Genomic DNA, 108,846 nt, shown 5'->3' on the forward strand with positions numbered 1-108,846 from the left:
CATTTAATAGGAGATACTAAATAAAATACACCAAGCAATTGTAAATGTTGTCAGTCAATTCAGTTGCGTCTGACTCTTTGTGACCCCATTTGGGGTTTTCTTGGCAGAGTACTGGAGTGATTTGCCATTTCCTTCTCCAGCTCATTTCACAGAGGAGGAAACTGGGGCAAACAGGTTAAATGACTTATCCAGGGTCACACAGCTAGTAAGTGTCAGAGGCCAGATTTGAACTCAGGAAGATGAATCTTTATGTCTTGAGGCACTGTATCCACTGTGAATAAGTCAGTGGAAAAAACATCAAATACTGAATTAAGTTGGGTGGGTACTGATACAAAAGGGAAGACTGTCTCAGCCATCAAGAAATTTACTTTTTAATGGGGGACGGTCACATATGTAGGGATTGGTGGTGGGGAATGCTTTGGTCTGGAATGTTGGTGAATGTTAACAATAGGGCAAGACATTAGATATGCTCTTTGCATAGTTCTGATTGATTAGTTATCTGAGTAGGAGGTGGAAAGGGGCTGGGTGACCTGGGGGCTGGAGGGCTTGGCCTTTTCTGGTTTGGTCCCTGGAGGGTAGGATTAGGGGCTTAAAACAGACAAAAGAATAAGAAACTTATTTATTGGCACTTCTTTAAACAGAAATAAAAATAGCCTTTCATTATTAAAAAAAAAAGACTTCATCTGAGAAAATATTGGTGTCCATTTTTATTGTACAGCCTCCAGTGATTACTCAGAATTGTCTGGTATTTTCAGTGTTAAATTAGCATTTAATGTGTACAATTGAAAACTATTGGAGTAAAATAAGGTGTCTAAGCAAGCCCACTTCAAGCTATTTAAATAAGGGTAATTAATAACCTTATATTCTCTATCTTTGAAAAATATAAAAGATGTAGTGAATAAGTACATTATATAGCTGATTTTTTTTTTCTAATGAAAGACTGTAATGCCAGTATTATACCTTTTGAAAAAAGTACTTTTAGCAGCTTTTTATAATATGCCTAAGAGTCCTACGTGGCATGATGAATGTTGACAAGAGATTACTTTATTCCAAATTTGGTTTTGTCATTTAGATCTTTGCTACTGGTGAAAATTTCCTTTTATTAACATTAATATACGTATCGGCATCTAGGGAGCTGGCCTGGTCCAGAATCAGGAAGACCTGAGTTCAAATCCTATCTCAGACACTTACTAGCTGTGTGACCAAATAATTTATCTGCTGTTTGCCTCAGTTTCCTCATCTGTAAAAATGGGTATGTTAATAACACATACCTCCCACAGTTGTTGTGAAGATCAAATATGAAAAAGCACTTAACACTGTTTGGCACATGTAAATATTAGCTATACCTATTGTTATCATTAGTAGTAAATGACAGGGCGCTAATGATGGACCTCTAAAAGGCCCAGGACTTTCTCACGTGGCCCAGGTCCCTGGCATTCTCTTGAGGCTTATCTCAGTATAATCCTTTCAACTATCTGGCTATGTGGCTTTGACCCTGTCCCAATTTTCTGCTACCTCTAATTTAGCGCAGCCCTTCACTGTTGGTTACCTCTGGACCATGCCACTCCTTAATTACATCTAGACTCCTTCCTCAGGGGCCCAGGTCCCTGGCATTCCCCGGGGGCACCCAGCCCTTCTGGGTCTTTTTCTGTTACCTCCCAGTCACCTCAGAGTACTTGGCTACTTCTCGAACCTTCCCACAGTCCTGTATAAAAGGTCCATCTTGCCTCCATTAAAGTGCTCAGATTTCCTTAAGATTCTGGCCTGGTTATATTGGCACCACAAATGCTCAGATTCCTTAAGAGTCTGACCCGGATTTCAATAAAGTGTCACAAATGGTATGATTCTTCAAATCTTGCCCACCTCAATCGGTGTTTTAATAAATGGAAGGAAAGAAGGCTTGAATTGACATTTCAGACAGGACCCCTGTCTTCTGCCCTTGAATTTTGGGGTTCCTAGTACCCCTAGACCTCAACATTTTGGTTCAACACCCCTAGACGGCAACAGTAAGCAGTCCTGTTTCTCCACTCTCTTCAATAGATTGTTTTCTAATGCTAGTAAACACTATTATGACTTGTTCAGTACATGTTTAGTATGCTTTACAACATGTTTAGTAGTTTAGTATTTAGCCATTATTAAAATAACCAAGAATTCATGCGTCACTTTTTATTTTCATGGCACGTGCTAGATTCCACATGAATAAAAATATTGTAAATCCACTTGAACTTCTTTAAATTGTAAAGCCATATATATTACTGTTATCTTCTTTTATTGGCTTCTTTTATTGCAGAGGCAGAATTATTGTTCTCAATACAAGCTACTTATGCCCTGAAAATCTACTCTTTATTTTATTTTCTTTTTCTTTATTAAATAAAAATAGTAATTAAAATACTTATTTATATCAAAATTTGTCATCAGTGCTTATATCACTAGTAAAATCTCAAGGATTTTAGTTATGCAGAAGAAAAAAAAATTCAGGCTTGAAAATCTTGATTTTTCTTAATATGGGTGAACATCACATCTGGCAATTTCCCCATCCAGAAATTTGCTCAAGTTGAAAGTGATTTTTGACTAGATAAACCATTCCAGTGTTCTTAGGTCAACATTCTGGTGTTTTAATTGGACTTCACCAAGACAACTGCTTTACACCTCTATTTTCTCCCCATTTCTACCGAGTCCACCACAATACTGATAAACTATTGAGGGCCAAAGGGGACTTTTTTCAGAGGTTGTTTAGTTTCTTTGTCCTTGAAATACTGGAAATGAAATGAACAAAATAACTGCCCTAACCAAAATGAAGCAAGAAAAAAAAATACAGCATGAAAGGTTGAGAGGAATGAAACAAGGTGGAAGCAGCGTTTAGAAAAAAAACGAAACAGGCAATCGGGACATACTGTGATCGCGAAAGAAGGATTGGTAAGCACCTGTAGCCTAGTACTTTAAAATGGGGGGGGAGGGAGTCGGAGGGGCTCAAATTCAGCGCTTCCAGTCCTACAAGACCCTACATTTATTCAAAAATTCATTTCTGCCATCCAGTGTGTCTGGGGTGACACTACAGAAGACAGCCCCTAACCTGTGCAGGGATACAGCAGCCTGCAGTAGGGCTACCGTGCCTCCTCCTCCTCCCGCTCCCCGTCTTTGTCCTTTCCAGGCAACCAGAAACCTAGCTCAGATGCCACAAAACATGGAGAAACGGAATGCATGTAGGAAATCTACTGAAGAAAAAAAAAGCGCAAAATACACATACACATACACACACACACACACACACAGGCATGCTCAGTAGGTTTTGCTCATTAGCAACACAGACACACACAACTGCGCATGCTCAGGAGTTTTGGTTCATTAACTAGTAGCTGCAAGGTCGCTCTTGCAACACACACACACACACACGCATGCTCAGTAGATTTTGTTCATTAGCAACACACAGACACACACAACTGGGCATGCTCCGGAGTCATGGTTCATTAACTAGTAGCTGCTAGGTCGGTCTTGCAACACACACACACACACACACACACACAGACACACACTCTCACACACCTGGGCATGCTCAGTAGGTTTGGTTCATAAACTAGCAACGGCTACGCCGACCTTGCAATTCCAACTGTAAACAGATCTAGCTAAAATCATTGATTTGGCACCCTCTTGTCCAAACCTAGCCCTTCCAAGCTCCATTTTCACGCTCCTGGGGGTAGTGGTGTTGGTGGTGGGAAGGGGGGGCAGATAAGGAGAAAGGTGGGGAAAGAGGCCGGAGGTCAAAAACTTCAGCCTCTCCCAGGCAGGTTTCCCGGGGAGGGGGAGGAAGGATTTGTCACGGTTTGATCTCGAGGATATTTTTGGCAGAATTTCGGTCCCCTTCTCACACTACCAAGTTCCACAGCATAAAGCGAGACAGAACAGAACGAAATGGCTTTAACTTAAGAAATAAAGGGGGGAGGGACCCACAAGGAAGTAAACACACACAAAGACGCCTGAAACCCTCAAGGTTTGCTCCTCCTCCTCCTCCCCCCTGCCCGGATTCCTTGAAAAGATGTGGACTTTCCGTTAGGTGGCTTTTGGGATAGGAAAAAGAGGTGGTGGGGTGGGGAAATGGCCCTGGAGCGGAAAATCCTTCCCTGGCCGGGAACCTATCAATCAGCAGGCCCGCGGGAGGGGTAGGGCCGAGCGCGCAGCCCCGGGGAAGGGGGGAGGGGAGGAGGTGTGCTTGGATGGGTCGGGTCCGCATCCTCCCCCCGCCCGTCAGAGCCCTCTCCCCCCCGCGCGGCGCGGCCTCGTGCGGGCTGCTCTTCCCCGGGCCGACGGAGAGCGGCAGTGTGTCCCCGCGCAGAGCGCGCTCGCTCTCCCTCTCTCCCTCCCTCCCTCCCTCGCTGCTCGCTCGCTCGCGCCTCTCCGCTCTCGCCTCTGGCCTCAGCGCGGCGGCTCCGGGGAAGTCGGCGGCGGCGGCGGCGGAGGAGGCGGCAGAGGCGGAGGCGGTGGAGGCGGTGGAGGCGGTGAAGGCGGCGGCCCGGGCTACCCCTCTCCCCCGCCCACCTGACTGGTTGGAGTCGCGGACGCTCGATGCAGCGTCCTCCCGCCTGAGGACCAGGTAAAGGCGGCCGCTCGGCACCGGAGGGTCGCGGGGAGAGCAGGGGCAGCCAGGGAATGCGGCGAATTCCCGCTCTGGGCCTCGTCCTTCCCCCGAGCTGGGGCGGGTGGTGTGGGCGGCGGGGGGCGGGCCCAGGTGCCCCTCAGGGGACGGCCTGGGCCGCCGCCGGGGGCGGAGGGGGGGGTCCCGGCTTCCCTCCACCCAGAAGTCTCCTGGGGAGACGAGCGGATTTCAGCCTAGGGGGGGATCGGCTCCGCCCCCAAACCGTGTCCCCCGACTTGGAACCCCCCGCCCGGGGTCCCCGCCGCCCTCGGATGTGGCCCGCCGGCTCGGGCCGGCCCCCCTTCCCCCGGGGCGGGGGCGGGGGCGGGAGGCTTTTCTCGGCGGGCTCCCCGCGCTCTCTGGTCGCCTCGCGACCCACTCTGGCCACCCTCCCGGGAAAGCCTCTTCTCCTCCGGCCTCTTCTCCCCCCGCACGCCCCCCGCCTCGGAGGCTGGGCTGGAAGCTGGTCTTCCACAGTTGTTTTGACATCTGGTGCATCTCCCTCCAGTCCTCACTCAAACTTTGTTCTCCTCCAGCACATGCTTTTTTTTTTTTTTTTTTAAACGGTTCATCTCTTCATTCACATCACCCGCCTGGGCACACTGGTTAGCTAGAGTGAGTGTCGCCTATTTATCTTATTTACTGTATCGCCTGCTCCTAATGTTTCTCTTTGGCTTGCAGCTTTTCTTAAAAAAACAAACGAAAAAAAAACTGCACACAAATAAAAACCAAGCAAAAAAACCAGGTAATAAGCCGTAACTGGCGTTAGACTAGATGCTTCAAAGTACTACATAAAGGTGGAATTATGAGTGTTTTAAGGTCCACTAGTATTGGGGAGCGTGGGCAGATTGCATCACCCTGGGCTTGCAATGTCTCTATTGCAGGCATTATTCATTCTTGATATAGGACTGGCATATTTATTTGCCTACTCTGTATCCTAGAGCCAATCAAAAGGCTCGGTTGCATGGAGACTAGTTACTCTGCTAGGATGGGAGGGTGCTATGTGGAACAGAGGAGCAAGCCGCGGTGATCAACAGTTCCCTGTGAAAACAACGATTAATTACCTTGCTCTTTTTCCTCCCTAAGAGACTATTTTTCTAGCATTTCTTTTTTCTTCCCTTTCCATCATTTTTTTTTCAATTATTTTCTGCATGCATTTTCTCTGCCCAACCTCATCCTCTCTCTTGGCATGGCTTAGTGGATCTAGAGTTGGCCCAGGAGCCAGAAAGACCTAGATTCAAGTCCTGTTCCCCTCACCTAAAGTCTGTGAGACCCTGGGCCTTAATCTTTCAGTGCCCTAGGCTACTCTGTGATTAAGGTGCTGGGGAAATTGCTTTGGTAGTGTGGGGCCTGGGGCAAGTTGTTCCTTATACTAAAAAGTCCCTGGTCTGCCTTGTCCTTGCCCTAAGAAAGGTCCTATTCTTGACCCCCAACCCAAACTAGACTCTACCAGCTTAAAACTTTTGGTGGAACTTTAAAAGAAATGGTAATATATCTTTTTTGTGTTGGAAAATGTGGCTCAATTTTGTGTTCTTCAAATGAGTTCAAGAATGTCTGTCACGCTTGATTCTTTAGAGCTGTGGGAAAGATGAGTCTTTGTTTCTGGAAGAAGTTTGAGACAATAAAGGAAGTTTCCTGGAAAGCTATTCCATTCTCTCCTGTTTAATTCTAGGATTGTTTATACTAGTTGTATAAGAGACACACACTTCCATGTATGTACACATCCATATGTACACAGTGATGAACAAACTCTGTAGATTGTCTATAGAGCTGCATGTCATCAGGTCAGATATTCTTTCTGTATCCACTTTGTTTTTCTAAATGTGTGAATGGTCTGGCCAGATCCTTTTGAATGGATCTAGGTATCCACCAGCAGGGTCTGCAGTGTTGAGTTTGATGCAGCTAGCATGGTGTCATCCACCCACAGAAGCATCTGGATCACCAGTATGGCTGTAAGAGATTCTCTTCAATTTAATAATATATCCTTCTTGATTGATTGAATCTGTACTCTCTTAAGAACTTCCTCTATAGTAAACATCTTTGGAGAGAATTTGTCTCCCTGTTAATATGCCTTGCCTGATTTTTTTAAGATCAAAGGGTTGTAGAACAAGGTTATTTCTGTTTATCTTTCTAGGAATTTTGAGTGGTTTTGATGTATGGATAGGAGACACTTTGTTGAAAGAAAGCTATATTTTGTTCTGTTGAAGCTTTTTTTATTGTAATCAACAGGCACACGGGGATCTTACATTCTCTACTTTTTTTTATTGTGTTATGGTTAATTAATCAACAAGTATTTATCCTTAATGAATACTTGTTGCATACCCCGTGCTAAGTGTTGGGAATACTAGTCACAATGAACTTCCATTCAAATTGGGGAAACAAGTTCACATAAATACATACAGCATAAATATAAAGCTAATAAATAAGTAAATAAATAGTAATACAAGGCACTATGGGAGGGAAGATACTGGCAGTTGAAGTTAGGAAAGGCTTCACTTGGAAGATGGTGCCTGAGCTTCATGTTTAAAGGAAGAGATTTTGGTTTGGAAGTAGGGAGCGAGTACATTTCAGCCATTGGGAATGGCCTATGCAGAGACTGAGATGGGAAATGAAATGTGATTGAGGAAGAGAGGCCAATTTGACCACATTGCTGAATTGTAGGAGGGAAGTAATGTTCAGTGTGGCTGGAAAAGTAGGTTAGGGCCAGGTTGTATAGGGTAGGAAGCCAGTGGAGTGGATTGAGTAGGGGAGTGGCTAGGTCAGATCTAAGCTTAAGGAAAACAATTTTTGGCAGCATTTTTAAAATGGAATGGAATGGTGAGTGACTTGGGGTGGGGAGATCAGTTAGGAAGCACTAATAGATTGTAGTTGGTGAGGGCTTAAATTAAAGTGATAGAAAGGGGGTGCTATTTGAGAGTGTGAAGTTTGAATGGCAAGATTTGGCAATTGATTAAATATGTGGGGTGAAGGAATAAGAGGTCCAAGATAAGGCTGAGATTATGAACCTGAGATATTGGACTGAAGTTGGGAGGGGGAGTGTTTATGGGAAAAGATAATGAATTCATTTTTAGACGTGTTGAGTTTAAGATGTCCTGAGACGTTCAGCCTAGGTATGTAGAGCTGGAAGTTATCTGCATATAGATGATAGTTAAATCTATGGGAGCCGATGAGGTTCTGAGAGAGAGAGTACATATGAGGAAAAGCAGAGGCCCCAGGACAGAACCAGCTGTAGTCTGCTGTAGTTTAGGAAGACCTGTATGTATATTGATTTAATTTGGAGAGACTTTTTGAATTCTTTTTTTTTTTTTTTTTGCCTCCTTGAAGTCCTCCGTGGGTGTGTGATTCGTGTGTAAACAACTCATTGAAATTTAATATAAGCTTGGAAAATTGGCATATGGTTAAGCAATTGTGGATGTTCTGAATATTGCCTTTCCTCCCTTGCTTTCCTGATCTTCAAATACTTCTGTACTCCTTAAGTAATTCCTTAAATAGGATTCCGTTAACCCACAAATCTCATCTATTTACACTTGGTTTAGTCTGCCTTTCCAGTCTTTATTCTGATTAGTTAGTTCTTTATTAGATTTTGTTTTTACTTCGATGACCACATCAATCATGAATACTGAGTTTGGTCCACGTGTGGTGTTCTCTTGTGCTGTGGTAAAAACAGTTATACATATCTTTGCACATTGCTTCCATTTTTCTTTTGTTGTCATTCCATTTTCATCTTTAAATACCCTTGGGGTGATTTTGTTTAGTTGGGTCACTTGACAAACTTTCTTTAAACTGGTTTTTCTTTTCACTGCTTTCTGTCTTATTAGGTGACATTGTTCAACCCTTTATGACTGAATTTACATTCCAAACCAAAGGTTCTTAACTTTTTTTTTCCTTTTGTCATGAAAATCTAGTGAATCTGTGGTTCCCTTTCACAGTGCTTTTAAATGTACAAAATAAAATACTTAAGATTAGAAAGGAAACAAAAGTTAGTGACAATAAACATGTAATTTTTTTCCCATCCAAATTCATGGACCTCTTGAAATCTACCCATGAGACCCCAGTGTTTTAAACAGTGTTGCCTTTGGCTGCCATCTCAAAAATCATCTTGGCAAATAAGTTAAATGTTTGAGTGTATGCTATTTTTGGTTCTTCTGAGCAGTGGAGAATATAGATCTTTGTTTTTTAGAGAGAAGTTTGGCCTCATTGAAGGTATGACTGACAAAGGAATTTATTTTGGTCTCGTGGCAATTGATTTACATGGGTTAGAATTCAGTATGAAATTATTATTCATGTCAATGTCCTTTCTGTTGTCTTGACCCATTTTTCATTGTCAGTAACTTATTTGAATAGGTCAAAATTGACTTGTTTTTAATTGCATACTATTTTTAGTATGCAATACTTTTCATTATTCTTTTAGCTTTATAACAATTTTGACCTTTGCTCTGATAAATCTATAATCTATATACTGACAGCTGATTCAGGAATGACTCCTACATTAGTAAAGAGTCTTTTCCTGTCTGTTAAAATGTAATCAAATTTGGTTTTTTTGTGGTATTATTTGATATTCACTTTGTCCAGTGCCTGCTTTTCTTAAAATATTCATGATTGAGAGGTATGAGGCTTTTGTATAGTTTGCACGTCTTTGGCCTCTCTCCTGACCCATGTTTTCTAATAAATTTCTCACTATTCTCACCTATTTCTCCATATTGGACATGTTGATTGTTGAAATGTATATTGATTTAATTTGGAGAGACTTTTTGAATTTTTTTTTTTGAACATAAGATGCAATTATTGTCCACGGAGAGTACCTGTGAGCTCTCCTTCTATCCTTTTTGTAAACTTCATGATTGCCACACAGTACAAGATGACCATTCCTTGGCTTTGGGTGTATGATAAAACTAACACTGCTAGGGGCAGCTAGGTGGCGCAGTGGATAGAGCAGCGGCCCTGAAGGCAGGATGACCTGAATTCAAATCGGGCCTCAGAACAAACACTTGACACTTCTAGCTGTGTGACCCTGGGCAAGTCACTTAACCCCAATTGCCTAAAAATAAAAAGATAAACAACAAAAAATTTTGTACTGGTGTACATATTTTTATAAATGTTATTGGTAGCTTTTGAAAGAGTAAATTTCATAAATTTATGGTATTAGAAGCCAGTTTTCAAAAAGGCATGGATTGAGTTCTGACAAGGGATAATTCATTTTTGCTTATGTAAATACAGGGCATCTTCTATAGAGAAACGATTGAATTTAAATTAACACTGTTGGGATCTAGTTCATCTGCCTCTTCTTTGGTCCTTGGTTCACTTCTTAAACAGGAAACCTTGTGATTGCCTAGCAGACTTTTTGATTTAAGCCATGTCAATAAATCAGCTAGCTAAGTTTCTGACCCCAAAGCAAGGTAAAACAAGGAATTACAAATGGTATAATATTCCCATTATTTCAAGAATCAAGAATAACTCTCCCTAATAGCTTGTCGCCAGTTTGCACAAATTGTATGCTAGTTTCCCTTACCTTTAAACCTCACTTGACCCTGTCACTCTTCAAGTTATCATGCTGTATCTTTCCTCATTTTGACAGGCAAACTCCTAGAAATAACAGTTTATGTTTGTTGCTTCCACCTCCTCTTCTCACATCTCAATCCCTTGCTTTCACACTTCCAAACTCATCACTCAACTGAAACTTGCTTTCCAAAAGTACCAGTGTTTTCTTAACTGTCAAATCCCATGCTCCTTTCTCAGTCCTCATCCTTCTTGACATTTTGTAGCTTTTGGCACAGACCATTCTCTCCTCTTTGTTATATTACTGTCTCCTGATTCTCTTAAATCTTTGTACATTTCTCAGGTTCCTTTGTTGGATCAGCTGTGTCCCACACATTAATTGTGGATGTACCCTGGAGCTCTTTCCTGAGCCCTCCTTTCTCTACATTATTAGCTCCCATAGGTTCAATTATCTTTATGCAGGTGAGTTCCAGATCTTTATGTCAGCTGTTGTCTCTTTTGAGCTCCATTCCAATATCACCAACTAAGTTTTAGATATATTGAGCCTTTTCCAGTATAGAAGTTCAACTTGTAGCTTCCAAAGTTGCCCTTATCTGTTGGGCCTTCTTTTTGGCCTTCTTATTTATTCTCTTGAACTTTTAAAAAAGATGCCTTGGGGCGGCTAGAGCACCCGCCCTGGATTCAGGAGGACCCGAGTTCAAATTCGGCCTCAGACACATAACACTTACTAGCTTTGTGACCCTGGGTAAGTCACTTAACCCCATTGCCTAGCCAGAAAAAACCCAAACAAACAAAACAAAACAAAAAAAAAAGATGCCTTAAGAAGGACAATCAGTTTCAAATCTACCTCCATGTTATATTTTGCTTCCTTCCCCTTATCTTTACTTACACAGCTACCACACTAGTTCATAGGGGTATCACTTCTTTTCTGGAGCATCTTCCTAGTTGGATTTCTTGCAGACTCGATCTACTCCAATCCTTCCTTTACACAAGCTGCCAAAATATTAATAACTAAAGCAAAGATCAGATTATGTCACATCTTCCTTGCTGAGTAAGCTCTAATTCTCTCCTTTTACCTTTAGGATCAACTACTATTTCCACAGTTTGATAGTTAAAGCCCTTCACAATCTGGTGCCAATCTACCCTTCTAGACTTATTATACATTACTCTCATTTACTCATTTTTTTATCAGATGAAAATGGCTATCTTGCTTTTCCTCATATAAAACATTCTATTTCCTGTCTCTTTTATTTTGCACTGGCTGTCTCCTTTACCTGGAATGCCCTTCTTCATCCCCTGCCATTTAGAATCCTTAGTTTTCTTCACTGATTAGTTCAAAAGCTCTTCTCTATAGGAGGCCCTTTCCTGATCTCCTATGTTTCCCCTTAGAAATTACCTTGTATTTACTTTGAATGTATGTTGTATGTATTTATGTGTATGTGTTGTTTCCCCTAAACACAACAGGAGCTCCTTGAAGGCAAAGACTATTTCGTCTTTGTTGTTATACCTTCAGCTCTGCACATAGTATCAAGCACGTAGTAGTAAGTGCTTTGTAAATGCATATTGGTTGCTTGACAAATAAACTTAAACATCCTCAAACAGATGATGTCTTTATGACACCGCAGGGCATTGGTTTCCATCCTTATGTAAAGACTCGCATTTAGGTGACATAGGTCAATACAAGGCTCTCAAAGAAACCTCTCAAAAGTGATAAAAGAGGGAATTGAAGACATCAGGTCACAGTGTTTCTTCACCCCCCCCCCCCCCCGACAATTGACGTTAAGTGACTTGCCCAGGGTCACACAGCTAGTAAGTGTCAAGTGTCTGATCTGAGATGGGATTTGAACTCCAGTCTTCCTAACGCCAGGACCAGTGCTCTATGCACTGTGCCACCTAGCTACCCCTAGGTCACAGTATTTCTTGGGCCGTATTTATAGCCAGTGACTCTTTTCCCAACTCATTCATTCATCCATTCCTCCGTATCTCCCAGTATATGCAGAGGGTGGAGATCAAAGCCATTCTGCTCCTGAGAAGCCCATAAGTAGAGCCTTATAGGCATTACTCTGTCTGGTATGCTAGAACTTTTTTATTTTTAAAATAAATATTTTTATCTTCTCGCTGCGTTTCTCTCTTCCCTCACCCCCCACCTCTTCCCATACAATACAATCAAGAATAAATAGGGAAAAAATATATATATTTAGAAAAAAACAACCATCATATTGGAAAAAGTCTGTTATAATACAGGTGGTCTCCCACTCTGCAAAGAAATGGGTGAAGGTATCTTCTTATTTCTCTTTTTTAGGGGTCGGTCATAATTTTGCCACGTTCAGTTTTGATTGTTTTGTTATATGCGCTTACATTGTTGTCATTTTGTGTATTTTTTTTTCGTTCTGCTTACTTCACTTTGCATCCATTCCTTTAAGTCTTCCCATGCTTTCCTGTATTCATCATAGTCTTTGTTTCTAGAACTTCTTTTCAAGGTATCGTAATAATAAAATTTTAAAACTGCATATTTATGTGATTTTGAGTAATATGTTCAAAATGCTGGGTACCTAGATAAAAGTGCTAGGTGTCAGGGCAACATGATGTTTATCTCAACCTTCTTTACCTATTCCCTTTTGTCTTTTTCCCTTTTTTTTTTCCACAACAATTTCACATTGATGACCTTGCATGTGTATGTGTGGATAAACAATATGAAACCTTGACATTATTGTCTTATTTTAAAAAAATATAATACAATAAAATCAGAACCTAACATAAATTGGGGATGATTGGAAGGGATTCATGTAATTTTTTTAAGTAATAAGCTGTGCTTAGCAAATTAAAAATGAGATTTGGTTTAAAAAGATTTTATTTCTATAACTTTGGGGATATGTATTTGAGTTTTTATATAGTTTTGTTCAGTGGTCATATAAGTTCATGAAATCCTGGTTTCCTGTTTTTTCATAGCAAGAATTGACACTATGCTTCGTAAAACAATCAACTGTAGTGATTTCAAGCCTCAACCTTGGTTTCAGCAGGGTGATATCAGTTATATACAAAGGGTAAGTATTCTGTTACTTACAGTTCTCTGTATAGATTTTTAGGCTTTTTTGTTTTAAAATTTTTTAAACATTATAGTAATTCTGGTTTCTTATCAGAAAGAGAACTGAATATTATGGATCCTGTTACTGGAGTCATTCATATAATATCAGAACTATCGTTTAGTCTTGGCCCTCTTGACTGACTGCTCATTTTCTCATTTGGTCTTCCTTATATTAAAGATATCAATAAATATTGGTGGAATATCTATTTGGTGCCAGGTGTTATTGAGATTATAAAGAAGAAGGTGTGTTATATCCTCAAGGAGTTTATACAAGTTACATATAATAGAATCGTGAAGAGATTACAAGGTATTAAGTTTCAGATAAGTAGTAAAGGTAATAGGTACTATATGTGTTTGAGGCAAAAAGAGAAATCATTTACAGCTGAAGTGGTCCTCGAAGGGGAAAGGTGAGATTTGAGCTGGCCTTTGAATGTGAAGAGGTACAGAAGAAGGTCTGCCAGGAATAAAACTCAAAGCCAGGCAGAAGGGAAAGCCAAGGCTAGCTCACATAATGAAGAGTAGTAAGCTAGATTGAGTTTAAACACCCCTTTGAGCAGGTTGTCCTGGGAGCCTCAACTGAAATGAATGGGCACCGTGGGAGAGGCTTTCACATTCTCTACATCTTTGTTACGACACCTGTGCATGTGCTTCAGTGGAGAAAGATGGGAAGTAGCCAGTTAAGAAGGCAAATAGGTGTGTGGAGGTGGAGGGGTCACCAAGGATTCTTGGGGGAAACCAGCCAATGTAAGTAATTATATCTTCTAGGGGCCTTGTCATTCAATCAGAATTGTGGATTGTGTATTTTTAGATTGAGATGGTAATGTGCTGACTCCAAAGGTGCTTTTGCAACTGTCGCCTTTTGTACCGGAAAAATCTGATCTCTGATGATCTGTTACCTCCTATTACAGATCTTAGATTTTTGAGTATTATTAGTAGTTGATGGGATATTAGAAAGAAAAGGAAATGGAGAGAGGATCTAACTCAACCTAAGCCTCTTAATTTTCTCTGATTCCAAAGCCAATGCTTCTTCCACGGTTCTTTGATATAATAAGCCAACACAAGAAGCCTACAGAATCTTTTTTTTTTTTTAAATCCGATTTAAGGATGATCTAGATGTTTGGTAATCTTAAATAAAGATTTCTGGAGGCCCTAGTCACCTTTAATCAATCGAAAGAACAAGTTCCCTATTCAGCAGAAGTGTGATTGTATTTTCCTTACTAAAGAAAATGTAGAAAAGCAAACTGTCGCAAATCATTTTCTTGAAACGGAACCCTTCAGTTTAATAAACCTTGAAGACTATGTGTGAATAAACAATTAGCACAGAACAGAGAGCACCAGCATAAAGTTCTTATTGAAAACAAAACAATATATTTTTAAAGAAGTTACTTCCACGTATCTTGGGGAGTAGTAGGAAAGTAGGTAGACTGTAAGGATTAAATTGGCATCATATTTGTTAGTTATAATAACTGATTTTTTAAAAAAAAACAAGGTTTCTTCTTCGGTCAGCAGTAGTTGAAAGAAAGAGTATGTATGACCTGTTCTGTCCTCTCTCTGTTGTGATACTTTTGGGGAGATAAGTGCCGGGAAAAGCCAGAATATAGTTGCAACTAAAGCCTTCCTAAGCATACTTTTGTACCCAGGATACTTTCTAATTTGAAATGACATAGAGGAAAGATTGCAGAAAATTAAATAAAGGACTTGGGTATGAAGTGTGGTTCTCCCACTTAAATACCCTTGTGTTAGGTAGACTATAACATTAGCCAGCAACTACGAATCAGGGATTGTTTTATTGTTTTGTTGATGGTCTGGACTTAAGGTAATGGAGAAAATGTTAATAATGCAGATTATATTTAAATATTTACCGGAAAACTCCTGACTTAGGATTAGATAGCCTTGAAAGTTCCTTCTAGTTCTGAATCTGTGCATAATTTTGGTTTTAAAAATTACTGCAAATTCTGATGTCGAATATCGAGTTGCAGGTAGTTGGAAGAGGACAGTAAACGTTCATAGCAAGTGAAAACTCAGTTATTGACAGTTATTTGTGACAGAATTTGTGAGTTTGTGGTGAACATTATTTGGTGTACTTTCTAGGCAGCTATTTTAATGACACACAATCCATACCTGAAACGAAACAGTAAATGAAGTGTGGATTTTTTGCCTTCCTCTGAAAGACTACCTGGGAAAGTTGGTATTCAGACTTTGCTTCTCCAAAGATACTAGAGAATCACGGAAGAGGTATTTTTTTTGACTTGCATATTTTAATAACTGAGGCACAGTCTTAGGAAATTAAAACTATCTTGCATTATGTAATGTTTTTACTTTTTTGAAATACTGGTTTTGTCATTTCACCTAACCTGTGAGGTAGGTAGGACATTACCTTTATTTAACAGATGAAGAAACTGAGGCAAGAGATGTCAAGTGATTTGCTTTGGTCAGAGAGGCTAATAGCTGAGTTGGAAGCTGCAGCTGATCTCCGTATAGCTCAAGGCAATTTTGATTAGATTGTGCTGTTGAACTATATAATCTTGATCTTTTCATTTAGGTTGCCGAAAACCTTATCTGCTTTACTATCGTGCCATGAATTAGGGAGGAATTATTTTTTGCATTTTTACATATAAGACATAAATGACTTCCCCCAAATTGCTCTTTATATAACCATAAAGAATGAGCTTGTACTAAAGAAAACATTGTAATGTATTAATTAAAATAATGCTTAATTATAAGGTTGTTATTTTAGAGGACTCAGTCATATATACATATGTACTTCAGATTACTAGGATAATTGCTTCTGGATAAGTTAGTTTAGAAAAGTTTGGGCAGAGATGAAAGTTTGTCTGAAAAAAGAAAAGTCGGTTTTTAGAATTATTATTACTTTTTTTTTCCAGCCTATTTTTACCTCAATTGAAATCAGGTTATGATTATATATAATTATATAAATAAATAAAGGAAGCTGCTTTAAAAAAAATTTTTTTTTTGAAGCATCACTGTCACTTCCATTTAAAGAATCTTTCCATGTAACAAAAAAGTTCAGTTAAGCTAAAGATGCATTGGCCAATACTTATAATATATATCTCATTCTGCAAGGAAGCTACTGCTTAAGATTTAGGGTGTAAATTTTTAGCATTATGCTAGTTTTACTTGCTTTTTCATCATATTCTTGTTTTTTTTTTTGTTTGGTTTTTTTTTGTTTTGTTTTGTTTTGTTTTTAGCGAGGCAGTTGGGGTTAAGTGACACAGCTAGTAAGTTTCAAGTGTCTGGTCTGAAACCAAATTTGAACTCGGGTCCTCCTGACTCCAGGGCTGGTGCTCTATCCACTGGGTCCCCTAGCTGTTCCTCATTATATTCTTTTCAGTTGAGCTCCTTGAAAACTTTTTAGGACAACTTAAGAAAACCTATGTGGCTAGCACATACAGTTATTGCTACTTCAGTCTGTGTGCTAAAACTTAATTTTTTTCTTAGTGGAAATTTTAAATGAGGACAGCCCAGAGGGGTGGAAATAATCATTTTGGGGGAGAAAAAAAAATCTTGGTGAGCCTTGACTCTTTAGAAATTTTTCTTTGTTGGTACTCTCTTTAAAAAAAAAACAAACCGCTATCACTCCTTGAACCTTTCATAAAACCTTCAATTGTAACAAAGGTACAGGTTAGGAAAAATATAAAGCAACTCTTTGACCATGTCTGAAAATGTGTACCTCATTCCACATGTACACAGTACCACCTCTCTGTCATGAGAAAAGAGGCATGCTTTATTTACCTTCAGTCCACTGCTACTGATTACTGTATTCATCCGAGTTCTGACATCTTTCAGTATTGTTTTCCTTTACATTATTGTAGTCGTTATGTAAATTGTTCTCCTGGTTTTTCGGGTTTTCCTCTGTGTCATTTTAATTCAAGTTCCTCAAAAAAAATCTTCATATTTTTCATTTCATGTAACACACCACTAATATTCCATTGTCTTCATATACCGAGTTTGTTAATTCTTTCCATAATCATTGGAAACCCCCTTTCCTTCCAATTCTTTGCTGTAACAAAAAGTACTTAGATAAAGGCTTTTATATATATGGGATTTTTCCTCTTGAGATATGTCTGTTATAGTGGTATCACTGAATCATAGAATATACAAACTGCTTAATGATTTTCTTAGGGTTGGCACCATTTTCACCAACAGTACATTTGTTTTATCTATCTTTCCACTGCCCCTCCAATAGTTACCATTTTTGTCTTTTGTCATCTTGTGAAGCCTCCTAGAAATTTGCATTTCTCTGTTAGTGATTTAGAGCTTTCTTTCATACTGATAGTTCACTTTCTTTTTAAAAAATGCTGGTTGATGTTTTTGAACATTTGTCTATAGGAGAATATACTTTGGTTCCTGCTTTAAAAGGCATCCCAGTTGTTTCTTAACAATGTAAAAGTTAAATGAAAAAACCTCAAAGTGCTTGGGATTTAAGCAATAAAGTTATAGTCATCCAGTCTGAGTAATTCTACCTTTCTTTTTTTTTTTTTTTAATTATGCCTTAGGCCCCGTTACTACTGGATTATGCAAGTTATTTGTCCCTGTTTCCTCTTGAGATATGACTTAAATATCATTCAACTTGAATAATAAAGGAACTGATTTTTAGAAAGCAGAATGCCAAGGAAAAGGAAAAATCTTGGTGGAAGTCCTGCTAGGAAGTCTCTGAATACAGAGGATGTTGCATCCAATATTGCTCATCGTGAGGAGCCGACAACTCTTCCTACAGTACCATCTCAGCCAAGTGTCGACAAAGAGAAACTCTTAAACAGCTTGTCAGAGATGTTTTCTGACCTGGATCCTGATGTAGTTTATTTGATGCTTTCAGAATGTGATTTCAAAGGTGAGAGAAATGAACAATTTTGAATTATTTGCATTTTATTCTTTTTGTTTTTGGTTTTTGGTTTTTTTTTGGTTAGACAATGGGGTTAAGTGACTTGCCCAAGGTCACACAGCTAGTAAGTGTTATGTGACTGAAGCCGAATTTGAACTCATGTCCTCCTGAATCCAGGGCCAGTGCTCTATCCACTGCCTCACCTAGCTGCCCCTATCCACTGCACCACCTATCTGCCCCTATCCACTGCACCACCTACCTGGCCCTATTTTATTCTTTTTTAATAACTTATTTATTTTTAGTTTTCAACATTCACTTCCATAAGTTTTTTAAGTGTTTTTTTTTTTTTTTTTTTTTTTGCTAGGCAGTGGGGTTAAGTGATTGACCTGGGTCACACAGCTAGTAAGTGTCAAGTGTCTGAGGCCCAGTTTGAACTCAGGTCCTCCCAACTCCAGGGCTGGTGCTCTATCCACTGCCCCACCTAGCTGCCCCTATAAGCTTTTGAGTTTTAAATTTTCTCCCCTTCCTACTTCTTTCCCCTCCCCCCCCAAGATGGGGTAGAATCTGATATAGGCTCTACATATACATTCAGATTAAGCATATTTTCCCATTAGTCATGATCTAAAGAACAATTAGAACTAAGGGGAGGAACCACGAGAATGAAGCAATAAAACAAAACAACAAAGGAAAAGTACAGCAAATGGTATGCTTTGATCTGCATTCAGGCTCCATAGTTCTTTTTCTGGGTGTGGTGGCAATTTCCATCCTGAGTCTTTAGAGTTGTCTTAGATTCTTGTCTTGCATTGCTGAGAGGAGCCAAGTCTATCAAAGTTAGTCATCCCACAATGTGGCTGTTACTATGTACCATGTTCTCCTGGTTCTGCTCATTTCACTCAGCATCAGTTCTTGTAAGTCTTTCAGGGTGTTTTTGCTCATCATTTTTTATAGCACAGTAGTATTTGATTACATTAATAGACCACAGCTTGTTCAGCCATTCCACAATTGATGGGCATCTCCTCAATTTTCAATTCTTTGCCACCACAAAAAGAGCTGCTGTAAATATTTTTGTACATGTGGGTCCTTTTCCTGTTTTTATGATCTCTTTGGGATACAGACCTAGAAATGGTATTTCTGGGTCAACAGGTATGCACATTTTTATAGCTCTTTGTGCATTTCATTCTTATCCTGCTCTAATACAACAAGTAGTGAGTATAGAAAAGAATTATCTATTGACAGCACTCTTAAAGGTTCTGTATGTTAGAATTATTTTCATAAGGAAATTAGATTTGGTCTGAGAAATTGCTATTGGAAACGTTCTCTACAAAACAAGTATTTGGGAAGTTTGAGAAGCTAATTTTTGTTTGTTTTGTTTATTTGGCTTTTTGGTGAGGCAATCAGGGTTAAGTGACTTGCCCAGAGTCACACAGCTAGTAGGTGTCAAGTATCTGAGGCCAGATTTGAATTCAGGTCCTCCTGATTCCAAGGCTGGAGCTCTATCCACTGTGCCACCTAGCTGCCTCCTGAGCTAATTTTTAAATGATGGATGACCACATTTTTGTTCTGTGGTAAGTATTGCAAAGTACAAAGTGTAATTTTTGCTTCCCAGCATGATAACTAGAAAGAGAGAGTTAAGGAGAAAAGAGTTATTAGCATCCAGAATTCTGTAAGTGTTCATTTAACTTGCTCAATTCAAGGAAACATTTACATGTAGACATATGTTATTTCCTAATTTAAAAGTCACATTAACACAAAATTCCATAAATTAAGTAGTTGTATGAGGAGGGTATTCTGTATTTGAAATGAATGGGCACTTCATAACACATTTATCAGTACAAGAACATATAGTTAAATATAATTCAACCTGGCAAAGCACACAATCAGCTAGCATTTATTAAGTGCCTGCTCTGTGCAGAGCACTGTGTTATGTGTTATGGATTCAAAGATATGAAACAATTCCTACTCTCTAAAAGTGGGAGATATGTATGTAAATAAACACATGTAAAATATACACAAGACAGGTGTAAGGTAGATTTGAGGGGGAGAGGGCACCAGCACTTGCAAGTAGAGAATTAGGGAAGATTTCATGTAGGAGGAGACATTTGAGCAGGGCTTTCGAGGACACAGGATTTTAAGAGATAGAGAACATGTGGGAATGCATTACAGGCTTAGGGGACGGACAGTGCAAAAGGGTGAAGATGGAGAGATATGGAGTGTCATGTGAGGAGCAGCAAGACCAATTTAGCTGGTCCATGGAGTCTGGAAAAGGTAGGTTAGAACCAAGACTGTAACAGTTTTAAAAACTGAGCAGAGGAATTTATATCCCAACTGAGAGTCATTGAGGAGCTGTTGGAGTTTATTGAGTAGGACAGTGACATGTTCAGATCTGAACTTCAGGAAAATCGTTTTGGCAGCTGTGTGGTGGATGGAGTGGACGGAAGTGCCCAGTTAGGAAGCTGTTTCAATAGTTCAGATGAGCGACAATAAGGGCCTGAACAAGGGTGCTGGCTGTGTGAGTAGAAAGAAGGGGAGACATTGTGGAGACAAGATTCATTAACTGATAGCTCCATGGGGTTTGGGTTAATGAAGATCCAACATAATGGGTAGATTGTGAACCTGGTGACTGGAAAATTTCTGGTGGTATCTGATCGAAATACGGAATTTTGGAACGGGAATGGATTTACAGAGGAAAGGATTGGACATGTTGAGTTTGAGATGCCTACATCCAGTATGTATTTGGAGATACAGGACTACAGCTTAGGGGAGAGTCCAGAACTGGATCTATGTATCTTGGAGTCATCTGTTTAGAGATCTTAGTTAAATCCGTGGGTGCTGATGGGGTCATCAAGTGAGAGAGCATGGAGAGAGAATAAAAGAGGGCCTAGGACAGAACCTTGGGTGATATGTCCTTAGTGCGGGGGTATGTAATACATGATGATCAGCAGAAGAGACTTAGAAGGAGTGGTCATGTAGGTAGGAGGAAAACCAAGAGAGAAGTGTCACAAAAAACACAGAGTGGAGTGACTATTCAGGCAGAGAGGTAGTCATCAGTGTCAGATTCTATAGATAGGTCAAGAAGGGGTGAGGACTGAGAAAAGACCATCAGATTTGGCAGTTTAGTGATGATTGGTAACTTTGAAGAAGGCTATTTCAATTGAATGATGAATGATGATGAATTTCAATTCAGTTGAAAGCCAGATTGCAAAGATTTCAGCAAGGCAACAAGCATCTGTTAAGCTCTTACTATATGCTAGGCACTGTCCCTGCCCTCAAGGAACTTACCTTCCAATAGGAGAAGACAACATATAATAGGGAACTGAAAAGTGGTGAAAGTTAGAGAGGGGCAGGAGAGAAGGTACCCTTTGTAGGAGCTTGTGGTGGGGGGTGGGGAGGGAATATGATGGTAAAATCTGGAGTGAGAAGCATAATCAGGATGGGATTGAAGCAGGGTTACCTGGGGAGCAGGCACCTCTACAAAATGGAGTTCTCTGAAGGAACTAATGAGAGAGAGGCTGACATACTTGAGGGGATATTCCAATGTGAGAAGGCAGCTGAGTCAGAACCCAGGAGGGGAATGAGATGTGAGAGGAAAAGAAGGGGAAGCAGTGAGTCTAGGAGTTTGGCTTTAAAATGGAGGAGATACTACTGAAGGAATAAGGTAGAAGTGGTAATTTTTTTTCTAGAAGTTATAATAGTTATGCTTCACTAATTTGAACTTTATGATGATAATTCAGTCTGGATTAGTTGGAAATTTTAGCTTTGTAGAGTTGTAAATTAATAGTACAAATTTTTTTTTTTTCTGGAGGAATGCATAAAATACTTTAGAATAAACTTTTTAGATAACCTTAAATACTTTAAAAAACTTTAAAGTCAGTTTCTTAAAGTTATAAGGGGCATTGAAATAATCATAAAATATTAATGAAGTACTATCTTATGGAAAGAACAATGGATTTGGAATCAGGAGGATCATATAAGTAGAATTTATTAGGTGTTTGACCTTGAGCAAATCATTTAACCTTTTTCATCTGTAAAATGAGGATAATAAAGCCTATGCAGCACTTCTTAAATATAGAGTCGTGAAAAATATGGCAATGGTAAAAGGTTTCTGAACGTGCAATGACCAAAAATTAATTAAAAATCAAACACGTAATGAATCCAAGACGTTTCTGGCAGTGCTTGCCTGTGTTGCATAGGGCAACTTCACTGCAGCCTCGGTTCTGAACAGAAAGCCATGTGCACTTTGCACTGTGCATGCCCTCAGGGGTCTGGAGTAGAAAAAGTTTAAGAAGCCTTGGCCTATAGTATCTATCTACCTTATGGGGCTGTTGTTAAGATCAAATTTATATATATTGCTTTGCAAACCCATCTAATGCTAAGATAATGCAAAACTCACCATAATGATTAAAGACATGGTATAGTAGATAGAATGCAGGACTTGAGTCCTGAGGACCGGTTCAATTGTCACAAACTTTTACTGTCAAGTCAGATAACCTCTATTAGCATCAGTTTCCTTATGTGTAAAATGAAGGGGTTGGACTCAGTGGCCTCTAAGTTTCCTCCCAGCTCTAATTCTGTCATCTTATGTGCATTTTTTGCCCTAATCATAATGTTTTTATCTCTCTCTTTATGAACAGTTGAAAATGCTATGGATTGTCTCTTAGAACTGTCCACTGGTGCCAAAGGAATGTCAGCCTCTAAAAGTTTAATATTGGAGTCAGTTGCAACACCGCTTGCTTTTGTTAATCAGCATCTTGCTGAAGGAAATGAAATGAATGAAAAATGCCCTCATGTAGATGAAGACAGTTCCCAAGCAGCAGATGTGTTCTCTGATATGCGACTTACTGAAGACTTGGATTCCTTAATACAAAATGCATTTGAGAAATTGAATTATGCTTCTAATGACCAAGTGTCTACACAGTCACTTTTGCCTTTGGAAAACAATTTTGGTGGCCCTAGTGACAGTGGAAGGAGTTTTTCTTTGCAAAAAACGGAAATGGACAGTGAAACATTTGAAAATTCTTCTGTGTTAAGTTCAGAACATTTAACTTTACATTCAGATTTGAGCAAGTCCAGAAATTGTAAAAAGGATGCTGGATGGCCTTTAACAAATAGCAGTCCTATGGATGCCCAGCCTAATAGCTTTTTCTCTCAACCTAATGACTCTCTAGTGGTATATGTTAACCCCCGTCAGACTCAGAATGCACTTTCAGATGCTCAGAAATTCGGATGCCAGCCTTCTCAAGCCTGTGTACATTTGGGTGCGAATGAATTAAGAACTGCTATTAATCCTCTTGTACAGATTTCAGACCAGACAGAAGATGGAGTGGGCACATGTGGGGATCAGAATGGTGTTTCTGTGCCTGATTTGTTTACACAATCCAAAGGATTTGGTTTCAAGCCACAGAATCATGCAGAACTACCACCACAGGGAAGTGACTTCAGCTTTTGCCCTGGAATGCCACCATTGCCACCCCCACCAGTGCTACCACAACCTTCCTGGAATCCAATGGCTTCTGCCTTTGAGCCTTTCCAAGGCATCCGCAGCTTCATTGCTCCAGTTGCAGCCAGTCCTCAGCCAGTGATATCGGTTTTTGACTACTGTGAACCTGGGAGAGTCTGTGCTTCTCTGCCACCCCCAGTTCTTTTTGGCACCTGGGATAGAAATGCTTCGCTGCCAATGCCAGTGGCATGGAGAAATCAAGATGGAAATCCTTACCAAGTACAAGAGCCTCCTGCTTCTCATACTGTTCGAAGAAAAACTCCTTATGTAGGCCAAACGCTTGTACTACTCAGAGGGCTTCCAGGATCTGGGAAATCCTTTTTGGCAAGGTACAATGTTTCTATTAAGTACCCAGGACGAGTAGAATATGATAGCTTGAGTATTTATGCTATCTTCGTAATGGCTTTCTCTATACTAGCTAATACTTGGCAAAAATCTTAATTAAACTATTAAATATAGACATTTTTCTGAAAATTTTATTCTCCTAACACTATGTTTGTCTCTAGCAATTCTTTTTCCTCTAAGTGCTTTTACCAGACTTTCTGCAGTTTCTTTTGAAGGGAAAAGGAGAATGAAAAATACATGATGATTCCAAGATCTTGAGCCTGGGGTTTAGTGCAAGTGTCATTAGCAAAAACAGAGAAGTTGGTAGTCAGCATTATGAATTCAGTTTTAGACAAACAAATGCTTACGTTGCACCTAGCCCTCTGCTAAGTTATGTGGATATAATAGAAAGTGAAAAACAGCCCCTCCTGTCAAGGAGCTCACACTGATTGGGGGAGACAAGTTAATAATTTAATGAATATAGAGTCAAGACACCAGCTAACTGACAAGTGTTTTCTAGTCTTGTTCAAAGACCTCTATTGATGGGAAATCCACTGCTGATGAAAGCAGACCATTCCAATTCAGTGTATGCTAGGAATTTTTTCTTAATGTTTTCTTTTTAGTAACTTCTTTCTATTATTCCTAGTTCTTCCTGCTAGAGTCTAATCCCCATTACCTAATCCTGAAGACTCTGGAAGGAATTTGTCATTTTATTTCCTAAATCTTCTCCACTTTCTCCCACTGATTCTCATATTCCATGACCTTGAGGTATTTTACTATCCTGGTTGTTTTCTGTTAATTGTTAAAAGCTTATGAATGTCATTCCTAAAATGTAGTGTCCAGAATTGAACACAGTATTCCTTCCATATATGGCCTGATTAGGGCAGAGTATTGGGGGACCTTCCCGTCTTTGGTTCTGGATATTCTCTTTTAATGTAACCTGAGATTGAATGAGCTTCTTAGCTGCCTTACCTCACTGACACATCTTAAAAAATAGAATACTTCTAAACCCCCAGATCTCTCCACTTTTCTCCCTTGTATTTATGGACTTGAATTTTTGAACCTAGTTATAAGGCTTTTCATTTATCACTATTACATCTTATTTTTATTAGATCATACCCAGTGTATGTTGAGAACTTTGTGGATCTTAACTCCATAATCCAGTACATTAGCTGTTCCTCCTACCTTTGTTTTATCTACCCATTTAATAAGCATGCCATCTACACCTTTATTAAAATCATTGATTAAAATATTAACCAGCATAGGATCAAACACTAGAGTATTACACTAGAGGCTTCTTTACAAGTCAGATCATCAGTGACTAGTCTTTGGGTCTGACCATTCAACCAGTCCTGAATCTGCCTAATTTTATCATTGTCTAGACTACATCTCTTTGTCTTATTCACAAGGATAACAAGAGTATCTTTCTCAAATATTTTGCAAAAATCTAGGTAAACTAAACAGCACTAACGGTTAGTATTTCCTCAAAAAAGAGAACGAAGATTAGCCCTATCACAATATGTTCACTTAAAAAAAGTTTTATTAATGCCTCTTCTTTTTATATAACAGATATTTTGGCTGTTTACCCTCCACTCCTACTGCTGTCATTGATCTCTCCCTTGTTAAAAAGAAAAACATGACCTGTTTTTGCTGAAACTATGTTGAAGTCAGGCTCATGGCCTATCATTTGTCAACTCTAGTTTCTTCCTGTTTTGGTGCATTTGCCTTTCTCCAGTCTGTTACTGCTCTCATTCTCTACAGCTGTTCACTGGAGAGTTCACTAACTGTAGATTTGCAGTCACATCTGCCAGTTCTTTTAGTACATAGGGATATAGTTCCTCTAGATCTGGTGCCTCTTACTATCTCCTTTATATTGGGTATAAATATCCTCTTAGTTGTATTTGTTTTGTCCTTTTGTTTTTGACAGAAAAGCCAGAAAAAGAAAAAGGATTGAGCAGCTGTGTCTTCTTGCTTTTCATTTAATTCTCTTCCCATCCACCACATGCAATGGTTCCATTCTCTCCTTTTTTTTGCAATACAGGTTGTTTGCTTTTTTAAAGCCCATTTTCTTGCTTTTGTTTTTGTTTGTTTGTTTTAGGCAGTTGGGGTTAGGTGACTTGTCCAGGGTCACACAGCTAGTACATGTTGAGTGTTTGGTCTGAGGTCACATTTGAACTTAGGTCCTCCCGACTTCAGGGCTGGTGTTCTATCCACTGCGCCACCTAGCTGCCCCTTATTGCTTTTTTTTTTTTTTTTTTTGAAACGCTCCTCAGCTTATTCTGACCTTTACCTCACCCAACACTGCTTTCATAGAACCGTGCTGTTCTCTGATATTTCCTGTTACCTGATTGGTTGCTTAGTTCAGTGCATCTATTTTTTTTATTTGTTTTCTCAGACGACTTTGGTTTTGTTCAGATAATTTTGCATTATTTTCCTTGCTGTTTTTGGACTTTGATTCCTGAGAATTACCTGTCTGCCTTGGACTAATTTCCCTTGAAGAATTTTAGATCATGATGGTCCTACTTTGAAATCTGTTCTCCCAAGATCTAGGGTTCATCAGCAATAGTCCTGGAGAATAGATAATGAAATATACCCCTCGTCATCAGAGAGACAGAGGACATAGTTTAGTACAATGTTGTATATAGTGTCACATGAAGTCACTGTATTGGAGATTTTTGTTTAACTTTGCTACAAGGAAGAATTCACATTGAAGGATGGGTATCCAATTTAGTATCCAGAAAGAACTGACAAAAATTACAAAATTTTGTAATTGTACAGTCAACAAAATTTGTTTATTTTTTATTGCTGTTGCTTTTTTGTTTTATTTTTTAATGTCCATTTAAAAAAATTTTTGAGTTCCAAATTTTCTCCTTTTGTTCAATCTCTCTCCATTGAGAAGGCAAGCAATGTGATACATGTGAAGTCATACAAAACGTTTCCATCTTAACTGTGTCACACACAAAAAGCAAGAAAAGTAAAGAAAGTGAAAAGCAACATACTTCAATCTGCACTCAGAGTTTCAATCTGCACTCAGAGTTTATCAGTTCTCTTTATGGAGATGGATAGCATTTTTCATCATGAGTCCTCAGGAATTTTCTTGGATTAATTTTATTGGTCAGAATAACTTAAGTTTTTCACCACTTGATCATCATTACAATATTGCTGTTACTGTGTACAGTGTTGTCTCGGTTCTGTTCACTTCACTTTGCATGAGTTCATATAAGTTTTCCCAGATTTTTCTGAAACTATCCTCTCTATCATTTCTTATAGCACAATAGTATTTATCACAGTAATGTACTACAACTTGTTCAGCCATTACCCCGTTAATGGATCTTCCCAGTCTCCAATTCTTTGCTGCCACAAAAAGAACTGTTATAAATATTTTTGTACAAATAGGTGCATTTCTTTCTTTTCCTTCATAGTAGTAGTAATATTGCTGGATTAAAGGGTATGCACAGTTTTATGGTCCACAAAAATTATTTAAAAAATAATTATGGTGCCCATCAAAGTTTGCCAGGCTTTCTTCTCCTTGTCTATCTCAAACTAGCAAATAGAGCTCATTTCCCCAAAGTTTCTACTTCATTTACCAGTTCTTCTCCATTAATGAGAACCAGAACCAAAATAGGATTCTCCTTTGTTGCTTCTTCCTCCTTTTGAAAGATGAAATAAATGATCATTAAGGCAGGTCAGTAAACTTAGTTAACTTTTGGCAGAGCAAAGACTCCAAGCAGATTTCCAGATAAAGGGCCTTTACTGTGTCCCTCCCCTGTGCCAAGCTTGTAATCTGTTTCTCACACTTTTTTATCCCCACACCCCCAAACCTCCCATTTCTGTTGAGGTGGTAAGTACATTTTTTTGATGATGGGTTGTTATTATATCCCTTTACTTCTTATGAGGAGCCAGGGTAGCAGTTGTGGCTAGGGAGCTGGGCTTGGTGTCTGGAAGAGCTTGGTTTAAGTTCCACCTCTCCTAGTTACTGACTGAGTGACCCTGAGAAATTCATTTAATTACTCTTTACATCAGGGGTAAGCAGACTTTTTCTGTAAAAGGTCAGATAGTAAGTATTTTAGTCTTTGTGGGCCAGGAGGCAAAATTGAGAATGTTATGTAAATACAAATTTCTATAAATTTTATTGATGAAATTATAGCAAAATGTAACAACAGTTATATATATGTATTTTTTTGTGCAATACAGATCTAGACTAATGAGAAGAATGGAATTCTTTTTTGAGGGATATTTTACTTTAATTGAGGTTCAAAGATTTTAGGTGTTTTCTTCTTTGAAAATATTTTTTCATGTAGATAGGTACTGCCAAATACTCAGATAATCCATGAGCATATGGTTTTAATTGAATCGAAAGACTAGTCTTTTTTTTTTTTTTTGGTAAATAGTATTTTATTTTTTCCAATTACATGTAAAGATAGTTTTCAACATTCATTTTTTATAAGATTTTAAGTTTCAGATTTTTTCTTGCTCCTTCTCTCTCATTTTCCCTGCCCAAGACAGCAAGCAATCTGATATAGGTTATACATGTGCAAATATATAAATACATTTCAACATTAGTCCTGCTGTGAAAGAAAGAACAGAATAAAAGGAAAAAGTCACAAAAAAACAAACGAACAAAAAAGTGAAAATAGTATGCTTGGATCAGCATTCAGACTTCATAGTTCTTTCTCTGGATGTCGATAGCATTTTCTATCATGAGTCTTTTGGAATTGTCTTAGATCGTTGTATTTCTGAGAAGAGCCTCAGCTAAGGCAGTCATAGTTGATTATTATAGAATGTTGCTGTTAATGTCTACAGTGTTCTCTTGGTTCTGCTCACTTCACTCAGCATCAATTCCTGTAAGTCTTTCCAGGTTTTCCTGAAATCTGCCTGCTCATCATTTTTTTATAGCACAATAGTATCCCATTATATTCATGTATCATATTCAGCCATTCCCCAATTGATAGGCATTCCCTCAATTTCCATTTCTTTGCCACCACAAAAAGAGCTGCTATACAAATTTTTGTACATATGGGTCGTTTTCCCTTTTTTGTGATCTTTTTGGGATTCTGACCTAGAAGTGGTATTGCTGGGTCAAACGGTGTGCACAGTTTTATAGTCCTTTGGGCATAGTTCCAGATTGCTCTCCAGAATGGTTGGATCAGTTCACAACTCCACCAGCAATGCATTAGTGTCCCAATTTTCTCACATGAAAGACTAATAGACTTAAATTTATTTTCTTTGTACACATTTTTTTTTCATTTGTTGGAATTGAACCAGCCTTGCTTAGCTAACAAAGAAGCCATGTGGAAACTTAATTTGGTTACAGCTTAATTTTGAGGGGGGGGTCAAGAAATTATACTGTGATATTCTTTTTTAAATTTTCTAATTTTTCTGACCATTGCTTTCCTGTGAGTTGTGAATATTATGATAAGTGCTTAGTCTGGTAATGTTGATGTATATTGTATTCTTTTTTGCTGTCTATTTTGATAACAAAATAATTCACACTTCACTGTGCATTGAAAGTGTGTCATTCAGAGACCACTTTTATTTGTTTCATCATGACAGGTAAAGTCATCATGACAGCTAGTAATTAAGAAGTGGCAAGGCATTCAGTGCTATTGAGTTATAACTAACTACATCACTATGATTTGTAGTGCACTGAGCAGGAATGTGAAACAGTTGAGAGTGCCACAGAAGGAACTCATCCCACTTCAAGATGAGTTGTCTGAGATAATGATTGTAGAGATTGGAGAGCAAAGAACTTAGAATACAGTCATACTGTCTTTAGGAGGCAAGGAGAAGAGCAGTCATTAAAGGTAACAAAGAAGAGAAAGAGAGAGGAAGAAGACCTAAGATAGAAGAGTATAGCACCAAAGTTAGAGAGATTTTAAGGGGAAAGAGTCATCATCAATGGTCCCGAATGTGGCACAGACAAGAAAGGAGAGAAATGAGGTCTTAGATTTGGCTCAAAAATGCTTTTTGGTTACCATGAATAATAGATTGGAAGCCCATCACTGAAAGAGAGAATGGATGATCACTACATAGAAACATAAGGAGTGGTAAAAATCTTCTTACAGAAGTTTGGTAGGTCAAGGAAGTAGAAAAATAATGCGGTAGTTGGCATGATTTTATAAAGATAAAGGAGACTTGTACATTTTTGAAGGAAAAAGTCAACATAAGGGATCTTGAGGGAAGATAGGAGAGAAAGAAGGGAATAAATGGGAGAAGAAAGGCAATAGAACAAAGCAAGGGAGATTAGAGAAGAGTGAAAGTTGTTCCCCTGAGACTGACTTTAAGGAAAATAAAGATTATATACACACATATACAAAATTAAGTCAAACTATAATGACATACTGATAGTGGCTTTAATATTTGTTTTTCTAGATTTTTTAAGGTTATTTATGAATTTATTTATTAAAAACATTTATGGTATAGGTAGATACTATGGATATGTGTAATATACAGGGTAGCTAGGTGGTACAGTAGATAGAGCACAGAATCTGGAATCTTCCTGACTTCCTGATTTCAAATCTGACCTCAGACACTTACTAGCTGTGTGACCCTGGGCAAGTCATTTAACCCTGTTTGCCTCAGTTTTCTCATCTGTAAAATGAGCTGGGAAGGAAATGTCAAACCACTCCATTGTCTTTGCCAAGAAAACCCCAAATCAGGTCATGAAGAATCAGACTTAACAGCAACAAAAACATGTACTGTGTTGATATACCACAAAACACATATGTGTCTTGTGATTAGGATCTTAGAACCAATGGATGATAATAAAGACAGCACCAGAGGACAATTAGAAAGGATAGTTAAAAATGATGAAGATAAAAAAGATCAGTGATGAATAAAATATATTTGAATTGAACAGAAAGTTAAAACTGTTCAGTCAATGTATATGTATATAGTAACTTTGCATAGTTATTTTTCATTCTATATCTATGCAATTTTTTATTTTAAAAGAAATTTCATTTTAGAATTTGTGGCTCTTATTTTGGAGTTAGGTTGTAGTAAGATCAGTATGGTACATGCAAATTTCCTTAGCTATGTAGCAAAAGTGTAAGAGCTAAATTTGTGGTAAAGCTTTCTAGTAAGTAAAATCTGTTTTCCCTTTAACTTTCATTTTAAAATTAAAAATGTGTCTTGTGGAGAAAAAAGATGTCCCCTAAATAAGGGTAAAAATCACTATCGTTGAAACCTTCTTAGAAGGGTCTTAGGATTCTCTGTGGATTTAACTCTTAAAAAAACAAATTTGACATGTCTTTGAGACTACCTCTCTGATTTTACACTATTCAGTAAGCAGAGAGCTAATTGTTAAGAAAGATTAGCCCTTTCGTTATATTTAGAAGCAGCTCCTTGAACAAAAAGGAAATTTAGAATTTAAGCCCCTTTCATTAGAGTAAATTTCCTTTGAGCATCAAAATAATTCCTCTCTCCTACTTTCACTGCAACCTGACCTTTCTTTCCTATTATCCTTTTCTCAGTACTTCTAGATTTTTCTATCATATATAGTGGTACTTCTATAATATATAATGGTACTTCATTATCTCTGCCTTGATATCCTCTCCTCTCTTGGCTTCTTCTTGTTCTTCTCATTCTTTGACCTGTAGGACAGTCACTTTTCAGCTTCTTGTCCTGGTTCATTTTTATTTGCCACCCTAAGTTTAAATGTCCCAACCACTTTTTCCTCTTTATAGTCCTTTGGTGATTTCATGGCTTCAAGTACCACCTATAAGCAGATGCTTCTATATATTTAAGTCCAGTCTCTGCCCTAAGCTTCTGGCCTAACATTTCCAACTGTCTTCCTAGAGACCGGTAACTAGAACTCAACACGTTCAGAATAATTTCCCCATTCCACTCCTTTCTTCCAATAAAACTTGTCCTTTTTCCAAACTTTCCTGTTTCTTTGTTTAAAAAGAAAAACAACCATTATTTATTTCTTTAACATTGAAAAAATTGTTTGAGTTTCAAATTCACTCTGTCCCTCCAGGCCCTCCCCCACCCACTGAAAAGGCAAGCAGTATATCAATTATATATGTGAAATCATGCAAAACATTTTCATATTAGCCATATTGTGAAAAAAAAAGCAAGAAAAATAAAGTGAGAAAATTATACTTCTATTTGCACTCATTTCATTAGTTCTCTCACTGGAGGTGGAAAACAATTTTTCATCATAAATACCTTGGAATTATCTTGGATCATTGTATTGATCAGAGCAGTTAAATCTTTCACAGTTGATTATCTTAACAATATTGCTGTTAACTGTGTACAATCATCTCCTGGTTCTGGTCACTTCACTATGCGTCAGTTCATGTAAGTTTTACCAGGTTTTTCTGAAACCATCTTGCTTATCTTTTCTTATAATACAATAGTATTCCATCATAATCATATACCACAACTTGTTCAGCTATTCCCCACTGACAAGAATCCCCTTAGTTTCCAGTTCTTTGCCACCACAAAAAAAGCTGTTATAAATATTTTTGTACCTACAGGTTCTTTTTCTTTTTCCTTGATCTTCCCTGTTTCTTTTGATCCAGTCATTCAGGCTTGATTCTTCCTTCTCTCACTTTGCACATCTGTTGTAAATTCTAAAGACCTTTCAATTCTTCCTCCAAAACAATATGGTAGAGAGGAAAGAGCACTGACTTTGAAGTCAGAGGACTTGAGTTTAAATCCTGTTTCTGATGCTGACTGCTTGTGTGACCTTGGGTAAGTCATTTAACACTCCTTGGGCCTTAGTTTCTATGACTGTTAAATGAGGGATTTGGACTGTATAGCTTTTGAAGTTTTCTGCCAGCTTTAGGTTTGAAATCCCCATGTTCCTCCATGAAATCTTTGGAGATTCTCCTGCAAAGATCCTCTATTTCCTCAGATGTTAAATAGCAGTTTTTTTTGTGGTGGCTTCATGTTTTACATCAGCATGTTCTATTGTCTACTTTTTTGTGTATATGTTTTATTCTCTATTTAGATTGTGAGGTCTTTGATGTCATGTTCTTATTTAAACATTTAAAAAAATATCATTTCATTGCCTAGCATAGTATCTCATTAGGCACTTTGCTCTCTGTTTAATTGAATTTTTGCTGCCATGTTAATATTATGGTTTGTCTTAATTGGTTAGAGCTTAATCTATTTTTTCCTCTAATTTCAGGGATTACAGTTTTTTTTTTAAATTATTTAACAAATATGGAGCATGCTCATTTGATACTTTAAAATAGTGTTAATATCACACAATAAATTTAATGTGTCACATAGGACAGTTTGATATACTTTTGTGTAATAGAAGGGTTTTTTTGGGAAGTTATTCTTTAATACTGTGATGTCAAAAAATAGTCTCAGATTTCTGATTTCTAAATTGAGAGTATTTGGTTTTCTGTGTTACCCTTTTGAATTTCTTTATACTCCTTTTAGGGTTTAGTAGCTTTTTATGAGTTATGGCTCATGCCATTTGGTAGCCAACCTTGTGCTGTTGAGCCTTTCCACATTTAGCCAACATTGGGTCTATGCTAAGAAATCTTTCAAATTTGATAAGACTATCAGAAGGGATAGAAGCAGAGCCTGGAGAGGATTGAAGGATGAGCAGCCTGGGCCCCTCCCCAAAGTGAAGACTCCATGCGGAACTTACCGGTGGGAGAAGTGGGAAGGGGAAGGGGATGCCACAGGTACTGAGGGAAATTTCAGGTAAGAGGATGGTTGAATGAAGCATGGTGATGAAGTTGACAATCAGAAGGGCATATATGTGTAAAGTAAAATCTTCTTGTCAAGGAACAAAGACAACAGCTATATTAAATTAGTTCTTGCATGTATCACTGTGCGCTTTTCTGAAAAGTTTGAATATTGTAACCAAAACAGAATACTGAGCTCTTGCATAATAAATTTTTGCTACCTCAGATGTTTGCCCTATGTATTTGTCATTGTGTTTAGTTTGCTCAGTAGACTTACCAGGTGCCTTATTTAACCTGCATTGGTTCTTAATATACAAAGTATTAAAAAAAAAAAATCTTAGTTTTAATCTACTAAAGATTAAAACGACGCTAAGTAAGACCTTTGGAGAACTCTGTAATTTTTTAAAAAATTACTGTTAATATATTAACATCTTTATATCATCACAAAATTTGTTATTAATACTTTTGAACAATTATGGGTCCCTCTTCACTTTTGAGCATCTTAATTAATCCCATGCTACCTTGATTTCTGTTTAATACAAGACTTCCTTAAATTCTCTTGTCTTTTATTTCAGTTGGTTCCACAGATTGGATATATGTCATCGGTGCAGGAGTGGAAATATGTATGGCTGATAATGTTCTTATATGCTTGATAGACTACTAAGGCTTCCTTGCTAATTCTAAAAAATTTAAATCTGCAGATCTTTACTCTGAAAGTTTTAAAGTAGATTTCTGAGGAATAAGTTATACAAAGAAGAATAGATTAGTTTTCCTGGGTTCATATCCCTCCCTTTACTCTTTAGAGAACAATTGTAACATCCTCATCAAATAACATTTGCATTTTATATCTTCATTTCAGCCTTAAGATCTAAAAATTGGGAAATTAATTTGGAAAAGTAATTCCATTGATTAAATTTAATTTTTATTACAGGAAATTACTAGAGGAGAATCCTAATGGAATTATACTTAGTTCAGATGATTTTTTTTACAAAAATGGACAGTATCAATTTGATGGAAATTTATTGGGTGAAGCGCATGAGTGGAACCAGAAACGAGGTAAGAATTAGACATTAGATGGCTTGGTCATATTAAAGTTAATTTAAAGGAAAATGCTATTGTCATTTATACATTGAAGTATCTGGCACTGGTAAAGGAAACCTATACATATACTTATGCTGCATAAGACAAGAGGTGTGTAGGCAAATGTAGTTTTATAAAGTTGGTTTGTTCCTGGAGCTTCCTGCATATATGTTTCTGGTATAATCAAGGTGGGCCACAGTTAGTGTCCCCCAGTGAGTAGGTCAGAGTCTTTAGTGGAATATCAGCCAACCTAATCTTTATGTGGGGATCTTTAACACTGGCCAAACCTAAGGTAACTTTTGTTGGAATAGGTTTATTTCTTGAGCACAAATTTCCTAGCCATACTAGGGTCATTGAAGAATTAATTAATATATTTTTCTATTCTATGTGGAGGAATTATTATTTCTTTGGAGATGTTGCAAAATAAGTTTAGAAACCTGTTTTGTCCTTGAGGTAAAAGTCCCCTGTAGAGGGAGTGCTTTCCTTTGTATTCTATACTGTCTCTTGAAAGTTTAAAAAAAAAAATAGAAAAACTAGAGTATGAAAAAACCTATGTAAAAAATAAATAAATAAATGTAAGGAAAACTTTTAAACCTCCAAATTATTTAATGTTGACTTAAATTGTATCTGGATTTTTAAAAAAAAACTAAAGTCCTGTGATGTTCCACACCTAAATTGATATGTATAAAAAAGTTGTATGTACAACATTTGTGGTATATATAGATCTCGAAATGCTTATTTGGTTTGAAATCAAAAACTCTTAAAGCATTTATTATTCTTTTGAAGGATATTTTGATATTTTATGCAATTTTTACATTAAAGATTATAAATTAGATTATGTAACATTTTAAGTGTTTTTATAGTTTTATTTTCATCAGTATGTAGTGTGCATTTATTTTCATTTAAAAACTTTTGTGCTCTCACAAATTTACTGTTTATTGAGTGGATCAGTATGTTTCCAGATTTTCCAGTATTTTAATTTTACTTAAAAAATTCAAGTTAATACTGAATGTCCACTTACTAAAAAGTCATTCTCTTTCATAACAATATATATCTTTCAGCTAAAGAAGCATTAGAGAAGAAGGTTTCTCCTGTAATAATAGATAATACAAACCTACAGGCATGGGAGATGAAGCCGTATATAATTTTGGTTAGTATCATAATTTACTAAAGGCCTATGATAGCAGGACTCAGATCAGTGGTTGCTGCTGTTGGATCTTCTCCCTCATCCCTTTATGTTAGAGTCCTTAACCTAGACTCATATGACGAATGGAAAGAACCCTGGGCTTGGTATCAGAAGACCTGTGTTACAGTTAATCTGTGACTTTGGGCAAGTCATTCAACGTTTCTGAGCTTCAGTTTTTTTTCTTGTGGAAAGGGGACAAATAAAACTTTTGCTTCCCTGCTCATGGGGCGCTTGTGAGACTCAAATGAGAGTGTGTACTGCTTTGTAATCATAAAATAGTGGAAGGTATTTTTTGCTTAATTCCTTTCCCATTCTTCTCAAAATTCCCTTTTGTGTGCCCTAGTTTTGCTAATTTGAATACATTTTTCAACTTTCTGAGGTCTGAGAAAAGAATTTTGCTTAAAGAAGGGTCCTTTGAATACAGTTGGGGCTTTAGCCTTCGCTCTGGGAAGGAACATCATCTCTTCCTTTTCCTTCCTTTGATACCCTGTAGGTCTTCGCTGGCTTCAGGGTGTTCTCTTACTTGTAGAGATAAGATCAAGAGCCTTGCTAAACAATTTCCTCCCTGTTGGCTCAGCTGGCTGCGTCATTATCCAAGGAGATAGTTCTTTTAGTTTCTTGTTAATCTGAACTTTCTGCAGGTTCATACATTGCCCCTCTTTTTACTATATTTCTTTTACAGGTTTTTGCAGTGTTCCATTCCCATCCTCTCTATAGTTATCCTTTCTACATTGTGACTTTGCTCATTGCAGTTTCACTATATCGTGGGTCAGCATAAGCAATTAAATGGGAATTTTTTGGGAGTTTTTGGCGAAGGCCAGCAGATGACACAGAAAAAGTTTGGAACCTCAGAAATACATGAAATATATGTATAGTATTGTATAATGTCAATATATTTTATCTTTTAATAGCGTAATAATTCAGACTTCTTCTCTGATACAAAGGAAGGCCAAAAAATTTTACAGAGATTTTCCAGGTGTGCTGTACCCCTAACCCCCATGATGTGGAAGGGATACCTGTACTAACATTATATTGGTTCCCTGGCCTATCCCAGCTCAGCTTAAATGCTCGCCATAGTGTCCATTTGAGACACTTGGTTCTTGGAATGACCATTGCAGAGGCATTGTTTATTTCTATCCCATATTTGATCTCAAGGGTTTTCAATGCATGAGGATTTGAAATTAAATAAAAAAAGAGCCCACTGACTAGTAGGGAGTGGAGATGAATAGAGTACAGTTTTCTATGCTTTGGGCGGTTGGAAAAAGCCTTCTTGCCATGTACAGAAAAGTTTTTCTTGTAAAATTGTGTTGTGGTTTTTTTTTTTGTTTGTTTGTTTGTTTTAACTTTTTTCTGGACTCAGTCCAGGCCATTTTGAGAGTTTATTATCCAAGAATATCTTCTTATTTCTGAAGCATGGTTTTTTAAGTAACTGTTTAGTTTTCTATCTATATCATATCATAGAACTTTAGATTTATAAGTTGCTTTAAAGGTCATAACATTAACACTGAATTGTAATCTTGTGGAAATAAACATATATTTGCTTTTATTTAGTCACAAAAATACAAATATAAAATTCACTTCCGGGAACCGGACACATGGTGGAAATTTAAACCAAAGGAACTTGCAAGGTAAAAACTCTCCTTTTGTTTCTCTCATGGTACTCACAGTATGTCCCTTTTGATTTCTCCCTTAGAAATGAGTGAATCCAGTGTGATTACACTCCTTTTGCTATTCTTAAAAAATGTTAAACTATGTTTTAAATTGTGTTCATTATGCTTCTAGCTTTGTATGATGAGTTTGATATATTGTTGTCTTTTAATTTAGTTGGCAGAATAAAGAATAGCCTGTGTCACATACAAGTAGTGTTTTGTTATCCAAGAAAACAGAAATTTATTATCTATAGCCTTGAGCTATTTATCTTGAGAGTAGTTTTTACCCTGGGTGCCCTATTGGGTAAGGGGACACATGAATTTCTCCTGGGAAAGTAATTTGGGTAGTAGAAATAACGTTTGCCTGGTAACAGTATGTCTTTCCATTTTTATCCACTCTGTGACTTCCATCTTGCCACTTTGTTATCTTCTGTCCTTTCACCTCAGCTACCTTTGACATTCTTTTTAACTAGAATTTACCTGAATAAGGAAGGTATAGACAGGTTCTGAATTGCTCGAGGTTCATATCTCAGTAGTGCCACTTGGCATGCTTTTAGTATTTTTTTCCATCTGTAGACTTTAAAAATTAAATCTGTTTTGGATTATTTATGCCATTGATCCCTAATGTGCATGGATAATTGAGAACTGATTATTCGCTTCAGATTGAATTAAAGTATGCCATGATTTGTGTAGGTATTTCTTATTTAGGAGGATAGATATTTCGCCAAATTTTTCTATAAGGCAGATTTCATTTGAAGGAATCTCCCATTAGAGAAATAAGATGCGTTCCATGGAAGCCTCTGCCTCCTACATGAGTGTCTCATGTCTCTATTTCGGACAAGATACTTGGGCGTTATTCTCCTTGTCTGTTCCCTGAAGCCCTTTTGAGCTCTACAGCTATGATCCTGTGAGCCTACGGGATACATTTTCGCTCATTGTGTGCAAGTGACAACGAGAAGTGGCAATGAAGTATAAAAACTCCTAGTCCTTCCTCAGCTGGGAAGGCTTTGAGCATATGGTCCATGATGTGTTTGTTGAGGACCAACTCAGCTAAGCTTATCCTGCCAGAGGGTTGGTTACCTAGTGGTGAAATTTTTTGTTCACAGCAATTAAAGTGTGTGTGTGTGGGGGGGGGGGTGTTGATTTGCTTCAGTGGCAGAAGTATTCACATAGATGAAATCATGGATCTTTGAAGGTATAGATAGTGCAGGAATAGATAATGAAGGAGAAATCACTGTCTGATAATAATGAGTCTGAAAGTATCTTAATATACTTGAGATGGACCATATTATTGTGTGTACCTATTATTACAAATGGCAACCCACGTAGCCTTCTCATCTTGAACATATTAACAGTATTCGAAACATTGACAATATCTCCATCATTTGAAGTTTAATTGTAATACACATGCTAACTGAAACCATATACGCAAGTTGGTGTCAGTAAAGTACCTTTACAAGAATATTTTTAAAATAGATTTTTACCTATGATTCATCTGTGCCTAAAAGACTTAGAGCAAAATGTAAATGTAAAATTTCTGAAAGTATTTGGAGGTGATGCTGGCCAGGAAAGGTGGCCTTTGCATTCTTTTTCTGAGTTGATAGGTGTTTATGTATTTAGAGAATTCACGTTGAATTGAATAAGTAAGAAAGAATATAAGAACTTCTGTTCTTTTACATTCCTGCTTCTCCTTTCCTTCCTACTCTGATATTTTTAGGCGCAACATTCATGGGGTAACCAAAGAGAAAATAGCAAGAATGATGGAACACTATGAACGTTATGTTTCTGTGACACATGTCCTGGATTCTTCAGTTCCAGATAGACCAGAACATACTGAGTTAAGTGAACCTTCTCATCAAGAAGAAAATATTAGGTGGGTTGAAATACCTTGTGTACTTGGAAGCTAAATTAAGTAAATTTGTTTTTAAATAAAAAGATTGTTTTAAATTTACCTTCTGTATTCCCTCCTCCCTCCCCACAAAATCTTGCAATTTTCTTTGGGAGATTATAGAGTTTTTCCTTTGGGGATCTTTCAGAATACAGTAGATATTCATTGTCTTTGGCTTAGATGAAATGCTTAACTGAATAAAGGGTTGAAATCTTTTTTTTTTTAATCATTGTTTCTAGAATGGGGACTTGCCATGATGGACAGGGCAGAGTTAACAGCATCAATATATTCCTTATTCATTTTTTTATTCATTCAGTTCCTGTGTTTGTCCTAGGGTTTATACAAAATAGCTTAGTCATTGATCTTTAGAAGTTTCTAATGTAGAAAAGTCAGCACTAACAGAAACTTATATAAAGGACAAATGGTCGATTGGATAGATCAGTGAATTAGATAAAGAAATAAACAAATAGAAGTATCTGTGAAAATAGTGGTAGTGATAGCTGTGTGTTTATAAAGGGTAGGAGTTGGAAATTTCAACCAGGTTCTCACAACGTGAATATTTTAGTGTACAAAGAAAAAAAATAATAAGGGGATATTGTTTATGAAACTATTTACTTCCATTATGCCCGGTTTAGCTCTGTCCTCTCTCCCTTCCCTTCCAATGTACTGCCTTTTTTTGTGTAGGGGTGAGGAGGTGGGGAACATAATTCAGATATAACATGGTAGTTCCTTCAGTGTCCTGTCCTCTTCTGGACTTCTTTTTGCTATCTTCTGATTATTTTAATGATTTATCGATGCTTTTCAAAACATTGGTACTCCTCTTCCACTCCTGCCCTCCCCCCACCTTGTATTATCACACCTATTTTTCATCATAGGATGCCTTTATCTTATTCTGTACTTCAGATTCCCAGACTCTGTATCTTCACAAATCATCTCCAGAAGACCTTTTTTTCTTCCTTCCTTCCTTCTCTTCTTATGTCTTTGATCCTGTGTTCTTCCAGAAACTAATCTCCTGAATCCTTCCCCTGCCTTCACAGCAATCTTCAATCTCTCTCTACTGCCTGGCTGTTTTCTGTTGCCTAGGATGCATTCCCTCCTCGTCTCTGCCTCTCAAAATCCATAGCTTCCTTCAGAGCTCAGCTTGAAGGCCTCCTTAATGAGGTCTTCCTGATCCTGCCAGTTACTTTTCGTGTATATTGTAATGTCTGTACATCCCTGATTGAATGAAAGCTTCTTGGGGGCAGGGACTATTTAATATTTTTCTTCATGTCTCCATTGCCTAGCATAAGCCCTGCTACATAGCAGGTGCTTAATAAATGTTTGTTAATGGATTACCCACAAGCATAGGCTTTCCCCGTCCTTATAAAATCTCTGCTTGATCCTATTATCCATTCAAGGTATCTTCAAATATCTTTTGAAGTGCTACTTTTCAGTGCTGAACACCTGGAGAGAATCAACTTCTCTGTTGTCACTTCCTTACAGCCCATCATTCTGTTTAAACTTGTTCTGTCCAGTTTTACCAACAACATCTGGTTGTTAGGCCTGGTTTTCTCTCAGGACTTAACTTAAGCTGTTGAAGGTTTATGTTCTTCCTGGAGAGTCTCTTAGCATACTGCTTTCTCCTTTTCTACCTCTCCCTAGGTGGATCATGCTTTGGCTCATTGATCAGTTATGCCCTAACTATGTATGACCCTTTATGTTATCTTTAGCCTGCTTTTCTCTCTGTAGTCTCTCTTTTAGTGATCTCATTTGTTCCAATGGCTTCAATGATCATCTCTATACAGATGACTCTCTTTATGAGCTGTAGGCCCCTATCACCAATTGTCTGCTGGACACCTGCAACAGACATCTCATTAATACCTCAAACTCAACATGGTCAAAATGTAACTTATGTCCTTGCCACCAGTTGTTTCATTCTTTATATTTGTACCCTTAGCATCTTGGCACGTACATAGTAGGCACTTAATAAATTCTTGTTGATTGAAAGGGCAGGTATAAATTCGGATCCAGTCATCTAATCGTGGAGTTTTTACCTGGCAGGTATCCAGCTGCACTGTTCCCTTTAGCTCTTTAATATAAGGAAGTTATTGAACTTGTCCAGCTCCAGTAATCTGGATGACGAAGATCAAGCAATGTGAGGGCTTAGTACAGAGCAAGTTAGAACAGAAGAGGGATGGCAGAAGACAGGACCCCAGGAAGTTCAGATAAAAACCTAGCCTCCAAGCAGATAAAATCTTCTTTGAGATTCATAAAAGAGAGAAAAATGAGTGATTATCAATCAGTGGTGGTATAGTTGATAGAACAGGAAGAACTGGATTTAAAGTCTGCTTCAAACACTTCCTAGCTGGGTGACTTTGGTCAAATCACTTAGCCTTTGGTGGAATTCATTACCTTGTTTGTAAAATGATGGGTTGGTTGATCTTATGATCCATTTGTCGTGTGCTTATTATACCAAATACTGTGCTAAGAATTGGGAATACAAAGAAAGGTAAAAAGAATCTTGACCCCGAGGAGCTTATATTCTAAAGGCTAAGATATACTTAGTTGATGAAAATTACTTTAGAGGAGAAAGCTCTAGCAGGTGGGTTGGAGGTAGCTGGGAGAGGGGCAGAAACCAAGATAGCTTTCCTGCAGGAGGCACTATTTGAGCTGTGTTTTAAAAGGAAGCCAAAGATTATGGAGAGGCAGCATTCCAGGCATGAGGGCAGCCGGTGTGGGCATGGAGATGGAAGTATGCTTATTTATTTATTTATTTATTATTTTTTAGGCAGTTGGGGTTAAGTGACTGGCCCAGGGTCACACAGCCAGTAAATGTCACGTGTTTTGGTCTGACGTCAGATTTGAACTCAGGTCCTCCTAACTTCAGGGCCGGTACTCTATCCACTGCACCACCTAGCTGCCCCACAGATGGAAGTTTGTGAGAAACAGCCAATATGCCAGCATAATTGAAAGGGGTCTAAAGTATAAGAAAATTCCACCGGCAGGAAGGGGGCAAGTTGATAACATTGTTTTATAAAAGACATAAAAGTGTGATATGTGTTAGGAATCTGTGTTTTCATCATTGTGGAAACTCCTGATGACATAAATTATAACCCATCTCTTTCTGTGAGTTGTATTTTTAACCACATAGAGTAGAAATGATCTTAGAAAAGTCAGTTTTCACCAAATACAATTAAAAAGTTTTTGCACAAGCAAAACTAATGCAGCTAGAATAAGAGAAACTGTTGACTGGAAAGAAGTTTCATTAAATATTTCTGAAACTTAAAATTTGTAAGAAATTAATACTACCCTCTAAAACCAAGAACCATTTGAATAGCTAGCATTTATAATAGTAGCTAGGGGTGTGTGTGTGTGTGTGTGTGTGTGTGTGTGTGTGTGTGTGTGTGTGTAAGGGGGGGAGCATGCGCGAGCTCTTTAAGGTTTACAGAATGCTTTACAAATATCTCCTTTGATCCTCACAGCTGCCATGGAGAGAGATGCTATTATTCTCCTTTTACCGATGAGCAAATTGAGGGAGATGGGTTAAATAACTTGCCTGGGGTTATACAGCCAATAAATACCTGAATGTGAATTTAAACTCAGGTCTTCTTGACTCCAGGTCCTTTGCTCTATTCATTGTGTCACCTGACTGTCTAATTTTCCAATAGTTAAGTGGTCAATGCATATGAATAAATAATTTTCATGAGTCTGGAGTTGGAAGTGTCCTTTGAGAGCCTCAAATCCAACCCCACTATTTTACAGATGATGAAACTGAAGCAACTAAAGGTTAAGTGATATGGATAGGGTTACACAGATAATGTTTGTGCCAGGATTAGAACATAGGTTTTTCTTACTTCAGTTCTAGCACTCTATCTACGATACTACCTAGCTGCATCAATATCCATTCAAGATATCTGTACCAATTTAACAGATCTATGGACTGTTTATCCAAATGAATATCATTGTCAGTATAGTTGTCATTCTTTATCCACTTGGTTATTCTTTTATGGATAATAAATCTGAACTCTTCATTGATAATGGATCTTGTTTAGGGAGTTCTCAGGCTTGATATAATTAACATAATGTCACCCAGAAATAGGAGCATCTGGAGAACTCGCATATATAGGGAATCTGTTTTCCATTTAAATTCTGTGCTGGTCATGTTTCATCATGGTTGCAAATAGTGTTAGCAAGCATTTATCTTCCAGTTTTATACCTTGTATTATAATTAGTGATCATCAGGAAGTTACATAGTATTCATCTTACCCATTGTTGCATCTTTTCAAATAGTATGATTTTAAATTTGCGTGGCAGACACCTTGTTTTAGGAGAGCCTTTAAATGTTTTACCAAATCAAGTAGTTTTTTTCAAGGCAAGCATGTATTACCTTGTGTTCTCTATACCTTTAAATCATGTGACAAAAATGTGGTATACTGTAAATATCATTTGAAAAAATTCTGCCTGATCCTCTCTAAATCCTTAAGTTTGCCCTTAATATATATGTGATTATTCTCATAAAATAACCAGTTCCTCAGCCAACATTTAAAGCCTTTCACAGTCTTAATCTTTTTCTATTGCTATTTCATATCACTCTCCTTTATATATGGTGTTGCAGATTAGTTAGGTTTCTTAATCAGATATTTAATTTCTCATTTCTGAGACTCATTCTGAGTCCATCATGTATGGAATACACTCCATTCTTACTTTGATTTGTTACAACTTTTATAAGGCATAGCTCAGGTGACACATCCTTCACAAAGCCTTCCTTGATTACTCTCAATCGTTAATACCTTCTCTCTTATTTAGTCATTTTTGTCTGTGTTTTATCTCTTGAGGAAGAATATAATTATTCACCTCTAGGACAGGGACTATTTCTTCCTTCTCTCCTTTCCACCTTCTTTATATTTGTTGGGCCTAGCATTATGCCTTGTATAAAGTAGCCCCTAATAAGTATTTATTTTATTTAATTGAATAAGAAATTTCTTTTAAGGGGTGTAAAATATTTATTTTTATTGTTTTTCAGCCTAAAAGACTCAGATGATTATACTTGTTTGAAAGAAAATGATCTTTCCTCATCTTTGAAGCATTCTGAGATAAGTGAAGAAAAACTCAAGTTGGTGACCAATATTTCTTCATTTCAAGAGAATATGAAGTGTTTTCCTATTGTAGATTTAGAAAAAGGAGAACAAGAAGTAAGTGCCATCGAACCTTATTTTCAGAAAACTGGCATTCAGGAATCTGGAGAGCATGAATTAGCAAATTCTGAAAATAAAGAAATATTAGATGAATATGATGCAGAGGAAGAAAATGTAGATATACCTACTAAAGGGCGAAGTATTAAAATAGATACACCCAGATCTGAAGAGAATATCATGATAAATACTTCTTTTAGTGAAGGAAACCAAGACATCAATAGACTTCCAAAGAAAATCGAAGTCCAGAGTGAAAACTATGTACATAGTGAAATATCTGCTGAACCAGAAATAAAAAATGAAAAACAGTTCATGACACAAAACAATTCAGTTTCAGAAAAATCCCCAAAGCATGAATTACTAAATTTTTTTGGTGACTGGCCAGTTGAGAAAACAATGGGTCAGAGGATCAAGAGGAATAAAAAAACTGAAAAAACTTCATCTGTACAATGTAACAGAGAGTACAATACTCTTGAATCATGCGTGGAAGTAGATAGTGACAGGCATGTAAACATAGCTTATGTCCAGCAACGAGAATCATTAGAAGAAAGTGGAGAGCATATCAAGAATGTACAATGTAATGAGGATCCAGAACCCTTAAGCAGTTGCAATGAGCATGATGCATATAAAGGTGAAGAAAAAAATGTATCGGAAATAGTTGATATGGGAGATTGGCCTATATCAAATTCCTTAGCTCAGAGAGAACACAGATCAAGAATGCCAAAAACAAATTTAAGTGAAACTCAGCTAGAGTCTGAAAATAATCAGAGTACGAATGAAACATCTTTTAAAATAGCAGATGTGTTTTATGGGGTCTTGGCAAATCATGAAGACCAGAGCAACTCAACTCATGAAAAACCTGAAATTTTATCCTGTGAACCTAGCAGTGAGAAAAATCACGAATGCCAATTGTCTCTTACTTTTACCTGCAGTGATCCGGTGGAACCAAAAGTTGCACTTGAATTTTCAGAAAGGAGGCCTGAAGAATTATCTTTTCTAGATGTAAACAAATGCTCACAAACTGAACCACAAGATTTTGCTCTTTTGTGGAAAATAGAAAAAAAGAAAATTACCATTTCTGATTCAGTCAGGGTATTAACAGGAAAATTAGACGGATTTAAGCCAAAAGATTTTAATGTTAATATCAAATCAGATATCCAAGAAATAATTCCATATAGGGTAATGTATGATAAAAGTACATATGTAGAAGAAAGTGAACTTAGTAATGCTGATGAGTCTGAAAATCTAAATACTCTTTGTAAGATTTTTGGCTCTTTTTCATCTGAAGCACTGAAAGACTTGTATGAGCGGTGCAACAAAGACATTATTTGGGCAACTAGCCTTTTGTTGGATTCCGAAACAAAGTTGTGTGAAGAGAATGAGGAGGAAAGTTTACCAGAATCAGACGATGATACACAAATCGAGCAATTTGATGTAAGTGCATATTTGAAGGAGATTATCAGCCATGGAGGGACTTCCAGTTCCAGTATACAAAAAAATGGCCATGGAACTGGCATGGATCACATTGATACACAGCTTACCTGTGATGAAGAAAGTAAAAACACTGGAAAAGCTGACATAAAAGATATAAATACTGAAAAATCAGAATTAGTAACAAGTATTTTATCTAGTATTGTCAGAGAAGTAAGACACACCAATGAATTGCCTTCTTGCATCAATCAGACAAAACTTTCTGGTTCAGATAACATCGAACAGTCAGTTTTAGATCTTTCAAAAAGTACTTTAAATGATATAAACCTTAAAAATATGAATGAAATAGATGGGGACTCTTTAGCCACAGAGTTTGGTTCATGTTCTTTACAGGTTTTGCCTGATATTTTGAAAGCTACATCTGATACTTTAAATGAAGAAACTACCATTATTGAATACTTTGAAGGAAAGAAAAATGAAAATCTTACAAGAGGTGATAAGAAATTTCAGGTGCCTACTGAGGGATATATTAATGAGGATAAGCCAGAAATGGAAAAAATTGTACGTGCCAAATCACCAGTCAAGTTGGCAGGAGGAATTAATGATGAAAGTAAAATACCTCACTGTGAAGTAGACAAAGCTGAGATTTTGAATTCCACACCAACGAAACCTAAACCTATGAATATAGACTGTCTGGAGTTGGCATTACCTCCTGAATTAGCCTTTCAGCTCAGTGAATTATTTGGGCCTGTTGGCATTGATTCAGGTAAGAAATAAATTTCAAGTGTGTGTGTGTCCTTAGAGATTGTTGGGAGTTATTTTTTTTTTTTCTTTAGCCATATTGTTAAACTGAAAATATTTTAAGACTATTTTTGTTTTAGAAATGGAAAGGTTACTTACTTAATTCTAGTGTGTCTTAACTTGGTATTATTTTTATAATTGCTTGTATATTTGTGGAGAATTTTTAAAAAACACAATTTGGTAGAACTTTGAAATAATTGGAGAGGCATTGTGGACTAGTGGATAAAGAGCTGACCTCAGAACCAGGAACACCTGGATTCATCTCCTGCTTCTGATATATACTGATTTTGTGACCCAAGATGAGTAATTTAACCTCTCAGTATCCTAGGCAATTCTCTAACATACTAAGTTTCAAAGATAATGCCAACCCTCATTGGCAGAAGGAATTCACTATATACAATGATAGTAATATATTTGTGTACTTCCTGTCAGTTACAGATAATAGGTAATTCTCTTTCTGATGTTTGTCATTTGACTTAATCTGGGACAGAACTTTTTTTGATGCTTGAGGTACTTATACTGTCAGGTTAGGTGGAATTAATTTTTAAGGGCTGTCTATGTCATGGGCCAACAGCAAAGGATGAAGTTGGAAACATTTACTACTAGGGAATAAATGGGAAAATAAGGGCAATTGTATAAATGTTAACAAAAAATGTAGTAACTCTTTTAGCACATAGGAAAGCTTTTAATAATACCTTAAGTAGCTTTATGGTTTACACTAAGTTTATGATTCACAGGTAGCAGTCACTGACTCATTACTGGTTTGATATTTTTTTAAATAGGAAAAATAATTAGTATATTTTCTTTTTTTTTCCCTCCAAAAGGGTCTCTAACAGTTGAGGATTGTGTGGTTCATATAGATCTGAATCTGGCTAAAGTGATTCATGAGAAATGGAAAGAATCTATTATGGTTGGTAGGCCTCTTTCTTATGAAAAGTTAATTTTGTATCTATTTTGACTCTTTAGTTTCTATGCATTTTTATAAAATGACACATTGTAAATTAAGCATGAAAGAACACATGGATTTAGCCTACTGATTTTTCAGAGATGAATCAACATTTTTCTGGTAAGTCTTAGGGATTTTTTTTTATCTTTGTAATAATACATTGACCAGTTAATACCTTTAGAGATGAACTTGATGTAACAGTTTAGCCTCACAACTTGTGATTTTTTTTTTCCTTAAAAAAATAAAAAGGAAGGGGCAGCTAGGTGGTACAGTGGAGAGAGCACCGGCCCTGGAGTCAGGAAGACCTGAGTTCAAATCCAACCTCAGACGCTTGACGTTTACTAGTAGTGTGACCCTGGGCAAGTCACTTACCCCCATTGCCTAGCCAATAAATAAATAAATAGAAAGGAGCAATTTGTTACTCTTAGCATTAAAATTCACAGAGGCAATTTATTGAATTTAAAAATGTAGCACTTAAAATTCACCAGAGTAGCCATGTAAATGGAAAATATCTTTGGAATTTTTCTTATTTTTAAGATCGTTTATCATTTATATAGTTATTTATATGGATTTTTTAAATGCCCATTTTTCTCTTTTTATAAGGTTACTTCTTAAACAAAGCTTTGTTTATCCAGAGTCTAGTATTAGAGATTACATGAGAAAAATGCTTTATTTATTTTCATTAATGTTTTCTTTCATCCCCAAATTTTCTTTAGGAGCGACAAAGACAAGATGAAATATCACATGTTCTGCATACTAGAGGTAAAAATATTTTTATTTGAATAACCTTAAATTGCAATTCTCTTATGACTAAAAAGATTGAAACATTGTTTATCTTATTTTAAATAATATTTCACTTTTGCAATAATTACTACTTAGGGATTTTTCAGAAACATTAAAGTCAAAATATTTTTTAAAATTTAAAACTAACCGTCTTGAATAATGGTGAGATACCATTTTCATATTCCTAGACAAAACACTTAAAAACTCCTGTTATTAAAATTCTAGTTTTACCTTGATAGTAATTAGATTAACCACTTGTAGGAAAAGATGTCAAGATTAAAATAACATTGAATTTGTCATAAATAATTCAAGTCTTTAATTGAGGAATGTGATTGATATAAATGTATCATTTAATGTGCTTACTGAGAAGAAATTAAGAAATAAAAACAGTTCATAGATCTTACCATAAGCTAATCTAGCAGTCCTTGAGCCTTATTTAGTTTCAAGAAGTCTGTAGTACAAATGAACAAACCCTGGATTGACTTCTGTGACCTCATGATCTGCCAGTTGTTCACTCCATGCCCTTCCTTGGAGGATTTCTTAATCTCTTCCCTTTTGTCTAGAATGTGTTTTTTCTTCATTTTTGCTTCTGGCTGCATTTCAAGCTCAGTTTAGGCGTCTCCTCTAATGTCTTTTTTTTTTTTCCAACTCCCCTATTGTTGGTGTTGTTTCCCTCATCAAATTATATCATATTTACTAATCTGTGTATAATATTGAATCCCTCCATTCTTCCCCTCCCCCCAAAAGTAAGTTTCTTGTGGGCAGGAACTCTTGTTTTTGTCTTTGGCCCCAACATCTAGGACGGTGTTTGCACATATTAAATCCTAAATAAATGTTTGTTTTAAATTGAATTGAATGAAGACATGAGTCCTCTTCTCACATTCTAGTAGGGGAGAATAAGAAATGAACGCAAATAAATACAGCAAAGTAGAATGTGAATGTTTTATGGAAGTTCAAAGGGAGGTAGTGATCACTTCTCACTGAAGAGGATCCAAGGAAAGGAAGGTGGGCTTTCAGTGGGGGGTGGTGAGCAGCATTCTGTTACACGAAATTTTCAGGGAGTATTCATATTCATCCCTTTTACTGAAATTTTACATTTCTTCAAATAAATAGGGTATTAAAGAGGACTTGGTAACCTTTAGTAGAAACCTGTTAATTAATAACTTTATTTGAAATAATGGGACTGTTAGTACTTGTCATAAATACCAGTCCTGCATTCCCTTCCAAAGTTTTGAATATGTTCTTATATTTGCAGAGAATATTCTGAAAATTAAGCTGGAATTGCGCTTTCTTTGTCAACTACTCTTTGTGACTTTCCCTATTATGCTTAAGTTTTGAGAAAAATCAAACCAATTTGTTGCTTTTTAAGATACTTCTGTCGTTGGGCATTCAAATCCTGATACTCCTGAACAAAAGTCATCTCAACGAACAGGCAAAAAACCGAAGTGTCAAAATCCATCAGAAATGCCACTCTTCATGGATCATTGGAATACTCAGACTAAAAAAGTTTCACTTAGAGAAATAATGTCAGAAGAGATCGCCTTACAGGAAAAACATGATATGGTATGAATGTCAGAATAATAATTTAAACCATTATCTCAGATTACAGATATTTTTTGATAGGCATGTGTGGATGTGGGACAATTTATTTTTATAGTAATTGTTAACAATTTTTTGGTTTTACAGTTTATAGTCCTTATAACCTGGTGTGTTGGTTTATGAAGTAAGAGAATAAATTTTTTTTTTGTTGTTGTCCACTCTCAAAGCTGGAGTTTTTGACAGCCCTTCCTGAAGATAGTTTTTCTGACAACATTTCAGATCTCTAATTTAAAAAAAAAACCCTTTGTGTGGGGTTAAAAGAAATTTAATTTTACAAATGTTTGAGCTGTGCTTCCTTCATATTTATCTCTAGAGAAGTATGGGAACATGTTTAGGAGGAGTCAGCCTAAGAATTGAATTCTTAAAATATGAATTTTATTAAATCCTAAATTCCCTTTACTTTTAAGTTTTTATTTGTCTTTTTTTCATTTTTATTGTTAGAACTAATTAATATGAAGAGAACACAAATCCTAAGTTATGGTATTCTTTTTCAGAATTTGAAACAAAAAAATTAGATGTTGATTATACAACTCTTAGATATTTGTTTCACTTGCACAGCCCTCTACTAAGCTTCCCTTTCTTTCACATTCAATATATATTTATTAAATGACTGCTGTGTACAGGGCATTGCGTTTATCATTGGGAGCCAAAACAAAATTTAGAAGGACATAGGAAGGAGAATCAAGACAGGAGTTTGTGTGCAGTGTTTGATTTGTTTGTTTGTTTGTTTGTTTGTTTGCTTTTTTACTGCTTTTCTTCTGGTGTCCACTGTCATCTGAATTAGAAAAGTGGTTTGTTTTCATTTCAAATAATCTAAACATCCATCCTCTTACAGAATATCCCTTCATAGTAAGTAGTATTTCCTCAAGCAGCCATTTTGATTCATGCACGGTCAATTTAGACATTTATGTATTTTAATTAAAAAAAAAAGGGGGCCAAAAGCTTGGGCTACAAATTTTGTGATCTTTCATAAAAGCAGGAAAGTTGTTTTCGTTAAAACTTTTGTCTCCTTCACTGAGTAGGTTGTTCCTTGGTTTCAGGAACAGAGGCACGTTTGCCTTAGTTTAAAAAGCAGACACACAGGAGACCAGAGTGGTTCTGTGGAAATACTACTAGATCTTGTGGAAAGAGTACTAGATCTGGAGTAGTACACAGGCCTGTAGTTCAGATCCAGCCTCTGATAACAAAGTGTTTTTGTGACCTTGGGCAAGTCAGTTAATCTCAATACTAATTGGATGATAAAGGTTTGATCTTTGAGGTGTCCCATCCAATTCAAAATCTACAATCCTATGGTCTTTTCCTGAGATTTCGCTTACCACATTTTGCTCCAGTGTGACCTAGTCCTTGCTCTTGCAAAGAAATACTTTCTGTGTTATAAAGAAACAAAAAAATATTATTTTAACATGAACAAAATTGTTTAAAGGGTGCCATCATATTGGGTGATTAATGAAATTATTAATTTTAAATTCATTAGTGAGGTCAGTAATGCTGTGACCTAGGTGGTCATGTTGTCCAAAAAATGTTATTTTACCATAAGGTTAATTTAAAAACAGCATTATAATCTATATTAACAAATACCTAAGATGAAAATGGTTCCTTTTCTTTTCTAAAACTGCCCTCTTCTTCCACTCCTTGTGAATTCCAAACATGTTTATAGCTCTCCTTCAGCATGGAAGACACAATCTTAGTTGCTGGGAAAAGTAAGAAGATGAGTGAAACACAATTCTTGTCTTTGATAAGCTTGCAATATAGTAGAAGGCAACACTACTAAGTAAGATGCAAAGTTTGCTTATCTATTACAGGTACAAAGTGCTGTGAAAGCACTTAAGGAGGGAAATAATCACTTCTGTCTGTAAGGATCAAACATGTAAATTATTTTTTTTTGGACCTTGTGACTTTTTCTGGAATGTATATTTAGATAAGTCCTGGAGAAAAAGTCAGCCCAAAGAAAGCCAAAAGTCCTTTAGTTTTTGTTGATCAGTGTACTTTTCACATCAGTCCGTTTGATAACAAAGAATGAAGGATATGTATGACAGCGATGACAGTGATTGCTGTATTTTGGGATAGTAAGGAATAAGAGTAGGCAAAGGCAATATAATCCTCTACTAGCCCTTTGCACTTTCCAGACTAGGTCTCTTTGTACTTTTAGCCTTGGTAGCAGCAGTTATTTTTCCTCTTTAAGAATTCCCCAGGGAATAATTTTTCCTTCTATGCTCAAGAGAAATTAAATTAGACAACTACTGTGTTGCAGAGCACTGAGTTGTTGCTGTTGCTGAAATTACACAGATTTACCTTAAATATGTAACATATAGAACATTGATGGGTTTTTTTGGATGTAGTTTGTCTATAAAGCTCATTTGCCAGAAGTGGATTGAGTATCTTTTTATTCTGAAAAATAAAAAGCCAAAAAAAACCCATTTCCATACTATGAATCTGCATTTCATATACTATGTTTATTTTAAAAAATACACACATATTTGTATATCTTATGTGTGCGTATGTGTGTAGGGTGTGTTGTGTGATTCCTGCATGTTTCTTTTCAGCCTGTTTTTCTTGTCTGTGCTTGCTTATAAATTGTTCTCATCTATGCATTTTAAAAATTGTTAAGCTTACTCTTTGGCATCACTATGGCTAAACCCTCTCATCCTCCAAACCATACCCTCAATTAAAAACTGAGAAAGAAAGAGGGAAAAAAAAACCCTTGTAACAAATAAGCAAAACGAATCCACACAGTGACTATGTCAACAACTCTTTTGCTTTTTCTGCACTTAGAATAGCTAATTAGTAAGCACCTGTTTTGGGCATTGTACAGTCGCAAGACACTTTTGTGAACATTGTTTAATTTAAGTTCTTGTGTTCTTTTGATTAACAAAGTTAAGAAAGTTGATCTGTAAAACACGGGAGTCTAGATGGTCTCCTTAAGGTTTAGAAGTCCCTTCTACCTTGAGGTCAATGGTCCAAATGTGACTTCTGTCTAATAATTGTTATCCCTTGTTGGAGTAGCATAATTTTCGTAGCATTGCTTTGGAAACAAATTTAGTTTTGTAAAAATAGCTACAAAATATAATATCTAAAACAAGATGGAGTGTTTCCTCACCAGGAATTCCCTACAGTGTTGATATTACAGGTCTGGATACTGCCTCCCCACTAAGAAAAGGGAGAAAAGTACAACACAATTATTAAACTTGAAGGTGCTTATTTGTATATTCCACTCATTCAGGAGAAATGATAAAGATTGTGCAAGCATAGTTATATTCTCATATTAGTCATTATAATCTTTAATCAGCAGTAAAAAAAAAAAGTATTCCAATATAACAACCTGCTTCAAAATAGCTTTGCATTTAGATCAGTGCAATTAGCAGTCTGGCTAATTTTGTGTTTTTGGTTTAGAAACAGGTGCCACTTGTGTTTGAAAAAAATTGTGCTGCGAAATTGAAGGAGAAGCAACTCTTGAAGATGTTCCCAACCATTAACCAAAACTTTCTGATGGACATTTTCAAGGACAACAAGTGAGGGCTAAAATAATTTTTTTGTAACTCATGATGTAACCATACATAAAAGATATGCTTTAAAATTTTTATCTGTTAATATAATCTCAAAATTAAAATGGAAATTTAAATACATTTTAGTGTAGGGGATAGTATGGCCAGTTCTCACTGATTTGAAGAAATCTATAAAGCCTTACTTTATAATATAAACTATTAGAAAAAATTAGATGGATTCACATTATCTATATGTTAATTAAAAACAGTAGGCATATAATAACTAAAGAAAAAACCATTGATTTGGTCACAACATTGTTTTTTAAAACTTGATCTCAACTTGTTAAAGGTTAACTATGTACTCAGTGTTTGATTATTTGTACCAATAAATTCAATTGAGTAGTTGTGTTAAATGTTTGTGTCCTGCTGTGAAGGAAACAAGTATAGTGCAGTGTATGATTACAGAATGCTCTAGGAAAATTTGAGAAAGGAGAGAACACTTTCAGCTGGGTGATCAGAGGAAGATAGCACTCAGTAAAGCCAGGAAGGAAGAGAAAAATTTAGACAAGTGGAAATGGTGGAGTATATTTTAGGCATGGGGGATGACCAGTGCAAAATACTACATTTGGCATGTTGTGCTTGACAAACATCTACCAGAGATGCATGAAGTCAGCTTAGTTGAGCAATGGAACTATTCATCCGTCACCCTGCAACAAACTTTATAAGGAACCTTAGGAGAAGGGACATCCAAGGCCTGCAGTTTTAGAGTTGAGAGTTGCCATGGCCATATCTATTCCCTATAGACGTGCCTTGGTACCATCGTAATTTAATTTTGCATCAATCCCCACTCTGTATTTGTGGGTGAGCATATCCCATATTTTGTGGGAAATGCTTTGTGAGAACTATTTTTGGTATGCCATTTGAGTAAATGCTTTTGCTAAAGAGCTGAGCCTATTGGCTGATTCTTTAGGGGAAGCACACACTAGGAAGGATTCTTTAGCTACAGACTTAGCAGGATAACCACCCACAGGGTTACCCCTACAACCAAACTGCTGTTGCCAAAATAGGTTGGGGTGGTTAGCACAGAGGGATATTGCAACAAAGAATAGAAAAAGAAACAAAAGATAGATTGCTTTGTGTCACCTTCTGAAGCTTTTTTACCTTTGGCTTTGTGTTTGTTTATATACATGTGTTTATTATGATTGTACTTAATGTTTATGCTCTTCTGGTTCTGCTGATTGTGTTTTACAGGAAGATAATCTATTCTAATGCTTATTTTAAGTGTTATTTTCCCTTCAGTGATAGTATTTACATTTTAACTCCACAGCTACTGTTTAGAACAGACAGTGCAATTTCTGAATTGTGTCCTTGAAGCAGATCCTGTAAAAACTGTTGTAGCCCAAGAATTTGTTCATCAAAATGAAACTGCCTCTTCTTATAATACGCAGAAGTCTAAAGAGAAGAAGGTATAGTATGATCTGCCTTGGAGATGATGGCAAATTTATCAGATTCTTTCTTGCTTGCTTGCTGTAATGAATCTGTGATGTCGTGTGTGGAGAATCTTCCACAGATGTAGATCAGAACTTAAAGCCCTGTAGTAGTCTGGCCTGATTTCAGTGTGAATTTTTCAGAGGTAGATTTTCCTGAGATGGGGAAAACATTTTTTAGACACAGAGACAGACATAGATACAGATTTATTGAAGGTTAGAGATCTTTATGCTTAGAAGAATATAAGAAGGCAAAATGATGATTTTGAATTTGAAGTGAATTTTGTCTTGATAATTGTCAAGTGGAAGTGGTGGAATGCACTTTAGGCTTGGGGGGTAACTAATACAAAGTGTCGCACTTGGCACGTTTGTGTTTGGCAAACATCTGCCAGAGATGAAGGAAGTCACCTTAGTTGAGGAGCAGAACTACTGGTCCATCACCGAAAAGGACATTCAGGTTCTACAGTTCAGTAGTTGAGAGTTACCATGCAATTTTTAAAAATTTCTATTACTATATTTGTTTTTACATTGCCAATATTCTCCCTCTTTTCTTCCCCAAAGGACCATCCCATATAGCAAATCATGTTTTGGAAGGAAAAAAATCAGGACTAAAGGCATATTAGTGACTCTCATTTTCCAATTTACTACATAGATGAAGCTCAGGCACTGAAGACAGACTCAAAAGTTCTTTACTGTTTTCTGAACAGGAATGTGAAGAGCCAAGGAGTTTTTAACTAAAAGCTGTGTAAAGTTGAACTGTGTTTTCTCTTTTCCTTGTTGACTCACTGAGTGGTTTTCTTTTTTTTTTAGACAAAGAAATCCAAAGAGACAGAAGATATACCAAGTGATCCATCTTTCCAGGATTTTGAGTACCCTAAGTATGATGACTACAGAGCAGAGGCTGTCCTTCACCAGCAAAAGAGATTGGAATGCTACAGCAAGGCAAAAGAAGCTTATCGCATGGGGAAAAAAAATGTTGCCACCTTTTATGCACAGCAGGTAAAATGGACAATTACTTATTAGTGTTGGGGTTTTTTTAACTGTTGCTATTTTCTAACATATCTATCCTTTAAGCAAAAATATTTTTATATCACTAGTGTTAGAGTTCTGCTTCTGACTTGGGATGAGATGGTGGGACAAGAAGAGGGAAAAGAAAGAAGCACTTGAGTCAAAAATGGAGGAGAAGCAAATTGTCTCGGTGACTTGGAGAGGTTCATACTAGTGAAGTAGGTCAGAGCTTGAAATTTGTGGGAAAGAGAACAATTGCCAGGCTCAGACATTGGTCCAAATTTGATCTTTTGGTTGAAAGCAGGCCATAATCAAGGACCACTGGGGAGGATACAGTAAGGGAGCAGAACCTGAAGAGTAGGATAATGGGAAGGTAATTCACAAGATAAGGCAAACAAGCAAAGTGTAAGTGGAACAATTAGCAGGTAATTATTGATAGAGTGGATTTGTGGGTGACGTGAATTGGTGAGATTTATTGTGCTGGCTTAAGGCGATGTGGGGGTAGTTGTGGAGTTGTTGAGTCTAAGGGAAGGAAGTTAAGTAAAGAAGATACCTTATTTAGAGGTAATAATTTTGATTTAAAAAAAACCTTTTAGACCTTTTTCTTTTTAAGAAAGCTCAAAATTTCAACCATTATGGAGATTCAGAGAAATTTTGCAGTATCTTGAGTTGATGATGAGACTTTTGTATTTCTCCCTAATCTGAGTGATAGATAAAGTCATTTATCAATGACTTGATAAAGGAATAAGTGGTATGCTTGTCAAATTTGCAGGTAAGGTATGCTGGCAGGGGTAACTAAGACATGATGACAGAGTTGGGAATAAAGATCTTGACAGACAAGAGCATTAGGTTGAATCTATTAATATGAAATTCACTAGGAATAAATACAAAGTCTTTCATGTTGTTACAAAAAGTCATTTTCATAAATATAAGATGGACTGACTTGATTAGACAGGAGTTCTGAAAAACAATCCTAGTTTTAGGAGACTACAAGCTCAATATAATGATAAAAACTGACATTTGTACAGGGCTTTAAGGTGTACTAAGTGCTTTACAATTATCACATTTGATCCTCACAATCCTGGGAAGTAGGTGCTTTTATTATCCCTATTTTACAGATGAGGAAACTGAGACAGAGGATAAATGACTTAACCAGGGTCACATAGTGTCTGAGGTTGGAATTGAATTCAGGTCTCCTGACTCTAAAGTCCTTCACTCTGTGAATGTGATATGGCATCTAGCAATGCTAATATGATAATGGAGGTCCCACTGTACTCTTCACCTGTTAGGCCTCTTCTGTCATTTCTGAATACCATTGTTTAATAAGGACGTTGATAAGCTCAACGTTGAGAGTGTTCTGAGGAGGGCAGTTAGGGTGCTGAAGGGTTGGTCAAAGGAACTGAGCATGCTTAGCCTGGAGAAGAGGAGACTCAGAAGGGACGTGATAGCTTTCTGTTTGAAGGGCCATCCTGTGGTGGAGAGATAAGATTTATTCGGTTTGGTCCCAAGGGCTGAAACCAGGAGCAATAGCGAGTGGTTGAAAAGAGGGCAACTGAGGTTTCATGTCATCAGGAACTTCTTAACAATTTGAGCTGTCCAGGAGAGGAATATGGCTACCTGGAGAGATAGGTGACCCTCTGTGTCCAGAGTATGTAGGTATATTATAGTGGGGATTTCATTTGTTTATAGGTTGAACTGCGTAATTCTGGAAGTTATTTACATAGTCAGAAGGCTATAAATAAAATGTTGTTTGGTTGTTTCAGTCATGTCTGACTCTTCATGACCCCATTTGGGGATTTCTTGGCAAAGATACTGGAGTGGTTTGTCATTTCCTTCTCCAGCTCATTTTACAGGTGAGGAAACTGAAGCAAATAGGGTAAATGTGCCCAGGGCCACATAGGTAGTAAGTGTCTGGCACCAGATTTGACCTCGGACCCTGTGCTGTGCCACCTGCCTGCTCAAGAGTTTGTTGTTTAGACATTTTAGTTGTGCCTGACTTTTCATGACCTCATTTGAGGTTTTCTTGGCAAAGATACTGGAGTGGTTTGCCATTTCCTTCTTTACTTCATTTTACAGATAAGGAAATTGAGGCAAACAGGGTTAAGTGGCTTGCCCAGGATCACACAGCTAGTTAGTGTCTAAGATCAGAATTGAACTGAGGTCCTCCTGACTCCAGGTCTTCTGCTATATCCACTGTGCCACTTAGGTGTCTACAAATAAAATAAGTATCATCTTATCAATGCCTGAGTATTTAATCTACTTTAAAATGGTTAGTGTGTAGATTTTTTTTTTGTTTGAATGCTTTTCTATTTTAGATCTTGATCTATTGATATTTATTCTGAAAACAATTAACATTAATAAATGTTTATTTAAAGTTGGATATTATTGCCATTTATGTAATATTTTGTTGAGTTCTTAATGATGTAACTATATGACTTACTTAAAAGTTCCCACAAAATCCTTACCTCATTTTCCAGGAGCCGAAAGTTGCAACTAATCCCCTAATATGAGAAGCTTTTGATATGTAATTTGGTTGGGGAGGAGAGGTTATGGCAGCAACACTCATTGTTTGGTTGTTCTAGTGGCCTGGGGCTTTTTTTCTTATTTGAATTGTTTTTATATCAGCTACATTTCCCAAGATAACTTTCCCTCTTGCCCTCTCAAAGAGCCATCCTTTATAGCAAAGAATAAGAAAGTGGAGGAGAAAAGATTCAGCAAAAGTAATCAACATTAAACCAAGTTTAATTTTGCAGTGTTCCAAACCCATAGCCATCTACCTCTACAAAGAAAGGAGATACTGTCTCATTGTTCTTCCCTTGGACCAAGCTTTTCATGGCATTCAATTTCTATTTTTGTTTTATTTATCTATCCATTTATATTGTTGTATTTATTATGTATAATTTTTCTGTATCTGCCTACTTTATTTTGCATCAGTACATAGTAATAGCCTCCCTGTAAGTCTTATCTGTTCTTCAAATTGGTTATTTTTACAGCACAATGATAATCCATTTAATACATGTGTCACAATTTTGGGCATCAACTTTGTTTTCAGTTCTTTCACTACTACAGAAAGTGCTTCTATTAATTATTTTGTTTATGGGACCTTTTTATCACTAACATGGCACCTCAAATATGTCAGTGTGGACATTTTGGTCAGTTTCTTAGCTTAATTCCAAATTGATTTCCATAATGGTTGATCAGTCCATAGCTTCACCAACAGTGCATTATTGTGCTTGTCTTTCTTCTCCACCATTAACTATTCCCATCTTCTGTCTTCTTTGCCCAGTTGTTGGGTATAAATTGAAGGCTCGGAATTGTTTTGATTGAATTTCTCTTATTTGTGATTAGGAGCAATCTTTCACGTGGTTGTTAAGAGTTTGTGGTTTTTTCAGTTATTTTTTTTTTTTATATCCTTTGAACCCTTAAACATTAGGGAATGACTTTTGGTCTTATATATTTGCTGTTAGTTCCCTATATATCTTGGATATTAAATCCATCAGAAGCATGGCATAGTGGTACATAAAGAGCTTCTTAGGCTTGCCAGGAAGACTATTTTGACTTTGATGATTGCTTCTAACCATCTTTAGGTTAAGAGTTCTCTCCTTGGCCATAATTGTAAAAGTTGCCTTATTTGTTTTGTTACAATGATAGGACTTTTACTGTTCAAGTTACATACCCATTTTGAGCTAATTGTGGTATATGGTATAAGATATTCTAAACATAATTTCTAGAACACTGCTCTCTAGTTTTTGTAACAGTTCTTGTCAAAATTCCCTAAGTAATTTTTGTTCTGCTTATCAAGCACTGTAATATCAGTGAATATTAAATACGAAAATTGAGGCAGATACTAATCTTCAATCCATGAATATTAGCATCTCTTTTTAAAAAGCATTTCTTGTTGCAGCCATAGCCTCCTATTCATTTTACCCATTGATTCTCTGATAAATATCTGTGTATATGGAGGCCTATATAGTATTTTTAATTTTACCTTCATCCGTCTTGCTCCTGTGTGGGCAGCCTTTTCTTATGGGTCCTATTAATCTTTTTCATTATGTATTGCTAAGCAGAAAAAAGTCATTCATCTCAACTGGTGATATATTTATAATTAAAGGGTAGTCTCCATGAGGAGAAGATGAGAGAAGCCAACCATCTTGCTGCTGTGGAGATATTTGAGAAAGTCAATGCATCCCTACTACCGCAGAATGTTTTGGACCTACATGGACTCCACGTAGATGAAGCCATAAATCATTTAATAACTGTATTGCAACAAAAAGCTGAAGGTAAATATTTAGTAATCTCTTTTCAAAAAGATGTTGATTTTCTTATTTTTACATATTCATGGAGGTGTTAGAGAGTCTGTATGCTGATGATCACTAAATGGTATATAAATAAAGTTTATGTTACTTTATTTAATGGCTCCCTTTTGAAAAATAGTTCTTTTCAGCATGCATGGAAATATTTCCTTCTCTTTTTATTTCTGCCTCTCATTTCTTGCATTTCATATCTGTTCTAGTCCAGTATTTCTTAATGTCAGGCCACCTATAAATCTGATAATTCTATGACTTGAAAAGAACTTTCAGAAATCTCACCGATCTTTGGTGTAGTGGAAATGAAAAGGACATGGACACTATTACTGAAAATTACAAAGTTGTCACAAAAACCATTTTGGGAAAACTCAAGTCATTAAGGCATAGCTCTATAACAAGCTGTGCATTTCATCTTCCTGCTTATGTGACTTTGACTTAAGTAAATGAAGCAACCTGGTTAGGCCGAACTTTTCCTAGGAATTCAGGTAAGGTGTCAGATAACTATTCTTGCTCTCTTGTGTTTCTGCCCTCAGGCAGAAACCCTAATCTACATATGCCCCAGTGAGTCAGGTGGTACATGACTAAATCTGATAATCAGCCTCTTAGCACAGCTCAGTCTGCTGGGGCTCATCCTGTGTGTGTGAAGTGGGGTATTGATCCTGGGCTCACTGGGATGGGATGTTTCTCCTAGAGCAGGGCTTAGAGAAAAGTTAAGGCTCCACACATCTTAGTTTCACTCATTTTCCCAGAGGTTCTCAATGATTTCTTATACTTAATTCCCTTGATTACTACTTTAATCTTCTGGTGGATCTTCCAAAGACTCAACATATTCCCTTACTTTTTCGATGCCCAAACCAAATATTTGTTCATTCCAAATGTTTGATCTACCCTTTCTGGTTCAAGACACTCAGGTCATTTTCCAACTTCCAGAAATGGCCAAATGCTACCCCCTCTTTTCTTATTTCCTTAAGTAAGAGCATAAGTGTCATAGCTGTTTGATCCCAGGAGTGACCTTAGCATCTAAAGAGGGATCAGGTCACAGGCAAGACCTGGGCTATGCAGAGAACTGTCTAGGTGGCAACCCCAACCAAGGATTCCAATTCAAACACTGACTGAGGGGCTAGGTGACTTGTCGCTACTCACACAATTTTCAATTAATAATTGATTTTAAATTAATCTGTCCTCTTTTTTTACCTCTTTCCTTTTAGTTGATCAAATAAAAAAAAATTTAAGCCCATAGTTGCATAATTTGGCAAAACCAATCCCCATGTTAGCCATGTTCAAAAATGTATCTCTCTCTTGGCATTTTAAGTTCATTACCACTTTATCAGGAGGTGAGTGTTCTTTTAGAGTTATCATTAGACTTACTCTTTTGGATTATAATTGCATTGATCAGAGTTCTAAAGCCTTTCAAAGTTGTTTTTCACTGTGATATTATCTGAATAAATTGTTCTACATCCTACATCATCAGTTCATAGAGGTTTTCCCATTTAGCTCTCAGATTGTTCATTTCATCATTTCTATGGCCCAATAATATTCCATTGTGTTCATAATCCACAATTTCTTTAGTCATTTCCCAATAGGAGAATTCCTTTAGTTCCCCTTTAATTTCCAATTTTTGGCCATCATGAAAAGACTTGCTTATAAATATATTTGTACTCATAGATTCTTTTCATCTTTTTTTGATTTATTTTGAAAGATAGTCCTAGTAGTGGTATAGTTGGGTCAAAGAAAATAGTTATAAATTGTTTTTAAGAATGGCTGGGTGAATTCATGGCTTCCCCAGCAATATACAAGTGCTTGTTTCCCCAAAATTCCTTCAGCATTTGCCATTTTCTTCTTTTGTCATCTTTGTCAGTCTGCTAGGTGTGAGGTGGAGTCTTTAAGTTCTGATTTACATTTCTCAAATTATTAGTGATTTGGAGCACTTTTAATATGATTTATTGATATCCTGGATTTCTTCCTTTGAAAACTGCCAGTTCATATCAATTGGGACATAGTTCTTATTCTTATAATTCAAAATAACTTTTTGTAGAAAATAGTAATACCACTTAGGTAAATTGGATTAAGAATTTTTTTTTTGAGCCCAAAGAATTTTCAACAATGTCTTGTAAAAATTCTGGAAGGAGAGCGCTGTTTGAATGTCACAGGTGTCTTTTTTTCTCTTCTGTTCTTCATTTTAATCTGTGACTTTGATGATGAGTATGTTTGAAGGCACAGGATTGATCAGGACAGAATCAAAACTCAAAATTTATAATCATTAAAATTCTTGATAAGGAAGGGGAAGACAAAAGCATTAAGAGAAAAGGTAGGCTGGAATCCGTAACTTAAACTTGCATAGGGTTAGTCAGCCCAGAATGTATGGGAATCTCTTAAGGATGAGGTTCTGAAGATGTAAGCAGAAACAATTTCAGTAAGGGAGAGAAAGAACTGTCAGTAGAGAATCATGTGGCTAAGCAAGGAACTCATTAATAATGTGTAGATGATGGAAGCAAGGAGAAGGTAATGAAGGATAAGTGTCAAAAGCCCTAATGTTCAGAATGAGCTTGAGAAAACAGAACAACAATAACACTAGAAACAATGACTACAGTAGTTTAAATGGAAAAAACAAATCAATCAAGTGAATGTGGCAATATTACAAGTACTTTCAAGCATGACTTGGATAAAGAGATATGAGAAAACACTGCCACCCCATTCCTTTACAGTGTGAAGTCTTTGGGTGTGGAATAATAAATATATTTTCAGGCTTTTTTAAGAAAGATCATGAATGAAGGAGTCATAGAACTGTCCCCAGATTTTTTTTATACAAGTGAAGTAAAAACCTATGGATTATAAAACAGTGAAATGAACTTCAATTTTTGGCTAAATTCTAGAATATTATTAAGGAGGTGGTTTATGAACATTAAGAAAAGTATGCTACTGATCATAGAATCATATCTGGAGCTGGAAGAGGCCTCAGTTCATCTAGTCCAACCTGTTCATTTTATAAATGAGGAAACAGGCCCAAAGAAGATAAATACTTACCCAAGGAGTATATTAAATAGAAGAGTGACGTGGTCAGACCTTTGCTTTTAGAAAATCACTTTGGCAGTTCTTTGGGGTTCTGGGGAGGATGAATGGGGTAGAGACAATCTTGAGAGAGAGGCTTCTAAGTTAGGGAAACTATGTTATAACTTAATAAATATTTGTTGATTGGGACTGTTTTTTTTTTTTGAAGTATTGAAAAGTCATTGAAAGGAGTCCTAGATTTGGAATTAGAAGACCTGGGTTCAATTCGGACACATGTTGCCTGTGATCGTGGACAAATTAACCTTTCAGAGCCTTGAATTTCTCATCCTTAAAAATGACAGTTAGACTAAAAGTCTCTTCTAATTCTAAATCTAAGATCTTGTTATAGATAGTTTTGTTTTTTAAAACTGGATCTCTCTCTCCCAGTATGAAAGTACAGGGCTTATTTCCACTACTGATTCCTTAGGCAAGTAAGACTCATAAGAAAATAGTGAGTGGATTGAACTGAAAAAAAATGTGAAATTCACAACTTGAGAAATTCACATACATTTGCCTCTTAGTGCAACTCACTCAGTACTGTAATGATCTAGAAAAACTGGTTCAGAAAAACAAATGATTTCAGTTTTGATCTCCATGCCTGAAGTTCACTCTCCCCAACCTCTGCCCCTTGGAATCCTTAGTTTCCTTTAAGAATCAGTTAGCTCAGGTGCTACTTTCTACATGAAACATGTCCCAATCCATTTCCTCTCTCCCCTTCTCTTCCCACCTTCTTCCTTCAGGCTACTAATTTTATTACCTACATCCGTCTGTCCTGTCCATCCATATGTCCGTCTACCCTGACTACTTTGTAAGCTCCCTAAAGTCAGGAATTGTTCCACTTCTGTTTCTGTGTCCCAGGCACCTGGTACAATATCTGGCACATAATAGACACTTAACTTGATTGAATCTTAGAAGTATAGGCTCTATAATCAGTCAGCTAAGCATTTCTTTCTACCATGAAAGCAAGAGGGGAAAGGGCATACTTGCTTCATCAGAAGATGAAAGTAGACCAAGGAAGAATATGACAAAACACCAAATACCCAGAGTAGGCTGAACCCTGGGGGAATGGAGTCATTTAGTTCCGGTCTACTTGTCCCAGTGTTGTGGGAGTGGGAAAGGAAGTCAGTTTGGGTATATTCCTAGTAAATAAAGAGATAGAGATAGGGGCTGGACTTGTGATTTAATTGGTATAGATAACCCCAAGGTGAGCTAGGTGGCATAATGGATAGAGCTCTAGGCTTGGAGTCAGGAAGACCTGAGTTCAAATCCAGCTCAGACATTTATTAACTGTGTAACCTTGGGCAAGTCATTTCATCTTTGTTTGCGTCAGTTTCCTCATGTTTAAAATAGCAATAATAGCACTTGCCCACAGGGTTATTGTGAGGAACAATGAGATAATAATTATAAGGCGCTTAGCACAGTGCCTGGAACATACTGCTATATAAACATTAGCTGTTATTATTCTACTAAACATGATTTAGCGCATAAAGGGCTGGTCTTAAAGCTGGAAAGACTTGGATTCAGGTCCTGTATCTGACACATATTGACTCCCTCTGAGCAAGTCACTTGACTCTTCTCAGTGGTCTAGCTAATCAGATTCAGTCTCCTGCCTCAGTCCTTACATTCCTGGAATATGCTATAAATCCATTTGTTGTTGCTGATGAGGCATTTCAGCTGTGTCCAACTCTTTGTGACCCCATTTGGGATTTTTAACAGGTATTGACAGTGTTTCTAAGTGATGCTCCTCTCTTCAGAGCAGAGGGTGATATGAGAGGATTTAAGGAGGGATATGGAATTACCTCTCCATTCTTCAGTCCTTTATTCTTCGAGTGAGTTTGAAGATTCACTATACCTGGAGTTTGGCTAAAACATGCATTTTTAATGCATTTTTTTGGTTTTGTTGGGTTATTACATCTGTCAGTCATTGTGGAAACAATTTTTAGATATGTAGGTGTAGATCTGTTATATGTCAAGACCTCCCCTGTAAGAGTGAATTTTAACAGCTGTAATTCCTTTTGTAAGAGCATAAGCAGAATGGTGGTAAACCGTATCTCTCTGTCATTACGGGAAGAGGAAACCATAGCCAGGGAGGAGTTGCTCGAATCAAACCAGCAGTCATTAAATACCTCACAAGCCACAACTTCAGGTGAGCTTAGATTTCTGTTACAGATAATGAAACTTGCATATATAATGAGGTAAACACTGGTGTTTGTTCAAAACAGGTTCTTGTAATAGTACATTGAAACTAACTATACTAATCCTGTTGCAGTATTTCGTGCCACAAATCGTGCACATGAATAAGGATAGGAGTTTATATGTGTTTATATTTCATTGCAATTCCATTTCTAGCCATAGTAAGAATTTTAAAAAGAATACAGATATTGTGCCTCATACTAATCAGGTAGGTTGTAATCTTTTGAAAGTTCAGAGAAAGATTTTTACTAGAGAAATGTTTTCTAAAATGAAAAATTAAGATTATACATCACAATATAGATTTGCTATTTGCTTTCCCTGCATTTTGAAGGTCACATATTACTTGATGACTAAAATGATGAAAAAAGATGAAAATATCTATTGAAGACAAATTTGTAGATTAGCACATTCATCAGTGTGGTATAATTGTCATGATTACTTCTTTGTAATAAAAATGCCATATTTGTACTAAATAATATAAAAACATTCATTCTGAGGGTGAGAAGTAATATTTCAGAATTAATTTTGGAAAAGGAGTCATCCATCCAATACATAGTATCATTAATTAGGAATCTCTTTTACTGACTAATGTTACTGTTTACTTTTCTGTTGAACAAAGTTCAAGTTCAGCAGGACCTGAGGACTTTATTACTATTACTTTTGTCTTCCTGCTGGCATTGAGTTTTCATGAGCGACTTCTTTTGAGGACTGACTTACCTCTTACTTTCAGACAGTCTGACTACAGATAGCAATGAACTTATCCTTAAGAAAACAGGTATCTGTTTCTTCCTGAATTTAGAGGTATAATTTAGGTCTGGTAGTTGAGAAAGTAGGACTTAACAGGTATTCAGGTAGAGATGCTACTCCTGTTTCTGAATTGTATTTAATTTGACATTAAATTAGAAGAAGTGATAGCAAAGTCAGAGTTAGTGATCTTAAAATCACAGAATTTGAGGACTTGAAAGGAACCTTAAAAGTCATCTAGTTCTTCACCTTTTACATAGAAGGAAAATATCCCGTGTATGGCAGAACATGGAGTTGACTCTGACACCTCTGGAGTTGACTCCTCGACACGTTGTTTGAGGTTCTTTCTACTGTATCATGCTTATACTCTTAAGATGTTGAATGGAGGTACTTTGAGATGAAGTTGATAAGGGTATATTTTTTAAAGTCTATTATAAAGCTGTATTTTGAATCTATTCCTTCTTGTTTTACAGGTTCTCTGAAATTAAACCAGGGTGCTTGAAAGTTATACTAAAGTAAACAGCTGATTTTTTGTTGTTGTTAAAACTTGTACTGAAACATTTGCAGCAATTGAAATTGACTTTGCGGTTATACAAATATTTCCTTGGGAATACTTTCCACTTTTACAGCAAAATAATTTGTGATGTTTTTCAGAACTTGAAAGAATCTTACTTTTTTACTAAGTCTAATGCCAAATATATTGCCTATCAAAGATGAAAAAATACAGCATACTTATTGATAACACAATTTTAAAGAAAGCTATGATTGATTACCATTTAAAAGTTTGATGCCCCCCTCAATTCTACTTTCAGATAGAAAATAAAAACTTTGTATTGCTATTTTAACATTTACAAAATATCTATAGATTTCCATGTAGTATGGAGAGTACTAGAAGGTATGGTTCTTGCCTATCAAAATCTTGTTTTAAAAAACAAAACAAAACAAAATGACAGCAAACATATTTGAATTTGACACACAAATCAAACATCTTATTAGTTGTCATTTTATCCTTCTAGATACCAAGAGGGATAAAAGGGACTGCTGGAGTTTTTTTTTTCCTTGATTTGTGGGACCTCTCTTGCCTTTTTCCTGTGTATGCCATGGGTGAAGAGAGGGTGAGTAGATAGGTAGATAGGGACCCCTCCCACCAGTCTTACTCATGCTCTCCTCTGCACTTATTTTGATAAAGGCAGGAACATTTAAAGAAATGTTTAGATAGACCATGTCATTGGGACATATTCTTTGTTGTTTAAATAAAACAGGCCCCTTAAATATAGTATCTTCATTCAATATAAGTATCTTCATTTATGTTTGATATGGGTAATGTCTAAATTGTAGTAGATTGAAATCCTGTTATCCAGCATAGATTTAGAAGACATTCTTAACTCTAATTTAAAAGAAAACCTTAAAGTTAAAGTTTTAACCATATTAAACATAATCCTCAATGTTTTCTCAAAGGAAAATTCCATAGATTTGCTCTGCTCGGTGGACTAGTTGTATATATATACTTTTGTTTCTTTGTAATTATTTTCCATTATGCTGCTTTACAATTTTGAGCTGAGAAAATTTTAATGTAATTTTCCTTATGGGATTGACCCCCCATTATAACATCTTTAAAAAATTATTGTAGCATAATATATAGGTTTGTTGTTTTAAAAATATAGAATAAATTTTTATATTTTGGGGGGAAGAGAGTTTGACTCTAAAAGGTAGAAGATATTTTCCACATTTATTTAGCAAACTAATTTTTTAGCTTAAAATATGAGATCAGAAATTCAGGAATCATCTTTCAGGTACTATTTTACTGTAAGAAGTTCCCAAAATTTATAACTATGTCTCCAAAAAGAAGATACATTTTAATAAAAACAGATCCCAGGAGCATCTTGAAGTATTTTTTTAAGAAAAAATACACGTACTAAATGCATGCTTTTTAAAGGGAAACCTTACTTGTGAAGTTGTATTTTCAGGAAAAAAAATCTGAGTTTATGTACAGTACAAGAAACATTTTTAGTAGTTGCTGCTAAAGTATTTTTCACATAATTACATTTTAAACAGTTTTATAATTTGTTCAAATCTAAGGAAATATTGATAATTTGGCTTATGGTCTTTGTCCTATGTAAAGAGCTGTATGTGTAAAAATAAAACCTAACTTTTTCCATAATTACTGCAAAAGTGTGATTGTTAACAGAAGCAACAATCTATGTATGTTAATAAGAAAGTTTAAGAGGTGTCTTAAAAATTTTAATTGAGATATACAGCCAACTGAGTACTGGAGCATATGAAGCTTTCCGCTCAGTTCCTCAATTTTCGTATTAGGAGACCCAGTGACAAAATAACTTAGTTGATCACTTGAGTTGGAATTATTCTACTATGTCTTCACCATGAGTAGGGGTGTGGACAAAATGATCTAAAGGCCACCTAATATATTGAAGTAAAAACCAAATTGTTAGTACCTTGGGGTTGTACATTGGTAGCTTGAATCTAATACCTTATTTTTGGTAAAGATGTTGGGTTTGTTTTTTTTTTTCTTGATTATTGAAAATGCACCATGAAGTTTTTGATCATTGATGGTTTATCCATAAAAATATTTTTATTCCAAACTTATGCCATTTCTCCAATCCTCACTCTCTCCCTCTGGCACACTTTTGAACAACCTCTCTTACAGTTGATGTGTGCTCAGGAAACAAAAGTTTAATTAACTTAGGCAAAACATAATTAGGGAAAAAAAATTACTTTTCCCTTCCAGTCATAAAGTGCATGCCAAAGAGAATCAATTTGGGGATGATCTGCTGTTTTATGTGTTGGTTTATCTGTGCCACAGTTTATTGACTGTCTTTAAAAATTCATTTTGTATTTGGTTACATATAGAAGATTTCATCATTGAGTGTAACCTTTACCAATATTTAACAAGAAATAGAGGATAGAAATGATTTTTTAAAAATGGAAAGAACTGACAGGATATTTTAGAGTATTTATTTTGCTTTTTTTTCCCCAAGTGAGAAATGATTGCATGTTTTATCAGAATTTTTCACCATTGCATGTTTGCCTATGTATTTGTTGTTTTTAGAGCTTTCCCTTGCTGTTAAGTTTGTTGCTCAGGTTGGTAGAATTATAATTTCTTTTAAAAATAGAGTTTGTATAGATTATGTGAGTGCATCATAGGAGTTGTAAAACATTCTGAAGGCATAGCTTGTGATTTCTTTCTGATAGTCTTTTTTAATTTAAGTCTTTCCTATGGTTGGCCACAGTGATGGTAGCAAATTTTTGAGGTGGTGGAAACTGGAAACCTTTGAAACTCAGGAAATTGCTCCGACAATGTTCTGCATGATCTAAATTTATGAAAGTGACCACAAAAATATGGTATGCTTTTTCCTATGTGCTTTTCGTTGGATATGGTTCTTGTGCATTAATACATCTGTTTTGCTTTGTGATGGGGGTAAAATTTAATAACTATTGTACAGTGGCTTAATCTTTGTTTATCTTTATTTACATGGTGAAAAAATAGACCTAAATGTTTGTATGGTATAAAGTGTCATTAAAAGATCTAATAAGAGTCTACATAGTCTATGTTAATGGTGCTTGTATATCCTTTAAATGTAATTCAGGTTCACAGAGTATTAACACAGAATTAATGAAGAACAAGACTAGAACCACGTCAGTATCTCAACCTTTGTATGCCTTCATGTTGGTTGCCAAGTTTTGTTTTCATTCTTCTAAACATGAACTTTGGATTCTGTGTCAAGTAATGAGCCTGCTATTGATGAGTAATTGAAATAACTGTGAAAATTCTCATTGAAATACAACATTGCAGCTAAGGTTATTAATATCAGTTCATTGGAGAACATAATTTAATTTTTCAGGCAGTATATCAGAAACTGTATTATAGAGAAAAGTGTAATTTTGTTGTTAACTATGTAATTTTTTAATTGAAAGACTTTTTATAATTTTGCTTTTAAAATTTCTATTGAAAAGAATTTGCAAATTGTACATCTAGTTTAATAAAGTACTTTAAACACAAACCTATGTGTGATAGGCTTTTCTTGGCCAGACTAATGACCTTCTTAAGTAATTCAAAGTCTAGTCAATAGGTATTCATTAAGCACCTGCTTTGTGCCAGGCATTGTGCTATGTACCATGGGGATACTAGTTAAAAAAAAAATGAAACAATCTCTATTTGCAAGGAGCTTATGCTAATGGGGGAGATAATAAGTATTTATATAAATATATCTTGCATGAATATAAAGTGAATAAATGTAAATATATACAAAGAGCTCAATTTAACAGTTGGGGCATCAGAAAAGATTTCAAGGAGAAGATGGAGCTTTAATAGACTTTTAAAAGAAGGGCTGTCCTCTGAGGTGATGTTAAGATGGTCGGGCACCACTCCAGGCATGTGGGAAGGCCAGTGTCAAGGGACAGAAATAGATGGAAAATGGAGTGCTGGGGGGTTTTTCCACACTTAGTATATTTTATTTTTTCCAATTACATGTAAAGATAATTTTCAACATTCACTTTTATAAGATTTTGAGTTCTAAATTTTTTTCTTCCTCCCTCCTCTCCCCTTCCCTTCCCCAAGTTGGCAAGCAATCTGATATAGGCTATACATGTACAATCATATTAAACACATTTCCACATTAGTCATGTTGTGAAAGAAGAGTCAGAACAAAAGGGAAAAACCACAAGAAAGAAAAAACAGACAATAAAAAAAGGAGAAAACTGTTTTGATCTGCATTCAGACTCCATAGTTCTTTCTCTGGATATGGATAGCATTTTCCATCATGAGTCTTTTAGAATTGTCTTAGATCCTTGTATTGCAGAGAAGAGTTAAGTCTGTCAAAGTTAATCATCACACAATATTGCTGTTACTGCGTACAGTGTTCTTGGAGTGTTTGAGGAACAGAGAGAAGGTCAGGTTGCCTGATTTACAGAGAACGGGAGGGAGAATAATGTCTGCTGAGACTGGAGAGATAGCTTGAGGCCAGGTTGTGTAGGGCTCTAAAAACTCAACAGAAGAGTTTATATTTATCTAAAAGTCAATAGGAAGTTAATGGAGTTAATTGAGTTTGGGGGTCACATGGTCAGATCTGTTATTTGGTCCATGTAGGTACTTCCTCTGCCAACGTAAATTGTGGCTGGTTCTTCCACACCTTTAAAAGATGAACTTGATGGATTTCTGTGGTCAGAAATCATTTTTTGGGCCACCTTTCCAGACTGACCTATGCTAGTTCTTGAACCATCAAAATCTTTCTAGTTTGGTACTTGAACCTGCTAGAGCTTTGCATTCTGGTAGTTGAGTACTTGAGAACCCAGGGTCATTTTCAATGAGATATTGGAATAGAACTTTAGAGGAGGAAATTATATTTATTGATACAATTCAATTTAGCAAGCATTTATTAAGTTTGAGTGTCCGTTGTGGAAGGTGCTGTGAGATACAAAGATGAAAGTGAAAGTCTATTCTTTAGAAGCTTAAATTTTACTCAAGCAGATATAGAATGTAACTAGGTAAATAAATACAAAATAGATACAAATCATTTTGAAAGGGGAAGTAGTTAACTAAAAATGTGGGTAGTCAGGGAAACCCTCCATGTAGAAGGAGGTATCTAAGCTGAACTTAAAGATGGATATTTTGAGTGAGCAATAAGGAGGCAGAGCGTTTTTCGCTCATGAGGGACTTTATGTTGGTATGAAAAGAAAGAAAAAGAAAATCTGCTAAAGGAGCAAGGTACTAAATGGCTGAGTATGGCATACTTTTTTTTTTAGGTTCCCAAGGCAGGCAGAAAAAATTAAGCTGTTGTTGCCATAGGTCAAATCCTGAAAGAGCTACAACAGAAAGCGGAGGCAGTTCTGTCATGTCTTCCTGCCAAAACACACCTTCATTTAATTTTGAGTCTACGCAAGGTGATGGAGTATGCTTTTTAGACTATGGATTATATAGTTTTATTTATGTACCCTGTTGTGTTTGTGCCATTTAGTGGATTGGAGTAATTGAAATATATAATATTTTAGTGACTAAAAGAATTTATAATCTCTTAAACTATATAACATACCAGAGTGACTCAGTCTTTTGACATGGTCATGAGTAATATGAAATGTCAAATACTTAAGCTGTAATACATGTTTTACTTAGTAAACAATTCATTTTTATCTCCTGAAGGACATGGCACTCTAACTATGAAAACCCTCCATTTAAAAACTAACTGTTTAAATTAAAAGGTTTCATTAAAAAGAAAGATGAAAAGTTTCTTTGTGGACTTTAAAGAAGCGATTTATAGGATTTCTGTTATACCTTAGTTGTGTGAACGAACTAACCAGAGTCACACCAAAAAGACACTTTAAATAGAGAATATGGCTATTAGTTGGCTAATTAATTTTTTTTATTCTGAACTTACACAAAAAAACCCCAAACATTTCTATGTACTAAGAACAGAAAAAGGATTTATACATTAATCTGTATTTCTGTTATATACAGCTTGCTTTTCCTTTTAGGTGTCTACTAAACTCAACATGGGGCAGCTAGGTGGTGTGGTGGATAGAGTGTGGGTCCTGGAGTCAGGAAGACTCATCTTCTTCCTAAGTTTAAATCTGGCCTCAGATACTTCCTTCCTAGCTGTATGACCCTGGGCAAGTCACTTAATACTGTTTGCCTCAGTTTCCTCTTGTATAAAATGAGCTGGAGATGGAAATGGCAAACTCCCTCTTGTATCTTTGCCAAGAAAATTCTAAGTGGAGTCATTAAGAGTTGGATGTGATTGAAATGTCTGACAACAAAAAACTCAACATAAAACCTTCAATATTGTCTTGTTTGTATATCCTTCTGGATTTTCATCTGTTCTCTGCATTAAATAAATGCTTCAGTTGCCTCTTTAAAAAACAAACAAAAACCAACTCTGTTGGTAGCTCCCTTCTCCCCTGTATTTGGAGGGGAAAAAAAGGCAAAACTGTTGTAACAAAAGTCAAGCAAAACATTCATATGTTGGCCATATTTGAAAATCTGTGCTTTATTCTGCTTCTTGAGTCCATCACCTCTCTGTCCAGAGGTGGGTAGGATACTCATCATCCATTTTCTGGAATCATAGTTCATCATTTCATCAATCCGTATTTTTCAAAGTTATTTTTTCCTTAGAAATTGGTCTCTGGGTTGGGCTCACTTCACTCTATCAGTTCATGCAAGTCTTCCCTGGTGTCTCCAAAACTATTCCTTTTGTCATTTCTTATGGTAGAGTAATCCATTACATTCACACATAATTTTTTTAGCCATTCTCCAATTGATAGACATCTGTTTGTTTTCTAGTCCTTTGCTATAACAAAAAAGAACTGTTAGAAATATTTTTGTACATTTGAGTCTTTTTTCCTTTCTTTGATCTCTTTAAGGTATAGGCCTAATAGTATCACTACATCAAAGGGTATAATATAATTCGTTGAATTTGGGGCATAGTTCCTAATTCCTTTCTAGAATGGCTGAACCAACTCACAGCTCCACCAACAGTACTGTAAGCAATATATTGATTTAGTATAAATTAAGGTTCAATACTGGAGACCTCAGTAATTACACTCTATTTTGACTCATGGATCACCCTTGCACAAAGCATCGCTCTCTATCCCTTTGGGAATTTCTGAATTTACCTTATCTGCATTCTATCAAAGCAATAAATGAATACATGTTTCAAACATTAATATTAATTACAAACAAGATAGAAGTACTTGGACTCAAGTCCAATATGAACAAACTTACTAGGAAAGAATATTACTGTGTACAATGTTCTCCTTATTCTGTCACTTCACTTTGCATCTATTCATATAAGCCTTCCCAGGCTTTTCTGAAAGTATCTGTTCGTCATTTCTTATAGCACAAATAATATTCCATCACAATCATATACCACAGCTTGTTTAGCCATTCCCCAATTGATAAGCATCCCCTCAATTCTTTGTCACCACAAAAAGAGCTGCTGTAAATAGTTTTTTGTGCATTTAGGTTCTTTTCTTCTTTCTTTGATCTCTTTGGGATACAGGCCTAGTAGTGGTATTACTGAATCAAAGCATACACACAGTTTTACAACCCTTTGGGCATAGTTCCAAAGTGCTCTCCAGAGTGGTTAGATCAGTTCATCTCCCCACCAACAGTGCATTACTGTCCCAATTTTCTCACATTCCCTCCAACATTTGTCATTTTCCTTTTCTGTCATATTAACCAACCTGATAGGAGGTGGTACCTCAGGGTTGTTTTAATTTACATTTCTCTAATTGATAGTAATATAAGACATTTTTTCATAGGCTTATAGACAGCTTTTATTTATTCCTCTGAAAACTGCCTGTTCACATCCTTTGATTTTGACTCATTCTTATAAATTTGACCTATTTTTCTATATATTTGAAAAATGAGGCCTTTATCAGAGAAACTTACTATGACAGTCTCCCTGCCCCCCACCCCCAGTTTTCTGCTTTTTTTCCAATCTTGACTGAATTGGTTTTGATTGTGCAAACTCTTTTAAATTTAATGTCATAAAAATTATCCTGTATTGCTTTCTATCTCTTGTTTGGTCATATATTCTTCCCTCCTCCCTAGTTCTGAAAGGGAAAGTATTCCGTGTTCCCCAGATTTGCTTATGATATCACCCTTTATGTCTAAATCGTGTCCATTTTGATCTTTTCTTGGTATACGGTGTGAGATGTTGGTCTCTATCTAGTTTCTGCCAAACTACTTTCGCCTTTTCCCAGCCATTTTTAAGTTCTTGTCTCACAAGCTAAGGTCTTTGGGTTTATCAAACACTAGATTAATATAGTCGTTTACTACTGTGTACTGTGTACCTAATTTATTCTACTGATCCACCACTCTGCTTCTTAGGCAATACCAGATTGTTTTCATGATGACTACTTTGTAATACAGTTTGAGATCTGGTACTGCTAGGCCACCTTCACATTTTTTTTCCATTGATTCCCTTGATATTCTTGACCATTTGTTCTTCCAGATGAATTTTTTTTTCTAGCTCTATAAAATAACTGGCCACAATTTTTTTTTTGACATTTTTAAACATTTATTTTTAGTTTTCAACATTCACTTCCAATCTGCCCTCCCTTCTATCACATCCCCCTCTTTTATCCTCTTCTCCCTTACTTTCCTGTAGGGTAAGCTAGATTTCCATACCCAATTGAGTGTGTATGTTATTCCCTCCTTAAACCAAATTCAGTGAGAGTAAGGTTCACTCATTCCTTCTTACCTCCCCCCTCTTCCCCTCCACTGTAAAAGCTTTTTCTTGCCTCTTTTATGTGAGATAATTTACCCCATTCTACCTCTCCCTTTCTCCTTCTCCCAATATAATCCTCTCTCACCCCTTAATTTTCTTTTTTAGATATCATTCCTTCATATTCAACTCACCTTGTGCCCTCTATCTATATATATATTCCCTCCACCTGTCCTAATAATGAGAAAGTTCTCATGAAGTTACAAATATAATCTTTCCATGTAGGAATGTAAACAGTTCAACTTTAATAAGTCCCTTATGATTTCTCTTTCCTGTTTACCTTTTCATGCTTCTTTTGAGTCTTGTATTTGAAAGTCAATTTTTCTATTTAGCTCTGGCTTCTCAAGTATGCATTAAATTCCTCTATGTCATTGAATGTCAATTTTCCCTCCTCATTGATTAGACTCCGTTTTGATTCTTGGTTTTAATCCTAGCTTCTTTGACATTCTTTGAATGTCATACTCTAAGCCTTCTATCCCTTAATGTAGAAGCTGCTAAATCTTGTGTTACCCTGATTGTGTTTCCACAATACTTGAATTGTTTCTTTCTGGCTGCTTGCAATATTTTCTCCTTGACCTGGGAACTCTGGAATTTAGCTATAATATTCCTGGGAGTTTTCCTTTTGGTATCTCTTTCAGGAGGTAGTCAGTGGATTCTTTCAATTTCTATTTTACCCTCTGGTTCAGAGCAGTTTTCACGGATAATTTCTTGAAAGATGATATTTAAGCTCTTTTTTTGATCATGGCTTTCAGATAGTCCTATAATTTTTAAATTATCTCTCCTGGATCTATTTTCCAGGTCAGTTGTTCTTCCAATGAGATATTTCACATTGTCTTCTATTTTTTTCATTCTTTTGGTTTTGTTTTACAGTGTCTTGATTTCTTGTAAAGTCACTAGCTTCCAATTGCTCCATTCCAATTTTTAAGAAAGTACTTTCTTCAGTGAGCTTTTGGACTTCTTTTCCATTTGGCCAATTCTGCTTTTGAAGGCATCCTTCTCCTCATTGGCTTTTTGGACCTCTTTTGCAATTTGAGTTAGGCTATTTTTTAAGGTGTTATTTTCTTCAGTATTTTTTTGGGTCTCCTTTAGCAAGCTCTTGACTTGTTTTTTGTGATTTTCTTGCGTCACTCTCATTTCTCTTCCCAGTTTTTCTTCTACTTCTCTTACTTGCTTCTCAAAATCCTTTCTGAGCTGTTCCATGACCTGGGATTGATTCATATTTTTGTTGGAGGCTTTGAATGTAGGAGCTTTGACTTTGTTGTCTTCTTCTGGTTGTATGTGTTGATCTTCTTTGTCACCAAACAAAGATTCTATGGTCTGACTTTTTTTTGTGCAGTTTGCTCATATTCCCAGCCAATTACTTGACTTTTTAACTCTTTGTTAAGGTAGGGCTCTGCTTCCAGTGTGAAGGGAGTACTGTCCTAAGCTTCAGGGGTTTTGTGCAACTGTTTTCAGAGATATTTCTAGGGACCTGTAATTTTTCAGTCTTCCAAGGTGGTATGATCTAAGGACTCCTCTCCTGGCCTGTACTGTGGTCTGTGAGTGACCACAAGGACCTTTTTCTGCCCTGGAACTGTGAGGAGGGTTCCCTCTTCACTGCTGCCACAAGCTCTGCTATGCTAGTACTCCTAGCACTAGCCCCAAGACCACTACCCAGGACTGTGACCCAGATCCAACCATGGGCAAAGCAACAGAATCCTGCCTCAGTGCCAGTAAAGAGATCCCTGTTTTCTCCTTCTGATCAGTTGTTCAATCCCCTTACCATTTGTGGGCTGAGAGCTCTGGAAGCAACTCCCACCCTGGGACTGTGATGAGGCCTGGAATGGCCTGTGCTCCTCTCTCACCCGGGTCCGACAGAACTTTCCTACCAACCTTATCAGTTGTCTTTGGTGTTTGTGGGTTGAGAAGTCTGGAAATTGCCACAACTGCCAGTGATTCAGTCCCCTGAGGCCTGCACAGCCCATGCTGGACTGTGCTCCCCTCCGAGCTTGGCATAACAGACCTTTTCCATTGACCATCCAGGTCGTCTTGGGCTGGAAATTTATTTTACTCTGCCTTTTTGTTGGTTCTGCTGCTCTCGAATTTATTTAGTCATTTTTTACAGGTATTTGGAGGGGTTTGGGGAAGAGCTCAAGAAAGTCCCTGCTTTTACTTTGCCATCTTTACTGGCCACAATTCTTAAGGCTGTCGCAATCACCCCACTGAATAAGAATCAGATCTATTAGGGTCACAACTTACTACCTTTTGTGCAATTGTCAGGACAGTTTTCTGACCAGCATAGTATCTCTAGGTGTTTCTCAGAAATGATAGCAGAAATGATCAGGTAGCTTTCACATATTCTCAAAAAGTAATCAAGGCAATTATTTCTGATTTAACATTTACATGTAAAATATCGTAGTTCAGGATAGAAATGCAAAGACCATAAGCATCAACATGTCAGTGCAGACCTTAGGGGCAATAAAATAATTAATTTTTGCTCACATCTGGGTTAAATAGAAATAGACCATAGAAAAATTTATCAAGATGGCCACCTGGATACTGGATTCTCTTTCCTCTCTGTGTTTTCATGACTTCTTTTCCTACTTGTCTGACCATTCATTTTCAGTCTCCTTTGCTGGTTTGTCATACATATTATGTATACCACTAAATGTAGGTGTCCTCCAAGGCTCTGTCCAGGGCCGCCTTTTCTTTTCTTTCTTCTCACTTGGTGAGCTCATCAGCTCCTTAATGAATTCAATTATCATCTTTAAGCAGGTAATTCCAGCCCTAGTCTCTCTAATAGAATTTCAGTCTAGCATCAACAACTGCCTTTTGTAGATTCCCTCCTGGAGATAGCAAACTCAGTACTTCCAAAACAATTCATTATCTTTTGCCCTGAATCCTCTACTTTTCTCAACTTTCTTATTACTTTTGAGGACACCACTATCCTTCTACTACAACTTCTGACCATGTCACCCCACTACTCAATAAAATATCAGATTTAAAAAACTTTGTCATTTAAAGCTCTTCGCAACTTCCTGTCTTCCTACCTTTCCAATCTTCTCTACATTCCACTGCCCTCTTTGTATTCTATGGCCTTGCCTATATAGGCCTACTTGCTGTCCCTCAAATGCTACCCCCATCTCAGTCTCTGGGCCTTTGAACTGCCTATTCCTCCTGTCTGGGATGTTCTCCCTCCCAACCTACAAATCTTAAAATCTCTGGCTTCCTTTAAGACAGCTTAAGCACCACCTTCTCCAGGAGGCCTTTCTTAATCTTTTCAACTGCCAGTATTATCCACATCCAAGATTTCCCTTCCATTAATTCTATGTTCATCTTGTACATTGTTTCTTACGGATGTCGTTTATAGAATGTAAGAATTGGGGAGGACAAGGGCTTCTTAGCACAGTGCCTGCACACAGTAGGCGCTTAATGAATGTTTATTTTTATCCTTTCTGTTTGGTTGGTAGGGATGAACATTTTATTTTACTTTAAATAAAGAGGTTCCTTCTCCCCCCTCTTTTTTTTTTTTTTTTTTTTTTTTGGTCTACCAAGGTGTATCAGATGACACATCTTTTTCTGGAGTAGTAGTAGTAGAGGCTGGCGTTCATATAATTCTAATATTAGCAAAGTATTTTATAATGATATGCTTAATATTTAGTAATTAGTACTTAATAGTAATTATAGCTAGCATTCCATGTGGTACATTAAAGTTGTGAAACATTTTACAAATATTACCTCCTTTTATCCTTATTACAACCCTATGAAGTAGCTGCTATTATTATAGTCATTTTACAGATAAGGTTTAGAGTTAAGTGACTTATCCAGGGTCATACAAGTAGGAGGTGTCTGGGACAAGACAAATCTAGGTCTTCTTGATTCTATCAAAACCTTTAAGCCACAGTGAGAGCTGCTGTTTAATGACATCCCAGGATTCAGAGGGCTGATATACCAAGTAGGGTCTAAGGAATACTAAGTCATGATTATTTGCTGACCTTTAAGTATTATATTTATGTAAGCCCCTATAGTAACACTCTCTATATAAGAATACAAAATAATTTTTATTGTGATTTAAGTAAAAACTCCAATCATTCCCTTTTCAGTATGTTGGAAATGGATTTTTTCCCTTTGGTCTGCACCTGTGATTCAGCAGTTTGGGGATCTCCCTTTTGAGAAAACTCCAAGAGTTTTAGCTTAAAACAACTCTTAAAATGCTGAGAGTTTTTAACTTCATGGAGAGGTTAAATAACTTTCTCAGGGCCACACAGCTACTATGTGTAAGAGACAGGAGTTGGGGGAAGCTAAGTGGCTCAGTGCATAGAGCTCCGCTCTTGGAGTCAGGAGGACCTGAGTTCAAATGTGGCCTCAGACACTTGATACTTAGTAGCTGTGTGACCCTGGGCAAGTCACTTAACCCCATTGCCTAACCAAAAAACAAAAGGGAGGGGGCAGGAGTTGAAAATCAGGTGCTCCTGACTCATCCAAGGGCAGTCAGCCTTCTACCCCTTATGCCACTAAATATTTCAGCCCTATTCAGGTATGACAATGGCACAACACGGTCTGTGTACTTAAGAATGGGATGAGGTACATGAATTGCTACTGTAGCAATAGCACCTGGCTTGTGTTCTGATGTCTCCCAGCCTTTGGAAAACCTGTCTATCTCCTAATTAATTAATGAGCTAGGGTGGGATGTTCAGTAGCAGCTATGATACTAAGTTACCCTGTGACTGAACAAATCGCTTTGCCTTTTGGGCCTTCCTTTCCTCATCTGTAGAGTGATGGGGTTGAACTTGAACGTCTTTCAGGTCCTTTTAAGCTCTACATCCTCAAATTCTATGATTTTGTTTTTGTTCAGAGTTGTGATTTCATTGGTGTAGGGATTTTTGGGTAAGGTAACTCCTACCCAGTCAGGTCAGCAATTTATAGTATTTAAGTATTGTCTAGAGCAATGGTGTCATACTCAAATAGAAATGAATCCCTGTTTGCTGCATATTGACTTAGAAAACTGCAAATTAATATTATCTATGTTTTATTATATTTTTATTTCTTTTATTAAATATTCCCCAATTACATTTGAATACAGTTGAGGTAGCTCTTGGGAGTATTGCATTCCATGCCTTGCATCTGGCCTGGGGCACTGAGAAGCTAGGATATGTCAGAGGTTTTCGTGATTCTGATGCTATCCACTATACCAGACTCTGTGGTGTCTTTTGTTAGTAGTTCTTGCAAAAAGTTTGCTTTAGGAGGTTGAAGATAGCGTTAAAGTTTGACACACTTTGTTTATTTTAGGTATGTCAAATAGTTTATTGATCTAAATGGACCATCTATATTCAGAGATCCCCCCTTTTTTTAATAGGAGAGTGAGTGATATCTTCTGAATTATCTGAAAATTGAGAGTTCATTTTTTTCTGTCATTAACAGTAGGTAAGTATATTGACTGTGTTAAGGAACTCTGTCGCATTCTTTCTACCGCTAGAGGTCAGAAATTAACCCCCAAGAATATTCCATCTTTTGCTCAACCATCATCAGTTGGTAACCCCTGACAGCTTCTAATTCTATGCAACCACTCCATGCTAGTCAAAATGCTTTTGAGGGCATGAGCAGAGCAAAGGTTAAGCAATTTTCCAGATTTTTTTTATACCACCACATTCACTTCCCCCATCTCCAGCCTCCAATCTCAGGATTGCTTTAGTTCCCTCATTATCGATATGTAAACACTTCCAAATATTTAATTTAAATGAATACATTGGGTGATCTATTTAGAGATAATAGGCAAATTCAAATGAACAAGCACTGGGGCTGCTAGATGGTGCAGTGGATAGAGCATTGGCCCTCCATTCAGGAGGACCTGAGTTCAAATCCAGCCTCAGACACATAACACTAGCTGTGTGACCCTGGGCAAGTCACTTAACCCCATTGCCCAGCCCCCCCCAAAACAAAACAAAAACCCAAATGATCAAGCATTTATTAAGTGCCTACTGTGTGCTAGACACCGTGCTGAGCACTCACGGTAACAGTAATAACAATGAGAACACATCTTAGACATCATTTCTTCTTGCTTCCTAACTGGAAACTGACCCTCCCCCCTCCAAAAAAGGACTGGATATATTTTTTCAGTTATACTTTTTTTTTTTGGAATTTTTACTTTTTTTTTTCTTTTTTCTTTTTAACATGTGTTTTTAAAACTTTAGGTTACAAATTTTCTCTCTTCCTCCCTCCCCACCCACCCTCATTGAAAAGGCAAGCATCTCAATACAGGTTATAGATATGTAGTCATGCAAAACACTTCCATAGTAGTCCTGTTGTGAAAAACTAAGTATATTTCCCTTCATCCTATCCTACCCCCTATTTATTCTATTTTCTCTTTTGACCCTGTCCCTCCTCAGAAATGTTTGCTTTTGATTATCCCCTCACCCAATCTGCCCTCCCCTCTATCGACCCTCTGCTCTCTTGTCCCCTTCCCTCCTTATTTTCCTGTAGGGTAAGATAGATTTCCATACCCCATTGTGTATGTTATTCCCTCCTTAAGCCAAATCCTATGAGAATAAGATTCACTCATTCCCTCTCACCTTCCCCCATTTCCCCTCCACTGTAAAAGCCTTTTCTTGTCTGTTTCATGTGAGATAATTTACCCCATTCTACTTCTCCCTTTCTCCTTCTCCCAGTATAATCCTCTCTCACCCCTTAATTTTATTTTCCAGATATCACCCCTTCATCTTCCACTCACCCTGTGTCCTCTATCTATCTATCTATACATACATATAATTCTTTTCCTTCCCACTACCCTAATTCTGACAAAGGACTCATGAGTTACAAATATCATCTTTCCTCACGGGAATGTAAACAGTTCAACCTTAATAAGTCTCTTATGATTTCTCTTTCCTGTTTACCTCTTCCATGTTTCACTTGAGTCTTGTATTTGAAGGTCAAATTTTATATTCAGCTCTGGTCTTTTCCACAGGAATGCTTGAAAGTCTCCTATTTCACTGAATGACCATTTTTTACCCTGAAGGATTATAGTTAGTTTTGCTGGGTAGGTGATTCTAGGCTGTAGTCCTATCTCCTTTGCCCTCCAGAATATCATACTCCATGCCCTCCAGACCCTTAATGTAGAAGCTGCTAAATCTTGTGTTATCCTGATTGTGTTTCCACAATACTTGAATTGTTTCCTTCTGGCTGCTTGCAATATTTTCTCCTTGTTCTGGGGATTCTAGAATTTGGCTGCAATATTCCTAGGAGTTTTCTGTTGGGTATCTCTTTCAGGAGGTGATCGGTGGATTCTTTCAATTTCTGTTTTGCCCTCTGGTTTTAAAATGTCGGAGCAGTTTTCCTTGATAATTTCTTGAAAGGTGATGTCTAGGCTCTTTTTTTGACCATGGCTTTCAGATAGTCCAATAATTTTTAAGTTCTCTCTCCTGGATCTATTCCAGGTCAGTTGTTTTTCCAGTGAGATATTTCACATTCTCTTCTGTTTTTTCATTCTTTTGGCTTAGTGTTACAGTGCCTTAATTTCTCAAATTGTCCCTAGCTTCCAATTTCTCCATTCTAGCTTTTAAGGAAGTATTTTCTTCAGTAAGCTTTTGGACTTCCTTTTCCATTTGGCCAGTTTTGCTTTTTAGGGCATTCTTCTCCTCATTGACTTTTTGGAGCTCTTTTGCCATTTGGGTTAGGCTATTTTTTAAGGTGTTATTTTCTTCAGTATTTTTTTGGGTCTCCTTTATCATCACTCTCAGTTTTTCATCTACTTCTCTTACTTGCTTCTCAAAATCCTTTTTGAGCTCTTCCATGGCCTGGGACCAATTCATATTTTTCTTGGAGGTTTTGGATGTAGGAGCTTTGGCTTTGTTGTCTTCTTCTGGTTGTATGTTTTGATGTTCTTTGTCACCAAAGTAAGATAATATAATCTGACTCTTTTTGCGCTGCTTGCTCATGATTTTGGCCAATTATTTGAGTTATAAACTCTTTGTTAAGATTGGAGTCTGTTTCCAGTGTGGAGAATGTACTGTCCCAAGCTTCAGGTGTTTTGTGCAGCTGTTTTCAGAGATACTTTTAGGGACCTGTAAATTTTCAGTTCTTCCAAGGTACTATGATCAAGGGAGACGTGTTTACTCCTTTCCTGTCCTGTGCTCTGGTCTGAGTACTCTTTTCTGTCTTGGAACTGTGAGGAGGGTTTCCTCTCCACAGCCACTACAAGCTCTACCACACCAGCACTCTTCCTTGCCCCAGGACCGCCCCTCAGAACTGCGACCCAGATCCAAGCACAGGCAAAGCAAGAGATTCCTGCCTCAGCACAGGCAAAGAGATCCCTGCAATCCCCGTCTGATCAGCCACTCGATTCCCTCCTCAGTCTGTGGGTCAGAAGCTCAGGAGGCAGCCACAGCCTGCACTTGGGACTTGTGGCTGAGACCTAGCTTTTCTCTCACAGAAGTCACAGACTTTTCACACTGACCTTCTAAATTGTCTTTGGCGTTCGTGGGTTGAGAAGTCAGGAAGCCGCCACAGCTGCCTGCGATTCAGTCCTCTGAGGCCTGCTCCAGGTTCGCTGCAGCCTTTGCGCCCGTCATACTGCTTTCCTCTCCCAGCCGATGCGATATACTTTTCTGATCAACCATCCAAGCTGTCTTTCGCTGAAAATTTGTTTCACTCTGTCTTTTTGTGGGTTCTGCTGCTTTAGAATTTGTTTAGAGCGATTTTTTATAGGTATTTGGAGGAGTTTGGGGGAGAGCTCAAGCAAGTCACTGCTTTTACTCTGCCATCTTGGTTCCGCCCCTCAGTTATATTTTTAAAAAAAGCTGCAACCCAGATAACTTTTTTTAAAAGCAAGAAAGTGGTACATTTTTATTAATCTATATAGCACCAAGATGCAATGAGATTGCTTTTTGTATAGTAAAAATATAGTGTTTATACTACATAGTAAATATATGTAATAAATAACTATTAGCATAGTATAATATAGCAATTAATATATAGTAAATAACTTTAATGTAGCGAATATAGTAAATAATTATCACTGAGTGATACATGCCACATATATTTAAATATATGAGCTTAAATTTGAAATGATCTGCTACTTAAATATTTCAGAGTGGCATGATAGTGAATTTTCTGTGATACTCTGTGAAACTAAGTAGTAAACCCCATATGAGAAGATGGAAATATCAGTAGTTCATTATTCAACTTAAAAGATATTAAGTTCCTGACAAAAGTGTTTGTCAAAAGCACATTTCTTTCTTTCTTTTTTTTTTGGAGGTAGTTGGGGTTAAGTGAATTGCCCAGTCATACAGCTAGTATCTGAGGTTGGATTTGAACTCAGGTCCTCCTAATTCCAGGACCAGTGCTCTATCCAGTGTACCACCTAGCTGCCCCATCAAAAAAAACAAAACATATTTTGATACATTTTCCTTTAAAAATGACATGCATGTATACTGGTTGGATGTATTTTGATGATTAATTGAGATTGCTAATGTATGCTTACAGTTCAGATCATTTTAAAAAAGTATTTATTTGATTGAATCAGTTTACTTTTCTGCTGGAACATAACAAAGCAGAGTTAACTCAAAAGGTGCAAGGGAGTGAAAACCGATTTCTAATGCTCAAAAGTTCTAGGACAGGGGTGTCTAGGTGACATGGTGGATAGAGCTCCGGCCTTGGAGTCAGGAGGACCTGGATTCAAATCCAACCTCAGACACTTGACACTTACTAGCTATGTGACCTCGGGCAAGTCATTTAACCTCAATTGCCTCACCAGAAAGCAAAAAACAAAAACAAAAAAGTTCTAGGATGACATTGTTTCTACTATCATATCAGAAGAGGCTTATTCTGATGCAACTGTTTGTCTAGTGAAACCCAGTCAGTGGTTCAAGAGTCTTTAAACTAGGGTAAATTTATAATATAAGATTATACTATATGTTATCCTTCTTGTTTTTAGGAACATTTTTAAAGCCAGACACTTTGAAAATTAATTAATTAACCTATACAATCCATGGTGTTTTTCTGTAAATAACTGCAGAAAACAAATCAAATTAGTGTTATCGCTATGCATCGACATTCTATAATAGCAAGAAAGATGGTGTTTGGTTTTATAGACTTAGAAATCTGGAACTTTAAACATAGATTCTAGAATGAACAAAAAAAATACTCCCTCTCCCCCTTTTGCCCTGTTTCACTGAGACTATCGAGGGCAAATGGACTTTTAAAAATAGATATAATATTTGACAGGCTCTACTTAAAGATTCTTATACAGTTAATGAGGAATCTTTCTATAAAATTATTTAGCAGTTTCCTCAAACAGAGAGGAAACATATAGTTTCACTATACTCTTTTAGATTGCCATTGGAATTGAAATACATACATACATACATATGTATGTATGTGTATGTATATACACACATGTATTTAAAAAATCATTTTAACCATTCAAATGTCCCTTTATTGGTAATTTAGGATGCAAGGCATGTTTGTTTCTAAATTTAAAACCAAAATTTCCTACATGAAGTGGTTTTTCCAAAGTTGTTTCATATATACTCTTTTGGATCTGAACATATTGGCATGTAATGCAAGAGACAACTTACTAAAAACTTGTAGGAGATACTGCTACTATTTTGATGAATTGTCATTAGGCGATTAATGTCAGTTGGCAACATCCTTTTTTTTCTTTCTCCTCATTGAAGGCTTAAAAATATTTTGAGATAAAAGCATTGTACTAGTCTTACAGTGAAAACATTTCTTTCCAAATGTCTCCTGAGAAGAATTTTACAATCAGTCAATAACTATTTCTTAAAGGTCTACTATGTGCCAGGTACTGTGTTAAGCACTTGGATTACAAAGAAAAACAAAAGATAGTCCTTGCCCTCAAAGAGCTCACAGTCTAATGTAGTGAGGTAACAAGCAAACAAATGTGTACAAACGTACTATATATAGGATAAAGATGACCAGAGGAGTGTATAAGAGAGAGAGAGGCAGAGCCAAGATGGTGGAGAAAAGGCAGGAAGTTGTCTGCGTTCTCCCCATTTCCCTCAAAACAACTTTAAATCAAGCCACAAAATGAATTCCCATGTGACAGAACCCACAAAAGGTTAGAGTGATACAATTTTCCAGTCCAAGATAACTTAGAATGACTGCAATAAAGGTCTTTCTCACTTGGGTTTTGGAGAGAGAAGCCTGGCACAGATCAGTAACCAAGGCCCTGCAATTCGGGCTCAGCAGGCCAGCTGTGAGACCTCCAGCCCCAGTGCAGCAGGTGAGCTGCCAGCCCTGGAGGCCTTGACACAGAAAGCCAGTGATTAGGCCCTTGGCCCCCAGGGCAAGAATCTTGGGACAGTGCCTCCTGTACCTCAGGAGCAGAGCTCAACTTTAAAAGTCGAAAAATAGCTTGGAAAATGAGCAAAACAAACAAACAAACAAAAGCCCTGACCATAGAAAACTACTTTGGTGACAGAGAAGATCAAAAAATCAACTCAGAAGAGGAAAACAATCTCAAAATGCCTACATGTGAAGCCCCAAAGAGAAATATGAATTGGTCTCAGGTCCAAAAAGTCCTCCTAGAAGAGCTCAAAAAGGATTTTAAAAATCAAATAGAGAGGTAGAAGAAAAATTGGGAAAAGAAATGAGAGTTATACAAGAAAATCATGAAAAAAACAACAACATGGCTAAGGAAGCAAAAAAAATGGAAAAAGATGTACAAAAATTCACTGAAGAAAACAACTTAAAAAGTAGAATTGGTCAAATGGAAAAGGAGGTACAAAAATCCACTGAAGAAAAGAATTCCTTAAAAAGTAGAATTGGCCAAATGGAATAGGAGGCACAAAAGTTAACTGAAGAAAATAGTTCCTTAAAAATCAGAATTGGGCAAGTAGAAGCTAATGACTTTAAAATCAAAAATCAATCAAAATCAAAAGAATGAAAAAATAGAAGAAAATGTAAAATACCTGATTAGAAAAACAATTGACCTGAAAAATAGACCCAGGAGAGATAATTTAAAAATTATTGGATTACTTGAAAGCCATGATTAAAAAAAAAAAAAGAGTCTGTTCAGCAACTTCCAAGAAATTATCAAGGAAAACTGCCTTGATAGCCTCAAACTAGAGAGCAAAATAGTAATTGAAAGAATCCACCAATCATCTCCCGAGAGAGATCCCAAAATGAAAACTCCCAGGAATATTATAGCCAAATCCCAGAACTCTCAAGTGAAGGAGAAAAACTGCAAGCAGCCAGAAAGAAACAATTCAAATATCAAGAAGTCATAGTCAGAATTACATAGGATTTAGCAGCTTCTACATTAAAGGACTGGAGGCTTGAGATATGATGTTCCAGAAGGCAAAGGAGCTTGGATTACAATCAAGGATCGACTACCCAGCAAAAATGATCATAATCTTTCAGGGGAAAAAAATAGACATTCAATGAAATAGGGGACTTTCAAACAACAGAAAATCCAATTTTCAAATATGAGACTCCAGAGAAGCATAATAAAGTAAACAGGAAAGAAAAAACATAGCTTATTCAGTAAGGCTAAAATGTTTATATCCGTTCTGGATAAATATCAAAAATAATTTTTTTAACAGTTTGTGCATTGCAATTCCAAATCATGCAAGGGGTATAATAGCTACTCAAAATAGCCCCCTAGTGCAAGTTTTAATATCTTAGTACTCCAAATAAGGCTTACTAATATCTTCCTCTTACTGATGGGTTTTTTGACTCATAAGTACAAACACTGCCACCCTGCCCCCCAGATTAAAACAAATGTACAAACAGCGTATTGATAAAATTAATAGTCAAAAGACGTTTTATCTCACCTTGCAAGTCCAATGCTTACAATTAAAGTAAGGGCCAGTTAGGCAGTCATTCAGGCAGTCAGTCAACAGACATTTATTAGGTACTTACTATGTTCTAGACTGAACAGGTAGGACACAAAGAAAGGCAAAAATACAATCCATTCGTTCAAGGAGCTTACATTATTTTTTTTATTATTTTCCCCCAATTACATGTAAAAACAATTTTTTAACTTACTTTAAAGTTTTGAGTTCCAAATTTTATCTATCCCTCCCTCCCTGTCCTTCCCCCTCCTTGAGATAATAAGCAATCTGATATAGGTTCTATGTGTTCAATAATATAAAATATTTCCATATTAGCTATTTTGTGCAAGAAGACTTGAACAAAAAAGAAAGGAAGAAAGAAAGAAAAAAGAAAGTGAAAAATATTTTTCTTCAGTCTGTATTCAGACAACAACAGTTCTTTCTCTGGGGGTGGATAGCATTTTTTTCATTGTAAGTTCCTTCAGAACTGTCTTAGATCATTGCATTGCTGAGAATAGTTAAGTCATTCATTCACAGCTGATCATCCTACAATATTGCTGTTACTGTGTACAATGTTCTCCTGGTTCTGCTTACTTCACTCTGCTTCAGCTCATGTAAGTCTTTCCAGGTTTTTCAGAAATCACCCCGCTTGCCATTTCTCATAGCACAATAATATTCCATTACAATCATATACCACAGCTTATTCAGCCATTCCCCAATTGATGGGCATGCCCTTAATTTCCAATTCTTAGCTACTACAAAGGAGCTGCTATAAATATTTTTGTACAAATAGATTCTTTTCCCTTAAAAAAAAATCTTTCTGGGATACAGACCTAGCAGTGGTATTGCTGGATCAAAACATATACACAGTTTTATAGCCCTTTGGGCATAGTAAAGAGCTTAGAATCTAATGGGAGAGACAAGGTGCAAAAATAGTGAATGCAAGATTTATACAGTAGAACCACCAACAATAGAGTGAGGTGAGGAGGAGAGACCAGGAAAAGCCTGGTATAGAAGGTGGGATTTGAGCTAAGTTAACAAATTAACTCTTAGAAACAATATATATTTTTTGGAAGTCAGAATTAGAAGATAACATTTAAATAGCAGGTTGGAGGACAGTTGTCTTTCAAAGGTCCTTCTTTATCAACATATGTCCCAGTTTGTTATAAGGAGTCTGGGTCTTGTATACTCTTGTGGAAATCCTCCTGGAAAGTCCCAGGTTGTTCTAGAAATTTCCTCATGCTGTAGAGAACCTTATGTTACAATTTAGGAACATAATGTTTAGTAAAAGAAAGAGAAAGCAAATCAAAATTACGTTGTGTGACATTAAGGACCTCCTTGATAAGTCCTTTGAGATTTCCAGGAGGAGGTAAAGATAACACAAGAATCACAAGATTCAGATGATAGTAATTTTATGTGTCTAAACTAAATTCTATGTTGTTTAAAGAAAGGAGGAAGAAATATGGAGTTCTTTCTTACTATGCTTTTTAAGAGTTTCTGTCTAAATAGTCTATTAGAAAAAGGACTGGACTCACAGTGAAGAAGCTTGGGTTCTGTTTCAGGTTCTGCTTCTATGTCGCCGTGGGCAAATCACTTCATGTTTTGGTCCTCAGTTTCTTGCTAGAGCAGGGACTGACCTTTTATCTTTGTAGTCTTGACCAGTACCTTGCACATGGTAGAGAGACACGTAACATTTGTTAAATGTCTTTGGATTTAGGTGGTCGAACTAGATGATCTCCATTGTGATATCCAGCTGCAACATTAGGATTTCCTTTATAAGCATCCCAGAGATAAACATCTGATCAGAGAACAACTGCTCTTATTTTGATTTCATGAACCATTTCCTTAAAGTAACAGAAACTAGAAGAAAAAAAAAGCCCAAACCAAGCCAAAGAACACTCTGGAAATTACCTGGTGATCATCTAGTGCTTGCAGTATATTTTTCATGAAGCACATGAAGAAGTAAACAAGCATTCAAAGAAGGAAATAAGCTTTTGTTAAACATCTACTACGTGCCAGGCACTTTACAAATATTATCTCATTTGATCCTAAGGACAATCCTGAGAAGCAGGTGCTATTATTATCCCCATTTTACAGATGAAGAAACTGGGACACACAGAGGTTAAATAACTTGTCCAGGGTCACATAGTTAATAAGTGTCTGAGGCAGAATTTGAACTCAGTTCTTTTTTTTTTCTTTGGATTAGGCAATGAGGTTAAGTGACTTGCCCAGGGTCACACAGCTAGTAAGTGTCAAGTGTTTGGTCTGAGGCCAGATTTGAACTCAGGTCCTCCTGACTCCTGGGCCGGTGCTCTGTCTACTGGGCCACCTGCTGCCCTGAACTCAGTTCCTTGTGATTCCAAGAAGCATTCTATCCATTGAGTTGTCTAAGCAAGACTTACCTGTTGGATTCTGTCTTGTACATAAAGCTCTCTGGAGCAAAGAACTTAATCATCCTCACAACTTATTGCATTGCTCTTATCTCAGGAAAAATCACCTTTTATTTATTCTTAAATCTAAGGCTCCCTGGACCTTGCCATGTCACGTCTTGTCTCCCCTATTAGAGTGTAAGTTTTTTGAAAGCAGGGGAAAGTCTCTTGCTTTTTCTGGTTGTATCACCAGCACTTAACACAGTGGGTACAAAGCAAGTTCTTAATAAATATTTATTCAATCATTTACTCCTTCATTCTTTCATTTGTTTGTTTGTTCATCCACCCACCCATCCAAGTCTTCTTGAACCTAATTCCCTCTTAGTTTGTGTTATATTCTCTGTTCATAGAAACCCTTTAATTTGCATAGCATTTTATGGCTACAAGCCATTTTTTTTTTTTTTTGGTGAGGCAATTGGGGTTAAATGACTTGCCCAGGGTCACACAGTTAGACAAGCTATTTTTCAAGGACATTTCATTTGGTACTCACAACAATCCCTTGAGATAGCAATTTCAAGTATTTTTATCCTCATTTCACAGATAAGCAAAACTGAGGCTGAGAGGTTAAGTGAATTGTCAGGGGAAGGAGCTGAGATTCAAACCCAGCTCTTCTGATTCTAAATTTAGTGCCCTTCGCTCTATACTAGGCTGACCTGCAAGAGACAATATTATTTAAATCCAGTGTTTCTTTTGATTTTGCATGGCAAAACACCATTTGTTTCCAAACTAATCCTTGTATTTAGCTAACCTAAGTTTCCTGAGCCTCTTTTCTTACTTACTTCCTGGTTCTTCCAAAGACAACTGAACTGAAGAAATGGCCTTTATGAGTTGATCTGACAGATGGTGCTGTGTTTGGCTGTTTATATATTACAAAATGTGGGACAGGGAGAGGGAGTTACAATATGAAGCTGGTATGATTTTAGCTTACTCTTTAAAGCATGAAAACCACATCTGTTTTAAGGGAGAAAAAAAGAAATTTTCAGAAAACCAAAGAACTGAAGGGAAAACAAATATATGAGACAATCCTTGAAGCTGATGTATATATATGTAGTTTTCAAAGGACAGATTTTATTTCATCTTTTCTTCTCCTAGTACATCTTCTTGTGCCTCACTGAATTTATGTTTATCTGATTTTCTAGAAAAGAAAGTGCTTTGGACATAAATTATTAAGATGATCAGGAAATAATCCATATAGATTGAACACCTGGCAATTTCTCTATGTTTTAGATTAATTTTAGAATCTTATCTAAAATTTTATATTTTATTTATAAAAATTTTATTGATGTTGTTTGTTTTAACTGAAGTAATTTCTTAATATCTAGGCTCCCCTCACTGAATAATCTTTTGTAACAAAGAAAACCAGAGAAGAAAAATTAATGGACAAAGCAACTTTGTGGGACATTTTGTGCTTTGTACAATCCCCTATCTTGCAGATAAGGGAGAGAAAATTTTATCATCTGTTCTCTCGGATTTAGATTACTCATTAGAATTAGTCAGAGTTCAACAGTCTTGGGTATTGTTTTACTAACGCTCTTCTAATAGATAAACCGCAAATAGCCCCACCATTTGTCAGTTTAACTCAAAAAGGTCATTTCTTCAGTTCAATGGTCTTTGGAAGAACGGTCTATATACATTATTGTAATCATTGCATATGCTGCTCTCCTGGTTTTGCTTCTTTCATTCAGTTCACACAGGTCTTCCAAAATTTTTCTGAATTCATTGTATTCATTGTTTTTTACTGCATAATAATATTCCATTACAATGAAATATCTCAAATTGTTCAAGTAATCCTCAATTGATGGATGCTTTTTTTTGTGTCCAGTTTTTTTTTTCCTACCAAAAATGCTGCTGCGAATATTTTTGGTATTTTTGGGTCTTTTTTTGGGGGGGAGGGGGTCGTTGACCTTCATGTGCTATATGCTCAAGAGGAAATTCCATTAATTTATACCTAACAGATTATAGTCAGAAATTATAAGGAGTAAAGGATTAACAAATTTAAATGTCAAGTGCCCAGGACTGATAGACACCAAGGAAATTCATAGTATCCTAGATTTAGAGCTGGGAGGGACCTCCGAGGCCATCTAAACCAATCCCCTTGTTTTATAGATGATGAAACTGAATCTCAGAAAGGCTGTTGCCTAAGGTCACACTACTAATAAATGACAGAAATGGGATTTGAATAAAGGTTCTCTGCCATCAAATCCATAGTTCTTTTCATTTAATCATGCTCCTTTTTAAAATGATTAGAACTACTGCTAGGCCTACCCAGTAAAAAAGATCAAAGAAAAATGAAAGGGCCCTAGACTTTTTGTTGTGGCAAAGAACTGGACAAAAGGAGAGTACGCATCAAATGGGAGAATGGGTGAAGAAATTATGTTATATGAATGCAGTGGTCTATTATTGTGCTTTAAGGAATGATGAAAGGGACAGTTTTAGAGAAATCTGAGAATCGTATGACCTGATGCAGCACCAGGAGAACACTTTATATGCTAACAACAGCTTTGTACAGGTTTGAAAAAAACTTTGAAAGATTTCAGAACTCTGATCAATGTAATGATATTATTGGTGAGTTCTTCCTGTAGCCTCCATTTTGTGAAGCGGCCCAGGATGGTCTTCCTTCTTTCCCTTCTGAGCCCTGTTCTTAACTTTCTGGCTATCAAAATCATCCCCACCTCCCAACTCCTCAGTATTGGGTATCTTCATCCCCCTCCCACTGCTTTATCAGTGTCCTTTTGTGTGTTTCCTCCCATTAGAAATAAGCTCCTTGAGGATTGGCCTGTCTTCCTTTTTGGTTGTATTTGTATCCCTAGCACTAAGTACAGTACCTGGCATGTAGCTGTAATCAATGTTTGTTTCCTCCTAGTACTTTTTGAATTGTGTGTTTCTAGGGAGAGACAGAAAAGAGAGAGGGTTGCCAAAGGAAAAAAAAAAGGAAAGAAAAGAGGATTATTGAGCATTTAAAAAAATGCACAGAGAAAATGGAAGTTCAGTAGAAAATACTGACAAGCACTTTTGAAAGCAACAGGTTAAATTAATGATATACTTTAAAAAATATCAAGTTGTACAGAATAGAGTTTTAAACATTTTCACATTATGATCCTCTTTCCCTGTTACACTGTGTATATGGAAATACTCTTTTTTTGGGTAATCATTAAATTCAGAATTTAAAAATTTTAAATTAACTAATTTCTACCCAGAGTTTTTGTCCTTTGGTTATAAAATATGAGAAGACTTTAATTTTTTCTGGAAAAAAAAAAGGAAAGTGATAAGAAAAATAGGACAGAGCTGATATTTTTAATGATGTTTACTTAGACAAACTAAAGTTTTAAACTGTATGAGTTGATTTTGAATTATTTAGTAAAAAATATAAAGTATTATTAAAATATAATTTAAATTATAAAATATTAAAGTATTCTTTAAGCAGAAGAAAAAAAACCCTTTCATTTGTACTTCTTTGTAATGGAATGAACACTGGACTAGGTGTTTGAAGTACTGGATTTTAACTTAGTCCTTACTCTTTCATTAATTGTGTAATGTTGGGTAAGTCATTTCCTCTCTAGTTGCCTCATCAGTAAAATGTGGATAATGATATTTGTAATGATGGAGTACGGGCCCAAGCTGAGGCCTTTGCCCCTTACCCCAAAAAGAATTTGTATCCCATTTCTCTAAGGGAGTCTACTTGGATTCTCCCACTTGATCAAGGAGGTCTCTGGTGTTCCCCTGAGGCCATAATCCCATCAACTGGCCTTTCATTGTGGTTATGCCCAATCTCCCAATTCTTAAGGTTACCCTTAACCTAGCCTAGCCCTCCGTAGTCTTACCTCCCTATGGCCCCCAGCCACTTTCCACCCTTAATCCTAGCTAGGCTCCATTCTCGCTTGGCCAAGTGGTACAGGTACCTGGCATTCTATTACCTCACAGTCCCTGCAAGACTACTTGGCCACTCCTAGATCCCTCCCACAGGCTTTCTGTATATAAGGTCCATCTTGTCTCCATTAAGGTGCTCAGATTTTTACAATCTAGCCAATAGCTCATAGATGTTCAGATTCCTTAAGAGTCTGGCTAATACGGATCTTTAATAAGCCTTGTCTTTGGCTGAAAGAAGGTTTGGGTCAAATTCTTTCGGGCAGGACCCACATGTCGTGATCCCAGGGTCCCAGCACCCCTAAACCTCTAAACCTCATCAGCAATACCTACCTCAAAGCATTGATGTGAGGAAAACACTGCAAATCTTTGAGTACTGTCTGTTGTTGTTGTTAGTATTTTGTATCCAGAATGAAAAAAAAACCACAAAACCAAAATGCTATATTTCTCCTAAAAGATTAAAAGAACATGACTGTGAGAGATGATCTCTGAGAATCTCTCAGGAATAAAGCCTCCTCAGGGAGTTAATAGCTTCTTGTTCTGTTGAAACACTTGCAGCTGGTTGACCTTGTAAAGAAACATACTTTTCAACACATCTTGTACTTTATCAGACCTCCTCCTCCCTTTCTAAAACTATTTACTCTAAAAAAGAAAAAGAAAACCTCCCGCTTTTCCCTATTTCCAGGCAAGTGGTAAAAGTGTCTTTGTTCTTTGTTGCTGGGGTGGATTGCCACGAATAGATTGTACCCTCAGAGTTTGCATTAATGAGCCCTGAGGAGGGGGCTGGGAAAGGGAATTGCGCTAGGACCTGTATGGCCTGTTGATCTGAACACACCTCGGCTCTCTTCAGTTGGCGCCAATTTTTTGGTGTTCTGAGGGAGCCCTTTCTCGAGAAAGCTAATTAATGAATTTTTCTTTTTGCTAATATCTCTGAGTCTCCGATTCATTGATAAGGGTCTCTGTACCCCACACATGACTATAACACTACTGGAAAGGATGATGATGATGATGATATCAAAGTAGACATCTTCTGAGACAAAGTGCTTATAATCATTGACTGCATTTGACACAAACACATTTTCTTTGTCTGGCAGTAAGTTGTCTGCTATCTTTTTCCTTTTGAGTAAAGGATTTGAATTAATTTCCAGGAAAATACCTCATTTGTATCGAGATGCCCTTTAATCTTTCTCTTGGTGAGCTAGAGTGTTGGTCTGGGCAGGATTTCTCTTTCTACACTAAACCTAGGTTCCTGACTCCAAAGCCAGCATTCTTTCATAATTCATTGGCACTTGATTTGTCATAAAAAAATCATGAATACTTTTATCTCAATGTCTTTTTTAAACTTGAATTAAAAAATTTATTCTAAACTTAAATACCAAATAGAATGGATATTTCCACATATATATGTGTGTATGTATGTGTATATATCTCTATCTATCTATATCAGAACAAAGGAAATATACATGAAGCTGCAGGTCTTTATTATGTGTAGCTTGCTTTTTTATATATATATATAATAAGATCAAAGGTTTCAAAGCTATCCTAATCTGGTCTTTCTCGTCTTCCTTTTGCTCTTTTTTTCTTCATTAAAAAAAAAAAAAAGAAACCTTAATGGCCCTCTTTTGTTTTCCCCTACCCTATCTCTATCCACTCTTGACCCTCCCATTTCAATGCCCTATCCCCAATGGAAAAAGGAAAAGGAAGCTCTTATAACATTACATAGCAAAGCAAAACAAAATAAATCTCCACATTAACTGTGTCTGAAATTGTGTCTCATTCTGCATCTTGAGTCTACTACCTTTCTGCCAGGAGATGGAAAGGATTATACATCATTAGTCTTTTGGACTTGTGGTTGGTCATGGCATAGATCAGAATTTTATAGTTTTTCAAAGTTGTTTGTCTTTACCATTTTGTCATTGTAAAATTAACCCCCAAAAAAGGAGCTATTATAAATATTTTTGTATATATAGATCCTTTATTTTTTTCTTTATTTGATCTCTCTGGGGTTATAGGCCTATTAGTGATATCAATAGGTTAAAGTATGCACCATATAATGGCTTTGGGGGCTTAGTTTTAAACTGTTTTCCAGAATGACTTGAGTAATTCATAGCTCCACTACTAATAGAGCATCAGTGTGCCTGTTTCTTCGAAGCCCTTACAACAATTGTTACTATCCCTTTTTGTCGTTTTTACCAATTTGTTAGGTGTAAGGTGGAACTTCGGAATCACCTTAATTTTCATTTCTCTAATTATTTTGATTTGAAACACTTTTTTATATGGCTAGAGATAACTTGAATTTCTTCCTCTGAAAATTCCTACTCATATCCTTTGTCTATTTATGTTGGGAATGGCTCTTAGTCTTATAAATTTGAACCAGTTCCTTATATATCTTACTTATCAGAGAAACTTGCTGAAAAGATTTTTTTTCCCCACTTAGCTGTTTCCCTTCTAATTTTAACTGTGTTAGATTTAGGCAAAAACTTTAAAACTTGATATGATCAAAATTGTCTATTTTATTTTTTGTGATCCTGTCTACCCATTGGTTGTTTACAAGCTCTTAACCTGTCTATAGATCTGAAAGGTAGATGTTTCTTTGATCTTCTAATTTGTTTATATCACCTTTTATATCTAAGTCATATTCATTTGGAGCTTTTTTTTTTTTGGGGTGTAAGATGTGAGATATTTATCTAACCCTAATTTCTGAAAGACTACATTCCAGTATCTTTTGCCTTTTGAAACATCATATTCCAAACTGAAATTTCTAGAATTTTTCATTTGGTTTTTCAACAGCATGGACCCTCTGAAATCTGTCTATAGAACCATCTTAGCTAAAATCCAGAGCTTCAGATTCCAGGGAAATTCCCTAAAACTTCTAAGGAGGTAACCTGGAAATCAGGGAAATGTCGAGGTGCTGGCTCCTTTATATGAATGCTCCTTCCCTAAGTATTTTCTTTCTCTCCAGGAATCTCTACCTGAAGAAGACCTGGAAATGTATATGGGACAGCTAGATAGATCAATGGATAGAAATGCTGAACCCAGAGTTAGGAAGACCTGAGTTCAAATCTAGCTTTAGATATTTACTAGCTATGTGACCCTGGACAAGTATTTGCCTCAGTTTCCTCAAGTGTAAAATGGGGACAATAACAGCCCCTCCCACCCCTTGCAGGGGTGTTGTGAGGATCAAATGTGATAACATTTGTAAAGTACTTAGCACAGTGCCTGGCCCATAGTGGGCCCTATATAAATGCTTATTTCCTTCTCTTACCTTTCCTTTCTCTAAGCTGGAAGTCAGTTTCACCTTTCCCAATTTCTTGCCAACTCTGCCCTTCACCTGGGTATTCAGTGTCAAGTAATCATTTTTTCTACTAATGAGAAAAGTTTTATCGACATGCACTAGGCTTGAAACCCAAACAAAAGTAGTATGTAGCTATATTTTGATGGCTACCACTGGTATGCTTTTATACTAAATATTAATAATAGCCAATAATAGTTTGCATTTATATTATGCTTTAAGATTTGCAAAGGACTTTCAATATATTAGCTCATTTATTCTATGCTTAGTGCATAGAAAGATCTGTACTATAGATCTGTATGATACTTTTAAAAGATACTGAGGCTACTCTTTGATCCATTTATTCATTAATTCAGTAAAAACTTATTAACCTAATCTTGTACATAAATGCAAACTTACACATATGTTCTAGGCCTATCTTCCCTAAGAAGATTGCACTGGTATAAAATAAACATGGTCTATCTTTTTATCCCTAGTGAGCCCCACAGACCTCTTGAGCAAGTGGGTATGCTCCAAGACAAGAGAATATTTCAAAATGAGAAGGTGAATGCTAACTTCTCTTTGGTCAAAAAGCTCCAGAACTACCAATGATGAAACATGCAGCAATTTATAGAACATGTGATATATGAGGAGTAGTGCTGGGAAATCCCCAGAAGCATGAAGTATGAATACTGTTGGGTGGAGATTAGCTTTCTAAAGAGTTTCCGGTAGAAATGCTATCTACAACCAATTTTCTCTACTGTACTGGGGAACTAGGAGAGGAAATAATTTTCGGAAAATACATGGATCTGAATCCAGGTAGTAGATGCATTACCTCTCAGAGCAATACGTCTAGGGCACTACTGGGTATTTATAGTTCCATATTAAGGTCAAAGAGATGCCTTGAACTTTTGTTACTTACAAGCTCCTATAGAATAAATTTTTCATTTCTCTGGGGAGTTAGCAGCATGAAGACACTGCTTTGGTTAGAGAATATGTATGCTTCAGATTCCATAAGGAGTTGACCCACAAGTCATTTCAATTGTGCTTGTGTTTGATTTTCAGATCAAATCAGAGTGAGTTTCTTTGGTTGGTAAAATTTAAAATATCACATAAATGTCTCCTTGTAGTTGTTATTTGCTTTTGTTCTTCCTCTTGTCTGCTTCTTCTCCTTTCTCTCCTTTTCTTTCTTCTATGAAAAGGTTTTTGTTGGTTTCTAGTACAGCATTTTGTTCAGGCGGGTGACCAAATGCCAGAGTCCTAGATGTCCTCAATCTTGCCCTGTGGCAGGAGTGCTCGGATGATGGGGATTTTCCAACATCTCCATTTCATTTGTGCAGCAGCAAGAGCTTATGTAATGCATTAAAACTGAAGCAGGAAATGAGATGTGACTCAGAAAAGATAGAAAGAGAAATAGAAAAAAATATTTTAAGAAAAGGATAAAGGAAAATTCATCACTTTGTTCAATAGGGAGACTTGTAATGTAAAAAAACAAACCCATTTGGTCTGTCAGACAGTGATTAGCAAAAGCAAAACATAGTAGGAGGATGGGAAACTTTATGAAAGTAGGAGAATTCATTAGATTATATTTAAATAATGTAGATGTATTCAAATTAATAAGAGAGGCATGATGGTTAGTCGATACAGGGTTGGTTTCAGAGTCAGGAAGACATGTATTTAAGTCCTTCTGACACATTTGTGACTGTGTGACTCTGCAAAAGTCACTTAAAATCTCAGTGCCTTAGGCAACAATTAACCTAAAAGTTGTACAACATGTACAACACAGGTCTACCTGCAGTGGTTTTCTTACTAGGGAGTTTCTTATCAAGCAAGAAATCAACACGTATTTATTAAGTACCTACTATGTGCCAGGCATTTTGCCAGGCACTGAGGATGCAAATGATATGATGATTTGTATTCACAATGAGCTTATATTCTATGAAAGTAATACATCAAGAATTCAAAATCTTATTCTGCATGATATATTATTAAAAACCTATATTCTGCATAAATATAAAATTAATAAATAATAAAAAACAAAGTAGTTTAATACAAGATAATTTGAGGGTGTAGGCACTAGCATTTGTGTTGATCAGGAGAAGCTTCATGCAGAAGATGGCATCTCAGTTGCATCCTTTTTTTTTTAGGCAATTGGGATTAAGTGACTTGCCCAGGGTCACACAGCTAGTAAGTGTCAAGTGTTTGGTCTGAGGCTGGGTTTGAATTCAGGTCCTCCTGACTTCAGGGCCAGGGCTCATCCATTTTGCCACCTAGCTGCCTTCTTATAATTCTTAATTTCTCATGAATCAAGTGGATAAATAGAACTAAGGTGTTAGTTACTGGCCTTCAAACAATAGGTGGGAGCTTGAAATGTTGATAGTAGAGGAAATAGATACCCCAAAACTCCTCTGGATATCTGATAACCCTAAGGGGGGAGATGTTAGCTGGCCTAGCTCTGATTAGGAGGGGTCAGAACCATATGTATTATGTCTGTTATAATTAATTACAGGCTGTCTGTGTTCTTTCATCCCCATCCCCCTCAACTCAGCCCCAATCATATCCCAATTCAAACCTGCCCAATCCTTTCACTATGACCTCAGGAATTACCATTCCATAGAGAAAAAAACTTCTGTCACACAGGACCACTTTTTTAAAAATTTAATTTGTGGAATAAAATAAGCATTTCCATATCATAGTATAATAAAAAAAGATGATTGTACATGAAACTGCAACTCTATTGTGTCCAATTTGCTATTCTTTTTAAATATATAATAAAATTATCATGAAAATTTCTTTTTTTCCCTCCCACCCACTCTAGAGATAGCTACCATTAGACATAAATGGGTATGTATATGTAAAATTATTCTATGCATACTTCTATTTATCAGTTCTTTGTCTGCATGCAAATAGCTGCTTTCTTCATACCCAAATTAACAATAAAGAGCATGTAGACCACTTTCTTTAACATTCTTCCTGTGTGTTAACGCTCTCATAGAGACCTGGTTACCCTCTGATGACACTGGTTACCCTCTTCAGCTCTGGGTGTGCCTTTTCTTATGCCCCATTCATCATGCTGCTCCCGGATCAGGAACTGGAATACTCCTTGCTCCCTATTGTCTTCTTTTTTCCCTCCTTCCTTTGAAGTTCACTCAATCAAAATTTTCCAACTAATCAGAATTATGGTAGTTGTAGCACACTGACTCCCAGGTCATTCTCTCTCCTTTCTGAAATAGTTCAGCTCCTATCTCATCATCTCCTCCCCAATTCTTGCCCTTAAAGGAGATTTTAATGTCCACATCAATGCTTCTTCAAACTTCCTATCCTCCCAATTCCTCAACTTCCCTAAATCCCATAAGCTACTCCTTCACTTCACCTCAGCTACACTTAAGGATTTTGGCATTACCCAAAAGGGTTCTCCTTTCCTAATTAGAAACTCTCACATCCCCATTCTGACCTTAACCTATTTTTCCACCTTTACTCACCCTTCCTACACCTGTTCTTCACCCTCACTGAGACCTCCCCACCCCTCAGTATTTCTGCTCACTTCACTTTCTTACCTCTCAAACCTCAAGCGAATAATTAGCCATTTCACCTCTACAGTGCTCTCTGCCCTTGAATTCCTTGCCACCCTGTCTGATCATAGCTCACTTCTTTCACACTTCAGCTCTGAATTACTCCCACCACCCAACTTTTGCTGCTTAATGCAGCCAAAAGAAATCTCACAACTATCCTAGCTAGTTAAATACAAATCCATGCTATGCAACCTCACTTAAGTCCTTGTTGCAGTCAATAGTAATAAAAGTAATAAATAGTAATAGTAATAAAAGGTCTTTTTATTCCTCTCTAGCTGATTCCCTGTCTCACATCTCACTTCCCATAGAAGCTATTTCAAACCTTCTTTTTCCTCCTCAAGCTCCCAACTCTATTAGCTAAGAACCTTGCATCTTACTTTACTATTTAAAAAAAAAAGAGGCCCTTCAATGTGAGCTCTCTTTTTTCTCATTTTCTTTTTTTAAAAATTATTTATTTTTAGTTTTCAACATTCACATCCATAAGATTTCGAGTTTTAAATTTTCTCCCCCTCTCTCCTCCCCAAGATGGCATGTAGTCTCATATAGGCTCTACTTATCCATTCATATTAAGCATATTTTCGCATTAGTCATGATGTATAGAAGAATTAGAACTAATGGGAGGAACCACGAGGAAGAAGAAAGAAAACTAAATGACAAAAGAAAAGGAGAACAAATAGTATGCTTTGATCTGCATTCAGACTCCATAGTTCTTTCTCTGGATGTGGATAGCATTTTCCATTGGGAGTCTTTGAAATTGTCTTAGATCCTTGCATTGCTGAGAAGAGCTAAGTCTATCAAAGTCAGTCATGGCACAATTTGGCTGTTACCGTGTACAATGTTCTCATTTTCTTTATCTCAAAACCCCTTTATGTCATCTTTCACTCCCACCCCCTTTTCCCATTCTCTGAAAAAGATGTGAAATTTCTCCTTATCAGGTCTATACACTCTAGATGGGCATTTGATTCCGTCCTTTTCTATTTTCTCTAGCCGACTGTATCCTCAATCATCTCCCCCTTCTCTGGAATCTTGAACCTCATTCTGTCAACTGATTCCTTCCCCACTTACTGCTTTCAACATGCTGAAGTCTCCATCATTCTTAACAATAAAAATAAAAAACCAACAAAAAAACTTCGATTAGGCCCTACTACTCCCTCAAGCTCTCTCTCTCTCTCTCTCTCTCCCCTCCCCCTTTCTCTTTTTCTCCCTTTCTCTTAGCCAAACTCCCTGAAAAATTTGTCATTTCCTTCTTCCACTTTCTCTCCTCTTGCTACTCAACCCTTTGCAATCTGGTTTTAGACCAAGTTACTCAAATTTGTTGTATCCAAAATTATTAATGATCTTTTCATACATAGTATATATAGTCTTGTGTGTGTGTGTGTGTTAGAGAGAGAGGGAGACAGAACAAGAGAGGGAGAACAAATACACGAACATTTTCTCCAAAATTTCGGAGGCGTAATCCTCCCAAACCACCTCAGTTTCTGGGCGGAGCCAGGCTCCTAACTCATTTCCTACATCATATTAGTGAGTTCCAGCTCATGTCCAGAAGCAGCATGATTGCTGGATAAGCCGACTGCTGCTGGTCCTGGAGGTTACTCCCAAAGGCTGCTCCTTGCTCCTCGGCATCGTTGCTGCGCTGACTGTGAAACTCAGTAACGGAGAATGTGATTGCTTATGGTGGCTTGTAAGCCGGCTCTAAAGGCAGTTCCAAAAGAGGGGTTTGAAAAAAAGAACCATAGGCTCATAAACCTAGAGCTGGTGGGGTCTTTAGAAGTCTTCTACTCCGCCTCCTCATTTTATAGATGAGGAAACTAAGGCCAAGGTGGTTAAGCAACTTGTCCAAGGTCACACAGATTGTCAGTGGGCAGAGCCAAGGTTCAGAGCCAGCGTCCTCTAACTCCAAATATATGCCTCCTTTTCACTGTACTCTTAGCTCCAGAAACATTTTGAGTAATGGCACAACAACATTGTTGGAATAAGGGTCTAGCTTCCTGAAAAGACTGCTTTGAAGGGTATATAATACTTGTATACCATAGACTCTGCTATGTTAGTAAAAAAAAAAAAAACCAAAAGAAAAACTCAACTTGTATCTTTACTTTATAATAATAGATTTTCTTATTACTAATGGGCCTGTCATTATCTTCCAGAATAAATCACAGCATGCCGCCATTCAAGGTGCCAAAAAGCCAGCCTGGCTGGGAAAATTTGCTAGATTAAAAAAAAAAGTTGTAAAAGACAAATATGCCGGGACCCAAAGATCAGTAGAGATTGTTGAATATTTAATAGCTGCTAGAAGGAAACATGAATTATTATAGATTAAAATAATAAAAGAGAAAGGGAATGTTGAAAACTAGAGTGAAATAGTAATCTTTTCTTATGATTATAGTCCTCCAAATAAAAATGTAGAGTATATTAAAAATTCCATTCCTAATCCATTTTGGGAGGCTGTTTTTAAAAAATTTTTTTTTTATTTATTTTTAGTTTTCAGCATTCACTTCCAAATTGAGTTCCAAATTTTCTTCCCATCTCTCACCTCGCCATACCCCAAGATAGGGTGTGATTTGATATAGACACTACATATACATTCATATTGAACCTATTTTCACATTAGTCATGTTGTAAAGAAGAATTAGAACCAATGGCAAAAATCATGAGAAAGAAGAAACAAACAAAAAAAGAAAAGAGAGAGAGTGCTTTGATCTGCATTCAGACTCCATAGTTCTTTTTCTGGATGTGGATAGCATTTTCCATCATGATTCCTTTGGAGTTGTCTTGGATCCTTGCATTACTAAGAAGAGTCTATCAGAGTTAGTCATCACACATTGTGGCTGTTACTGTGTACAATGTTCTCCTGGTTCTGCTCACTTCACTCAGCATCAGACCATACAAGTCTTTCCAGGTTTTTCTGAAGTCTGCCTACTCATCATTTCTTATAGCACAATAGTATTCCATTACACTCATATGCCACAACTTGTTCAGCCATTCTCCAATGGATGGGCATCCCCTCAATTTCCATTCTTTGCCACCACAAAAAGAGTTGCTCTAAATATATAGATAAATCAACAGTAATTTAGAGCATTTTTTCATATGACTATAGATAATTTTAGTTTATTCATTTGAAAACTGCCTGCTCATATCCTTTGACCATTTATCAATTGGGGAATGACTTGTATTCTTATAAATTTGACTCAGTTCTCTATATATTTTAGAAATGAGGCCTTTCTCAGAAACACTGGTTGTAAAAATTCTTTCCCAGTTTTCTCCTTTCCTCCTAATCTTGCTTGTGTTGGCTTTGTGCAAAAATTTTCAATTTAATGTAATCAAAGTTATTCATTTTGCATTTCATAATGGTATCTATGTCTTGGGGAGGCTATTTTTATAATGAATTAAAACATACAAAGAAGAAATAATTTGTCTATCATAAAATTTCTGAGCTTTTTGATATTTAGAGTTTTAAAGGATTTTTATGTAAATGTATTTTTTAGCCTATCAAAGTTCATCAGAAATGAGCTTCACATTTGTAGAAGCCAGTAACATCTTACAACTTGTCTTTGGAGAATCTACCAAGAGGAACATCACTTGATTTGTGTGAAAGCAATTGTGTGTCATTGATTTTGTGCTGAGTAAGCATTAACGAGGGCAGTTAGTTGGCGCCATAGGGCACAGAGCTCTAGGCCTGAAGTCAGGAAGACTCGTCTTCCAGAGTTCAAATCCAGCCTCTGGCACTTAGTAGCTGTGCGACCCTGGGCAAGTCACTTCACCGTATTTGCCTCATTTCCTCATCTGTAAAATGAGCTAGAGAAGGAAACGGCAAACCACTCCAGTATATTTGCCAACAAAACATCAAATGGGGTCACAAAGAGTCAGACACAACTGAACAACGACAATAACAACAACAAAAGCAATAATGATACTATAACAATAGTGTTTCAACTTTAGAGCACGAAGACATGGTGGCAGCACATCATTCATACTTTCAGAACCCACTGAAATATTTTCTCTTATTAGGAAGTAGTTTAAAAATTATGGACTGTTTTATGAAGAACTATACAACAAATCTGTATCTTTTCAGTTAAACAATAAATTTCATTTTACTACTTAGGAACTGAGAGTGCAAATAGAAAAAAAAATTATTGAATGATTCATAGCCCAAGGTTTTCACAGAAGATTCAGATTTATAACTGTTACTTTTACTCAATGCTGATAAATTGAGCACAGTTCATTTGGAATGAGTCATATCCCTATTTATGCAAGAGCACATCTGCACAAATAAATGATAACTGTGTTATTTAAAAATCTCAAAAGGCAGTTTGTCTTAGGGGATAGTTAAATGGGAAATAAATTAGAATGCCATTTTAATGTTTTGGAGAAGAGAGTTGCTTTCATCTGCTAGGATTGGGTTGTGTTTTTGATGATGGTGTTTATGTAGTTTCCACAAAGTGAAGATTCTAATTTTTATTTATTTATTTATTTGTTTATTTTTAGGCAATTGGGGTTAAGTGACTTGCCCAAGGTCACACAGCTAGTAAGTGTCAAGTGTTTGGTCTGAGGCTGGATTTGAACTCAGATCCTCCTGACTTCAGGGCTGGTGCCACCTAGCTGCCCCCTGAAGATTCAAATTTTAAAAATGAATTGTGTATACTAAAGAGTAAGGTTGCTGCCAATGGCAGGTGTGATCTGGGTAAGGTTGGGTTCCTTTCAGACCCTGACCCAGAGGCAGTCATGGTGGTTTGTAAATCTTGGCCACAGACTTTGATAACAGTTATTTGCAATGTCAAGTGGACTAGTGGAGATGGCTCTGTCACAGTATACCATAGAAAATTATTCAGCAGAACAGCCTTCATGATTTACATTGACCATGGCCAAAGGTTGTGATCCCTGGCTCTTAGGCTTTTACAGAAAGTGCATTAATTTGTTGAAGCTCAGTCCTCTTTTGCATTTCAAATCCTGAATAGGGTATGCTTCACTGTGAAGTCAGTCCCATGGATGACAATATGAGGATGGGTACTGGGGCTCTTCTCACCATTCCTGGCCCCATCTCTTCCTTTTCTCCCTTCTCCCTGGGGTTGGTGACAAGAGTAAGGAAAAGCACGTGGTGTTGTTAGGTACAGAGGCCTCTCTCTTTTGATTGGTGAAGGGCTGTAGGTAAAGGATAAAGTAGAACTGTAAGGGGCAGCTAGGTGATGCAGTAGATAGAGCTCCAGCCTTGCAGTGAGGAGGACTTGAGTTCAAATCCAGCCTCAGACACTTGACACTTACTAGCTGTGTGACCCTGGGTAAGTCACTTAACCCCGGTTGCCTCACCAAAAAAAAAAAAAAAAGAATAGTAGTCAGGCTTCCACTCCCCTTTCCTTCCCCTATGGAATCCCCAGGGATTCCCAGAGCCACTCCACTGTTGGTCTTTGGGATAAATACTCAGTAAATGAAAATTCCCTTTCTGAGCATAACTAGGGGATGCTATTTGTAGTTTTGATATATTTGAGAACATGGTACAAATGTACACAAATTAGTGTTTTTAGCCCATATGTATCTTTTACTATTCTTTTCTTGTTCTTCCTGCTTCTAATAGACCTCTTTCCCCAGATATACACAAATCACAACACTTGGTAGCATAAAAGTTTGCTTTACTGATATTTTTGTATCTCAGGAAAAATTTATAGTTACAAGTGGACTTTCCATCTGAGTTCCCCACAGGACAAAACAAGTGGATTTGCATTTCTAGGTAAATAATCATCTCTGAGGAGTCTGAAAAAAAAGTTGTTATTGCCTTGCTAAAGACACAGGTGTTTGTCATTAAACTGCTCAGCTTTGGGTCAGGCAGTTTGGTTTCCTATGACCATAAGTTTTCTGTTCCTTTCTCTTAGTATCCACTGGCTATGAGGATGGATTTGAAAAATATTCCCTGAACTCAAAGATCTCTTGAAAAGCATCACAAGTGTGGTGCTGTTTACATAAGCATAAAGTTTTGAGGTGCTTTCTTTTTCCTTGTAAAAAACCACTGTTTTACAACTTTGAAAAACTTTGGAACCCTGAAAAATGAAATGATAAACTATCTGATGCCAGATGGCTAAAGGTGAAGCAGCTTACCCACCTCCTGCCAGAGAAGGGATAAACTTAAAGTTCAGAAGGAGGCACATTTTTGAACATGACCAATGCTGGAATTTTAATTGCTGGGCTATGCATATTTGTGTTGAAGGTTTTATTTTTCTTTATAAATCCTTCCTTCTCAAACAGGTCCAATGACATCACAAACATGATGTCTTGACTTACACTGAATTGAATTTGTGTGAGGCAGAGCTGTGCAAAGTCGTGTGGGCAAATAAATGAATGAATGAAATGAACAATGACAAGAGCACTGCTTTAGTGATGTGTTGTTTTTTTTTTTTTCAGCTCACTTCCTAATGTTACTCAGAAACCACCCATAGAAACCTGCTTCCTAACATAGAAATACAGCTAAGCAAAGCAAACTGGCCACGTCTAATAACACGAACTTTGTTCCGCATCTAGAAATCATTTCCTTCTGACAGAGGAGAAAGGATTCACCATCAGTCCGGAGGGGCTTTTCTTCCATCTAAATCACTTTAGGGCTATAAGCAAGATAAAATCTCAGTGTGACTCTTATTTTCTGTGTGACTCTTTGTCCCTCTGTCTCAGAATGATTATTTTGCATCCAGCTGTTCCTTTTCTGAAATTAGGAAGGCTGGAGATCAGTTGTTCATAAAGGAGAGGGAGGGAGAAGTCTCAGAACACAAGTTAAAGACAAAATTTTCAAGTAAATATGGCCATAATCAGCATCTTCATCATCTAAAGTCATATTCTCAAGCAAGAAGTAGAAAAGGGGAGCAGGGCATGAAGGCAAGTAGGAATTGGAGTGGGGCAGAGAGAAAAGGGTGAGCCATACCTCCTCCACGTAGGCAAATAAAATCTATCAAGAGTAGGTGAGCACAATGAGGAGTTTCTACAGGAAGTCAATTTAAGCTTAGTAATTTCTTAATAAGTTTAGTCACTTGGAGATTGTTTCTGCTGCCAGAACTACCTCAAGCACTAACTCACTCACCCATTTTATTTATTTATTTATTTTTTAGGCAATTGGGGTTAAGTGATTTGCCCAGGGTCACACAGCTAGTAAGTGTAAAGTGTTTGGGTTGAGCCTGAATTTGAACCCAGGTCCTCCCAACTTCAGGGCCTGTACTCTATACACTGTGCCACCTACCTGCCTCCCACTCACTTATTTTAGAGTGGATCCTCTATTAACCCAAAATTGATATTCATCTTTTTTGTTTTTTTTATTTCCAAATATAAATGAGTTACATTTTTTGGTTAGGATCCAGTTTGTGTGGGAAGGGAGATGGAAGGAAATAACTCTGATCAAACTG

The 108,846-nt window shown here is 36.8% G+C and overlaps 1 protein-coding gene across 4 annotated transcripts; it reads left to right on the top strand.

Annotated features, from left to right (window-relative positions):
- The first annotated feature begins 4,498 nt into the window (after positions 1-4,498).
- On the top strand, positions 4,499-70,257 carry N4BP2 (NEDD4 binding protein 2). 4 transcript variants are annotated; one of them, XM_027836322.1, is made up of 18 exons: positions 4,499-4,588; positions 13,076-13,170; positions 17,729-18,063; positions 22,686-23,880; positions 34,457-34,581; positions 35,667-35,755; positions 37,343-37,419; positions 39,158-39,313; positions 44,331-46,696; positions 47,556-47,641; positions 48,394-48,439; positions 49,830-50,023; positions 53,450-53,568; positions 54,869-55,007; positions 55,839-56,027; positions 60,148-60,316; positions 65,414-65,537; positions 66,802-70,257. In XM_027836322.1, exons 3-18 carry the CDS (start codon positions 17,838-17,840, stop codon positions 66,845-66,847), a joined length of 5,346 nt encoding a protein of 1,781 aa, XP_027692123.1. In that variant the 5' UTR covers positions 4,499-4,588; positions 13,076-13,170; positions 17,729-17,837; the 3' UTR covers positions 66,848-70,257. The 4 variants fall into 4 exon arrangements, with proteins under 4 accessions (XP_027692123.1, XP_027692126.1, XP_027692124.1 ...); XM_027836325.1 differs by having other exon boundaries at positions 53,456-53,568; XM_027836323.1 differs by having other exon boundaries at positions 4,501-4,588; positions 13,080-13,170.
- Positions 70,258-108,846: the final 38,589 nt, after the last annotated feature.

This window comes from Vombatus ursinus, unplaced genomic scaffold (assembly GCF_900497805.2).
Source record: "Vombatus ursinus unplaced genomic scaffold, bare-nosed wombat genome assembly UNPS02014818.1, whole genome shotgun sequence".
Lineage (NCBI taxonomy): Eukaryota > Metazoa > Chordata > Mammalia > Diprotodontia > Vombatidae > Vombatus > Vombatus ursinus.

Excerpts from the sequence above, each read along its gene's own strand:
- N4BP2 (XM_027836322.1), top strand. The coding sequence starts at position 17,838 with ATGCCAAGGAAAAGGAAAAATCTTGGTGGAAGTCCTGCTAGGAAGTCT. Across the intron at positions 18,064-22,685 it reads TTCAGAATGTGATTTCAAAG|TTGAAAATGCTATGGATTGT; the intron begins GTGAGAGAAATG and ends CTTTATGAACAG. Across the intron at positions 35,756-37,342 it reads TGAAGCCGTATATAATTTTG|TCACAAAAATACAAATATAA; the intron begins GTTAGTATCATA and ends GCTTTTATTTAG.